Below are 144,179 nucleotides of genomic sequence, written 5' to 3'. Positions count from 1 at the left end.
AATGTTATACACATTGGATGCTTTCAGCCACCATTGTGCACTTGCTGGACATCCAATGTGGTTGATTTACTAAAGGCAAGTGCATTTGCTCCAGAGCTTAGTAAATGAGGTAAAGCGTCACTATACAAATAATACCCAATCACATGCAAGGAAAAAATAAAATAAATACATTCTGCTTGCACACCATTGGATGATGAAAGTCAGCAGAGCTCTCCCTCATTTACTAAGCTCTGGAGCAACTGCAAAGTGCACAGTCTATTTGCCTTTAGAAAATCAACCCCATAATGTGTCCTTGTGCCTTTAAAGTGTCATTAGACCCGCATATTAAAAATGATCAATAAATGCTTTATTACATTCTGTTCACTATGAGGTTTGTTTTCTATATTCTGCAAAACATCTGGTTGATCCTGCTGTTCTCTATTTCCCCTTGCCGTCCGTGTCCCAATACAGTCAGGGATTTTTTAGAGCAGTGTTGGCAGCTAGGGCACATACTCAGTTTTCAGTGAGTTTCTATGCTGAGCCTTTCCCCCCTATCACATCTGAGCAGCCCATGTGACTATAGAGTCACACATGTGGGTGTATACACAGTGGTATATGACACGCCTATCCTTCCCCACACCTCCATGCCCACTAACCAGCTAAACACAATAGTGGTGAGATATTACATCTTGATTGATTGAGGCTTCATCTTCCTGTTATTCTAAGATGTAAGCAATAGGGGCATGACACAGCACGTGACTGGCAGAAATCCACCCACACCATGTGATTGTCAAAAATAATAAAGATTTGCTTTCAAATATATATTTGTGTACCAATTTAAAACAGTTTACTGATATTAATTATTTATTTTTACTCCCACAGGCTGTTTTTTTTTTGTTTTTTATTTTTTTTATGGAACATGTGGTCTGCAGCCGAGGACTAGAAGCCCATCCTGCCACTGTCTCCCTACAGACAGCTGGGAAAGATGTGGGTCATGTGACAGCTGTATATCTATTAGGAAAAAGGAGACACTACATTTTGTTTTTATTAAATTAACTACAGTGCCATCATCCACATACATAAATAGAAGGAATAATGTAAATGAAATAGTGTGTGTTCATTATAACTTTAGGGAGGAATTGGCTCCCTCCAGGCAAGCCTGCTCTTAATTTAATCTACTGCTTTACAGTGCCTTGAAAGTTTTCTTCCCCCTTGAAAATTTCCCCATTTTGTCATGTTACAACCAAAAACATACATTTATTTTATTGGGATTTTATGTGATAGACCAACACAAATTGGCACATAAATGTGAAGTGGAAGGAAAATGATAAATGTTTTTCCAATATTTTTACAAATAAATATCTGAAAAGTGTGGCGTGCATTTGTATTCAGCCCCCTTTGTTCTGATAGCCCTAACGAAAATCTAGTGGGACCAATTGCCTTCATAAGTCACCTAATTAGTAAATAGAGTCCACCTGTGTGTAATTTAATATCAGTATAATTGCAGCTGTTCTGTGAAGCCCTCAGAGTTTTTTTGAGAACTTTAGTAAACAAACAGCATCATGAAGGCCAAGGAACACACCAGACATGTCAGGGATAAAGCTGTGGAGAAGTTTAAAGCAGGGTTAGGTTATAAAAAACATATCCTAAGCTTTGAACATCTCACGGAGCACTGTTCAATCTATCAAACCTACAAAGACATGACCGTCCACCTAAACTGACAGGTCGGGCAACGAGAGCATTATTTAGAGAAGCAGCCAAAAGACCCATGGTAACTCTGGAGGATCTGCAGAGATCCACAGCTCAGGTGGGAGAATGTGTCCACAGGACAGCTATTAGTTGTGCACTCCACAAAAGAGTGGCAAGAAGAAAGCCATTGTCGAAAGAAAGCCATAAAAAGTCCTGTTTGCAGTGAGAAGACATGTGGGGGACACAGCAGACATGTGGAAGAAGGTTCTCTGGTCAGATGAGACCAAAATTTTACTTTTTGGCCTAAAGGCAAAATGCTATGTGTGGCAGAAAACTAACACTGAACATCACGCTGAATACACCATCCCCACCATAAAATATGGTGTTGGCAGCATCATGTTATGGGGATGCTTTTCTTCAGCAGGAACAGGGAAGCTGGTCAGAGTTGATGGGAAGATGGATGGAGCCAAATACAGGGCAATCTTAGAAGAAAACCTGTTAGAGTCTGCAAAAGACTTGAGACTGGGGCGGAGGTTCACCTCTCAGCAGGACAACAAAGCTAAACATACAGCCAGGGCTACAATGAAATGGTTTAGATCAAAGCATATTCATATGTTAGAATGGCCCAGTCAAAGTCCAGATCTAAATACAATTGAGAATCTGTGGCAAGACTTGAAAATGGTTGTTCACAGACGCTCTCCATCCAAACTGACAGAGCTTGAGCTATTTTGCAAAGAAGAATGGGCAAAAATGTCACTCTCTAGATGTGCAAAGCTGGGAGAGACATCCCCAAAAATACTTGCAGATGTAATTCCAGCGAAAGGAGGTTCTACAAAGTATTGACTTGGGGGGGGGGGGGGCTGAATACAATTTTACCCCACACTTTTCAGTTATTTATTGGTAAAGCATTTTGAAAACCATTTATCATTTTCCTTCTACTTCATAATTATGTGCCATTTTGTGTTGGTCTGTCACATAAAATTCCAATAAAAATACATTTAGGTTTTTTGGTTGTAACATGACAAAATATGGAAAATGTAAAGGGGTATGAATACTTTTTCAAGACACTGTATGTGCTCCAACTTGGAGACTCTGAAAATGATAGCGTTAGGACCACACTATACAGAGAAGCCTTGGCGAGGCACTGTGACTTTCACATATACTTGCAAGTGTTTGCAACTAAAACCTCTGTATTTAATGTGAATTGTTGGTCAGGGTAAATTTGTTTAATTTGCAGGCTAACTGCTAAATGTGTAGGGAAATTTTCTGTTATTTGTGATTTTTATTTTTGACTAAGCTGCTCCTTAGGACTTTGCGGACCTTGCTGAGCTGCCTGTCATGGGTGTCTGGACTACAAGAATGGTGGCATAGACTGACACATCCTTTGGCAGGTATAACAGTTCCCACATATATATGTGTACTTATCTCATAAAAAGCCAATTAAAAGCTGTTACAAACGCCAGGAAAAATATGCTGTTTGAAGTGCTTGCATAGCAAAAACTTTATTTATAGTTTTGGCTAGACTAGGAAAGGATAAAAAATAAACCCTGTCACATTTTTATTGCTGTGTGCCCATAGGGCAGGGGTAGGGAACCTATGACTCTCGAGCCAGATGTGGCTCTTTTGATGGCTGCATCTGGCTCTCACCTCTCAATCCGCGGATTGCATGGTGTGCCGATCCGTGGATTGAGCCCATAGGAAAGGCCACAGCTTCGGCCTAGCTCCGGAGCTGCGGCCATCTTGGTACACCCGGCGGCGGCCTAGGTGAGTGGCGCGCTGATGTCATCATCACCCGCCTCAACTGCTTGTGGATCTGCCTGCCTGTGTAGTGGTAAGCAAGCAGACAATCGTAGGAGAGATGTGGATATTACAGTGGGGGAGATGACGTGGATATTACAGTTATAATTGAAATTAGTCGATTAATCGATAAAAAAATAATAATAATTTGTTTTAAACATATTGTATGGCTCTCACGGAATTACATTTTAAAATATGTGGCGTTCATGGCTCTCTCAGCCAAAAAGGTTCCCTACCCCTGCCATAGGGGAAATTCAACCTTTCTACTTGTGTAGGCTATTGTCGCCTAAATAGAAAATGATGGGAAATCCAAAAGTCCACATCTTCCAATGGGGACCCTTGTTCTGGGGACAACTATCTAAGAGGGAACTTCCCCTCAATGTGTGGAGATTACTCACTTCCTGTTCCATCAATAGGAAGTGAAGGTTGGATCGCCACCAAAGAAAGATAGACAGCAAAAAATAAACCGATGGAGGATGGAGTTTTCAAACTTATCTGTCTAAAACTAAAAGCAGAATGCATGTTGTATATACAGTGCCTTGAAAAAGTATTTATACCCCTTGAAGTTTTTCACATTTTGGGACAGAGAAGCTGGTTACAGTCGATGGGAAGATGTGTCACTTTGTGTTGGTCTATCGCATAAAATACCAATAAAATACATTTACAATTTTGGTTGTAACATGGAAAAATTTGGAAAATGTCAAGGGTATGAATACTTTTTCAAGGCACTGTATAATCTTTAATGTATCCCTTTATAAGTTGTCATGTATCCCTTTAAAACAAGCAAGCCATTGTTTGTAGAAAGTTCACCAATGTCTTTGAGATTTTAATCCAACCATGATTGATCCTAGAGGAGAGCAACATTTTTGCTTCTGAGTCAAGTAGGATGTATGGACTTTGATTAGAATTCCAGTCTCATACTAAATGCAGTCTTACCTATCAATAACATGTAATATCTCCAACTTCCATTTGATTTACAAGTGTAATTACAGAAAATTATTAAGCAGTAAAGGTAATAATGCAAATCTTCCTACTGTTTATCAAATCCATACTGTAGTGATAAGATTTATGAGGTATACATGAAAAAATCTTCTCAGATCCAAGACGATGCGCAAAAGCAATATGCAATTTAAGCTTACTTTAATGTAAAGTGAAACTTCACCCAAAATGGGAATTTCTGCTTTTCTGCCTCATCCGTTCCCTCCCCTCCTTTAAGTTTTGCACTTTTTTTAGAGTGGAGCGGGTACCTGGTTTTGACAGGTACCCATTTCCACTTCCGATTGGATGGTCGCAGCGATCTGAGCAGAAGTTTTGCCCCCTTTCTTCCCCTGCAGCCTTCTGGGACATATCACAGGTCACAGAAAGCTGCGGGACCATTCCCTTGAGCATGCGCAGTGAGAAGTTGGCTGTGAAGCCACAAGGGGTCACAGTTGGCTTCCTAAAGTAAAAATGCCGGTGCCTGGACCCAATGATGGCCAAGGGGGAGCACAGCGCTGGATCCCTGGGTTGGTAAGTGTCCCATTATTAAAAGTCAGCAGCTATAGTTTTTGTAGCTGTGACTTTTTATTTGATTGTTTTCAAGTTAAAGAACCTCTTTAATAACCAAAGTAGAGCCAGCAGGCAAATTAAGGATACCCCCACAAGTCAATTGCATTTTATACGTTTTGCAGGTTCCAGCTGACCCATCAAATATGTGAAAAAAAACTGCCTAGCCTTCTTGGAGTCAACCTGCTGCCCTGCAAATAAATCTGCCTCCTTAAGCCCAGCTGTATATCACCTACTGAGAAATTGTAGCTTAAACTAGTGCTATGATCAAAATGTAGAAATGACTAGAACACACAGCTGTGCTAGAAATTGGAATCATAGTTGCCAGCTGCATCCCAGAGACAGGTGCAATGTGTAGCACTCACCCCCCGGAGGGGCCGCTAAGAAGATGGCCAGGTCTCCCTTGCTAGTACAGAGGCTGCCTCTCACAGTTACAGTTCCAAGCACACAGGTTAGGTCTAGAAGATGTCTTTTTGCAGAAACAGGGGATTTAAGGGTTCAGGAGCAAAAAACTTTTTTTTTTAAAATCTTCTTGAAACAGACTGGAGGTAATAGGAAATGGCCAGTAAATGTAAGTCTCTGTAAGTGCAGACCCAATCCATCCAATAACCTCTTGCACTCAGTTCCCTCTTGGGAGTCCAAAACCGGGTCTTACAATGTCCTAGGACGGCTATCTGCCATCCAGCTTCCATGAGACAATCTTCAGTGAGGGAGACAACCCTCCTTCTCCAGACCAGACTCCAAGATGGTGCCCTCTAGCCAAAATCCTTTCAGCATATGTTTTCCAGGCCCTTATCCCAACACCTGCTGAGACCCAAACAGCAACTCCAGACGGGCATCCAGGCATCCAAAGGGCAGCAGCCCCAGGACAAGAACACTCTGAGCAGGCCACCCAAACATTTATCACCTCCCTTAGCCACCTTCTGGGTGCCTCCTGTGATTGGCCTGATAACTACTCCTACTCTTTTATTCTAGAAGCTTCTTCCAAAAGCAGGCAGGAGTAATCAACATTTAAGCTTAGGGAAAACGGACCAAACCAAAAACAAATCACCCCTCCATTGATTACAGTGGAGCCAAAAAGGAAATGTAACTAACTTTTAACCCTAACTTTTGGCAGTGTACTATAAATGGATCCAAGCGCCGCACCAATTGTAAGTGTGGCTAATTTGCTCTAATGCTGGGAGGGGATTAAAGGGGCATAGTTAAATAAAATTATTTTACACAGCCTTTTTTTCATGAAATTCCCCTCTTTCACCCACTCCTTTCTAACACACAAATACAATGCTGGACTACACAATGGTAGGTAATGAGAAACTTAAAGTATTTGTTACCCCAACCTTTCATATTCTTGATATGTCTCTGTTGTACCATGTGCTTGTAATAAAAAAAAAAGTATCCTGTTCTCTTTATATTTCTTCCTTTGTGTGAAATATCTGGTGATCCTGCCAGTCCCCCTGCTTTCCTTTTGTGAACTGGCCATGCATGGAAGCGCATCCTTCCCAGCATGGTCAGTTTTCTGTCTGTGTCTGTCCTTAAATGGCTAAGACTTATGCTGACACAGCCCCCTGCACAGCTCTTCACTGGGAAGATCAATGGATTTTGATTTGGCTCCTGCTGACACCCCCACCCCTTGCAGTTACCACCCCACCTCTCATGCTGCCGATATATATATATATATATATATATATATATATATATATATATATATATATATATATATATATATATATATAAGGATATTTATAATGTTACATATTTACATGCAAATGCTTTGCAAATTTTGATTAGTTAGCTCTGTTTTCTGGAAACTTCCAGAATATAGGAGGTGGGAGGGTGAAATAAGCAGCCTGAATATTTATGCAGTTCCAGCCAATCCAATGAGATGTGCCCACTGCCCAGATGGTGGTGGAGCCCAGTCTGGAGCCCCAGCAAGCAGGGTTCTTCCCCAGGAGGAGAGCTCCCAGCCAGAATAGCTTCTGCTCTTCTTGGTTATTCTGTTGAAGGTTCTGCTTGTCTTATCGAGGTCCCAGCTGTGCATAGGGGGGTCTATTCTGCTACAAGTTCTTTGGGAGCAAAAATTAGGTGTTCCACTGAGGATCTGATCTAGAGATTTCACAGAAGTGACTGTCTGCCTGAGTTTGATGGAGAAATCCAAGAACCTGGGACACGAATCAGTGGCTCTTGTGGGGGGTAACCAGGGGCGGACTGATAACTCATGGGGCCCCTGGGCAATAGGAGATTATGGGGCCCCCAGGCAATCAGAGATTATGGGGCCACACAGTATACACAAACACACACACACAGTATACAATCACACAGTATACACAGACATGTTTCTATTGGCTGAGAAGGTAGTGGAGAGGTGGGGCAGCTATAATCTCTGGATTTTTAGACCAAAAGGATGTCAGTAAGGGACATTTCAGAGACAGATGTAAAAAAAACACAAATTTTTACATACTTTACCTGGTTTTACTGAGGCTGGTAACCCTGATGGGGCCCCCTAGTGGCATGGGGCCCTCGGGCAGTGCCCGAGTGGCCCAAGGGTCAGTCCGCCCCTGGGGGTAACGCTACACTGGGGGTGGGATCTCACTGGGGAAAGTCCAATCTGTATGCTGGAAGTTTGATCTTGCAGGGAAAAGACCAATCTGAATGCTGCAGGTGAGATCTCAAACGGGAAGGACAAAGTAGCAGAATTCATCAGTAGATAAATGAAACTCTAACTTAGGCATTATCCTTAACAGGAGAGTGATACGGTGCTAAAATGAAAAGTTTTTATTTATGTTTTCATTTATTTATTATTGCTTTTATTATCATTAACAAGTAATTAAAATGCATACTGTATTCAATAACATAATTTACTAAATATAACCTAATAAGATTTTAGTTGGGAGCAGTCCTCTTTGACAGTATAGCTAAAGCAAAATGGTTTGGGAACCAGGAATTCCTGGAGATGATTTTGAAATGTTGGCAGCTACAATTTAATTTCATTTAAAGTTTCATTTGAAAACTTTCTTTAAAGATAATTTTTAAGGAAATGTCATCTTAAAAAAAACAAAAAAAAAAACAAACAAAAACAAAACATGAGATACTGAGCAAAGTCTATTGAAAAAAATAAGTGCGTAATTCCCAGCCAGTGTATGTGAAAAACTCACTCTAAGAGCTGGGATGGTAAAAATAAGTGGTTAACACGATGGCTGGATGCTGTTGTACGCATTCTGTGATTGCAAAGCTTTGTTTTGCTAGTGCAGCCCAAATTATACCCTCTGTTGCGTTTAGCAGGCAGTACCATTGAAGAGTGCAACCCATTCATGTAGATGGGGCTTCACCGCAACCACCCTGCATTGCATACAGTTGGGGCATGGTGGTTTGGGCTGTTCAGGGTTAAAATTACCCTAAAAAAAGTGATTCACTGTGGATCACTTTACAGTGAGGCGACAAGAGCTGCCACAAGTGTAAACGAGCCCTTAAAGTGGAAGGCCACCCTAAAAAAAAAAAAACAGCATTAATATTCTTAAAAAAAAAATTTGAAAAAAAAAATGTTTTACCTTACCAGAAACCCCTGTTGCTAGGCCTCTTGCTAGGCTAATCTGCCTCTTCCTACTTGGCAGTGATCTTTCGACTTTCTGTCCTCCTCGCGTTGTCTTCTGGGTAACTGGGCACGCTGTGTTCTGGGAACTGTGTGTTTCCTAACACAGCGCATCCCATTCACAAAGTGTCATGCGACTCGCACATGTGCAGTAGGAAACGGGCAGTGAAGCCACAAAGGCTCCATTGCTTGTTTCCCTTAGTAAGGATGGTGGCGCTGGGACCCGAGAGCCGACATCGCGGGCGCCCTGGAAAGGTAAGTGTCCTTATTAAAAGTCAGCAGCTACTTTTTTTTTAGCTGCTGACTTTAAAAAAAAAGATTCCCGCTGGAACACCCCTTTAAAGGTAATCGTAACTGTATTAGTGCCTGTGCAACAACACAGTTGAGTATTTCCCGTAATACTTTTTTTTTTTTTTAACGTTAACAGTTTTAGTTTTAGTTTTTGGGGGTGTACTGCCTTCTTCTTTGCATTGCTTGGACCAGGAAGTGGTAGACCCATTGAAAGCTTGAAAAATGTAACTGTTAGGCTGCTTTCACACTGCAGCGGGAGCGGCGTCGGCGGTAAAGTGCCGCTATTTTTAGCGGCGCTTTACCGTCGTTTCTGCGGGCGCTAGCGGGGTGGTTTTAACCCCCGCTAGCGGCCGAAAAAGGGTTAAACCCGCCCGCAAAGCGCCGCTGCAGCGGCGCTTTGCCGGCGGTATTGCCGCGGTGTCCCATTGATTTCAATGGGTAGGAGCGGTATAGGAGCGGTGAATACACCGCTCCTTCACCGCTACAAAGATGCGGCTAGCAGGACTTTTTTCACCGTCCTGCCAGCGCATCGCTCCAGTGTGAAAGCTTTCACACTGGAGGGAAAGGGGCCGGTTTTTTTCAGGCGCTACACAGGCGCTATTTTTAGCGCTGTAACGCCTGAATACCGCCCCAGTGTGAAAGCAGCCTTAGTGAAAAAAAAAAAGTTCTACTGACAGTACTCAGCTGTGTTGTTGAAAAGTTCACAATATCTTCTTGAAGTTTTCTTCGTTGTCCCACCGTGATTGATTCTCCTGCAGGGTAAAGAAAGAGTTTTTGCTTTTGAGTCAAGTATGATATATGGGCTTTGATTAATATGCTGGACCCATAATATATGCTCTCTTACCTATTAATAATACATATTATCACCCATTTCTGTTTGATTTACTGACTTAATTATGGCAATTTATTGAGCAGTAAATTTACTGATGTGTGACTCTTCTCTTGAGTGTCACTCTTAAATTATTTACGGTATCTAATGGTCTTTTTTAACCTTCCTGCAGTGCTGTAAAGGTGGGAGATGGCACAATATACAGTAAAAGCTTGACAAATGATAGAGATCTAAATTAATATAGGATAAACTTAAACCCCACACTACGTTTCTGGTTGGACTGTATAATGTACAGCTTAAAGCCCAACTCTGAGCTTTCCTCCAGTTGCCCCCCTCACCCTCTAGAGGTCCACCCAGCTGTATTTTTTTGCTTTTTTTTTCTCACTTCCACGTTTTCAGACACTTCATGTAGCATACAGGGTCTTCTTCCTCTTTGGATCTTCTATGGGGTTGAGTGGCATTCAATAATACAGTGCCAGCACCTCTTCCTGCAGTGCACGTGCTGATGCCCTCACAGAAGGGCATGACACTCTGCACTTACAGAATGGCAGCTGCTTTTTTAATTTCATTGTGCACTGTGAGCTTCTCACAGTGTGCATTAGAAGCTGCAGCAAGCCAAAGTCTGCTTAATATTTTTTTTTTCTGTGGTGGTACGCAAAAACAAAAGGGGTGTGCTTTTATCTACCCCCAAATGGGTAGGACCTTACCCTGAACCTCCCGGGGCGTAAGGCTCCTGACAGGGACATGGTTTGGAACTTGGTCCACCTAGCTAAATGGCCTGGCGGACCCCTCTCCTCTTGATCAACTGAAGCCAACCAACGAATACAAGTTTAAGAGAGACCCCCCCAGGTCATGGGAGGAAAGAACATAATGGCCACACATTCCCCCCCATCTTGACTTCAGGATAGGCTAGAGGACCTCACCCTCCATCCAGTGAAAAGTAATAAAACGTGAGGAAATATCAATAAATAAATAAATAGTGGCTGTGCAATGTGCATTGGCTAGGCCCTGACGCCTGGTAGCAATAATTGCCCCAGACTTAGCCAAAAGGCCTTGTTCATAGAGGCACAGTGCAGAAACAGTATTTAGTGCTGTGACCTTGTGCCTGTTCACACAGTGGGGTCCCACACCAAAGTGTTACTAAGAGCACCCCTGGGGCAACCAGTCCCAGGGGGCACAGACACTGCAGACTCTCTGCCTTCCCAGTCCCTGACCACAAAAGGAAGTCCCATTCAAACCAGGAGGAACCGTGCCCATCCAGTTTTCCAGGGGAAATTACTCCTGTGCCCCAGTTTCTGTCCCAGCCAGTACTAGCCTTTAGAGCCCCCATCATACCAGCAGGGATACTATATAGACAGTCATTCTTACCAAATGTCAGAATTTTGGTGTAGGGTCCCTACTGGGCGCTGATAAGAATAGGTTCTAAACTTGATCTTTGTTTCCAGGCTGGAGGATGTCTAGCATCATCTAGCAATTATTCTCTATTTCAGTCATGGAGACTCAACATCACATGTGGTCTTTTCATATGGAGGTCTGCATGTTAATATAGACCTGAATGTTCACTTCTCCAGACTGATATCCACCCACCCGTGGAGGCATTTTAAAATTTGCATAACTCCTTCCAAGAGTCATCCCACTACAACTGAGAGGCAGAGTGCTGTGATGTTTTCAGGAAGCTATGTATAGCACCCTGCTGGGACCTACCTCCTGCATAAAGAAGCACAGAGACCTGGTGATGATGTCACTTTGTCTTATATAAGGTATGGAATGAAAATGCAAAGTTTTTCTTTAAATGTCATTTCCACGTCAATGAGGTGGAAAAGGTGAACCAAAAATAAGCAGATGTGTCCCCATTGGAAGATTTCCCCTCTATGTGTGTTCTGGGGACAGCACAAGATTTGGTATTTTGGTTTAATCAACGTTCAATAATAACGGAAAATATGGTGGATAAAGACGGTGAATCTCTCTAACAGGCACACAGACAGCAATAAAACTGACATGGAATCCCTCTCCACATCTTTAGATAAAAGAATCAATCCACTATCTTTGGAGGCTACCAGTATTGTATGAAGGAAAACAGCCCCATCAAAGTCTGTAGGGCTGTAATGGGCAGGTGTGACCAGGAGAGAGATGATTTGCAGCACTGGAATTAAACAATGCCCAATCTCAGTAAATATACATCTGTGGAGGGGAAAGATGGGATCGGTTAAGTCAGGGGCAAAAGGGCAAAAAATAAATTGTATCTATCCTTTAAAGCACAGGTGTCAAACTGGCGGCCCTACAGCTGTAGCAGAACTACAAGTCCCACGAGGCCTTGCAAGGCTGACCATTATAAGCATGACTTCCACAGCTAGAGGCATGATGGGACTTGTAGTTTCGCAACAGCTGGAGGGTTTGACACCCCTGATTTAAAGCAATAGTAGTAAACTCTAAAGCTTCCATCTTCACCCAGTCTTCCTTTTGGGTTTACAGACTACAGTTGTATGAATGGCTGAGCCACGATGATGTCACTCCTGAACATGAGCACGGAAGTCCTGGCTGCGACACTCCGAGCTCTGAAGGGACGGCATGGGTATGCTATCCCTTCAGAGCACATGCGCCGGTGACGTCACCAGCTGCATACTATGTAACTATCTCCTAAACAGAGCAAGTTTAGGAGATATTCACTGTACCTACAGGTAAGCCGTATTATAGGCTTACCTATATGTACAAGTTAAAAAGTGGACTTTACTTTAAGGCCAAACTGCTGATTTATAAATTGGGCCCTATGTCATCAGTAGGGTGAGCTTGGGTTTGGCTTGGGTTAACTCTTAGCCCCTGTACACCTGGTCGGAGATTTCGACAACCAAATCTGTTGGATTTTCTCCGTCGGATTTTCTCCGTCGGATCTTGTCCGAAACTGTTGCATACACACGGTCGGACTAAGTTGTCGAAAAATCCGATCTTTCAGAACGTGATGACGTAATTTCGTTATGATGGGACTACATTACGGCTAGTAGCCAATAGCTTTGATGTAGGAATTTGATCTGAGCATGCGTGGCATTTGGTCCGATCAAAATTCGCTACACATGATCGGAGTATGTCCGACCGGCCCAGTTGGTCGGGACATATTTCCAACATGTTGGAAAATTGGGTCCGACGGATATTCCGACGGAATCAGTCCGATGCATACCACACACAGTCAGATTATCCGACGACACGGTCCGATAGGACACATTCCGACGGATTCTCCGACCGTGTGTACAAGGGCTAAACCCATATTTGAGACCCGTAAGTAAGCTGTCAGTTCTGGGCCAGTCAGCAGCAGCTGAGGCTTTCCCCACCTTATCTTAATTTTTTGTTTGAAGGAACATGGGTTTGGGCCAAACCTAAGCTCTTCCCTAGTCATCAGCAAAGTCAAATACTCCTTTGATGGCTCTGTCCACATTTTAACAAGGATCTGAAAGTGAGCATAGTTTGCTAAAATAATGCTGGAAACGAATTTTAGAGTTTATTTTCAATTATTAATATTGATTAATATTACAAATCATTGATTTTTTTGTTCCTCCTTAGAATGGTAAAGGGCGGGTATATTAGGCCTAAAGTGAACTTGAAAGCAGCCACACACTGCCAATGGTGTCAGTTAGAATACATAAGCATGATGAATGGAAATCTGTGGAGCACAAAGTATATTACTGAAGATGGATCGTTAGATATGTGTGTGGGGGCTCCTCAGTGTTTGATGAATAACAAATGTATATATGTAATTAGCCGCTGCATACACATCTGAATTATTTTTTGCAGCATCATGAGCTAATGGTTCAAGCCGATGTGCTGTAAATCATCCAAGTGGCAATTTAAATACATTTTCCCATTAGTCATGGGGTTGGTTGTTGATGGATTGATAGTAATCAGACATTAAAGCTCCTTTCAAAATAAAAAGAATGACTGTGGAAAAAAATAGTGGTTGGATAAAAAAACAAAAAATGTAATATATTATGAACACTTTTCCCTATTCCCATTTACAAAAATACGTTTACACGTACAGAGAACTACCTTTAAGTTCTCTTTACATGTAAAATGTACGATAAATATAGCACCCTCTAGTGTGCTAGAAGAGTAATGTTGTTTTTTTGTGAGAATAGGTACATTTCCAGGCTTGGCTGGCAGCCAAGCCTGGGTGTGTTTGGTGATCTGGGTTGGGAGTGACCTAAAGTAGTCTTGGTTGACTCACAGGTGGTGTCACCAGGACCTCCCACAGAGAGGTGGATAGGGGAGGTGGAGCGACCTGGGGTGTTTGAGGAGCCCTGAACAATTACCAATCTGGATTGGCAGGGGGCAGGCCTCCTTAAACACCCAAGGTCAGGAGGAGTTGGGGGGGTGATCTTGGGCCTAGGCTCTGGTGAGGACGGGACCCTCTTACAACCCACAGAGGTGTCCTGACCAGGACGCACAGGAGAAGCAAGAGAGGACAGTGGAAGAACACTGCTGAGCAAGTCTCTAGGAGTTCCACAGAGGCGGCCAAGATGGCTGGTGAGTGTTTACACCATCAGGAGGACTGGGAGGCACACCTGAGAGGACTTAGATGCGGCAGTCTGGGATGGGTACAGAGCCAGTCTGGAGGATGGTGGTGGCAGGGGCAGTGGAAAGGGGCAGCTGTAGCCAGGAGGGGTGGGGCTGGGAGCAGTAGCCAAAAGGGACAGCTAGCACTGGAACGTTTCTGCGATGAGATGACTGGGATGCCATTAAAGTTCATGTGCGTGTAAAGGTAGGTATCCCAATACTTTTGACAATATAGTGTAGCTGTTATGAAAAAAAAAACCTTTGAAAATTAATTTGCAATAACTCCATCAGTATCACCAGCAAAGCAGCTTCATTATTATCCCATTAAAGAAGAGAACAGTGCGCTGTATTTCGAGATTTCATAATTTGCCACATCACGAATTTTAATTCTCCATTACGAGCGCTAGTTTACAAGACCGATCGCTTCTGGCTCGTCCTTGCTTCCGAGCATGCGTGTTTGTACTTTGGACATTTGTCAGACGGACTTGTGTATACACGCTCGGAAAATCCGACAACGGACATTTTAAAGCCTGCCATCCAACATTTGTCCACGGAAAATCCGACAACAATTGTCCGATGGAACGTACACATGGTCGGATTTTCCGCCAACAGCCTGTCTTCACACATTTCCCGTCAGAAAATCCGATCGTGTGTACGAGGCTTTAGTCTAAAAACAGAGACTACATATCAAAAGAGGAGACATGGGTGGATGTGGGAATCAATGTATATATAATGATTTCCATTCACTCTTCTCAGACATTTATAGAATATATCCATATATTATTTGGTGCCTGTAGCAGAACTGCAATGTACATATGATGTTACACGATAGAAACCTTATGCATTCTGTGGATTTAAAAGCAATGCTGGGAGATACAAAAGATTTATGAGACCAGATGGTATTCGTAATGGGCTGAAACACAGAAAAAACTTCCGCTATAATACCAGATTATAGGAAAAAATATTTCAAGAATACATATGGCTTTTCAGAGATGTGTAAAATCTTCGTCTCACAATATGAACCAGTATTTGCCAGCAATATTGGCATGTTAGTCCTTTTTTGGAAGTAAGGTAAAGGCTGTAAATAGACGTTGCCAAGGGAGGACTGGGGACTTTTGATATGGACAGTTCCATTTTTAATGCCATGCACAATCCACAGACAGTTTAATGCCTTGTACACACGGTCGGACATTCCAACCACAAAATCCGTTGTTTTGTCCGAAACGAGTGTTGCATACACACGGTCAGACAAAGTTGTCGGAAAATCTGATTGTTCGTAACATGGTGAAGTTAGTTAGTTACGATGGGACTACGTTGAGGTTAGTAGCCAATAGCTTTGGTCTCGTAATTTGATCTGAGCATGCGTGGAACTTTGTTCGATCGGAATTCTCTACAAGCGATCGGAAAAAGTCCAATCTGATTTTTTTGTCTGAAAATTTGAGATCCTGCTCTCAACTTTTTTCCGTCTGAATTTCCGACATAAAAAGTCAGATACAGCCCACACACGATCGGATTTTCCGACAATATAATCAGATCGGACCTTTTCCGTCTGAATTTCCGACCGTGTGTACAGGGCATAACTCTTCAATAAGGCACAGAAGTTGAAACCAGCTTGGTTTACTTCAGCTAAGTACTGTACAAATAGATGGATAGAAGGATGTTTTTTTTCAGTCTGCTGAAACGTAAAAAAAAAAAAAAACTGTGGGAATAATAAAAAAAAAGAGCAACATTCATACTCACCTAGGTAGATGCAGCATCCTTATCTGCATCTGTCCTCCATCGCCTCTACACCGAGAACTGAAAGATCAAACACTGCTGATCGCTCAGTTCTCGGTCTTCAGTGAGCAGAGAGCAAGTGACCGTCAATCACCAGCTCTCTGTCCTAAACCTCAAGGGCACACTGGAATGCCAAGCTGCGCAGGGGGCAGGGGCAGCTGGCTCAGACTGTGTCCTGCTTGCTGAGAGGCTGAGCTGGTCCAGGTATCTGGTTGGATTGCACTGTTAAAATTGAGATCCTCACAGATTCCTGGACCAGCATCGAAAGTGCACTCCTGTGGCCTACCCGAGAAATAGGGCCAAAAGAGCTTTGTCCCTACTTCTCCTATAATGACTCGTCCAAGAATTGCTTCTGTCAACTGAGGAAGCATTGAATGATAGAGTCGTATACTGTATAGGAAAGGGGGGGGGGGGAAACTGCCCTAATCACAAAAAAATGATTACATAAGGAATGTGCAGATATGCCAATGTGAAATTGGAAAGCAGCTAACACTCAAACTTAAAGTGACATGTGAAAAAATGAATGTGTAGTGCTAAAAATCTGAATGAGTGGTCAATACATAAAGAAATGGTATAGAACCTCTATACATAAATGTGGAAAAAGCAATACTCAAAAATTAGAGTATTGAAAAAGGGAAAAATACTAATTGTGCTTGTGAAACACCATGAAATATAGAACATAGTCCATATAATCACTGTATAAAAAATGAAAAAAAGTTCTGAAAAATTCTTCCAGTCCCTTGTTGGGATGATTGGGCTGATATATGACTCCAGTAAGCCAATGGACATGCCTATTGACACTTCTTAGCCCTTGTACACACAGTCGGACATTCCGACAACCAAATCCGATGGAATTTGTCAGACGGATTTTGTCTGACGGATTTTGTCCGAAACTGTTGCATACACACGGTCGGACAAAGTTGACGGAATGTCCGATCGTTCAGAACGTGATGACGTTATTTCGTTACGATGGGACTACATTCAGGCTAGTAGCCAATAGCTTTGGTGTAGGAATTTGATCTGAGCATGCGTAGCACTTTGTCCAATCAGAATTCTCTACACATGATCGGACAAGGTCCGATTGGATCATGTTGTCGGAAAGTTTTATAGCCCAGCTGGAAAACTTGGTCCGTCGGATATTCCGACGGAAACAGTCCGATGGAGCCCACACACAGTCGGATTATCCGACAACACGGTCCGATCGGACATTTTCCGTCAGAATGTCCGACCGTGTGTACAAGGGCTAAGAGATTAAATATATATGAAGTAGGGTACTCTTACCAGCTATGGTAGACACACATACCATACGGCAGTGGGTCAGACAAGCTTGTAGTCCTGCCCAGGACTATCACACTGGATATAGTGGACAATAGATGACTCCAAACCGCAGGAACAGATGAAAACAGCAGCCGACAGACATAAAAATCCAAACCTCGTCCACGATGTAATGGTGGAAAATGTCAGAATATAAAAATGAAAGAAAAAGATTGCTCCATATGGTGCAGGTCAACCAATTAGGTTTAATGGGCATAAAAAAAAACCTTGCAACATATTACAAGATGGACAATAAAAGTGATCACAGATTCAATAAAAACATATGTGAAAGCAATTTGAGATGACCCAGTTGAAGACCATGTGTGTCGAAACGCGTCGGTTTGCAAATTTTTGCCTCTCACATTGCTTTCACATATGTTTTTATTGATTCTGTGATCACTTTTTTTGTCCATCTTGTAATATGTTGCAAGTTTTTTTTATTATATGGACTAAGTTCTATATTTCATGGTGTTTCACAAGCACAATTTGTATTTTTCCCTTTTTCAATACTCTAGTTTTGAGTATTGCTTTTTCCACATTTATGTATAGAGGTTCTATACCATTTGTTTACGTATTGAGCACTCGTTCAGATTTTTAGCACTACACATTCATTTTTTCACTCGTATACTGTATACCCTTGCCAGACACTTTATTATGTACACCTTATAGTACCGGGTTGGACCCCCTTTTGCCTTCAAAACTGCCTTAATTCTTAGTGGCATAGATTCAATAAGGTGTTGGAAACAAAGATTTGTCCTCAGAGATTTCGGTCCATATTGACATGATAGCATCACACAGTTGCTGCAGATTTTCCGGCTGCACATCCATGATCTCCCGTTCCACCACATCCCAAAGGTTCTCTATTGGATTGTGATCTGGTGACTGTGGAGGCCATTGCAGTACAGTTGTCATGTTCAAGAAACCAGTTTGCGATTATGAGTTTTGTGACATTTTCTTCCTGGAATTGGCCATCAAAAGATTAGTCATTAAGGGAGGGACATGATCAGCAACAATACTTAGGTAGGCCGTGACATTCAAATGATGCTCAATGGGAACTGGGGGCCCAAAGTGTGCCAAGAAAATATCCCCCGCACCATTACAACACCACCACCACCAGCCTGAACGGTTGATACAAGGCAGGATGGATCCATGCTTTTATGTTGTTTACACCAAATTCTGACTACACCATCTGAATGTCGCAGCTGAAATCGAGACTCATCAGACCAGGTAACGTTTTTCCAATCTTCTATTGTCCAATATTGGTGAGCCTGTGTAAATTGTAGCCTCAGTTTCCTGTTCTTAGCTGGCAGAAGTGGCACCCGGTGTGGTCTTCTGTAGCCCATCTGCTTCAAGGTTCGATGTCTTGTGTGTTCAGAGATTGTATTCTGCATACCTTGGTTGTAACGAGTGGTTATTTCAGTTAGTGTTGCCTTTCTATCATTTCAAACCAGTCTGCCCCTTCTCCTCTGCCGCTCACTGGATATTTTCCCTTTTTCTGACCATTCTCTGTAAACCCTAGAGATGGTTGTTTGTGAAAATCCCAGTAGATCAGAAATTTTTGAAATACTCAGACCAGCCCATCTGGCACCAACAGCCATGCCATGTTCAAAGTCACTTAAATCCCTTTTCTTCCCCATTCTGATGCTCGGCTTGAACTTCAGCAAGTCGTCTTCACCACGTCCAGATGCCTAAATGCATTGAGTTGCTGCCATGTGGTTGGCTGATTAGCAATTTGTGTTACAAAGCAGTAAACCATAAACAGTAAACAGGTGTACCCAATAAAGTGGGTGAGTATATGTACACTCATGGTGCAAATCGTTTTTTCTTTATTGTCTGATTTAAAAAAATTACCTTATCTTAAAAAACAACTATATACGCTTATTGCTTATTGCATTTTCTTTTTTTTACCAAAAATATGTAGAAGAATACATATTGGCCCCAACAGATAATATTCACAGTTAAGCTCTTATTACAAAATATCACATTTCAATACTTAAATGATACTTGTATATTTAAGACTTGGAACTCTAATTCCGCGTACACACGGGCGGACTGTATGGCCTACTTAGTCCGTCGAAACACATTTCAGCGGAAAATCCGCTCGTGTGTGGGCTTCAGCGGACTTTTTCAGCGTGCTTTCCGGAGTACTAAGTATTTCGGTTTTTTCGAAATTCTGTCCATCGTACTTTGGTTTCAGCGGACAATCCGGTCGTCAGTATGCTAGTTCGACGGACTAAGAATGGCGCATGCCCAGAAAGGATTTACACGGCGGAAGGGTGCTTTGCTGTGTCTTGGACTTCCTATTTCTAGTCCCGTCGTACGTGCTGTACACGTCATCGCGCAAGCTTTCGACGGACTGTTTGGGTATCCGTGTGTGGTCAAGTCCGTTCAGTGGAAAGTACGACGGACTGTCCGTCGGATTGTATGACAGACTAAGTACGCCATACAATCCGCTCGTGTGTACGCGGCATTAGTGAATAGCTTTTGAGACTTCACAGACACACAAACACAGTGTTATCTCTTCTCAAAACAAACAGAGCTTCATCTTATACTCTTAAATGCACACAAAATTGTTATATTGTGCACAGCTTGATAATTTGATCAAAGCTTATATTTTAGATTTAGAATGAATCAGTGGTTTAACACATACTATAACCAATCCAATTCTAAAACTTTGAAGTCAGTGTTGTGAGATATAACAATGTATATGTATCTCCCTTGTTTTAGAAGCAAAACAAATTTATACTGCAGTTAGAATTCCCTTCACTTCCAAACAGAACTAACAATGAATTGGATTAGTCGAACATATGCTCAACCAAAAGTTCACTTACCTAAAAAGGTATACATTGGAAAGATTAATACTTTACCAGTTTTTTAAGAAGTCTAAAGTATTGAGAAGCTTTCTGTAAGGTGATGATGAGTGCCACAGGACTCCTTCCAACCTCCCTACATTTCTTCATCTTTCAGTGAGGTATAGACAGCTCCTGAGAGATCTTAACTCATTTTCAGATCTCTCTCTAGACCTCCCATGGCTCCTTTTCCCATCAGACCTTCGATCTTTTTCTCTCTGCTATGAATAACACCTTTTTATCCCACCCCAAAAGTGGGTGTATGTCTCATTATTATGTAATGGATGATGTCATATGACAATGTAGTTTATATGTTACCTTGACAACCCTGACCAACGCCATTTTGAATAATTACCAATTTCAGCCTCTTGGGGCAGTGTTTGATCAGAAATTACTTTTAATGTGACATAACCTTCTGACCTTGGCTTAACAAAACACCTTTGTCTAATGGTTGACAATCAAGTGTCAATATTCCCAGACACTCTGGCGTTAGGTTAAATATATGGGTTGAGAAGGTTACCCCACATCATTAGCTGGGTTGTAAATACCATGAAAGTGAAGTCATACTTTGAATTACAACCTCACAAGTACAGCTCCTAATACTTTCATGCCAATACAATTAGGATCTCACACCATAATAATATGTATATGTATTCAATGGGTTTATATATGAATAACTAATACAGATATATTATAACCATATTATAAAAGAAAAACATTATTATTTAAGATATACAATACAATAACTTAATTTGTGAATAAGCCCTATGGTTTTGTGGCTTATTCTGAATTACTACTGTGAAGTCAGGCTTTGTCTGTAGAATCTACCCTTATCTATAAGCCCTTGTACACACTGTCGGAGAATCCGTCGGAATGTGTCCTATCGGACCGTGTTGTCGGATAATTCGACTGTGTGTGGTATGCATCAGACTGATTCCATCGGAATATCCGTCGGACCCAATTTTCCAACTTGTTGGAAATATTTTCCGACAAACTGGTCCGATCGGACATACTCCAATCATGTGTAGAGAATTCCGATCGGACAAAGTGCCACGCATGTTCAGATCAAATTCCTACACCAAAGCTATTGGCTACTAGCCTGAACGTAGTCCCGTCGTAACGAAATAACGTCATCACGTTCTGAACGATCGGATTTTCCGACAACTTGGTCCAACCGTGTGTATGCAACAGTTTCGGACACAATCCTTCAGACAAAATCCAACGGATTTGGTTGGCAGAATGTGATATATACCCTGGGATAATGCTACAGACTACTCTTACACGGCCTCCCTGTAAGACAGAAAAACAATGTCTATTCAATAGCTATGAACTCTATATCAACTTTAGAGGAGATACAAGATGGATTTGGGTTTGCTCAAGGCCTGCATTAAAATATACATAATAGAAAGTCATATATATATATATGTATATATATATATATATATATATATATATATATATATATATATATATATATATATATGAATATAAATTCTTTTAACCTCAAATTTTCTGACAACATCATTCCCAAAGAAAACGAAAGGCAGAAATACAGATAGTGGTTGAGTGGGCTGCATGTCTAAAAATATATACATATATTGGTTGTACTATAAATACTCTATATTGTGAGAAGTAGCTAGAGCCCAATGCCAAAGTGCAGGTGGACAAGTGAATGTGAAAAGAAAAAGTGTGCGAAGAGAGAAAAAAGATCAGAGATCAAAAAGAAAAGAGGACAAAAAAGGGAAAAAAGAAAGAAAGAAGGAAAAAAAAAAGAAAAAAGAAAAGGAAGAGAAACAAAAAGAAAGAGAAGAGAGAAAAAAAAATAAAAAAAAGGGAAGAAAAGAAGACCATGAGACAGTATGGATGACAAAAACAAAAGTGAGCATATGTGAGCACAAAACAGGAAAAGAAAAATCATGTAATTACCTGTTTAAGATAAAAAAAAGTAAGTGCCATGTAGTGTGCACAGAGAGGTTTGGCATAAAGATTGGCTAGCACAGAATGAGGATGTTAAATACACTCAGCACACACCCACAGGCTCCTCCCAACATCACACAGGCGCATCAAGTAAGGAAGAGAGGCATCTATGCCAGAGCAGCAGCCTCCGCCCATGGAGGCTAGAGACGCCCTCCTCCATATGGTGACACCAGATGGAAAAATTCAGACACGCCAGCGACAGGAAGCCCTATGGGGACATTGCGCACATGGCGTGGAAGTGTGATGCTGATTTGCTATAGAGGCAGGCCCACCCCATCCCCCGCATCGCCCGTTCATGATGTAAGTACTCAGAGGGATGATTAACTCTCTCCCTTTTCTCTTGTACACATCCTCCACATTGAGGGGTATAATGTTTGATCATACTGGTCTACTCATTACAGAGTTGCATGCATCTGCCCTTGAGGAGTGGTATTATCCATGAAACGCGTTGGCCTTATAGGATGCATTCTCATGCCTACTGATAGGAACCTACTTAGACTCAATATCTACAACCAAATGATTATACTGTGTTTCTTATCATTGATTACACTGCATAGTGCCATTTAGATGACGTGTACACATATGAATTCGCAATAAATAATTTTATCCATATTAAATCTCTTGTCAATTTTAAATGCCGTCCCTTTAATATGTATATGTATTGTATTCATGAGGTCAACACCATGTATGTGTGTGTGTGTGTGTATACATATTACATCTTTTCTACTATGTGCATCATTGTTATATATTGTCAGACTCAATATGCCAATTAAATATATTTTCTAATTATCTCACCCCCACAAATCGATAACCTAATTTAAAGTCCCACCTTCCTTTTTCTTATTACTGTAAAGTATGGGGTTGATTTACTAAAACTGGTGAGCTCTGCGTGGCAGCCAACCAGCTTCTAACTTCAGCTTGTTCAGTTAAAGTGGTTGTAAAGGAAAAAGGTTTTTTATCTTAATATATTCTTTACATTAAGATAAAAAATCTTCTGTGTAAAGCAGCCCACCTCAGCCCCCCAATACTTACCTGAGCTCCCACTCAATCCAGCGATGTTGCCCGAAATCCCTAGACACTCCCTCTTGATTGGCTGAGACACAGCAGCGGGCTCCCACTGCTGTCAGTCAAAGTCAGTGAACCAATTGGGATAGAGAGGGGGGCGCTGCCGTCACTCCATGTCTGAATGGACTCGCAGAGTAGCGGCTCGGTTCAGGTGTCCCCATAGCACGCTGCTTGCTGTGGGGGCAGGAGGGAGGAGCCAGGAGTACCAGCGTGGGACCCAAGAAGAGGACGATCTGAGCTGCTCTGTGCAAAACCACTGCTCAAAGTAGGTAAGTATAACATGTTTGTTATTTTTAAAGAAAATAAAACAAGACTTTAGTGTCATTTTAAGCTTTGACAATAAAACATGGAAGCTGACTGGTTCCTATGTTAAGCTGCAAGAGATTTTGCACACTTCAGTTTTAGTAATGCAACCCCCGATATGTATTTGTGATTTTCCACACTGCAATTAAAGTAATTCATATATTTTATACAATCATGTTTTTATATGAAATTGTCAATTAAATGTAATATTTTAGTATTCAGTATTAATGTTTCAATATGTATAGTGCTGATGATTTAAAAAGCCCCTCACATGTTGGGTTAGCTATTTCTCAATATATTTGGGATGGGGTGTCTTGATGATCTCATGATCAAGGGCAAGCTATTTTTATCTGTAGTGCCAATGAAAACAATATGCATAGGTACATATCATAACTGGCGTGCTCAGGTTATTGCATTCGATTTTGCACCCCAGGGTATAAACACACATGAGTGTATATCAGTAGAGCAGTGACCAGCCTCAGTAGGGCAGAGATTGGTGTCAGTAGAACAGTGGACAGTATCAGTAGTTTTTTATCTTTATTATTTTTTATTATTTTTTTTTTAAATATTATATTTTAAATATTGTTTTTTATTTTTTTTATTTACAAGGTTTTTATGAGCCCCGTTGAGGGGCTTTGGTGAAATATCAAGGGTCTAAACAGACCCCTGATGTCTCACTTTTGAGAAAGAAACTGAGGACAGAGATTCCTCAGTCCCTTTTTCTGCAACCTCAGCTGCACTGCAGAGTAAATGAATGGGAAGTGCTCAGTGCTGAGCGACATCCTGTTCATTCACAAACTGAAGCATAATAAACATAGTTTATTAAGCTTCAGTTAAGAATGAACACAGAAGTGATCAGTACTGCCATTCAGAAAAGGAAGGTGCCAGTAAATTAAATATTTATCAGCCCCATCTCCCACTCTCCATCTTTAAAACATTCCCTGCAGCAGCCGGTAGGAGAGGAGAGGCGGGAAGCTGGCAGCACTGCAGGGGAGAGACGGGGGCACCAGGAAGCAGGGGGAATCGGCACCAGGTGGGGTGATTAGGATGTGCCCAGGCACATCCGGCACACCATGTGTGCACACCTATGCATACCGTTATGGCGTATTTAGTACATTTGTGTTTATTCCTAAGCATGAATAACTAAACTGAAAACTGTTTAAATAGGAGAAATAAATCATTAAAATTTTACTAGTCATAGTCTTCAATGCTGATGGAAAAGCTAAGTCACGTAGTGTAAGAAATATATTGGTAATCAACCCAGGTAAACAAATCCCACTTAATATTATAATGGTTACCATTAGGAAACTGAATTACACGTCTCAGGCTTGGAGTTAATATCCATTTTATAATAGATATTAAACCTGCAGCCAAAAAAAATTACTCTTATAAAACCTCCACACTTTAATTGCCCGACAACCACTGAATTCTAATTAGTCATAAAGTGCTACATTTATTTCTTGATTGCCGCAGAGCTGGTGGAGTAATTGTTCTCTCCCCCCTCCAGGGCTCATCGTCTATTGATCGGGAAATGTTTTCCAGACTGAGGTGCTAATACTGTACAGTATCTTGTTTTCCTTCCCCTGATCTATAATGATTACTTCTCTGCTGTTTACTATAAATGCGGCAATTATTATCTTTGTTATTATTTTTATTGAAAGAAAGAGTTCCATAAAGAAGGAAATAGGAAAACTAACTTCAAATCGATGACTTCAACAGAGAGAAATTACAAAGTTTGAGGCTCTTCATTAGACTTGTTATGATATATGTGGCAGGGCTGGATAGAGATACATTTACATGTAATGATGATGCCTTACAAAAAAATAAATAAAAATATGCTGTTAAATTCTCAGACTGCTGATAGATGCACTTTAAATATGAAATGGCCATAAAAGAAGAAAAAAGAATCTGAGACCTTCATTGGCAAAGGTTTGTATTTTCATAACTTCAAATGCCCTGGACAGAAGTGCATGCCAGGAGAAACTTACCTGCTGCCCCTTCTACCTTCATGTATGTTCTAGGTGTGCCCTCTACAATCATGTTTGCTTATCTACTTAACCACCTTTCTGACATTTATGATTTACAAGTAAAAATTTTTATTTTCTTACTAGAAAATTACTTAGAACTCCCAAACATTATATATTTTTTAGCAAAGACTGTAGAAAATAAAATTGCAATATTTTATATCACACTGATTTCGCAAAGCCGTCTTTCAAATGCAATTTTTTTAGGGAAAAAATACACTTTCATTAATTAAAATATATTTTTAAAAAAAATAAAAAAACAAAACAGTAAGGTTAGCCCAATTTTTTGATATAATGTGAAATATGATATTACGCCGAGGAAAAATGTCATCCTTTAAAATTGCGCATGCTCGTACATTGGCGACAAACTACGGTACTTAAAAATCTCCATAGGCGACACTGTAAACATTTTTACTAGTTATCTCTTTAGAGTTAGAGGAGGTCCTGCGCTAGAATTATTGCCCTCACTCTAAAAATTGCAGTGATATCTCACATGTGTGGTTTGAACACCGTTTACATATGCGTGCGCCCCTTATTTATGTGTTTGCTTCTCGTGCACAGAGACATAGGGCGCTTTCATTAATACATTTTTTTCATTTATTTAACTTTTTTATTTTTACACTGTCCCTTTTTTTTTTTTTGTCAATAAATTTTTATTGTTTTATAAAGGTGATACACAGGTAATTGGTACAGGACATGTTGACTTTACAGTTGTAATTTACAGTCGATGCAATGGAGGAAAGGAAGAGGGGAGAGGGAAAGAGAAGGTAGAAAAAAAAAAAGAAAGAAACGAGAAAGAAATGGATAAGTAGGTGGTTACACAAACAGTAATGCAAATACTGGTTACTACACAGAATGTATCTTATCAGGATTAAGATCTAGGTCACAGAATTCTTATATTTGTTGGTCCAAATTTTCCATTGCTTATCAAATAGACCGCACTTCAATGTATTTATAGCAAGTGCACGTTCTATAGTGTGGTGTTGGTTCACTCTTCTAATCAGGTCAGAGATGTTTACCGTCATGACAGTTTTCCAATGTTGTAATATCATGGATCTAGCAGAAAGAAGGATGTTGGAAATAACAATCCGCATATCATGTGGAAATTGTTCAATACCCATATGTAGGATCGCTAGGGATGGATTGGGGCGAGTGACGATACCCGTGAGTGATGTTATTAGTTGGAACACTTGGTTCCAGTAACTAACCAAATTGGGGCATTCCCAAAACATATGTAGTAGGTGTGCTGGCTGTCCACAATTTCTCCAACATGTACTCTGGGCAGATGGAGAAAATGTTGCCAGTCTACACGGTGTGTATTGCCATCTGTTGATGATTCTAATGGTCATTGCCCAATGATTAATAGAACGTGAGGCTTTTTGGATTTCTCGAAATGCAGTTGTCCACTGGTCATCCGTGAACGTTTTCCCTAAATCTGCCTCCCATTTATTAATCGATTTTGTTTTCACAAAGGATTGTTTATCCTGTAGAAGGGAGTAGAAAAGCGAAATGCCTTTCCTGGTGGGGCACACTGTCCCTTTTTTTAATCAGTTTTATTCCCATTAGAAGGAATGTAAACATCCCTCGTAATAGAAATAAGCATGACACACCGTATCTCCGATCTAGGTAAAGAGTCTCTGACAGAGACTTTTTACCACATGATCAGCTGTGTCCAATCACATCTGATCACGATGTAAACAGGAGGAGCCGTTTATTGGCTTTTCCTCCCTCGCATCTGACAGACGTGAGTAGAGCCTGACAGGGAAGGCTGCGCTGATTGATTATCAGTGCAGCCCCCCTCAAAGATGCCCACATAGGACCACCAGGGATTCCACCAAGACCTCCAGGGATTACCACCACTGATGACCACCAGGTATGCCCACAAATAATAACAATCAATGCCCACAAATGATGCCAGTCAGTGCCCATCATTAATGCCTGCCAGTGCCTCCTTTACAGTGATGTCCATCAGTGCCATCTATCAGTCTCCATCAGTGCCACCCATCAGCATCCATCTATCAGTGCCCATCCATGCCCATCAGTGTCACCTATCAGTGCCCATCATTGCCACCCATAAGTGCCCATCAGTGTCGCCTATCAGTGCCACCTATCAGTGCTCATCAGTGTCGCCTATTAGTGCCCATCAGTGCCACCTATGAGTGCCAATCAGTGCTGCATATTAGTGCCCATCATCAGTGTCCATCAGTGCCACCTCACCAGTGCCACCACATCGGTGCCACCTTATCAGTGGCTGTTGGTGCAGCCTCATCAGTGCCCATCAGTGAAGGAGAAAATGATTATTTACAAAATAAGCAGAAACTAAGATGCTTTTTTTTTTTTTCATTTTCAGTCTTTTTTTATTTGATACAAAATTGTTTGGGTACAGTGTTGCATGACCACGCAATTGTCATTTAAAAAGCAACAGCGCTAAAAGCTGAAAATTGGCTTGGGCAGGAAGGGGGGAAGTGCCCTGTATTGAAGTGGCTAACATGAAATAAATGACATACATTCCCAGTTAGGCGGTCGACCTTCGCTGCTTCAGGCCACTCCACCTGTTTTCCCTGATCAGTGCCTAGGGCCTTGCCCGCACAATCACACAACTTATCCTTCTGTGAGTGCCTCCTACATATTACATTTTTTTCAGTCTCCCACATTATCTTAAGATGGCATCAAACCAGAAAAAACGCTCAGCTCTAGGTAGCTTCCTCTTCCTCCTCTTGCTGCCAATTAAATGCCAAGTGCTAGATAAATAAAACTGAGTCACCTATGTTCACTAACCAGAACAAGGTTCTGATCCCTGATACCTGATTGGGTGAAATTGGGGGGTGGGGTTGTCATGGACATACTCATGGATGATTCATACAAGTTGTAGAATAACTGCTCAGGTATGTCTATAAGGAAAAAATAAATATACCAACATCCCAAATATATATTTAAATCTAGAAGGAAGGAGTGAGGCAAGTAGGATTTCCCCAGTACCATCATAAGACATTGCAACATTATTAATTAAAATCAATAAAGTTTATTTTACATGTAATCAACATTACACTTTAAAATCATTGAGCATTACATGGTAGATTCCACTAAGTGGTCATGACACCTCAGTTGGGGATCACAGAGTTGAGGATACCTCCAATCACCATATGAAATAAAATGATCAAACTCTCAACATGTTTCGCGTTTCCCTGCTTCTTCAGGAGGGCAAACAGGAGAACAGGAGGGCAATACACCTGAAGGCTGCGCTAGCAAGCAGAGAAGGCATCAAGGTCAAAACATCCCTGGGTGAGCATGGGAGCATTTCCAAGGGATCCCTACAAGTGCAAACTCAGCTCAGTAGTTGTGCCAAAACAATCGTAATAATCCCAGGGTAAATCGTGAGTGGAGAGGTTCAGCCACATGAATTCTCTAATGGATGCACGTGGCTGAACCTCTCCACTCACGATTTACCCTGGGATGATTAAGATTGTTTTGGCACAACTACTATTTTTATCTATTGGATCTTGAACCCAGTTGATTCATTATGGATACTACAACGGCGTTCCTTTGCTGTTAACCCTGCTGGGGGTGAATTAGATGGATCCAACTCTCTAATATTCTGAGATTCAGCCGCGTTCCATCGTTCCCACTGCCTATTTATCATATGTGATTTCTTTGAATGAAATTCTTATATATCAGAATTAGCTGAGTTTGCACTTGTAGGGATCCCTTGGATATGCTCCCATGCTAGCCCAGGGATGTTTTGACCTTGATGCCTTCTCTGCTTGCTAGCGCAGCCCTCAAGTGTATAGCCCTCCTGTTTTCCTGTTTGCTCTCCTGAAGAAGCGGGGAACAATGAAACATGTTGAGAGTTTGACCCTTTTATTTCATATGGTTATTTCAAGGTATTCTCAACTCTAAGTCATTCCCCAATTGAGGTGTCAGGACCACTTATGCTGCGTAAACACGGTCGGAATTCCGGCCAGAAAAAGACCGATGAGAGCTTTTCATTGGAAAATGCGACCATGTGTATGCTCCATCAGAATTTAGCTGTCCGAATTTCCGCCAGCCAAAAATTGATAGCATGTTCTCAATTTTCCCGACGGAAAAACTTTCTATCGGTAATTGCGATCGTGTGTATGCAATTCCGAAACGCCAAAAATCACGCGTGCTCAGATTTAACTATGAGACAGAAGCTATTGGCTACTGGCTATTGAACTTCCTTTTTCTAGTCACGTCGCACGTGTTGTACGTCACTGCGTTATAAATGATCGGAATTTGATGTGATCGTGTGTAGGCAAGACAGCTTGAGCCGAATTCCGTCGGAATTCCGTCAGGAAAACCATCAGAGCTTTTTCCGACGAGAATTCCGATCGTGTGTACACGGCATTAGCGGAATCTACCATGTGATGCTCAACGATTTTAAAGTGTAATGTTGATTACATGTAAAATAAACTTTATTGATTTTAATTAATGATGTTGTAATGTCTTATGACGGTACCTGGAAAAATCCTACTTGCCCCACTCCTTTTCTTCTAGATTTAGATGATTCATACAAAAAATAAGGACATTTGTGAAATGCCGAGAGGGCATTTCCTTGTTCCCACATTCCCCGTTTAACATCTCCTTGTCCAGCGATGTACTGGAACGTCACTGGATAGGAAGGGTGATACAGTATCTCAGCCATTGCTGCAGCAATAATCGAGATTTCATTTTTTAGTGGCGGTGATTCTCTTTAATGTAATAATAATGCTAGCGGCTATAGAGCACTGGATTACTTTTACAGGCAGCGGAAGGAGGTCCCACCCCCTCCGGGATTGGAGACACCTTCTATGTTTTCTACTAAAGGCCCTGACCGGGTTTAGGTCACAAGCTTCATTTGCTTGCTAGTTGGAAAGCCTTCATTTCATATGGTGGTCACATATGGTGGTGGATCAGTCACGGCTTATTGTTTCGTTTTGCCCAAACACCTTGTCACCTCTCTTGTGATTATTTGATTTATGAACTTTGAAGGTGGTCACCGAATGAACAATTTATTTAGATTTGTTCCACAATTAAGGACTTTTGTATTTATCTGTATATTTTTTCACTCATATAATTTGTTTAATATTTTTTTATGTTTCATCAATTTTCATTAGTTTTTAATTTTTTAGATGTATTCATCAATTGCATTTATTATCGGTTTGATTGATATGTCACTATTACTGTTTAAATTATATGGTTATCACTGACACCTGTGGTATTCAAAAAATATTTTTTTAGCACTGCTATAATTTTTCTTTCTTTTTCTTTTCCTTAAAAAATGTAAAGCGCCTCGTCCTCCTGTGCTCATAGTCAAATGTAAACGTATATGTAAATCCCATACACATACTGTATGTAAACGGTGATTGCACCACACACGTGAGATATCACAGCGAACATCAAAATGAGAGCAATAATTCTAGGACTAGACCTCCTGTAACTCTTAACTGGTAATCTGCAAAAGCTTTTAAAGTGTCACCCATGGATAATTTTAAGTAATGTAGTTTGGCGTCATTCCACGCGTGGACGCAGTTATAAAGTGTGACATATTTGGTATCTTTTTACTCTACATAATATTATCTTTTATATTTTAGCAGACAATTGGGTATTATTATGTGTTTTTGTGCATTCACATTTATTAAAGTGTATGTTTTCCAAAATATTTGCGTTTGGAAAACTGCTGCGCAAGAAAAAAATGTCTGAAATAAGCAACACCCACCATTTTATTCCTCAGGGCCTCTACTTAAAAAATATAGAATGTCTGGGGGTTCTAATCAGTGGCAGCCCATAGGGGGCGCATGGGTGTCCCCCCCCATAACTATTCATCATAAAAAAAATACTGCACTGTTTAAGTGTGTGCAGGATGCCGGACACACAGGTATATGGGAAGCATAGGCATGCACATGGGGTGTGGCGAATGTGCCTGGGCACACCCTAATCACCCCCTGTTAGTGTATCTGCATGCAGGCTGTCTCCCGAGTTCTCCTGTGAAATGCTGCAAGAGAATGTATAGCGCTTTCACATTGAGCAGATCGCCAAGCTAAGAGCCACTAAGTGCGTTAAACTATCATCTAATGTCCCTGCTTGCAGAGACTAGCTGTCAGGGGTGGGACCAAACAGCTAGCCTATCAAACATAAGCCAATGGGATAGGGACTGGGTGGCCAGCTCCATGTATGTGGCCCTGCCCTTTTCTTAAGCAGCCCAATCATTGGTTGATGTTTGATAGCTGATAGAAAGGGGCGGACCACATAAACGGAGTGGCCCACCCAGCCCCTATGCCGTTGGCTGGTGTATGATAGCTGTTTGGTCCTGCCCACCCCCAACATCACCGCCGAGTTTTGACAGCTAGTCTCTGCAAGCAGTGACATTAGAAGACAGTTTAATGCACTTAGTGGCTCTTATAAGCCTGGCAATCTGCTCAGTGTGAAACTCCCCCTCTCCTCTATCAGTGCCAATCAATGCCAACCAATGTCACCAATCAGTGCCGCCTGTCTGTGCCAATCAGTGCCAACCAATGCCACCTGTCAGTGCCAATCAGTGCCAACCAATGCCCCCTATCAGTGCCAATCAGTGCCAACCAATGCACCAAATCAGTGTCACCTATCAGTGACAACCAATGATACATATTAGTGCCAATCAGTGCCAACCAATGTCACCTATCAGTGCCAACCAATGCCACATATCAGTGCCAACTATCAGTGCCAATCAGTGCCACCTGTCAGTGTTAATCAGTGCCAACCAATGCCACCTGTCAGTGCCAATAAGTGCTACCCGTCAGTGCCAATCAGTGCTGCCAATCAGTGCCAACCAATGCAATCTATCAGTGCCGTCTAGCAGTGCCATTCATTGCTTCCACTCAGTGCCACCTATCAGTGCCGTGTATCAGTACCCATCAGTGCAGCCAATCAGTGTTGCCTATCAGTGCCTATCACTGCCACCTATCAGTGCCAACCAATGCCACCAATCAGTGCATAGCAGTGCTGCCAATCGGTGCTGCCTATCAGTGCCTATGAGTGCTGCCTATCAGTCAGTGCTGCCAATCAGTTCCCATCAGGGCTGCCAATCAGTGCACTGAGTGCAGGGATGGGGAAATTAACTCAACAGACAGGCACATTGTCCTTGGGGGGCCGGCCTGGTGTGGCACAACTGAAATCTGTTGATATTTATTAATACCACATGCCGATCTTTAGTATAATAGGTAATCACCACACTACTATTTACAATAAACTACTGGAGATAAAATAAAAAAAGTGTCCATAAAATGCTTGCCGCTAAGCACTGTTACATGTTCCCACACTACCAAAAAAAAAAAAAAAAACACAGTGCTAACTTACTAATCAACAACTTAACAATAATAGTGGAACCCTATAATGTATGGAAATCTCAATAAACTTCAATATTACCACAATACTGGTCTCTGTGGTATGTAACGTCACATATAATACACATCAAACTGAAAACAAAACATAAAAAACAAAACTTAGCAGGGATGATGGAAACCCTTTCTATAGATATTTGCCATACAGAATTACTTCAAGTGCAAAAATTCCAGTGATATGTGATGTCACATGTAATGCACATGCAAATGGGAAAAAGACATAAACATTTTTTTTAAACTTAGCCGGAATGATGGAAACCTCTCTACAGATAATTGCAATACAAATTACCTTCAAGTGCAACAACTTTTTAGTTGGGAGGTTCACACCATTATAGCACTTTGGAATTTTTATTTTGTAGATTGTTACACTTAATTCTATATGTTTTAGTTACTATTATAATGTGAATTTTTGCACTGGAAGTACATTTTCTGCCACCCTTGCTAAGTCCATGTCTTTATGGACCTTGCTTTGTGCACTGGTGGACAGTCATGTTGGAACCGGAAGGGGTCGTCCCCAAACTGTTTCCACGAAGTTGGGAGCATGAAATTGTACAAAATGTCTTGGTATGTTGGCTCCTTAAGAGTTCCCTTCACTGGAACTAAGGGGCCAAGCCTAACCCCTAAAAAAGCAACCCCACACCATAACCCCCCCTCCACCTAATGATTTGGACCAGTATACAGAGCAAGGTCCATAAAGACATGGATGAGTTTGGGGTAGAGGAACTTGACTGGCCTTCACATTAGAGTGGAGACTGTGAGCCAGGCCTTCTCAAATATTCCGTCTCAAACATTCCCATAGACACATTCCTAAACCTTGTGGACAGCCTTCCCAGAAGAGTTGAAGTTGTTATTGCTGCAAAGGGTGGGCCAGCTCAATATTGACCCCTACGGACTAAGACTGGGATGCCATTAAAGTTCATGTGTGTGTGTCACGTACCTAGCCGAAGAGCCCAGCCTGCAGGGAGTGGCCTTTCTTGCGGCTCTGACTCGAGGGCCCTGGTAGGGTATACAGGAAGCACAAGAGTCAGGAGTGGCACGAGTGTCTGGCAGGATCAACAGCAGAGGGTGGATCTGGAACCCAGGAAGCACTGTATAGAGGAACCTCCGACAGGATTAGAAGACATGCTGGGGCCAAGAATGAACTGGATCGGCAGGCGGGTGCAGCAGACTGGAACTGAGCAGCAGGCAGGCAACAGGAACCAGGAACCAGGACACCAGAGCAAGACCTCAGACTGGAACTGGACTGCAGGCAGGAGCTGGACCATCAACTGGAAGCTGGACAGCAGACAGACACCAGGAACCAGGATACTGAGAGCAGGGTAGTCAGTCAAGCCGGGTCGGTGATCAGGCAGACAGCAGAGATACCAGAGGATCAAGCAGGAGGGTAGTCAGGCAAGCAGGGTCAGTGATCAGGCAGACAGCAGAGGTACCAGAGGATCAAGCAGAAGAGTAGTCAGACAGGCCGAAGTCAGGTGCAGGCGGATGGCAGGGATGGTTGGAGACAAGCCAGGTAAGTTAAGCACAAGAGACAGGTTTTCAGGATCAGGATACACACACGCTGTAGATCAGGCAGCAAGATCTCAGTGTGACAGTCAGAACTAAATAGCCCGTCTGGCACCAACAGGCGCTTGTGCACGCGCATAGGCGCACACGTAAACGCACAGCGGAAAGCCCAGGACATCTGTTACTGACAGGATCTTCCTGCCAGTGTGTGTAAAAGCAGGCGTCCTAATACTTTTAGTACTGTAGTGTAAATATATATATATATATATATATATATATATATATATATATATATATACAAGCATGTGTATTTGAGCTTTGGGGTGCACACCCTAATGTAAAAGGCTGTGCATGCCTATGACGGGAAGCATGTCGTGCTGCAATCACTGATAAAAAAGGCCCTTTAAGTATGTGCAGGGTGCCAGACACACAGCTGCTATGGGAAGCATGATGTGTTTGCAATCACATGATTGCAAACAAGAAGCTCTACTGGCTGCCTTAAGAAGTCCTTGAGGTGCTGAGCTCTGCTCGCTGAACGCTCCCTCTATAGCATTGTTCCCTGCTGTGGTGTGTGATTGGCCGGTCCTGTGCCTTCACTTCCGGTTTCTCTGACTCATCACAGCTGGTCCGAAGGTGGATGACAGGCAACTTGTGTGAGAGCTGTAAGTACAAAGGGTAGACATCTTCTGTAAAGGTGGGCTCTGATGGTGACATCTGCTGTAAAGGGGGGCTCTGATAGGGACATCTAATGTAAAAGAGGACTCTGATGGTGACATCTAATGTAAAGGGGGGCTCTGATGGGGATACCTGATTTATAGGGGGATCCTGATGGGTACACCTGTTGTAAAGGGTGACTCTTATTGGGACACCTGCTGTAAAGGGGGACACCTGATGTATAGGGGGATGCTGATTGGGACACCTATTGTAAAGGGGACTCTGATTGGGATACCCGATGTAATGGGGGGCACCTGCTGTAAAGGGGCACTCTGATTGGGACACCTGATTTAAAGGGGGACTCTTTGGGACATCTTTTGTAAAAGGGGGTTCTGATGAGGACACCTTATGTTAAGTGTTTTTTATTTATTTTACTTGAAATGTGGATGTGATTGGCCTACTGGGACAGGCACAGTGAGGCTGCATAAGATGGGTACAGTTTTATCTAGCAGTAAAGATACATAATCACCTGATAAATGGCTATTTACAGTCCTACATTACTAACAGTTTAATATTTCAGTTTGCTTGTGCCCCCCCCCCCCCCCCAAACAAAATTTGAGCACCAGCCACCACTGGTTATACGTAGTTTTCTAGCAAAAAAATGATGTTTTTACATGTAGGAGAGGAATATAAGAACTGGCCTGGACTGGAAGTGGTTAAAATGAGCTATTTTATTAATGGTTTGCTTGTTTGACTTCTGAGTTCAGTAGGATGGTGACTTTGCTTGTTAATGATCATTACCTCCTATCCTGACTCCTGCCTGTACTCCAACCCTGACCCTGGTTGCTCTTTTTTACTTTCTAGTTTATTGCTTTGTTTTCTAAACCCTGATTGAAACCTGACTATTCTTCTGGTTCTATATTTGTACAATGTTCTGATGAATGAACTCAACAGTAACTACCTATAACCAAGCTGGATGTTCCCTGTCTCCTGAGAAAGGGATAGAAGGGAAGAATGTTGTTTTTGTGACAATTAAAGGGAAATACTACTAAAGGATTGGATGGCCAGGACCTCAAAAGGAGCAGCCAAACATTTTCATACACTGAACACAAAAGAAGGCCACCATTAAGGACACCAACTTCTGTGGATTATCAAAGAGTAATTTTTCATGAAAAGGAGAACTAACTCAAAATACGCAATATTACTAAAAATATTGGGACACCTGCATTTACATGGAATCCTGGTCTTAGTCCGTAGGGTTCAATATTAAGTTGGCCCACCCTCTGCAGCTATAACAGTTTCAACTCTTCTGGGAAGGCTGTCCACAAGGTTTAGGAGTGTGTCTATGGGAATGTTTGACCATTCTTCCAGAAGCACATATGTGAGGTCAGGCACTTATGTTAGACGAGAAGGCCTGGCTTGCACAATCTCCACTCTAAGGCCCCTTTCACACATGCGGATGATATGTCCGTATTTCATCCATCCGTTTGCGGATGAAATACGGACATCCATTCATCCCTATGGGATAGCGGGTGTCTGCGGATGAGCATCCGCAGACACCCGCTATTGTCCGCCTCCGCAAATGTCCGATTCTGCAGACGGAGGAAAATCCTATTTTTCTGTCCGTCTGCAGAGCGGATCGGATGAACACGGACACACGGCCCGTGCTCGTCCGATCCCCATAGAGGAGAGCGGAGAGCTGACAGGGCGGTCCCCGCACAGTGTGCGGAGACCGCCCTGTCCGCAGCCGGCTCAGCGGGGACAACGGAGCGATCCCCGCTGAGCGAGCGGATCATCACGGGGCGGATCATTACTGATCCGCCCCGTGTGAAAGGGGCCTAATTCAGGTCAATTCAGGTTAGGACTCTGTGCAGGCCAGTCAAGTTCATCCACCCCAAACTTGCTCATTCATGTATTCATAGACGCCGTTTACAGCACGGGCTCTGAAGGTCCAGCATGGTAAGCTGATACGCCAATGACGTCATCAGCTGCATGCACTCTAAATATCTCCTAAACTGTGCAAGTTATTATAGGCTTACCTGTAGGTACAATTAAAAAATAAGACTTTCTCTTTAAGGCTGCTTTCACACCGAGGTGGCCGTATTTTTAACGGTGCTTTACTGTCATTTTTGCCAAGGTTTTCGGCCGCTAGCAGGGAGCTGTTAACCCCCGCTAGCGGGTGACAAGTAGTTAAAACGACCCACAAAGCACCGCTGTAGTGGCTCTTTGCTGGCGGTTTGGTGGTGCTGCCCATTCATTTCAATGAGCAGGGGCAGTTTAGGAGCAGTGTATACACCGCTCCTTCACCTCTCCAAAGATGCTGCTTGCCGGAGTTTTTTTTACCATCCTGCCAGCACATCCTGCCAACGCCCCAGTGTGAAAGGGGTTTAAGTATTTTTGGCCCCAATATATTTCAATTGGAACTTCTGAAAAAAATACGAATGCTTCACACTTTTTTTTGAGTATCTAGCCTTTAATTGGCTTAAATCTTTTTTTTTTTTTAAGTTTATTCAAAAATACTCAAAATAATAATAAAAAAAAAAAATCCTGTAAAAATGTCCAAAGATGCCCAGCTCAAGTGTGAAGGCAGCCTTATAGTTTAGCATTTCTCCAATTCTGCTGGATATATACTGTAAAAGTCCCAGCAATTCTGGGCTTTACAAACTCTTTAAGGTGTGTAGCTTAAAAGAAGTATAACGTGTAATGAAGTAGCGCTAATATAGCACGTCAACAAAAAAGAAGGAATTTCTCAGATGCTCATGGCAAATATAAACTCATATAAAGGTGTTCAAAGTCCTTAAAGGTGCATCCCATAATATATATCTGAGCAATAATGCAAAGAAATCCAGTAAAGTGTAGTACATAAAACTAAACTAAAAGTAAGTTGTTTCCCAGGAGTAATCCGCATCCAAAAAAATCAGGTGACTCAGAGAGATGATCAGTTCCAAAGTGAAAAATATAAATCAGAGTAGATAAGGGGGATAAGGACAGGTAAAAGAGTCCAAATTAAAGATGTAAGATGGTAAACATGTCTTTCTGCAATCCTCCACCAGTAGTGCTAGCCTCTCATCTTATAGCTAGACCCCAACGGGTCTAATGGGGCAACAGTGAACGGCCAGCCTGTTGTTGAAGCTTTCTTCACAGCTTTCAAGGGATCACTGCAACTTTTGTCCGGTCTCCACAGTCCTTTCCTAGAAGAAAGTTTTCTCCCAATCCTATACAGTAGGTGAGGCAACAATAAACGACCAGCCTGTTGTTGAAGCTTTTCTCACAAGGTCCAAGGGATCGCTATAACTTTTTCTCCGGTCTCCACGGTCCTTTCCTAGAAAAAAAAGTTTCTCCCAATCCGCAAGATGGAAGATAAGAAAAGAAGGCTCTCCATAGTGTAGTAGGTTTAAAGGTTCAAAAGTAATTTATTAAAAAAATCTAAAAACTCCTTTACAATAAAAATGGCAACAGCAGGCCAGACAGCAAAAAAAAGACGTGTCAAACAAATGAAAAGACTTTCGGTCACAACCGAATTTAAAAGACGTTTATTCAAGCTACAAGCTTCAAGCAACACTATGCGCAAGTATGAACCCGAGTGATGGAATTTGACCAAAGCACATATATCTGTAATGTTTACTTATCTCTCTCCAAAGCCCTAAGTGTGGTTTCTCTCTGGTGCTCCGTTCCTCTGTTATCAGCATGAGTCACTTCTGAGAAGTTTTCCTGACACATGACATAAAATTTGTGTCTGGATTGAGGGGTGGGGGGGGGGGGGTGGCTCAGAATAGAACTTGTCTATTCACTAGACATGGGCGCCGTCAATAAATTTGTTTTGTTTCGTTCTGTTACGGTTCGTATTAGAATTAATTCGTACTTCGTAATTCGTGTCCGAAATCCAATTTCAGTTCGTACGAAATACGAATTGTCATTAGGTTCGTTAACTTGTACGAACGTTCTTTACGATGGATTTAAAGGCAAAAATATATATACCTCAATATGACAGTCGATGCAGATGGAAGTTTTGGTATTTATCCCCTGCTGTGCTCGGTATGTCAGCACACCACAGGAATGGTGGGAGCCCCTCATAATGAGCACAGCAGGGGTACAGCCCCAGGAGGAAGTCAGCATAGCACAGGGATGGTGGGAGTCCCTCATAATGAGCACATCAGAGGTACAGCCCCAGGAGGAAGTCAGCATAGCTCAGGGATGGTGGGAGCCCCTCATGATAAGCATAATGAGACGTCGACGACGACTGATCCAAAATTCGTAAACAAAAGTTTGTATTTCGTACAAAATTCGGACGCATGGCAATTCATATTTCGGATCCTCCCGAATGTACGAATTTGGGGAAATTCATACGAATTTGAGATTCGTACGAAACTAATCGCACATGTCTACTATTCACAACACTGTTCTTCTGCTGTGTGTGTGGGGGGGGGGGGTGTTCCTTTCCTCCAATTAGCTCTAACACTGTAACTGCAGTCTCTCCGCCCCTCCTCTCTGTGCTGCTGACAGATGTAGAAATTTTTTTAACACAGTCTGCGCTTTTGAAGGGTTGTAGAGAGCAGAAGACTGCAGATAAACAGGTAAAACTTACGCAAGAGGCTTTGTTTCATCTCTGTGTATCATCTGAGACTGTTCACTTCATTGGGTATATGGGAGGGTTTACATCCACTTTAATGTATGTAACTTTGATTATGTTACGAAAACAATTCTCTTACAAGCTAAATATTTGGCAACATGCTTTGTCCTGCTTCATGGCAATAACGTTTTTGTAAAAGAAAATACATGTCACCCACCATTGCTGACCTTCTTCTAAAAAAAATGATGATTGCCTGGCTGTCTCTGGCTTCAATACTGATCAACAACAAGCAAGCGGATAAGAAAAGTCAGAGTGAAATGAAAAAACATTATTTGCTCACTTTCCTGGGCACCAATACGATGGCAGTGAGCCTATGGCCTTTAATTGTTTCTCATTTTGAATTTTATTGCTTTTTTTTTCTCCTTTAAACCAAAGAGCCAAGCAATAGCAGTTGTTGCTTTTAAAGCTCCCTGTGTGATTGTGACCTCCAGTAATCAGAATGCTTTGACCAGAGGGAAATCACACGATTTGCATACTGAAAACATGAAGAGGGAACTCATTATAGTAAAATTTGTATGTGTAAACATACTTTGCATAATGAAATTACAGTCACCATTGGGAAACCAGATTATAGTGTTCAATTTTAAAACAGGTATTAAACTCAAGGCCAAGAATATGTTGTGAAAACCTCTGCATTAATTCAATTGACTCACACTGAATTGTAATTAGCTACAAATGGTGTACAAACTACAACATTTCCATATTACTGGAGAACATTATACAGCCTCCCACACAAGGTTATGAACAGATACACAGTACAGACATGAACTCTTTGCAGAATAGGTTCAGGGATAATTTTGGGAGAAGTGAGATGAAAAGTATTTCAGCAGTTATTTTTTATTTTTTCGGAATACTTAAAATCTGGACTCCAGGCTATAAAAGTTTATAAAAGATATTTTTTCTTTATCAATAAAGCTTTTGAAAACCCCCAAAAAATAAAAAATAAAAGTTTATAAAAGACATAAATTAATGCAGCTCTGTATTCATTAATCAGTGGTGTAACTATAGATATGGCAGGCCAGGCAGTGTTAATTTTGTCGCCTAAAATGACTAAAACATTTTAGTTGACTAAATTAATATTATTTTAGTCGACTAAAATACTACTAATACTAAAACAACTGAACTTACTAAAATACGGCTAAAACTAAAATGGCATTTTAGTTAAAAAACGGGACTAAAACCAAAATGCCATTTTAGTCAAAAGACTAAGACTAAAACTAAATTAAAATTCAAAATTAACATTGGTATGTACTTAGTGCATGTTCATACCTCAATGTAATAATAAATAACATATTCAATTTTTAATTTCAGCGGTATATAATGAGTTTGCAAATTGTAGAGAATTGTTGACTAATGCATTACAATTAAATTACACCCATTCGATTTTAGATGACTAAAATGAGTTTTAGTCGACTAAAATATACTGGAGATTTTAGTCGACTAAAACGTAGGTTATTTTAGTTGACTAAAATGAACTGGAGATTTAGTCGACTAGATACGATCAAAACTAAAACAATTGCAGAAGACTAAAATGGGACTAAAACTAAGATGCCATTTTAGTCCTAAGACTAAGACTAAAACGAAATATAAATTTGCTACCAAAATTAACACTAAGGACAGGTGGCTGCTCTGGGGCCTGGGGGTGGGAGGGGGCACCATTAGGGAGTTGGTAAGACACAACCTGCAATCTAGAAGTGATCAGGATCTTCATTAGTTACAGACCTCCTTTGTTTTATATCTGCAAATAGAAGAATTTGTTTAGATGTCCTAGCAGTGTATTGCAGTGCACATAGTTACATAGTAGGTGAGGTTGAAAAAAGACACAAGTCCATCAAGTCCAACCTATGTGTGTGATTATATGTCAGTATTACATTGTATATCCCTGTATGTTGTGGTTGTTCAGGTGCTTATCTAATATTTTTTTAAACTATCAATGCTCCCCACTGAGACCACCGCCTGTGGAAGGGAATTCCACATCCTTGCCGCTCTTACAGTAAAGAACCCTCTACGCAGTTTAAGTTTAAACCTCTTTTCTTCTAATTTTAATGAGTGGCCACAAGACTTGTTAAACTCCCTTCCGCAAAAAAGTTTTATCCCTATTGTGGGGTCCCCAGTACGGTATTTGTAAATTGAAATCATATCCCCTCTCAAATGTCTCTTCTCCAGAGAGAATAAGTTCAGTGCTCACAACCTTTCCTCATAACTAATATCCTCCAGACCCTTTATTAGCTTTGTTGCCCTTCTCTGTACTCACTCCATTTCCAGTACATCCTTCCTGAGGACTGGTGCCCAGAACTGGACAGCGTACTCTAGGTGCGGCCGGACCAGAGTCTTGTAGAGCTGGAGAATAATCGTTTTATCTCTGGAGTTGATCCCCTTTTTAATGCCAATATTCTGTTTGCTTTGTTAGCAGCAGCTTGGCATTGCTGAGCCTATATTCTACTAGGACCCCCAGGTCCTTTTCCATCCTAGATTCCCCCAGAGGTTTTCCCCCCAGTGAGTAGATTGCATTGTATTTCTCTCAGAGCTTCTACTACAGCCCAGCCACTGAATGCTTAACACAGTCATTTTCTTGGCTGTTAAAGGAGTTGTAAAGGCAGAAGGTTTTTTATCTTAATGCATTCCATGCATTAAGATAAAAAGTCTTCTGTGTGCAGCAGCCCCCTCAGCCCCCCAAATACTTACTAGAGTCCCATCTCTGTCCAGCGATGTCCAAGAGTGTCTCGGCTGTCAGAGACTCTCCCTCCTGATTGGCTGAGACACAGGAGTGGCGCCATTGGCCCCATTGGCTTCCACTGCTGTCAATCAAAATCAGCCAACCAATCATGAGAAAGAGAGGGCGGGGTTGGGCCACAGCTCTGTGTCTGAATGGACATAGGGGGCTGTGACTTGGCTCAGGTGCCCCCATAGCAAGCTGCCTGTTGTGGGGGCACTCAACAGGAGGGTGGAAGGGCCAAGAGCAGCAAAGAGGCACCTGAGAAAGGAGGATCTGGGCGGCTCTGTGCAAATCCACTGCACAGAGCAGGTAAGTATAAAGCCCCTTTCACATGGGCGGATCAGCTGGATGCTAGGGCAGCGGATGACAGGTTCCTCTCCCCTCACGGTGCAGGAACGGACCTGTCAGAGCCCCGCTTTTCTCTATGGGGAGATTGGATGAAAACGTACAGCCTGTCCATTTTCATCCGATCCGCTGGACGGATGGCAAAAGTATCGCCATCTGTCTGTTTTGGCGGATCGGATGACAAGCGAGTGTCAGAGGACGCATCTCCGCTGACATCCACCTGCCCATAGAAGTCAATGGGTGTCCCGCTCGGATCTGCCTGAAAAACTGACAGGTGGATCTGAGCGGGTCGATCGTGTGAAAGGGGCCTAATAGGTTTGTTATTTTTATTGTAAAAAAAAAACACTTTACAATCACTTTAAATCAATCCCTGTCTGCTTAGTTAGAGCCTACTACTGATACTATTGCAACTTTATATGTTCATCTGATCAGTGGCGGCCACTAAAGAAGGATGCATGGACGCCACCCCCTATCCATGCGTCCGGCCCCGTAATCTACATGCGGGGCACCGGATGCATGTATTTCATTGTTTTTGGGTTTTTTTTAAGCACATGATTAGAGCCTGAGGTTCTAATTGGCTTCAAAAAAGGTGAGCCCACCCACTTGTGTGACAATAGCGAATTAATATTCACTATTGTCTTCCTGATTTTCCTCCTGACCAATCAGGAAGCAGTTCCTGTGACCCGATTGGCCAGGGAACTCCCTGGCCAATCGTGTCTGAGGACACACATCCTCTTTGCCCAGGAGGAGAACCAATGGCCCTGCTTTTCATTTCCCCTGACTCCAAAGATAATGCCCTGATCACCACCGTCATGCCTGTGTCCCGCGGGGGTGGAGGTCGATAACTGCATTCCATTCTCACCCATCTTGAGGGGGTGGGGGTGTGCAATCACCCCATTCCCGGCCGTCTCCCGCATGGGGGTTGGTGTTAGTTTGTTGCCCCCCTCCCAAAATAATAAGCACTAGCTGCTTCTGAATCTGATACTATTGCAGCATTGTGTAGCATGTACACTCTATTGCCAAAAGTATTGGGACTCCTGCCTTTACACACACATTAACTTTAATGGCGTCTTAGTCCATAGGGTTCTAAGAGTTGGCCCACCCTTTGCAGCTATAACTGCTTCAACTCTTCTGGGAAGGCTGTCCACAAGGTTTAGGAGTATGTCTATGGGAATATTTGACCATTCTTCCAGGAGCGCATTTGTGAGGTCAGGCACTGATGTTGGATGAGAAGGCCTGGCTCACAGTCTCCGCTCGAATTCATCCCAAAGGTGTTCTATCAGGATGAGGTCAGGACTCTGTGCAGGCTAGTCATGTTCCTCCACCCCAAACTCGTTCATCCCTGTCTTTATGGACCTTGCAACTGGGGGCCCCATCAATATTTAGCTATGTGGCCCTATAATGTGTAGTTATGCCCCTGTCGTTATTAACAGCAGTTGTATGTATTTTATTAAATACAAGCAGTGTAAGTACCTGGATTGACTTGGTAACCCCATTTACAATTCCCGGTACAGCAGAGTAGTTTATTTGCCTGGAGTTTTATTTCATTTTGTTTTTATTTCATTTTATTTCATTACGTTTGCCTGGCCTTTAGGCAGTGGCGTAACTAGAACCTTCAGGGCCCCAATGCAAGAAACCATGAAGGGCCCCCCTGAACCCCAGCCAGTGCCCTTCCCTCCGAGTCCCGCGGTGGAACTCCAGGGCGTGGTCACAGGTATGACCTTTGTGAGCCCTGTAGTTCCACCACTGGTATCAGTAGTTTTTTTAATTATTTTTATTTATTTTTTTTAGGTGCCCCATTGGGGCACTGTCCCTAGGCAGGATGGGGTCCCCGTCCCCAGAAGAGATGAGGTCCTTTTCTCAAGGGCAGATGAAGTTACTGCCCCCAGGTGAGAAGGGGTCCCTGTCCCCAGGGGAGGTGGTGTCCCTGTCCCCACGTGAGAAGGGGTCTCTGTCCCCAGGGGGAGATGGAGGGGGTATGTAATGGTGTGTGGGGGATGGGGTCCTCTCACTCACCATGACCAAGCTGCAGGCCGCGCACTCATCCATGTTGGCCTGGGCTCCATCCAGTGGTGTGCTGGACGGGCGATCAGCATATCTCCCAGAAAGACCTTTCATCATCTGTGTATGATGGGGAGGAGGGGGGCTGGCAGGCAAGCCTGCAGTGTCCTCCGGGGGGCTCTCATAGGGCTGCACTGCATCTGTGTGCTTAAAGTTTGTTTACCCGGGAGAAGTATGCAGTGCAGTGTGGGCCGGACTCGGGGGGCGGGACTCTGGCTGGGGAGAACAGACATCGGACTGAGCTGCAATGCATGGAGCAGGAGAGGGGTACTCTGAGGAGCCGGCCGAGGACACAGGTCATGCGGGGAATGCACAACTAAAGAGCAGCCAGTGTGATAGTCGATCATGGAGCTCTGCTAGTCACCCTCCACCTCCAGCCACCGTGTGCATGGTGCACTGGTACCCCTAGCTGCCTATGCTGCTGCCGGCCATATGTAGAGTGGGCTGCATGGGCCCCCTGCATCACAGGGCCCAGTTGCGGTCGCAACTGCTGCACCCCCTATAGTTACGCCCCTGCCTTTAGGTTTAAAGAATGTTGTACTGGGAGAAATGCAGACCCTGTCATCGCTGATCTCCTTCTGAAAATGTTAGTTACCTGACTGATGTTGACCCTCTGTCTACAGATTAGGAAAATATTGAATACTTATCCAGGGTCATTGACTCAGAAAGTACTGCAGCCATGAGGTCATCAATAAAGTGCTATACCCCAAAATAATCCAAACTGAAGTTTATTTAATTAAAACAGTCCAATATATTATATGTTTATCCAATGCATTTTAGCGGTCAAAAAATGCCACCTTCATCAGGGCAAAAGATCAAAAGAAATGATACAATTAAGGAGAAGTGTAGTGAACAGTGGGTGATGCACTTTAAGAAGCTGAAAACACTATATTGTATATCTGATGGTCTATAAGATAATTGTATACAATTCATAGACCTACAGGAGCTTAAATAAATCTGATTATAAAATTGGACTAGACACGTTAATGTAAAGCACTGTTCCATGTACATTATTGCCCAGCACAAAATACATTTGGCAATATCTGTTCTTGCATGGAAAAAGTTTATGTATTTGGAGAAGGACCTTTATTTCCCACCTTGACTCCTGCAACTCTCTCCTTAATGGCCTACCCTTAAGCAGCCTATCCCCCCTTCAGTCTATTATGAATGCTGCTGCTAGACTAATACACCTCACTAATCGATCTGTGACTTCCGCCCCTCTCTGTCAATCCCTTCACTGGCTTCCCCTACCCCACCGTGTAAAGTTTGAAATGCTAACCATAACATACAAGGCCATCCACAACATTGCCCCCATCTATATCACCAACCTCACCTGCAGATATTGCCCAAAGCGTCCCCTCCGCTCCTCCCAGGCCCTCCTGCTCTCTAGCTCCCCTGTTACCTCCTCCCATGCTCGCCTCCAGGACTTCTCCAGAGCCTCTCCCATCCTCTGGAACTCCCTGAAAACTCACTTATTCAGGGAAGCCTATCCCACACTCACCTAACAACTGTCCCTGAGCCACCCCCATCAAATCATTCCCTGCATCTATTACCTTTTGTACCACCCCCTCCCTTTAGAATGTAAGCTCTACGACCAGGGCCCTCCTGCCCCTTCTATATTGAACTGTACTGCAATTGTGCTTTCCCCCCTCTACATAAAGCACTGCGTAAACTTTTGACACTATATAAATCGTGTATCATAATAATAACTAGAAAAGCTACAATTTCTGGGGAAATTGTGTGAAGTATTCTTGCCTCCACCTACTGGAGTGAGCAGAGTAACTGTGTGGAGTGGCTTGAGTAACTGTTGTGTGTCTGGAGTGGCTGGAGTTACTTTGAAAAATGTTAAAAAGCTTAATATTTTAAAAAGTATAAATAGTAGAAAAAAAAGTTGAAGAAGTCCCATCAATAGCTGAAAGAGCTGAACATTTTTTTCAAAAATGTTTTTTTTTCAATGATTTTTTTTTTCAATGATTTTTTTTTCAAAAATGTTTTTTTTTTATTTCTTTTTGTTTTCGTGGACATAATGTTTTGGCTGATCATGGGGTTGTCAGCTTTTGTCACCTCCCACTCTAGTTAATTTAAATTTAAAGGCATATCAGACACAGAGTGGTACTGTGGATACACTACATAGTAAACATGCCACGTCCCCATATTTGAACTTACTAAAAAACAACACAACTATTGTTGACGGTAATGGACTTTTTAGGCATACACACAAATTATTTAAAATAATTTTAACAATATTTATTTCTAAAAACAAAAAACATACATTAATTGCCTCAGAGCATAATGATTACACTGTCTAGTATAATCTAATTACATCACAATTAGATAAGTGACTCATACATTTCCATTTTGTTATGATGTATATATAACATAGAAGATAAAAAAAGAGTAAAAAAACTGAGAAAATTATTTTTTAAAACAGTGTATCATGGATGACTCAGCTCAGGAATGTTCTACATGTTACGTGTTCTATAAACCGCTTCATCAGGAGCTTTTGGCATTTTTATTCCCTATGGGTAAACGAGGATTGTCTATACAGAGGTGGGAATATTAGTATAAGCTTTAAAAGGCATACAGCTAGGGAACAGGAAACTCCAAAAAGGAATAAAAGAGAATTTTAAGAAGTTACCCGATAATCCTCCAGGGTTGTACTCCTCCAGATGCAAAAGTCCAGGGGTACCCCAAAATAGAAAGGAGGATTGTATCGCAAGGGGTGGTTATACATGAACCAACCTTAATATATAAAATTTGTCTCCCTTGATAATTTCCAGTAGGAGTGAGAAAAAGGCCTTCCCCACGTTTGCTGGCCACACTATTTTGTGAACCTTTCATCGAAACGTTCCACAAAGTAATAGCACACCAATCGGGAACAATCCGCACGTTTCGGTATATTACTGCTATGTAGTTTTAAAGGAGGAGGAATTAGGGTGGAGAGGAAGAATGGGGAGATGCTAATGTAAACAAGCATCTCTGCGTTCTGCCTAGTGACAGTGTCATTGATCTCTGCTCCCTGTGATCAGGAGCAGAGATCAGTGACGTGTCACGCGTAGCCACGCCCCCCCACAGTTAGAATCACTCCCCAGGACATACTCAACCCTTGCACTGCCACCTCGTGGTTAACTCCTTCACTGCCAGTGTCATTTACACAGGAATCAGTGCATTTGTATAGCAGTGATTGCTGTATAAAAGACAATGGTCCCAAAAATGTGTCAAAAATGTCCCATGTGTCCGCCATAATGTCGCAGTCATGATAAAAATCGCTGATTGCTACCATTACTAGTAAAAGAAAAATTATTATTCAAAATGGCATAAAACTATCCCCTATTTTATAAACGCTATAACTTTTGTGCAAACCAATCAATAAACGCTTATTGCAATTTTTTTTACCAAAAATATGTAGAAGAATACGTAACGGCCTAAACTGAGGAAAAATATTTTTTTATATTTATTTTTGTGGGATATTTATTATAGTAAAATGTAAAAAAGAATGTGTTTTTTTCAAAATTGTCACTCTTTTTTTGTTTATAGCGCAAAAAATAAAAAAACAGCAGGGGTGATCAAATACCACCAAAAGAAATCTCTATTTGTGGGAAAAAAAGGACGTCAATTTTGTTTGGGAACCACGTCAATCGCGCAATTGTCAGTTAAAGAGTCACAGTGCCGAATTGCAAAAAGTGCTCTGGTCTTTGGCCAGCAAAATGGTCCGGGGCTTAAAGTGTAAGTAAACTCTCCTATTGTTTTTAGCCAAGGAAGCTGCCATCTTTGCCTCTGTTTAATCTACAACTGCCATGATGCTGCACATGTGATCAATTATGACACCAGCCATTGGATGGTTTGACAGTTTGGTTGAGAGCACAACCAATGGGAGTTTTTACATTGCCGGCGTGTGCCGGAAATGAGACCGTATTATGGATAGGTTTACTTACGCTATAAGTGTTTTAAGTGTGACATGTTAGGTATCTATTTACTCAGCGTAACATCATCTGTCACATGATACAAAAAAAATTGGGCTAACGTTAGTGTTGTTTTTTTTATTCATGAAACATTTTTTTCCCCCCCAAAAAAGCGTTTAAAAAAATTGCTGTGTAAATACCGTGTAACATAAAAAGTTGCAATGACCACCATTTTATTCCATTGGGTGTCTGCTAAAACAATATATATATATATATAATGTTTGGGGGTTCTGAGTAATTTTATAGCAAAAAAATGATGAGTGGCAAGGGATTAATTACCATAAGTAATATACAAATAATTATTATATATTGTTTTTAAGGTAATTTACTATATTTTCAAAATCTGTACTCTTACAGCTTAACAGACAAATTACTGAAGTTTGAAGTTATAACTTCCAACCACACATTTTAATTAATTAAGTAATTTCACAGTAAATAGATAAATAATAAATTATTATGTTATAACATATAGCATATAAAAATATGATTTAGCTTTAATATGACAGTACCTTTTCAGCAGGCAGCAGATTCTCATTCTCCCTCTTAACTGTGTGAGAAAAACATGGGATTATGGGTAAATCTTATACCTATAAACACATGTTTTTCATTCTAGTTAAAGCGGAGGTCCACCCTAAAGTGGACCTTCCACTCATCGGAACCCTCCCCCCCTCCGGCGCCACAATTGGCACCTTTCAGGGGGGAGGGGGGTGCAGATACCTGTACAGTACAGGTATCTGCACCCACTTCCGGGATAGCTCTCTGCGGAAAGGGGCGTAGATTACGCCCCTTTCCGCAAGTGCCCCGCTGCCTGCTGGGAAACACACAGATCCCAGAGGCAGCGGGGACCGTCCTTATTGCGCAGCGCGACTCGTGCATGCGCAGTAGGGAACCGGGAAATGAAGCCGAAAGGCTCCATTTCCTGATTCCCATACCCATGATGGTGGCAGCAGCACCCGAGAGATGATCTAGAGATCGGCTTCGGGTGCCGACATCGTGGGCGCGCTGGACAGGTAAGTGTCACTATTTTAAAAGTCAGCAGCTGCAGTATTTGTAGCTGCTGGCTTTTAAAAAAAAAAGAAAAACGCGGAGTCCCAGCGGACTCCCGCTTTAAGAAGGCTAGACTGGAAGGGAGCATTTGTCCACTGCAGCATTTTTATTTGTCAGCTGGAACCAATGGTACTTTACCATTGGTCCAAGACTACAAGCTGTCCATTGAGCTCAGTGCCTCTGACAAGAAGTAAGGAGAGGCACTGTGAGCTCATCCTCTCCGTCTGCTGCAAACAGAGTGTGCCAGCTTGTATTTAAAGTGGCCACTCTGTATTTAGTTTCTGACAGGCTGCGCAAGGAGCCCCATATCTCTGGAACCATAGGTCGTAGGAGCCCCAAATTGTTAACAGTGGTGGTAGCATTTAGGCTGCACCCCCTCTCTATGACCCCAATGGCGCATGCTCTGAAGCAAGTACGAGACGGAAGCTATTGGCTCGTGTCTATTGAACTTCCTTTTTCTAGTCCCGTCATATATATTGTACGTCACCGCATTCTTGTCGATCAGACTTTGGTGTGATTGTGTGTATACAAGACAGTTTCAGTGGAATTCCATCTGCACTCCGCCAGAAAAACCTTCAGAGTTTATTCCGATGGGAAAACCGGTCGTGTGTACAGGGCATAAGGGATTAGGTTAATAGCAGTGGGTTCATTATCACCAGATTGTGGGATTATAGATTTGCACTAATTGCTTCTGTTTTCTTGCCAAAAACAGAGACTTGCATAACTCTAGCTGTAGACTTGCATAAGGCTGGGTTCACACCATTGTGAATTGGATGCCGTCCCCGCATCCAATTTGCAATAACAGGAGATTTTGGCTGGCTCTCTATGGAGCTGGTTCACAGATCTCCGCAGCAGGTCTGATGCGTTTTGCATAAAAACGCTGTGGGTCTTTTGGTCCATTTTTTTTAGGTGCGAATTCAGCCCAAAGTTTGGCCTGAAAACGGACCTGAAAAGGTGATGCATGCATCGGACCCCTGCTATGAGCCACATGAGGCTCATATGTGAACCGAGCCTGACTCTGGCTATAGACTTGCATAACTATTGCTGTAGACTTGCAGGTCTCTTGCTGTAGACTTGCAGAGCTCTTGCTGTAGACTTGCAGAGCTCTTGCTGTAGACTTGCGGGGCTCTTGCTGTAGACTTGCGGGGCTCTTGCTGTAGACTTGCGGGGCTCTTTTGCTGTAGACTTGCAGAACTCTTGCTTAGACTTGTGGGGCTCATGTTGTAGACTTGCAGAGCTTTTGCTGTACACTTATGAGGCTCTTTCTGTAGACTTGTGGGGCTCTTGCTGTAGACTTGTGGGGCTCTTTCTGTAGACTAGTGGGGCTCTTGCTGTAGACTTGTGGGGCTCTTGCTGTAGACTTGTGGGGCTCTTTCTGTAGACTAGTGGGGCTCTTGCTGTAGACTTGCAGAGCTCATGCTGTAGACTTGCAGAGCTCTTGTTGTAGACTTGCAGAGCTATTGCTGTAGACTTGCGGGGCTCTTGCTGTAGACTTGCGGGGCTCTTGCTGTAGACTTGCGGGGCTCTTGCTGTAGACTTGTGGGGCTCTTGCTGTAGACTTGTGGGGCTCTTGCTGTAGACTTACAGAGCTCTTGCTGTAGACTCACCACTGCAACTTCTCTCTTGCTAGAGACTTGCCATGCAAATTTGCTACAAATTGGAACATTGTCAACTAGAACTTGTGCTTCAAGTGCTCTGCAAGTGTACAACTTGCCAGCGAAGATGTGCAACTAGTTAACAAGACTTACAATTCAATACTCTCACAAATGTGTGGTAAGTTATCCTTGCTATCTGGGACCAGCTAGGTTCCAGTAATGTAACAGGTTACATCACAGCCCATATTATGTGTATAAGACTATTCAATGACTGTGATTGGTCATCTGTCTGGAGGCAGTGAAAGTGGTTACCATTCTTCATAGGTCTTGTCTTTTTGTAGTTCTTTGTCATTTTTGGGGGGCAGTTGACGTAGATGATTTCCAATGTATATGGGGTGTGTGTGGAGGGAATTGAGGGGTTAGTGTGCATGATCATTATTTCAGAGCAGTCTTTATAACTCCTATGACTTCAGATTTACATAATTGGCTAGGAAATGACTTGTTATTTTGATAAACAAATACATGTACTATCCAATATAATAGACATTACAGAATTCTGCCAGGGAACGACTAGTCGTCAGCTTCCATTAATAGCACTTGCAAAGATGTAACAGATATTTGTTACATTGTAGAAGCATGCTTTCATTATGTCTCTTTTTCAAGATAGCAAAACTGAATATTGTGGAATTTTAAAGACGTAACCAAATCACTTCTCCCTGTGCCTTTTGTGTGTCTCTTTTGTTGCTCAGTTTCCTTTTTTCCGTTTTCTTCAAATCTGACACCAGTTGATTGCAGAATAGCAATACAAAGTTGTGGCTGCTATTTCAACATTTTGATATGTTCTAAGCCGTCTCAGTTATTATGGTAATCAGGTCCCTAGGAATACATTTGCAGATACAGAGCAAATGAACATTCCTTTTGCTTTACTTTAAAAATAAAGATTTGAGAGAAGTGTTGTGAATCAAGATAGCTTTATTGAGTAAACTGTATACAGACCAAAGACAAGGAACACTCCTCTGAGGATATCATTTTAGCAGTCATCAATAGTGTAAAGTTGTTTTTGATTTCCCAAAGAAAATTGGCTGAGAAGATGTCAGGGATGATGTTTAGGATCCATCTATCCTAGGCCATGTTAAGCCCAAGTAGGGCCATGTTCCCCCCTAGGATTTTCATGTTTTTCTCCCAAAGGGAGTTGAGGTAAGAAGGAAGAGCTCCTGGTCCACCATGTAAAGTGGGCAGCCTTGACAGAATGTGCTCCTGTTGGTTCCGCTGAATGAAAATGAGAAAAAATATTCCAGATAAAAGAGTGTTTCATTTGTTCAACAAGGCGAACAGGGACGCACCGGACCCCCTGCTGTGACCCACAGCCGCATCAGTGTGAACCCAGCCTGATGGTGCAGAACTGATCAAGGTCTGGAAAGAGCCACTAAGGCAAAGAGAACTTAAGGAAAAAGTCAACCCCATCCTCTGAAATAAATGTTAAATTTATTCTAAAAATAAAAAATAAACATAGTACCAGGTTTATTACACCTGGTGTTTTTTTTCCGATTTTGATTTGCAACATTGCTTACAGTAGAACTATGGCCTTCCACTCAAAAAAAAATATTTGTCACAGCACTTAAAGTGGTTGTAAAGTCACTGATCACATATCCTGTAATCCTTTTTGTTCCAGCAAAATATACAGTGCAACGTCTGTGTTTTATCAAAAAAAATATGCAGCTAAATATCCTATTTTACAGCACCGCTGTGCGGTCACGTGACCTCATGTCGCTCTGATTTCCTCATCTAAGGAATAAAGGGAGGGGCTAAGATTCCCCTTTGACGTTAGCCTGGTGGTCACATGACTGTATAGCGGTGCTGTACAATTAGGTATTTAGCTGCATATGTTTAAAAAAACTGAGAAACTGCACTGTATACTTTGCTGTAATAAAGTAGGATTTGTGATCAATCACTTTACAGCCACTACGGAATAGCACTGGGAGGGATGGGGAGGGGAGGGCCAGGAGGGGGATGGTTCACACACACAGACTACCAAGCTGACAGGCAGGGAGGGAGAGGGAAAGAGGGAGAGACTGCATGATGTGGTATTATGGATCAGCGGACATGATTTCTGTGGTCAGTTCACATAAGAGGACACAGGAACAGGCAGGATCTACCAGGTATTTTACAGCATAGACAGGGACAAATTACACTGCACTATGCCCTTTATCGTGCTTTAAAGGAACAGGCATATTTTTAGGGTTACAACTACTTTAATTATACATTTCTCTTATTCCCTTGCAAAGTTCTACAAGTACCTATTGGTTCTGCTAGTGAAATCCACCTAATGCATCTTCATGTGATAGTGTGAAAACAATGCTGCACTGCTCCTGAATTCAGAGACGATTTGTCACTCCTATGTAGGCTGCGCCTGCTTCCACTACAGTTGGATGAGATGTTCTAGGGGACATGACTTGTCAATCAGCACCTGACACCTAGCCCCCCCCCCCCCCCCACTGCTTTCTAGATTGGCAGCTCTGCCTCTGTTGCTGAAACCCTCCCACTGCAGTGTCTGGAAGGGGGAGCAGGTGAGACGCAAATGAAGAAGGATTTGACTTCATCAAAGAAGGTAAAGTAAAGGAGGTATTTAGTTTAATTTGTAAGGCACTGTCAATTATGTCAGATTTTTGAAGCTCAAAGTGGTACATTGTTTTGCATGGAAATTTGTCATTTTATATTGTAGGTCTGTAATTCTTAGGTATAACTTACTTAAATCTGTCCAAACAAGAGTCTAGTAGACATCCTGGGTATGATAAAGTTTGAAACACCAAATCATAAATTATAATATAATAAATAATTATAACAAATAATAATATAATAATGATACAATTTATTCAATAATGTAATTGAATCAAAAACACTGAAATTTGCAAGTAATTCTAATTTATTAACGCTGTTTTTTAGCTGGTCAAAAAAACACTTTTGACGTAAAAAGAGACACTTTTTGGTTGCCATGGACAATCTCAAGTTTCCAGGCAGAAAGAACAGTATATATAATATAAAACTACATGCAGGGCACTGGACAAAGCATTAGGGACAAAAGGGATGTGAAATTATTTGATACAGTAATGTAATCTGTACGATTACAGTGTACTGTATGTGTTATGTGCTTTTCAGTTTTTTAATTTGGCGCTGGGCTTCCTTCCCGTGTGTCGCAACGTTCATTGTGATAGGAGGACACAGCTCGCACACATATCGGGATGACATTGCAGGATCCTGAGGACAAGATAAGTAACTTTGCCTGGATCCTGCGATGCAATCCCAACTGTGGCTCGGGGTTACCACTTTTGGTCATGAAAATTCACCCTGAGCCACACTCGGGATTACCGCCAGGGAGGATAAAGGTTAATCAAAATCACATTCCTTTAACAGATAACAAGCCTTTAAAGATTTTGTTCACCTTTTCAGAAAACAATTACAAGGCTAACTAACACCCTATACCAGGGGTCTCCAAATTTTCTAAACAAAGGGCCAGTTTACTGTCATTCAGACTTTAGAAGGGCCGGACTATGGCCATTTGGGAGTAGAAAATATCCAGGTGTCCAGTGGATGTAAACAATACCATATCTGTGGTGTCATTAGAGGACTAGTGCCCCATCATTGATATCAATGGTAATAATTGTGCCCCACCATTGGTGTCAATGGAAGGAACTGTGCCATTTTGATGGTGTCAATTGGAGGAGTAGTGCCCCGTTGTTGGTGCCAGCAACAAAAATGATGCCCCCTTGCTGGTGTCAGTGGATGGGATAGTGCCCTAAGGGTCACAAAGGGCAGCATCTGGCCCAATGGCTGCAGTTTGGAGACCCCTGCCCTACACCCTCTGTTGGAAGGCAACATGGTTTAATATCATATTTCTTGAGTTTCACTTCCTGGTTGATACCACTAGGTGGCCTATGTTGGAATGTAACAAGTTGCACATCAAAGATTTGTAGAACAAACGCTTGGCTCCTGTCCAACTGGTGTGATAAGATAGAAATCCTTGATTAGCACTCTGCAAGCAAGCTTCAAAAAAGGACCATGGCTGACAAGATGATTGATGAATGTCCTGCTACAGAAGATCAAAGGGCCAGCTAAGACTGAAGATGACCTAGGTCACATAGCGATGATCCATGAATGCATACTGCCCCTAGAGGCCAATACAGCAGGACGGACAGAAATATAATATATTAAAAGGGCTGACTCTTGGCAAGTCTCTTGCCTATCTCAATGGACAGGAGGCTAGTGGGGTGTGGTTACGAGTGGGTCTGAATGAATGTGTAAAAAGTGCACACAGAAGGAAAATTGTCCCTTTTTGCTCTTGCCTGATGGTTCTCTGGGCCTCATGGCTCATGTTACCAGCCCAGCTAACGAGGCAATATCTAGAGGGCAGCCTTGCGATAAGCATCTTCGATGTTCTGCTATTATTTACTCTATAATATTTTCCTTTAGTGTTTTCATGTTATTCATGTTATTATTTCCCTATTTTCTTGGGGAATAAATAAGACCTTGTTATACTAAGCAGTGTGTTTGTTTTCATAGTTAACCTTATATCATTATGCTTATCAACAGTAACTTTATTAGAGTTTTAATAGACTAGCTAACTATAGGAATAGACAAGTTAATACATATATGCAATAGAGGGAATCCGTAACCACCCTCGGATAATATTTATTTTAGCATTTTATTTTGCTCTCCCAGCCCCCTGTACCCATTGTACATAGCTCTGTGGGTAATGAGCTGTCAGTGCCAACACAGTCGGTGTAGCATTCAGGGGAACTCAAATCCCCAACCCCCCCCCCACCCTTCTTTCTGCAGAGCTTCTTGAATGGATCAGAGTGATTCTCTGTGTCAGTGATGACCAGTTAGAATTGCTCTGATCCATCCTGGAAGCTCTGCAAAAAGAATTGGAAAAAGAGCAGGGATTTCCAGTCACCGGAGTGCTACAATGGCTGCATAGGCACTGACAGCTCATTCCCTACAGATGTAAATAGATAGAGTGGGGGGTTGGGGGAATGCAGTGGCTGTAGGGTGTTTCCCTTTTAATTTCATCTGGAATATGAACTTACACTTTAAACAAGGGCAGTGATGGTTAGAAGGGGTACGTTTTATGCTCATGTTTAATGGCTAATTAATATTAAAAGCCATGGAAGCAGGTAGTGATTTGGCTTTACTTCACGTTAAAAGCTAAAACCATTTGCAAAACTAGGAATAAAACATGATGAACCTTTTATAGAGATAAACTTTCAAAACTTGGGAACCAGGGCTCTTGGCAACTATTTTATGTACACAGTTCCGCTATTGCTTTAGTATTTTATCTGCTATCTGTGAAGTTCTGTACTAAGGTACTAATTTACAAAATAAACACAAAAATTTGTAAATGACGTTCTATAAATAAAAATAAAAATCAATTGCTGTTAAGTGCACAAGTGAACAAGGTGACAAGACGATGGGCTGCATGCTATAGCTGTAAGCGCTGCTGTCACGTTAATAGTGAAAGGCGTTGTTCTAATGATAGATTGGCTCTTCTGGTTGATGTATGGTATGCAGGAGATCACCGTGAGAAACATGGGAGTATTCATTTCAATATCTGTACAGGTCTATTAATTACAAGTGTTAGAAGGCGTTACTGAATAGATCAAAGTGGGGTATTTGATCGTGTGCGTTTACTAAGTCTACAGTATACCTGTATTAATGTAATAAGTAGCATAACTGATTTACATACAAAAAAAATTTATTAATATAATGGAGAGTATGATGTAATCATGCTGGGACACCAACCAATGCTGGTTAAAAAACACAGAAAATTCAAGTATCTTAAGATTTTTAATGACCTGCAATGTGTCTTTGAACTTGATAGCTAATTTGACTATGGGAGAATCAATTCCCTAGCACAGCCCTTTTCCATCTTGCATGTTGTACCTCACTCCTCTTCTGGGAGTGCCTAATTACTATATGTGCTGCCCAAGCCTTCCTTCACCTCACTACAGTTTCACCTCACAGGCCATATACCTTGACATGACTGAGCACAGCAACAAGACACAAGATAGTTATACTGCATCAGCAAGGTTTCTCCCAGGCAAAGATTTCCAAGCAAATTAGGGCTTCAAGATGTGCTGTTCAAGCTCTTTTGGACGAAGCACAAAGAAATGGGCAATGCTGAGGACCAAAGACTCAGTGGTAGGTCAAGGAAACTTAATGCAGCAGATGAAAGACACATCATTCTTACTTACCTTAGATGTTGGAAGATGTCAAGCATAGCCATCAGCACACAAATGGGGGAAACCAGTGGGACCCAGGTACACCTATCTACTGTTCAGAGAAGTCTTGCCAGAAGTGGTCTTCGTGGAAGAATTGCAGGCCAAACAGCTCTTTCTTGATCTACCTGACCCTGGCTTGGTATCAAATTTTTCACTTCTTATTAAATTATTGAACAGTACTGACTGGCATATTCAAAGCTTTGGATATCTTTTTATATCCTTTTCCATCTTTTAAAGTTTCATTATCTTGTTACGCAGGTCTTTTGACTGTTCTTTTCTACCTCCTAATGGCTCAGTATCCAGCCTGCTTAGTGCATCCATGTGAGAGCTAACTAACTCATTGACTATTTATACACAGACACTAACTGTGATTTTAAAAGCCACAAATGTGGGAAATGAACCTTTTAATTACCATTTTAACCTGTGCGTACCACCTTCTGTGTAAACTTTTTATTGGGGCCATTTGGGTGATTTCTGTTATCCTTATGATTAAAAAAAAGGATCCAAAAAACTATGTGATAATAATCAGCTTTATGTGATTGCTATTGGCACGAACAATCATATTTTCATTATTAATACCAACATTTTTACATATATATATATATATATATATATATATATATATATATATATATATATATATATATATAAATGCTCTGTCCTACTGAAATAGAAGATTGAGATACTGTTTTCATTCTATTTCTCTTTTTCTGAGATTCTAAAGATGTGTTGCATCACTCTCCCCAGGTCAGTAGTCCGGGAACCAAAGCCAAGGAAACTAAGCAGCAGCCATGTAAAGGAACAGCTGGGTTTCTGAACTACAGATTCATGTATGCTTTGGGGCAGAGGAGGAGGTGAATGGGGACTTAAGTAGAATCACTCTAGAAAAGCCACTTATTTGGCACCACAGGAGTTCTGGCAGACGCATCCATGGGACCGTGCCTTCATGGAGCTGAACCACTCTGGTTTGGAACTAATAACCAGTGGGAGAGCAGGACTTCTGGCAGCCCTGCCTTCATATAGCTTGTTTTTCATTGCTGGGGAGAGAGCTGAGTGTACCCAGGTTCACTGCTACAGACTGCTGGACTTTGGTTACTACCTAGTAGAACAGAGGGCCCCGCCTCATCTTGAGAGTTCAAAACACTGAGCGGGCTCAGTGTTTTGGCGAGAGGGTTGTGAGCCCACATTGCTTTCCATTTGTACATACAAGAGCCACTGAAAGCAGGGTATTCAGACAGCAGAACCCTTCCACAAATAACTTAACCCAGCTTCCCTGTTATTAATATTGTACTATACCTCTGCCAAAGAGTTTGTGCTGCACGAATATTGAACTGCACCCATGAGTGACTGCAGTTACTGAGGACTTTACCAAAAACAGCTGATATTCATTGCCTCTTTACTGCCTGACGACTTTCAAAGGGGACTTTCAGCAAGTGCACCAACATTCCTAAAGGGCCCCAATAGTATCCGGTGAGAGACTTCCGCCTGTTACTCATTACACCCCTATTAGTCTCCTTGAGCATTCAGTCATTTTTATATGGTCTAAGCCCAACCAGTCAGTTTAGTCCTGGCATAGCTACCAATAATTCATGCTAGCAGAATAGCCTCACTCATTGGTTGTTCAGATCTCTTCATTGCTCACTGCTGTGCTGCTGGTTGCGCTGTTATGGTTTTTGTTGATCTGAAGGTCAAGTACAAAGCCCTATTTTATATTCTGCTAATGGTACCCCATGTCATTCCATGTTAAGACTGTGGGGGTTATTTACGAAAGGCAAATCCACTTTGCACTACAAGTGCACTGCAAGTGAACTTGGAAGTAAAGTTGCTGTAGATCCAAGGGGGACATGCAAGGAAAATAAAAGACAGCATTTTAGCTTGCACATAATTGTATGAAAAAATCAGCAGAGCTTCCCCTCATTTTAGATGTACCCCTTAGATTTAAAGCGACTGCACTTCCAAGTTCACTTTCAGTGCACTTTCAAGTACACTTGCAGTGCACTTGTAGTGCAGAGTGGATTTGCCTTTCGTAAATAACCCCCCATGTCCGATCTTTTTTATGTTCACCCGATTATCTATTGACCTTATTTGCAATACATTAGGTTATCTCTGACCATTTGATTTGGTGCTTGTTTCTATGGAAGATCATTGCTGGGCATCAGACACTAGCCCAGTGGATCTTCTGGTGCTATACAGGTCTCCACCCAACAAGGTGAGTCAGAGTGGTTGAGACATCCAAGGAGCTCAAGGCCTAGAACAGAAGGAACAGAAGGACCCATTCTATTCAGCACTATATATATATATATATATATATATATATATATATATATATATATCTCAATAACTATGCAATACATATGCCCTCTTCGGGTTTGTCAGAGAGCATGGCAATACTTACAGTGTAAGTACTTCAGGGGTAAGCACTGCAAACATATACTGTAAATTTGTACAGTATATGGACAGAAATATGTGCAGAAAGGCTATTTTTTTGTGTTGTCTTCCTATTGTTCTTGTTTTATTAACAGCCTCTAAACTAATATTCTGAAATGTCATTTTTTTCCCCTTAACTGCCATTTGCTGCTCTGTGACTGCAGTCATAACAAAACAGAAAAAAGCATCAAAGCCAAGTAGGGCAAATCAATTTCAAGTGAGATCACAGTGTGAAAAGAGGACCATTAATGACCAATGAAATGCACATTGTGTATGCTGGTAAATCATTTTTATAAGCAGTACTATAACAGACATTTTAAGTGTGTCATTATGATGGTGTAGCTGTTATTATGTACATAGAGCTGAGCTCCGTATGGCTGCAGCTGAAATATACTGACATCTCCAATGTATAAAAACATGAGGGTTGATTTACTAGGGGCAAATAGGCTTTTCAGTTTGCAAATGAAGTTGCACTTTGCAAGTAAATTTTCACCAGAGCTTAGTGAATGTGGGGAAATTTCAACTTTGCAAAGAATACCTTATCGTATGCCAGGAATCAAAATAAAATAGGTAAAAAATATAACAGGCAATAAGAAATATATGTTTCAAAGTAGCGCACTAAATAATATCGTGAAAAAAATCCAATAAACTAAAAAAATGTCCATAAAGAATATGACAATATTGCAACTCCAACTAAAGCCGCATACACACGTAGCGGTATGTCCGACGTACTTAGTCTGGCGGACTTCCCGCCAGACTGTACATCGGACTTTCCGAACGGGATACTTGCCCACACACGGCACTTTTTCAGCGGACTAATACGGCGTACTAAGTCCGCTGCACTATCCGCCCTACTTTTGAAATGAACGGACTCGCCCACACATGCGGAGGAAAGTCCGCTCATTTCGAGCGCGTCTCCAGGTAGGCGGAGCCCGCGAAGGAGACGTCGCTGGCCCCGCCGCCTGGTATGGACTTAAAGGGGAACCCTAACACCGAAAAAAAACGGCGTGGGGGTCCCCCCAAGTCCACATCAGACCCTTGTCCGAGCACGCTACCCGGTCGGCCAGGAAAGGGGGGGCGAGCGAGCGCCCCCCCCCCTCCTGAGCCGTACCAGGCCGCGGCCGGAGAGATCGTCGAGTCAACATCTCCTGGAGAAGAAGAAGAAGAAGAACGGAAGGCGGCGGCGGTGGCAGCGACAGAAGACCGGGCCACCGCCTGTAAAAGAGCTATTAGAAGGCGCGGTGGCCCGGCAGAAGAACCGAAGAGGGGGACAAGACCCCGGAAGTCGGAAGAAGAGGCCGGCGGCGAGGAAGAAAGCCGGACTCCTCCGCTAGCAAAAGAGCTACAAGAAGATAGCGGAGGAGTTCGGCGAGAAGACCCTCGAAGACGGAAGACCCCCGGAGCTGTGCAATAAAGTATTTTATCTCGTGTGTTGTGTTTTTTTTGTACTTTTATTTTACAGGTGAATGGGTAGGGGTACATTGTACCCCATACTCATGCACATAGGGTGGGGGGCCGGTATCCGGGGGCCCCCTTATTAAAGGGGGCTCCCGGATTCCGATAAGCCCGCAGACCCCGACAACCAACGGCCAGGGTTGTCGGGAAGAGGGCCTTGTCCTCATCAACATGGGGACAAGGTGCTTTGGGGTGGGGGGGGCGCGCGGCCCCCCCTTCCCCAAGGCACCCCCCATGTTGAGGGCACGCGGCCTGGTACGGCTCAGGAGGGGGGCGCTCGCTCGCCCCCCCTTTCCTGGCCGGCCGGGTAGCGTGCTCGGACAAGGGTCTTTTGTGGACTTGGGGGGGACCCCCACGCCATTTTTTTTCGGCGTTGGGGTTCCCCTTTAAGTCAATACCAGGTGGCGGGGCCAGCGACGTCTCCTTCGCGGGCCCCGCCTACCTGGAGACCCGCTCAAAATGAGCGGACTTGTCTCCGGGCGGGAAAAGTATGCTCATTTCAAAAGTACGGCGGACTGGCATACACACGGCCGGATTGTCCGCCGAAATGCGAGTCCGGCGGGAAGATTGGAGTGCAACACGGCATTCTACATCCGCCGTACTTTCGGGTCAAAAAAGTATGCCGGAGGCTACACACGGGGGGATTGTTTGGCGGACTTGAGTTTGCCGGACTTTTCCACCGGATTGTTTGATCGTGTGTACGCGGCATAAATGTGAGAAAGTAGGTTTAAAAAACATCACCTGAAACACCAAATATCCTCCACCAAGGTGCAGGGCCATCTTTAAGCCAGGGCAAAAGGGGCAGCTGCCCTGGGCCCTGTCATTGTTGTGGGGCCCAAAACAGCTGCCTCATACTTGCCAACTATCCAGGTTTAAATTCACTTGTCCCTTGAAGTTTTATTCCTGTGCTGTGTCCCAATATCTCAGTGTGCAGTGCTGGTACTAATGCTGCCCAGCTCTGCCCTATTGTTGTGTGCAGATGACTCACCTGCAGATCCTATGTTTACATGTAAATAACCAGCATTCGTATGTAAATAACGGCAACAATACTAAGTAAATAGCTTCAGCCTGCGGCATTGGTATGCAAATAAAGGTGGCATTCCTATGTATATCATGCTCCCCTGCTGTGAGGAGGTGATGTGCTGTAACCTCTAGCAACTAATCAGTGTGCCGTAATGTGTGCTGTAACTTCTAGCAACTAGTCAGTAAGCAGTAATGAAATGCTGTAACTGCTGGCAACCAATCTCAATTGCTGCCTGATCTGATACAGAAAACTGATTTTAAGTCTAGCTGCTATTTATTGTATGTCTCAGAGTAGGTGGAGAGGGAAATTGCATGGGGGGGCCCCCAAGAAAATTTTTGCCCAGGGTCCAATCTATACTAAAGACGGCCCTTCCAAGGTGATAAGTGCCAAATCCACTCCCTTAAGAATAAAGCTCACCAGATGAAGTTGCCAGTCACTCTCGTGTCTGGCAAAATAGCTTTTTATATTATATTGAAGAACCTCTATAGACCATCAAACTTCCTCCAGATGGTAACACCAAATCTCCTGATGTAGATATAAAAGCCTAAACAGAGCCTCCAATAGTGTAAACCACCTTTAGGCCCCTTTCACACTAACGTCCCGTTCAGGCCCGCCTGTCAGTTTTTCAGGCGGACCTGAACGGGTGCTCCATAGAGGTCTATGGAGCGTCGGATGTCAGCGGTGACATGTCCGCTGACATCCGACCCGCTCCGATCCGAAAAAGTGTGACGGAGGAAAAAGCTATTTTTCCATCCGTCTGCGGATCGGATCGGGTGACGACGGGCACTGCGGTCCGTCGTCATCCGATCTCCCATAGGGGAGAGCGGCGCTGTGACAGGTCCGTCCCTGCACAGTGTGCGGAGACAGACCTGTCATCTCCCTGCTCAGCGGGGATCGGCGGAGTGATCCCCGCTGAGCAAACGGACATCCACGGGGCGGATCAGAACTGATCCGCCCCGTGTGAAAGGACCCTAAGGTAACCGTTTATTTAGAAGAATTGCACTTACATCATAAAACCATCAAAATCGCCTTTCTACTGAACAATCCCAATAAATGCTGGGTTCCACAATGCTGCAATCTCACCATCCCATCGTTCACACGCCCAGGGTCACCATCTCGGCATAAGAGTACAGTTGCCATGTCACCACACTGGGGAACTTCATTCTTAACCACTTTCAGACCGGACCATTTTGCTGGTAAATGACCAGAGGTCTTTTTACACTTTGGCACTGCGCTGCTTTAACTGGTAATTGCGCGGTCATGCAATGTTGTACCCAAACGAAATTTGCGTCCTTTTCTTCCCACAAATAGAGCTTTCTTTTAAAGGTATTTGACTGACTCTGCGATTTTTATTTTTTGCGATATAAACGTAAAAAGACCGCAAATTTTGAAAAAAAATGATATTTTCTACTTTTTGTTATTAGAAAAATCCAATAAACTCAATTTTAGTCATACATTTAGGCCAAAATGCATTCAGCCACATGTCTTTGGTAAAAAAAAAGTCAATAATTGTATATTTATTGGTTTGCGCAAAAGTTGTCACATCTACAAACTAAGGTACATTTTCTGGAATTTATGCAGCTTTTAGTTTATGACTGCCTATCTCATTTCTTGAGGTGCTAAAATGGCAGGGCAGTACAAACCCCCCCCCAAATGACCCCATTTTGGAAAGTAGACACCCTAAGGAAATTGATAAGAGGCATGTTGAGCCCATTGAATATTTTATTTTTTTGCCGCAAGTGATTGAATAATGACAAAAAAAAAAAATTTTTTTTTTTTTACACAAAGTTGTCACTAAATGATATATTGCTCACACATGCCATGGTTATATGTGGAATTGTACCCCAAAATACATTCTGCTGCTTCTCCTGAGTACGGGGATACCACATGTGGTCGACTTTTTGGAAGCCTAGCCGCGTACGGGGCCCCGAAAGCCAAGCACCGCCTTCAGGATTTCTAAGGGCATACATATGTCATTTTACTCCTCACTACCTATCACAGTTTTGAAGGCCATAAAATGCCAAGATGGCACAAAACCCCCACAAATGACCCCATTTTCGAAAGTAGACACCCCAAGCTATTTGCTGAGAGGCATGTTGAGTCCATGGAATATTTTATATTTTGCCACAAGTTGCGGGAAAATTACAAACTTTATAAATTTTTCACAAAGTTGTCACTAAATGATATATTGCTCACGCATGCCATGGGCATATGTGAAATTACACCGCAAAATAAATTCTGCTGCTTCTTCTGAGTACGGGGATACCACATATGTGGGACTTTTTGGGAGCCTAGCCGCGTACGGGGCCCCGAAAACCAAGCACCGCCTTCAGGCTTTCTAAGGGCGTAAATTTTTAATTTCACGCCTCACTACCTATTACAGTTTTGAAGGCCATAAAATGCCAAGATGGCACAAAACCCCCCCAAATGACCCCATTTTAGAAAGTAGACACCCCAAGCTATTTGCTGACAGGCATGTTGAGTCCATGGAATATTTTATATTTTGCCGCAAGTTGCGGGAAAATTACAAACTTTTTATTTTTTTTTATTTTTTTCACAAAGTTGTCACTAAATGATATATTGCTCACACATGCTATGGGCATATGTGAAATGACACCCCAAAATAAATTCTGCTGCTTCTCCTGAGTACGGGGATACCACATATGTGGGACTTTTTGGGAGCCTAGCTGCGTACGGGGCCCCGAAAGCCAAGAACCGCCTTCAGGCTTTCTAAGGGCGTAAATTTTTGATTTCACGCCTCACTACCTATTACAGTTTTGAAGGCCATAAAATGCCAAGATGGCACAAAACCCCCACAAATGACCCCATTTTAGAAAGTAGACACCCCAAGCTATTTGCTGAGAGGCATGTTGAGTCCATGGAATATTTTATATTTTGCCGCAAGTTGCGGGAAAATTACAAACTTTTTTTTTTTTTTTCACAAAGTTGTCACTAAATGATATATTGCTCACGCATGCCATGGGCATATGTAAAATGACACCCCAAAATAAATTCTGCTGCTTCTCCTGAGTACGAGGATACCACATGTGTGGGATTTTTTGGGAGCCTAGCTGCGTACAGGGCCCCGAAAGCCAAGAACCGCCTTCAGGCTTTCTAAGGGCGTACATTTTTGATTTCACGCCTCACTACCTATTACAGTTTTGAAGGCCATAAAATGCCAAGATGGCACAAAACCCCCACAAATTACCCCATTTTAGAAAGTAGACACCCCAAGCTATTTGCTGAGAGGCATGTTGAGTCCATGGAATATTTTATATTTTGCCACAAGTTGCGGGAAAATTACAAACTTTTATTTTTTTTTATTTTTTTTTCACAAAGTTGTCACTAAATGATATATTGCTCACACATGCCAGGGGCATATGTGAAATGACACCCCAAAATAAATTCTGCTGCTTCTCCTGAGTACGGGGATACCACATGTGTGGGACTTTTTGGGAGCCTAGTCTCGTACGGGGCCCCGAAAACCAAGAACCGCCTTCAGGATTTCTAAGGGTGTAAATTTTTGATTTTACACCTCACTACCTATCACAGTTTTGAAGGCCATAAAATGCCAAAATAGCACAAAACCCCCCAAAATGACCCCATTTTGGAAAGTAGACACCCCAAGCTATTTGCCGAGAGGCATGGTGAGTATTTTGCAGCTCTCATTTGTTTTTGAAAATGAAGAAAAAAAAAAATTATGTATATTTTTTTTCTTTTTTTCAATTTTCAAAACTTTGTGACAAAAATGAAGGTCTGCAAAATACTAACCATACCTCTCGGCAAATAGCTTGGGGTGTCTCCTTTCCAAAATGGGGTCACTTGGGGGGATTTTTTGCTATCTGGGCATTCCATGGCCTCCGAAACTGTGATAGGCAGTGAGGAATGAAATCTAAAATTTACACCCTTAGAAATCCTGAAGGTGGTGCTTGGATTTTGGGGTACCGTACGCGGTTAGGCTCCCAAAAGGTCTCACACTTGTGGTATCCCCGTACTCAGGAGAAGCAACAGAATGTATTTTGGGGTGTAATTTTACATATAACCATGGCATGTTTGAGCAATATATCATTTAATGACAACTTTGTGCAAAAAAAAAATAAATAATAATAATAATGTATTTTTTCCACAACTTTTGTCAAAATATAAAATATTCCATGGACTCGACATGCCTCTCAGCAAATAGCTTGGGGTGTCTACTTTCTAAAATGGGGTCATTTGGGGAGGTTTTGAACTGTCCTGGCATTTTATGCACAACATTTAGAATCTTATGTCACACATCACCCACTCTTCTAACCACTTGAAGAAAAAGCCCTTTCTGACACTTTTTGTTTACATGAAAAAATATTTTTTTTTGCAAGAAAATTACTTTGAACCCCCAAACATGAAGTGTTTTTTAAAGCAAAAGCCCTACCGATTAAAATGGTGGGTGTTTCATTTTTTTTTTCACACGGTATTTGCGCAGCGATTTTTCAAACGCATTTTTTGGGGAAAAAACACACTTTTTTTTATTTTAATGCACTAAAAATCACTATATTGCCCAAATGTTTGATGAAATAAAAAATATGATCTTAGGCCGAGTACATGGATACCAAACATGACATGCTTTAAAATTGCGCAGAAACGTGCAGCGGCGACAAACTATGTACATTTTTAAAAGCCTTTAAATGCCTTTACAGGTGACCACTTTAGATTTACGGAGGAGGTCTACTGCTAAAATTAGTACCCTCGACCTGACCTTCGTGGTGATACCTCACATGCATGGTGCAATTGCTGTTTACATATGCCACCAGACCAACGCTTGCGTTCCACGTTGCGCCTTAGCAGGGGGGTACAGGGGTGTTTTTTTTTATTAATTTTTTTTTTATTATTTATTTTGCTTTTTTATTTTATTTTTAAACTGTTCCTTTCATTTATATATATTTTTTTATGATTTTTATTGTTATCTCAGGGAATGTAAATATCCCCTATGATTGCAATAGATAGTGACAGGTACTCTTTTTTTAAAAAATTAGGGTCTATCAGACCCTAGATCTCTCCTCTGTCCTCAAAGCATCTGACCACACCAAGATCGGTGTGATAAAATGCTTTCCCAATTTCCCAATGGCGCTGTTTACATCCCGCAAAATCTAAGTCATGAAATGCTCGTAGCTTCCGGTGTCTTAGGCCATAGAGATGATTGGAGCCATTCTGGTCTCTGATCAGCTCTATGGTCAGCTGGCGGAACCACCGGCTGCATTCTCAGGTTCCCTGTTGGGACAGGAGAGCCTGAGAAAACCATGGAAGATGGTGCGGGGGGGGGGGACATTCCCTCCCACTGCTTGTAAAAGTAGTCTAGAGGCTAATTAGCCGCTAGGATTGCTTTTACATAAAAGCCGACCGCTGGCTGAAAAGAATGATACCAAGATGATACCTAAACCTGCAGGCATCATTCTGGTATAAGCAATCAAAGTCCAGCAACATACCAGTATGTTGCTGGAACTGGTTGGGCATATATTGTAATTTTTTTTTCATGCAGCCTGTGGGCTGAACGAAAAAAAAATATTGATCGGTGGGTATGCCCACCATTAGATACCACCCTTCATCCACCCACTTTCTAATGGTGGGCATACATGCACCATTTATATATGCCGAAGCATGGGGGCATCCTCCCGCAAAAGGTAGGAGCAGATCGCTCCTCCACCCCTTATGCCCCCATGCTTCGGCATATATGCTCTTTTTTAACTGTGGTGGTGAAATCACCCCCGACAGTGCTGGAGTCGCGGCTTTATGTATCATGGGAGCAAACGCTGTTGCTGTCAAGATAAATAAATCCGCTCTGCAGCAGAATGGCGTACCTGCTAAGCAAATGATGGTTAACAATAAAACAAAGTAACATTACAGTATAACAGTAGGACTTACCATACCTGCAAAGCAAATACAAAAAAAATCGCAAAAAATAACACATTTAACACAATCTGTGCCTAAAATATATATATGCCGAAGCATGGGGGCATCCTCCCGCAAAAGGTAGGAGCAGATCGCTCCTCCACCCCTTATGCCCCCATGCTTCGGCATATATGCTCTTTTTAACTGTGGTGGTGAAATCACCTCCGACAGCGCTTGAGTCGTGGCTTTACGTATCGTGGGAGCAAACGCTGTTGCTGTCAAGATAAATAATCCATGCTACAGCTGAATGGCGTACCTGAAAACAAAAAATGGTTAACAATAAAACATTGCAGAATAGAATACAGTACAAAGGAGCAGAACAATAGAGAGAGAATAGAGAGAGAGAGAACAATAAAACGACAACTATTTTTGGTTTTTTTATTTTATATTTTTTTTGGTTTTTTGTTTTTTTTACTTTTTTTTTTTTTTTTTTAAACACTTTTTTATGTAACTTTAACACTTCTGTTGTAACGGTTCCAGCGGTTTGGGTCTCTCAAAATGCGATGGCATCTTGGGAGACCCTGTGAACGTGTGCCTAGCCTGTGCAATGCTGTACCCTACGCTAATACTCAACTAGTTCATGGTAGCGTTCAAAACATTCACCAATGCAAAGACCAGGATTGTCAGGACAGCGGGGACAACAATAACGGGTGTCACGCCTAAATCCGCGCTTTCTGCAGACACGACATTTTCTTTGGGGGGCTCGTTGGGTAGGGGTACTCGGGAGGACATAAAGATAATGCCTCTCATGCAGCCGGCTTACTGCATCTGGTAGGGGAAGGTGAGGTGGAGCACCGTCTGGATACAGAAGGGCTCTGACGATATCCTCCTGGAATTTGAGGAAGGATCCAGTCCGTCCTGAAGCTTTGTGTAGTACATAAGCATTCAGTATAGCCAATTGGAATAAATAAACAGACACTTTTTTGTACCAGCGTCTGGCCTTACGGGCAACTAGATACGGCGCCAACAACTGGTCATTGAGGTCCACCCCTCCCATGTTAAGGTTATATTTGTGGACACAGAGGGGTTTCTCCACAATACCAGTCGCCGTAGGAATTTGGACCGTCGTGTCTGCATGAAGGGAGGTAAGAACGAAAACATTCTTATTATCCCTCCACTTCATAGCGAGCAAATTATTACTGCGCAAGCAGGCTCTCTCCCCCAGCCTAAGAGGGGACTCTACAAGCCGCTGGGGAAAGCCCCGGCGATTAGGTCGCACGGTGCCACATGCTCCAATCTGCTGATCAAACAAGTGACTAAACAGTGGCACGCTTGTGTAATAATTGTCCACGTACAAGTGGTACCCCTTTCCGAATAAGGGTGACACCATGTCCCACACTATCTTGCCAGCGCTTCCTATGTAATCAGGGCAGTTCTCCGGCTCTACGTGACTATCTCTTCCCTCATAAACCATGAAACTACGTGTATAGCCTGTGGCCCTGTCACAGAGCTTATACATCTTGACCCCGTATCTGGAACGCTTGTTGGGGACGTATTGTTTGAATGACAAGCGACCAGAAAACTTAATCAGGGACTCATCAACGCAGACAACTTGATGGGGAGTAAACATGTCTGCAAAACGTTGGTTGAAGTGGTTTATGAGGGGCCGAATTTTGTAGAGCCGATCGTATTCAGGGTCTCCACGAGGACGACAGAGTTCATTGTCGCTGAAGTGCATGAACCGCAAAATCTGCTCGTATCGTGCCCTGGACATGGAAGCAGAGAACACGCGCATATGGTGAATTGGGTCAGTGGACCAATATGACCGCAACTCACTCTTTTTGGTTATGCCCATGTTGAGGGAGAGGCCCAGAAAGATTTTAAATTCGGAAACCGTAACTGGTTTCCATTGTTTGGCAAGGGCGGACTGGGGAATAGTGGCGATGTGTTGAGCAGCGTACAAAATTGGTTTGGTCCACAATAGATCTATAGAGATCTTCGGTGAAAAACAGTGAGTAAAAGTCAAGTGTCTTAAAATCAATTGTTTCCACGTTAATGCCAGGTTGGCCAGTGAATGGGGGAAGTACGGGTTCTGCAGAAGATGTGGGCACCCAAATAGGATTGGCGAATTCTGCAGGAAGGGCACTATGGGTACGACGGGCCTGTCTTTGTCTTCTTCTTGGTGGCAGCGGGACACTACTTGTGCTTGCCACCTCGCCAGCTTGAACTGCACTTATGGGACTCGCCACGTCACCACGTGTTACTGCAGTGCTGGATGTACGTCCAGGGTGTACTAGGCTGCTGGTGCTTGCCAGTTCACCAGAAGGATGAGCGGCTCTAGTACGTCTCTGCTCCATACGAGTGACCTGCGGTTCCTGCACCTCAACAACAGAATACATACGGGATTGGGCACACCTGTTCTTAGCAGCGGCTTCATCTCCATCGTCAGAGCTATCTGTCATGGAGCCGCTGTCCTCTACAGGATCGTATTCTGAGCCTGAATCTGACAGATGAGTGACGTCCTCTTCACTATCTGTCATGCTCAGAAACGTGTAGGCCTCTTCACTAGTGTACCTTCGCTTTGCCATTTTGGGCTCTAAATTTAGGGGTACACTAGTGAGACTCACAGGTAAAAAAGCACCTAGCCTGTCAGCGACTGTTTCAAAACGCTACAAAAAAAACTGTTAGCGATCGCAGGGATCAAGCCTGACTCTGCGAACGCTGCAGTTATGTGTGTTGTGTTTTGTAAGTGACAGTGATCGATCGATACTGCACTTGGGTGGGCTGGGCTGGGCTTGGCGGAGGGGCTAAACGCAGGTGCTAGCGGGTATCTGGGCTGATCCCGCTAACAATGCGTTTTGGGGAACCTAAAATGCAGGCAACGCTAATATAGATCTGATCAGATACTATATTACTAAGGGAGGTGTATGCTTTGCGCGTGGGTGTTAGCGGTACTGGCACTAACCTGACGCTGGGGCGACGCAGGCCTTATCTGACCCTCAAACTTATATCACCCGCCGGGTGATCAGGGGGTTAAACCTTTATTAGGTAATAAATGGCGGGTGCCCTGAAACAAAAAAAAAATAACTAACCAACCAGCGTCACCTGTAACAGTTATATGGTGATCACTGGTGAAAGGGTTAACTGGGGGGCAATCAGGGGGCTATGCGGTAGTATATGGGGGTCCCTGACGCTATAAAAAGCTGCGGCGAACCTAAATACTTACCTGCCTAACTAGCGTCACCTGTGACACTAATACAGCGATCAGAAAAAAATCGCTTATTAGTGACACTGGCGACGGGGGGTGATCACGGGGTTAAACCTTTATTGGGGGGGTTAGGGGGGCACCCTAGAGCTAAAGGGGGCTAACCCTAACTGCCCTAACAGTTATTACAGTCACAAATGACACCAATGCAAAAAAAAAAAAAAAATCGATCGGGCCCCCCACCCGCGGGCAGGCAGGGACTTATATATACGCCCATATGCCTGCCCGTGCCATTCTGCCGACGTATATCGTCGTGCGGCGGTCGGCAAGTGGTTAAGGGAAACCACTTATCACCTTGGTGTTTCAGCGGATATTTTTTATACCTACTTCGTCACATTTACAGGCTGTTCCCGAGTTATGAACATCTGACTTGTGAACAACTCTTACTTACGAAATGGAGGCGGTGTGACGTCTCTGCCATTCTGCGCATGCGCTGCCACTTTTCGACGACGGGCACATTGGAAAACGGTGTCTGCGCATGCGCGGCTACTTGACAGAACATCGGAAAATGGCATCTCTGCCATTCTGTGCATGCGCTTCCAACTTACGAATATATTCGACTTAAAAACAAACCGGAAACCCTAACCCTTTTTGTAACTCGGGGACTGTCTGTAGTTGGACTTTATGTTTTTTACTGAGTTGCAATATTGTCATATTCTTTTGGACATTTTTTATAGACACTTATTTTTTTGTTTATTAGATTTTTTTATGATATTAATTAGTCCACTACTGTGAAACGTATATTTGCTATATTTTTCACCTATTTTAAGTTGATTACACTGCTTAAAGAGGAGGTCCACCTAAAAAAAAAAAAAGTAAATAAATTAAAAGCCAGCAGCCACAAATACTGCAACTGCTGACTTTTAATAAATGGACACTTACCTGTCTCAGGGTCCAACGATCTCGGCAGTCAAAGCCAATCAATCGCTCAGTTCTTCGCAGCTGCCACCGCCATCCTCGTTGAGGGAATCAGAAAGTGAATAGTTGCGGCTTCACTTCCCGGTTCCCTACTGCACATGTGCTAGTCGCACTGCGCATCCTAACTGGTCCCCGCTATCTCCTGGGACCCGTGTGTGTCCCAGCAGGGGGACGGGAAGAGCCGTAGACTCCTGTGGGAGTCTATGCCTGGAAGTGGGTGCAAATACCTGTCTTAGACAGGTATCTGCACCCTCCCCCCCCCTGAAAGGTGCCAAATGTGACACCGGAGAGGGGGGGTTCCGAAAAGCGGAGGTTAAATTTTTGTGTGAACCTCCCCTTTAAGTAGTGGCACAATTGCATTTTCATCCAATAGCGCAGTGCACACTTATATTAGTCATATGCCAGGTATATTTTTAAAAAATTTGTCTTTTTGCTTGCACATAATTGGATGATGGAATTTAGCAGAACTTCACCTCATTCACTAAGCTCTGGGGAAAATTCTGTTAGAAATTGAACAACTTGAACAGACAGATCAAGGTGACCAACAACGAGCTTCTCAAAATTGAATTCATGAAACAATCAGATGACCCAGATGTATTTGTCAAGCTATCTATTTGGATTGGAGACGACCTCTGGTCGAAGCATATGCCAATAGCATATGCTATCTAAAGGTCTGTTTAAATGAAAAGATATAACAAAGAAGTAGGGATTTTCAAAAGGAGAAGTAAGCAGTAATGACCGGACTTTCCGGCAGACTAGGTCCGACGGTCTTCCCGACAGACTTTCGGCAGAGTTCCGCCAGACTTTCCGAACGAACGGACTTGGCCACACACAATCACACCAAAGTCCGACGGATTCGAACGTGATGATGTACGACTGGACTAGAATAAGGAAGTTCGTAGCCAGAAGCCAATAGCTGCCCTAGCGTCGGTTTTCGTCCGTCGGACTAGCATACACAGGAATGGATTTTTGGACTGAACTGGAGTCCATTGGAAAGATTTGAAACATGTTCTATTTCTAAAGTCCGTCTGATTTTTGGACAGCAAAAGTCCGATGAAGTCCACACATGATCGAATTGTCTGGCGAATTCGTTCTGTCAGACCTTTGTCGAAAAGTCCGGTGGTATGTATGTGTGCATTAGATGAATGAAAGATTTTGCTTTGCCAAAATTTCCATAAAATTTTGCCATTTTGGAGAAATACAATACATCAAACTAAACAGGGAGGACAATATTAAAGCGCCCTCCTGCAAGGCAATGCTATAATGTGCTAATATGCATCACATACTAGCGTATTATATGAAACTTACCTTAAAAGAAAGCCCTCCAGAGGCGTGCTGTCACCACTGACAGGGCTTCCATCTTCACCAGGTCTTCCTTCCCAGTTTGCAGGCTCCTGGCTATGGACAAGCCGCAAGGACATCACTCACACACATGTGCATGGGAGTCACTGTTTGCTGCACAGTGCTCTGAAGGAACGGCACAGGAATACCATTCCTTAAGAATCACAGGCGACTTCACAAGTCAATATCTCCTAAATGGTGCATGTTTTTTACAGTATATAGGTAAAACAAAGCATGAGGCATTTACTACCACTTTAAGGTGGTTTAACGTTGACCATCAGGTAGCTATAAAAGGCTCAAATAAAGGCAGTTCTAAGGATTAATAATCCTTAACCGCTTGTCGACCAGCCGTCATAATTTTACTGCGGCAGGTCCACATGATCCCGCGAGCCATCGTAGCTATACGGCGGCTTAGCTTAGATCGGGATAGCAGGCACGCAGGCATCACCGCAGGCCCATGCCTGTTGCACAGCGGGGGTGCCGATGCTCTTAGCCGACAGTCATGATGACCGCTGGCCACAAGCGATTGCTGGCATGAGAGCCAGAACAGGGACAAGTGTGTGTTAACACACAAATCCCTGTTCTATTCTGAGAGGCGCGATAGATTGTGACTTCCTATTAGCTAGGAACCACGATCCGTCACTTCCGCTAGGTCAGACCCCTCCCCCTAGAGTTAGAAACACAAATAGGGAACCTCTTGATCGCCCCCTAGTTTTAATCCCTTCCCTGCCAGTGACATTTCTACAGCAATCAGTGCATTTTATAGCACTGATTGCTGTATAAATGCCAATGGTCCCAAAAATGTGTCAAAAGTATCTGACATGCCCACCATAATGTCGCAGTCCCGATAAAAATCTCAGACCACCAACATTACTAGTAAAAAAAAAAATAATATTAATAAAAATGCCATAAAACTATAGCGCAAAAAATAAACACAGCAGAGGTTAACAAATACCACCTAAAGAAAGCTCTATTTGTGGGGAAAAAAAGACGTAAATTTTGTTGACCTGTGTCCATATCAGCGCGACTTTGAGTCATTTTTATTTTTAACCCTTTTCCTAAAAAACTGCTGGCAATTATTTGAGAAAAAAACAGCAAGACCCCCCCCCCCCCCCCCCAATTCATACCAGGCCCTTTAGGTCTGGTGTAGATTTTAAGGGGAACCCCACACTAAAATTTTAAAAAAGTTGATCCATACCAGACCCTTATCCAAACATACAGGCCAGGCCAGGAAAGGGAGGGGGGCGAGCGAGCCCCCCCCCCCCTTCTGAAGCATACCAGGCCACATGCCCTCAACATGGAGAGGGGGTGCTTTGGGGTAGCGGGGATAAGGTTGATGAGGACAAGAGCCTCTTCCCCATAACCCCAACCCTGTGATTGTGGTGGAGCTGGGGGTGGTGCTGGGGGGTGACAAGGGAACTCCCAGGTCCCACTCCCTCATGTGAATGAGTATGGGGTTCACAGTGCTCCTACTCTTTCCCCAAAAAGGTGTAAAACAGTCAATAAAAACACAAACAACAAAAACTATTTTTGACAAGTCCTTTATTAAAAAAATATAAATAAATGTCCCCCAATGTAAATCCACCATCAATCACGGTGTCCGCCGCTACCGCCGTATAAGAACGTTGGAACGGGGCCACACTGAATAAGTAGACCTTGTCTGAAGTGCTTAAAGGTACCAGTGTAGATGTGAATAATGCTTCATTAGATGGTGTTTTCTACATTTTAGTTAGTTGACCTTTACAAAATAATGACTGTACAGAGGAAATTCAATCACAAAAGAGTCAATTCTATTTTAATGAACATTTCTCCTCTATTCAATAATTACCCTCAAGGTTTTCCACCTTAATGCATTCTATGAATCAAGGTGAAAAACCTCCTGTCATGCAGCAGCCCTCCCAGAGCCCCCCTTTTACTTACCTGAACCTGGGCTTTCCAGCAAAAGGGGACAAGCACACCAGCTCCAGCCAGTGTCTTGGGTCCTGATTGGATAGATTGATAGCAGCAATGCCATTGGCTCCTGCTGCTGTCAATCAAATCCAATGACACAGGAGTTGGGGGGCAAGGCCGAGTCGTGCTGTCTGTGTCAATAGATGCAGTAGCAGGATACGGGAGCGCTCCCACGTGAGTGCCTAGAGGGAGAGCGGCTCTCCAACGGGGCACTCGAGAAAAGGAGGAGCCAGGAGTGCCGCTGAGGGACCCCAGAAAAGGAGGATTGGGGTCACGCTGTGCAAAACCAACTGCACAGAAGAGGTAAGTATGACATTTTTTTTTTTTTTAAACTAACCTTTAGTTATCCTTTAAGGCAAAGGCACTTCACCGTTCAGTTTCTTCCAGTAGGGATAGGTTTTCTATAGTCACCTCAAAAATCTGATAAAAAAAAAAAATACTGTATTACATTAAAATAAATTTGAAAATTGTATGTGGAATGACCAATGTAATCTGAAGCTGGATATTATTTTCCCTTTTGTGTATTTTTTAAAATATAAATATGAAAGTAATCATCTTAAAGAGAATTGGTTTGCAGGTGGTGTCTGCAATAATCTGGATCTCCATATTAACCTCCTCAGCGGTACGATTATTTTGGATTTTAGGTGCTGAAAGCGGTACCATTATTTTGAATGGAAATTTGGTGTTTTATATTGTAAGCCTGCAATTCTTAGGAATAACTCACTGAAATCTGTTTAAACCAAAGTCTAGTAGACATCCCAGGTAGGATAAAGTTTGAAACACAAAATCATAAATTATAATATAATAAATAACTGTAAATAATAACAAATAATAATATAATAATAATCATACTTTTTATTCAATAAATTTTAGTAAATAATGTAATCAAAAATACTGAAATTTTTTTTTTGTCAAACAAGGGTGCAATATTGGTAGCATATTGCTTCAGTAAATGTCTCTGGTATGGGAAATTTTAAAACATGGTACAGCACAAAGTCCAACATCACAGTCAGGACAGTAGAACCTTGTTTCTTTTCGAATTTTCCTTCCAGTGTCGTCACGCTTAGAGCAGCAAACGACACACATCCTTGTGAGTGCTGCCTTCTTTTCTGTTGGTGGAACGTGGTCCATAAAGTGCCGACCAGTCAGGCGTTCCGGGTTCACAACGCCAGCAGCATGACGGCCAGATCTGTTTACTGTCGTTGGTGTTTGGTGCCTGAGGAAAATAAGTTTGGCAACTTTCCAAAGTCCGCATGAACAACAGGCTTGTCACAATTTTTTTTTAGAAGAATGAAAGCATTCCACAGGCACTGCTCCAGAAGGTGCCTGAAGATTTTTTTATAATATTTTTTCTGTTGCTTCCTCATGGCTGGGTAAAAAGTCATGGCCTGGTCAGCACGGTCAACACCTCCCATAGTATGGTTGTAATCCATCACGACTTGGGGCTTCAAGATGTCTTTTCCACCTTTTGTTTGTACCATGACAGTAGAGGTGTTGTGAATGGTACTCATTAGGCACACGTCTTTTTTGTTGCGCCATCTCAGTGCCATCATTTTTCCTTTTTGCCAGGCAACTATTTCTCCTGCCTTGAGCTTTTTATTGACAAAGGTTGGTGGCAAGTCACGCCGGTTAGCTCTAACGGCCCCGTATGCATCTGTTTTATGCTGCAAAAGGAACTCATAGAGTTCTGGAGAACTGTAAAAATTGTCTGTGGTTACACAGTAGCCCTGATTCAGCAGTGGTTCAATCAGAGTAAGCACGGAAGCGGTTGCCAGTCCATAGTTACCGAATCTCTCATTGAACTTGGTTCCTTTCCCGGTGTAAAGTATGGAATTCCATATGTACCCAGTGCTGGATTCACAGAGCATGAATGATTTTATTCCAAAACGTGCCCTCTTGGACGCAATAAACTGTATCCAGCTGAGTCTTCCTTTGTAGGCCATCAGACTTTCGTCGATACTGATGTCTCTGTCGGGTACATAGGTCTTCTGGAAATTTTGCTGAATCATTTGGTAAAGCCCCCAAATCTTTTTTAGTTTTGGTACTGGATGAGAAGTCTCGTCGAATTCCTCATTATTCTCAAAGTGCAGATACTTCATAATAAGGGAAAATTTGTACTCCGACATGACGGTGCCAAAAAAAGGAGTTGCTAGCAATTTGTTAGTGGTCCAGTACCACTTCTGCAGGGGTTTCCAACCACTGTAGAATTATGAGGCCCAGAAACTTCCAGATGTCCTCCTTGGTTACTGGTTCCCACTTTCTGCTCCTTGCAAACCTCTGATGCGTAGAAGCTTGTTGTTCGTGGTACCGATTTGTCTCCATAACAATTTTTTCTATAACCTCATCGGTCAAAAAGAGTTGGAGATATGCCAATGGGTTGTCATCCACATCCACTTTGATACCAGGTGTTCCAGTAAATGGAAATCTTGGGGGCGCTGCATGCTCCGTACCGCAATCAATTGAGCACCAAGTCCGCACATCACTGGGCAAAGTCGTAGGATCATCGCTAAAATCGCTTTCCGTGCCTGACGACGAACTTCCCCACGAATCGCTATCTCTCACTTCTGCAAGCGATTCTGTATCACTGTCACTGTTTTCAAACAGGTCATATGCCACTTTTGAGGTAGAGGCGCGCTTTTTTGATGCCATGGTCGCTCTGCAGTTTCCAGACACAAAGTACAGTAAAACTGCAGGCAGGGGCACTGGATAAAGCAATGGGGGCAAGCTAAGGTCAGTTTTATTTTATTTAGTAATGTAATCCAATAGGATTACAATGTATCAGTGTGTTTGTGTTTTTAACTTTTTGAATTTGGCGCTGGTTCCACCTCCCTGCGTCGCTACGCTCCCAGGGAACGGAAGCCAGGGCACACAGTGCATCGGGCGGAAGGTCCGGCCGCCGTACACAGCGGGGATACATGGCGGGATCCCGGAGATAAGGTAAGTTATCTCTTTCTAGATCCAGAGATGCAATCCCGAGTGTGGCTCGGGGTTACCGCTAATGGTACAAAAATCTCACCCCAAGCCACACTCGGGAATACCGTCAGGGGGGTTAACAAAGTGGGGGTTTGGGGACTTTAAATGAAGTGCATACAAAGTATACGCCTCCATCCCTAATCTAGATATAAAAAAGGGGGAGGAGTTCAGGACTTTATATAGTACATGTAGAACTGCACGATTATTTGTTAAAGATTCGAGATCGCAATTCTTCCCCCCTCACGATTGTAAAATTGCATTTCCTATATTCAGTGCAGAGTTCCCTGCTCACAGCTGACAGCTGTAAAAAAAAAAAAAAAAACAGGCAGTCTGCCAAGTTCATCACAAATCACTTATGAACCCAGACACATGGTTCAAAAATCATACCGTTACTAAAGGTACGAAAATTCTCGTATGATCGAATAAAAAAATCGGAAGTGAAGTCATATGATCTGGTATCGTTTCATTCTTGTCCGCTCAGATAATATCAGATGAACTGTCATGATCAGCTCTTGAAAACGCTGTACTAACAATCTGATTATCGTACGATCGATTCAAAATCAGTATTTTTCATCAGATTTTCGGATTGTGTGTACGGGCTATTAGGCGGAGATAAAGAGAAACATTGTAACATTTAGTTTTTTTAGATCAAAGGAATTAACTTTGGTCTGTAAATGCGGGCAATTTAACCACTTAACCACTTGCAGACCACCCGCCTTAGTTTTACACTGGCTGCCATAACCCCGGTATCCTCGTCTTTAGTGGGCGGTCCACTATAAGATAAAAGTAGTCTCTGCAGCGGATTCGCCGCAAGACCACTTTTATCAGCGGAGGGCCTCTCTCCGGTGCCCTCCGCTGCTTACCGGAGCCGTTGGCAGTGGCGGAGGCGAACGTGTCTTGTCTCCTGTTAGGTATGGAGATGAATGAGGCAAAGATGCCCCCCACCCGTCTCCATACAATTGCTGGGCAAAAGCAATGTCAAAACGTCACTTCCGCTCACAGCTCTTAAAGGGCCATTTTTTTTAAATGTTTTTTTTTAAATGACAATTTTTTATTTATTTTTTATTTGCATTTTAGTGTAAATATGAGATCTGAGGTCTTTTTGACCCCATATCTTATATTTAAGAGGTCCTGTCATGCTTTTTTCTATTACAAGGGATGTTTACAATAGGAATAAAAGTGACCTTTTTTTTTTTTTTTTTTTTTAAACAGTGTAAAAATAAAAGGTAAAATAAATAAGAAACAAATAAACGCACACGTGAGTAGCGTCTGTAAATGAAAACGCTGTTCAAACCACACATGTGAGGTATCCCCCCGATCGGTAGAGCGAGAGCAATGATTCTAGTCCTCTGTATCTCAAAACATGCAACCTGTAGAATTGGGTATCAATTTACTCGGCGTAACATTATCTTTCACAATAGAAAACAAATTTGGGCTAACTTTACTATTGTCTTTTTTTTAATTAAAAAAAGTGTATTTTTTCCAAAAAAAAGTGCGCTTGTAAGAACGCTGCACAAATACGGTGTGACAGAAAGTATTGCAACGACCGCCATTTTATTCTCTAGGGCAGGGGTGGCCAACCAGACAAAGACCAAGAGCCACATTTTTTACCGAGTTAACGCAAAGAGCCACATCATACGTATGGGCACACATGAACATCACCCCATCCCTTCTTCATACACACATACTTTCACACACACACTGCACACACTGTTTTAACACTACAAAGATCACAGGCCAGTCATTTTCATCAAGTCAGTAATCTTCCTTTGAAAGTACATCCATGTGACAGAAGACAGCAGCTCATCTAATTTCCAAAATACAAATTGTCTTACAAACAGTGAACTGGTCAGGATAACAATAAACAGTTAATGGGTCTTCTAGCCTGAACTAGCAGTAAATTCTTCCAAAAAACATCACAGAAAGCATGCAGCACACACAGAGCTCTGGATAAATAAGTGAAAAGAAGCTGAAATGGTTAACAGCCAGCAGTGTGTCACACTATCAACAGACAGAGAATGTGCTGAGCAGATCTTATCAGTGTTCAGGTGAAACCGTTATTAAAAAAAAAAAAAAAAGTACAGAGCAAGACAGAGGGAGAAGGGAGGACAGATCAGTAACCTGCACACTTGTGGCCATACCTTTTTGTATCTCATCGGCTTCAGATACAGCGTGTTTCTCCTTCCTCTGCCCCCCTTCAGCCTCACTCCAGCGCCTATGTATTCAAATGTGGCGGGCTGGGGACACTACACGCTGATTGGCTGTTGATGTGTGGGAGGAGCGGAGGAGTGCAGAGACTTGGGCTGCCTGTCACCGCAATGAAACAGCCCGAACCAGCCCGAAGAGCCGCAGGTAACCGATCAAAGAGCCGCATGCGGCTCGAGAGCCGCGGGTTGGCCACCCCTGCTCTAGGGTGTTAGAAAAAAAATGTATAATGTTTGGGGGTTCTAAGTAATTTTCTAGCAAAAAAAAATGTTTTTAACTTGTAAACAACAAATCTAAGAAAGACTAAACCTTTTTCTGATACTTGTTGCTTACAAAAAAATCTGTATTTTTGCAAGAAATTACTTAGAACCCCCCCAAACATGACATGACACATGGCAATATGTACATACATCGATATTAATTGTAAAATGTAAACACCAAATGACATCTTGTAATATACAAATACAGAGAGAGCACAATAGCACATTACATAGTAAGACAATGTAAGCCAATATATACTCCATTTCATAACAAAAAGTAGCAGAAATGGAACAATACATATACTATAGTCTGAATGGAATAATATGTATCTTTATGGTATAAAGGCATCAAAAACTCTACGTGTTTCATGGACTCTCCACTTCCTCAGGAGAGGATACATGATATATCTGCAAAAAATATATGCGTATATATAAATATATACCAATGTGGTCTGATGGTTAACTTGTAATAACTTCGGTCCCCTTTCACTTGGCTCTGCCCCCCTCTGTTACCACCATTGACACCATTTCTGTAGCGTGCACAGATGTGCTGGAGGGCTCTGTCACTGGGTTCTGGCAGAACCCTTTGGTACATCTGCACATGCGTGGTAAATTTTCCTGCACATTTGCAAACATGGCAGTTTCAGAACTTCCATAATAGCCTGTCTTTGCGCATGCACTGGGAGAAAAACGCGCGTGTGTAGATGTGCAAGAATACATTTGTGTGCAGATGTGCCTCAAGACGTTGGGTCCCAGCAGAGCTGTGCAGCACATTTATGCATGCACCAGAAATGTGAAAATGGCAGAACCAGAAGGGGAGTAGAGCCAAATAAAAGGGGGTTGAAGTTCCTCCTTAACCACTTGCCGACCGCCTCACGCCGATGTACGTCATCAGAATGGCACGGGCAGGCATAAGCACGTACATGTACGTGCTTTGCCTCCCGCGGGTCGGGGGCCCGATCGGGCCCCCGCCCGGTGCCTGCGGCGGTCGGTTTTCGTTCGGGAGCGATCCCGGACGAGGGGACGGCCATTCATTCATGGCCACCCCCTCGCGATCGCTCCCGACGAATGGAAATCCCCGGTGACATCACTTCCTCTCCTGTAATGTAAACACAGGAGAGGAAGTGATGTATTCTCTCCTCCGTGTCGGTATTTTTCGTTCCGACACGGAGGAGAGCGGATCAGTGAGTTGCACCAACACATCCCACACACAGTAGAACATGCCAGGCACACTCACACCCCCCCTTTACCCCCCGATCACCCCCCCAATTACCCCTGCCCCCCAGTCACAGTGACACCAATGTCATTTTTTTTTTTTTTTTTTTTTTTTTTTTGCATTGGTGTCATTTGTGACTGTAATAACTGTTAGGGCAGTTAGGGTTAGCCCCCTTTAGTTCTAATGTACCCCCCTAACCCCCCCAATAAAGGTTTAACCCCGTGATCACCCCCCGTCGCCAGTGTCACTAAGGCTGGGTTCACATTGCAGCGGTTTATGAGAACGAATGTGATTCGCACCGCACTGCAGTGCAAATCACATCCGATCTCTGTGCGATTCGAGTTCAGCCATTCGCCGCACCCGCCGCACCCGCCACACCCGCCGCACCCGCCGCAAATTCGCACGGGACCCTTTTTTTGGCCCGCAGCAGAATCGGATCGCATGGGTGTTCACACCATGCGATCCGAGTTTGCAGATCGCACTGCGATATGCGAACTGATCTGGGGGTGTCAGTAACATTTCACTGACACTCCCAGCAGTTCGCATAGGGCAGTGTGAACTGCCGCCGGGAGGCATGCGATGCGGGAACCCGCCGCGGATTCGCGGCGTTTCCGCATCGCTCCAGTGTGAACCCAGCCTAATAAGCGATCATTTTTCTGATCGCCGTATTAGTGTCACAGGTGACGCTAGTTAGGCAGGTAGGTATTTAGGTTCGCCGCAGCTTTTTATAGCGCTAGGGACCCCCATATACTACCGCATAAAGCCCCCTGATTGCCCCCTAGTTAACCCTTTCACCAGTGATCACCATATAACTGTTACAGGTGACGCTGGTTGGTTAGTTATTTTTTTATAGTTTCAGGGCACCCGCCATTTATTACCTAATAAAGGTTTAACCCCCTGATCACCCGGCAGGTGTCATTTGTGACTAATAACTGTTAGGGCAGTTAGGGTTAGCCCCCTTTAGTTCTAAGGTACCCCCCTAACCCCCCCAATAAAGGTTTAACCCCGTGATCACCCCCCGTCGCCAGTGTCACTAAGGCTGGGTTCACATTGCAGCGGTTTATGAGAACGGATGTGATTCGCACCGCACTGCAGTGCAAATCACATCCGATCTCTGTGCGATTCGAGTTCAGCTATACAGATAGTATGGCTGAATTCGTGTCGCACCCGCCGCACCCGCCGCAAACTCGCACGGGACCCTTTTTTTGGTCCGCAGCAGAATCGGATCGCATGGGTGTTCACACCATGCGATCCAAGTTTGCAGATCGCACTGCGATATGCGAACTGATCTGGGGGTGTCATTAACATTTCACTGACACTCCCAGCAGTTCGCATAGGGCAGTGTGAACTGCCGCCGGGAGGCATGCGATGCGGGAACCCGCCGCGCATTCGTGGCGTTCCCGCATCGCTCCAGTGTGAACCCAGCCTAATAAGCGATCGTTTTTCTGATCGCTGTATTAGTGTCACAGGTGACGCTAGTTAGGCAGGTAGGTATTTAGGTTCGCCGCAGCTTTTTATAGCGCCAGGGACCCCCATATACTACCGCATAAAGCCCCCTGATTGCCCCCTAGTTAACCCTTTCACCAGTGATCACCATATAACTGTTACAGGTGACGCTGGTTGGTTAGTTATTTTTTTATAGTTTCAGGGCACCCGCCATTTATTACCTAGTCTCACTAGTGTACCCCTAAATTTAGGGGTGTCTACTTTCTAAAATGGGGTCATTTGGGGGGGGGGGGTTTGTGCCATCTTGGCATTTTATGGCCTTCAAAACTGTAACGCCCTTAGAAAGCCTGAAGGCGGTGCTTGGTTTTTGGGGCCCCGTACGCGGCTAGGCTCCCAAAAAGTCCCACATATGTGGTATCCCCGTACTCAGGAGAAGCAGCAGAATTTATTTTGGGGTGTCATTTCACATATGCCCATGGCATGCGTGAGCAATATATCATTTAGTGACAACTTTGTGAAAAAAAAAAAAAGTTTGTAATTTTCCCGCAACTTGTGGCAAAATATAAAATATTCCATGGACTCAACATGCCTCTCAGCAAATAGCTTGGGGTGTCTACTTTCTAAAATGGGGTCATTTGTGGGGGTTTTGTGCCATCTTGGCATTTTATGGCCTTCAAAACTGTAATAGGTAGTGAGAAGTGAACTCAAAAAATTACGCCCTTAGAAAGCCTGAAGGCGGTGCTTGGTTTTCGGGGCCCCGTACGCGGCTAGGCTCCCAAAAAGTCCCACATATGTGGTATCCCCGTACTCAGGAGAAGCAGCAGAATTTATTTTGGGGTGTCATTTCACATATGCCCATGGCATGCATGAGCAATATATCATTTAGTGACAACTTTGTGAAAAAAAAAAAAAAAAAAAAAAAGTTTGTAATTTTCCCGCAACTTGTGGCAAAATATAAAATATTCCATGGACTCAACATGCCTCTCAGCAAATAGCTTGGGGTGTCTACTTTCTAAAATGGGGTCATTTGTGGGGGTTTTGTGCCATCTTGGCATTTTATGGCCTTCAAAACTGTAATAGGTAGTGAGGCGTGAAATCAAAAATTTACGCCCTTAGAAAGCCTGAAGGCGGTGCTTGGTTTTCGGGGCCCTGTACGCGGCTAGGCTCCCAAAAAGTCCCACATATGTGGTATCCCCGTACTCAGGAGAAGCAGCAGAATTTATTTTGGGGTGTCATTTCACATACGCCCATAGCATGTGTGAGCAATATATCATTTAGTGACAACTTTGTGTAAAAAAAAAAAAAAAATTTTTTTTTTGTCATTATTCAATCGCTTGAGGCAAAAAAATAAAATATTCAATGGGCTCAACATGCCTCTTATCAATTTCCTTAGGGGGTCTACTTTCCAAAATGGGGTCATTTGGGGGGGTTTTGTACTGCCCTGTCATTTTAGCACCTCAAGAAATGAGATAGACAGTCGTAAACTAAAAGCTGCGTAAATTCCAGAAAACGTACCTTAGTTTGTAGATGTGACAACTTTTGCGCAAACCAATAAATATACAATTATTGACTTTTTTTTTACCAAAGACATGTGGCTGAATACATTTTGGCCTAAATGTATGACTAAAATTGAGTTTATTGGATTTTTCTAATAACAAAAAGTAGAAAATATCATTTTTTTTCAAAATTTGCGGTCTTTTTACGTTTATATCGCAAAAAATAAAAATCGCAGAGGCAATCAAATACCATCAAAAGAAAGCTCTATTTGTGGGAAGAAAAGGACGCAAATTTTGTTTGGGTACAACATTGCATGACCGCGCAATTACCAGTTAAAGCAGCGCAGTGCCAAAGTGTAAAAAGACCTCTGGTCATTTACCAGCAAAATGGTCCGGTCTGAAAGTGGTTAAGTGATACTATAAAATCCAGCTCCAGCACATGCAGAATTTGGGCACGGGGGTGGCGGGGGGGAGTGTAGTGGGGCGTGGATGTCATTCTCATCTTGGGGATAAATATAGAAGTGCCACATCGCAGCACAAAAAAATACATTAAATAAAAAATATAAATATAAAAGAGGGAGGAAATTGGGCAAAGTTAAAGTTAAGTTAAGGTGAAGGACCACTTTAAAAAAGCAGATACTATCAGATAAAAAAGTTCCTGCCCCCCACACATTTCTATTGCCCCATTGCTAATGGACTACTTCATTGGACAGTAGCAATGTGTAAGAGGTGGGAAGGGCAAGCCAGAAAACTGGTCCAATCAGAACATTTAGGTACTCTGGCATGGTGTACTCCGCCCACTAACACCAGGTTCACCATTAAAGCGGAGGTCCACCCTAAAGTGGACCTTCCGCTCATCGGAACCCTCCCCCCCTCCGGCGCCACAATTGGCACCTTTCAGGGGGGAGGGGGGTGCAGGTACCTGTACAGTGCAGTGTACAGTGTACAGTACAGGTATCTGCACCCACTTCCGGGATAGCTCTCTGCGGAAAGGGGCGTAGATTACGCCCCTTTCCGAAAGTCCCCCGCTGCCTGCTGGGAAACACACAGATCCCAGAGGCAGCGGGGACCGTCCTTATTGCGCAGCGCGACTCGCGCATGCGCAGTAGGGAACCGGGAAATTAAGCCGAAAAGGCTGATTCCCATACCCAAGATGGCGGCGGCAGCACCCGAAAGACGATCGAGAAATGGGCTTCGGGTGCCGACATCGCGGGCGCGCTGGACAGGTAAGTGTCACTATTTTAAAAGTCAGCAGCTGCAGTATTTGTAGCTGCTGGCTTTTAAAAAAAAAAAACGCGGCGGACTCCCGCTTTAAGTAGGGATGAGCTTGGTGTTCTAGTCAAACGCATGTTCGACTCGAACACCGGCTGTTCGCCCATCCGGATAATTCCGAATGTTATGGGCCGTTCATGCCATGTTCGTGTGGCGCTCATGGCCCACAATGCACTGCTCCATCTCAGTGCATTGCTGGCTGATGATTGGCCAAGCATGCACTGTGACCCCGCATGCTTGGCCAATCACAGCGCCGGCAGCGAGGAGAGCCACCATAATTGGCCAGTCAGGATGCCTGTGGCCAATTATAGCTCAGGGGGTTTAGTACACGCCCCACACTATATAAGGCCGCCAGCGCGGCGGCCTTGTGTAGTGTGTTGCAGCATTCAGGGAGAGAGCAGGATAGGCAGGGACAGTGTGTTCTTTTCTTGTGAACCTAGTGCTGTTAAAGTGGGTGTTGTGTGCCTGCAGCACAGTATACTCCTGAAGCTACCCTTTATTGCTGGTGTTCTGTAATACAGGTATCTGCAGGAGTTAAAGTGGGTGTTGTGTGCCTCCAGCACAGTATACACCTGAAGATACTCCTTATTGCTGGTGTTCTGTAATACAGGCATCTGCAGCGGTTAAATTGGGTGTTGTGTGCCTCCAGCACAATATACACCTGAAGCTAACCTTTATTACGGGTGTTCTATAATACAGGCATCTGCAGCAGTTAAAGTGGGTGTTGTGTGCCTCCAGCACAATATACACCTGAAGATACCCCTTATTGCTGGTGTTCTGTAATACAGGCATCTGCAGCAGTTAAAGTGGGGGCTGTGTGCCTCCAGCACAATATACACCTGAAGCTAACCTTTATTACTGGTGTTCTGTAATACAGGCATTTGCAGCAGTTAAATTGGCTGTTGTGTGCCTCCCGCACAGTATACATCTGAAGATACCTCGTATTGCTGGTGTTCTATAATACAGGCATCTGCAGCAGTTAAATTGGGTGTTGTGTGCCTCCAGCACAGTATACACCTGAAGATACCCCTTATTGCTGGTGTTCTGTAATACAGGTATCTGCAGCATTTACAGTGGGTGTTGTGTGCCTCCTGTACAGTATACACCTGAAGCTATACCTTATTGCTGGTGTTGTTCTGTTTCTGTAACACAGGCAGGCAGCTGCAGTAATTACAGTCGGTGTACTGTGTCATCTGCTCACTGTCACCTAAAGCTACCCAATTGCTGGTTTTCCCATCTCCCTGCAGGCCATTACTATGTCTGGAAGGGCAACAAGGAGAGGCAGACAGTCACGAGCCAATAAAAGAGGGCAAGCAGGCTCTGTGTCTAGAGACAAAGGAGCTGGTCGTGGACACGGTGCATCGTCATGAGCACGTCGCCATGGGACACGCTTGTCCTTATTTTCGGCAGCTGGACGTGTTGAGCCCCATCATGCCGAAGACTCGGTAGAGTGGATGACCGAGCCCTCCTCATCCTCCTCATGCTCTCTCAGCCAGGTGTCAGGGTACTAGCAAAGCAGCTGCCCACGAGTCCTCTTCCCTCGTCTCAATGTCATCAGTCACTCCTTCCCTAGACCTACCATGTCCTCCTGAGGAGTCCCCCGAACTGTTTGAGCACAGTGTTGGGTACATGAGGAGGATGCCCAGCGTTTTGAAGGCTCTGATGATAATACCCAGCTAGAGGAAGGCAGTAGCGTGAGCGCAGAGAGAGGGGATGCTCAAGAAGGACAGCAATCTGGCAGTCATGTTCCACCAGCTGCAGCATACTGACAGGTTTGCTTCATTGATGAAGAGGGAGGGGATGATGAGGTCACTGACTCCACGTGGGTGCCTGATAGGAGAGAGGAGGAGGAGGAGGCACATCTTCAACGAGGCACGATGCCCTCCGGGGGCCAGCTTAGGGGCAGCACAGGACTGAATCCGCCTGTGCAGGGCACTGCCTCTGCACGTTATTCCAAAAGTTCTTTGGTGTGGGCCGAGTGCATCAGATCACACCGCTGCTATCTGCAACATATGTCTCAAGCGTATCTCGCGTGGTCAAAACATCAGCCGCTTGGGCACCACATGCTTGACTAGACATATATTGACCTGCCATGCAGCTTGTTGGCAAGCATACCTTAAAGACCCACACCAAAGAACAAAGCGGACCTCTCCTTGCTCCTCATCAGCTGGGATCTCCAACCCCACTAGACCTTCAGTCCTCTCTGAAACCTGCACTGAGAGTAATGAAGGTGTAGAATTAGGTGTGTCACAGCCAAGTGCTTCCGGGCACTCTGCTAGCAGTACACCGATGTCCGATTGTACCAGGCAAATTTCCCTGCCCCAGCTACTGGACCGTCTAAAGAAGTTCACTCCCAGCCATCCACATGCTCAGCGGTTGAATGCTAGCTTGACTAAATTGATAGCACTTCAGCTGCTGCCTTTTCAGTTGGTAGACTCTGCCCCCTTCCGTGAGTTTGTGCAATGTGCGGATCCTTAGTGGCAGGTCCCCAAACGCCACTTTTTCTCACGGAAGGCGATGCCGGCTCTCTACCGGCATGTGGAAGGCAATGTCCATACCTCGCTGGACAGGGTGGTCAGCGGTAAGGTGCATATTACTGCTGACTCATGGCCCAACAGGCATGGACAGGGACGTTACCTATCTTTCAAGGCCCATTGGGTCGCTCTTCTGGCAGCTGGGAAGGATGCAGGACAAGGTGCAGTAGTATTGGAGGTTGTTCCGCCACCACGCCTCCAAAATGCTACTAGTGGTTGTGACACACCTCTCTCCTCCACCCCCTCCTCTTCTTCTTCCTCCATGGCCTCTTCCAGTGCTTTGTCCTCAGAACCAGCGGTGCTCCGTAGGCGTTCAAGGGGCTACACAAGTACGCAGACAAAAAGATGCCATGCTGTGCTTGCACTGGTTTGTTTGGGGGACAGGAGCCACACTGGGGCAGATATTTTGTCAGCTCTGCAGGGGCAGGCCGAGAGGTGGTTGACGCCACACCAGCTTAAGCCAGGAATGGTGGTTCGTGACAATGGCACCAACCTCCTCTCCGCGTTCCGACGGGGACAACTGAACCATGTGCCCTGTGTGGCTCACATACTTAACCTGGTGGTGCAGGTACCCAGGCTTACAGGAGATGTCCTGAGGCAGGCCAGGAAAGTCTGTGTGCATTTCCGCCGATCATTTAATGCCAGTGCTTGGCTGGCTGAGCTCCAAAAGGAGTTGAACCTGCCCAAGAACCGCCTTATATGTGACATGCCCACCAGGTGTAACTCAACGTTGGCCATGCTGCAGCGGCCGCACACACAGCAGAGGGCCATCAATGAGTACCTGTGTGACTACGGCACCAGGACAGGGTTAGGGGAGCTTGGTTTTTTTCACCACGCCAGTGGGGTATGAACAGGGATGCATGCCCTGTCCTGTCACCATTTGAGGAGGCCACGAGGATGGTGAGCAGTGACAGTGCATGCATCAGTGACACTGTACCTCTTGTCCACCTGTTGGAGCATACGCTACGTGGAATAATGGACAGGGCACTTGAGGCAGAACAGAGGCAGGAAGAGGAGGACTTCCTTGCCTCTCAAGGCCCCCTTTATCCAGACAATGTTCCTGCTGTCCCACCCTTCACACAGGTAGAGGACGAGGAGGAGGAGGCTTGTGTCAGCATGGAGGTGGAGCCTGGCACTCAGCATCAGCAGCAGTAGTCTTTTAGGGATGATTTACAGTCCCAAGAAACCCGTGGACTTCTATGTGGCTGGGATCATGTTGTCCTTAGTGACCTAGAGGACTCCAGACCGAATGCCTCAGCTAACCTACACTGCATGGCCTCCCTGATCCTGCAAAGCCTGCGGAAGGATCCTCGTATTCTTTGGATTAAGGAGAGGGACCATTACTGGCTGGCCACTCTCCTTGATCCACGGTACAAGGGTAAGGTTGCGGACCTTATCTTGCCATCGCAGAGGATGAGACAGCCCAATTTTTCAGCCCCTGTTTAAAAGGGGCATGTAATTACAATTTTTGATGCAATGCTTTGCAGCAGGGCTCATTCTTGCACTCCAACTAGAGTATCTGGGAGAGGTTGAAGTGTCGTGGCACCAGAAACCAGTGCCTAAGGACCATTTTTTCAGCCCCTGTATAACAGGGGCATGTAATTACAATTCTTGAAATAATATTTCACAGCAGGGCCCGTTCCTGCACCCACCGAGATTAACTGTGAGGACTTATAGTGTTGTGGCACCAGCACCACCACCACCAGCCACCACAACCACCAAAGGCCCAATTTTTCTACCACTGTTCAACAATGGCATGTAATTACAATTCTTGATATAATTGTTCACAGCAAGGTGCTCCAGCGCCCACCAAGAGTCACTTTGAGGGCTTACAGTGTTGTGGCAACACCAACACCTTAAGCCCACATTTCTGCTGAGCATATAGGGCAGGCTCGTACTTTCAAACATCCAACTTACAAACATCTCCTACTTGCAAACGGAAGGAGACAAGAGGAAGTGAGATGAAAAAAGACGGACGGCCCAAAAAATTATACAGGGTTGATAACCCTTCCCTATGTTTTCCGAAAACCTTAAAAAATTATTTTTTGGACTGGAGCTACACTTTAAAAATGTATCAGTTCAACATTACAAACAGATTCTACTCAACACAACAAACCTACACAGTCCCTATCTTGTTTGCACCGCCTGTATACTGCTGTTCTGAGTATATAGGGCCTGGGGGCCTTTTCTTTTTTTAATATGGGTACGGGGTTCCCCTTAATATCCGTACTAGACCCCAAGGGACTGGTAATGGGCAGGGGGGCTACCCATGCCATTTTTTTCTCAATGATTTTCATCTGTATTGCCAGAACCAGACATTACATTAAAACCGCAAGCAGTTTTAAAATACTTTTTTTCCGTTAAATGCCATTTTGTGCAGGGACTGTTCTAAACACGGGAAACACGTGCCACTTCACAGGCATACTACAGACACCCCCCAGGCACGATATTTAAAGGAATATTTCACTTTTTTTTCACTTTAATCATCATTAAAATCAGTGCTCCCGAAAAAACTGCAGTTTTTTAAAAAAAAATTGGCATTGATCCATGTCCCCTGGGGCAGGAGCCAGGTCCCCAAACCCTTTTTAGGACAGTAAATTGCATATTAGCCATTAAAATTAGCACTTTTTATTTTGAACGTTCCAGTCCCATAGACTTCAATGGGGTTCTAAAGTTCGTACGAATTTTTGGTCTGTTTGAAAGTTCTGGTGCGAACCGAAGCGCGGGGGGGGGGGGTGTGTTCGGCTCATCCCTACCATTAAGATGGTCTGGTTCATTGGCCAGTAGGAATGCATGAGAATTGGGAACCATGGGGAGGATAATGAACAGTGCAGGAACCCAAGTATAAAGTCCGGCCCCCCCTAACATTTCCACTGGTCCATCACTAAGATGGGCTGCTTCATTGTCCAATAGAAATATGTAAGATGGGAGAAAAGACGAACCAGAAAAATTGCCAAATCAGAGCATTTAGACATTCTGCCATAGTAATGAACATAGTAGTACAGCTACTGTATGTTCAGGCTCCTCTGGATGTCTGTAGTTTATACTTGCTGGATCTAAGCCTTCTTAAATAAAAAGTTTGCTGCTATCTTAGTTGTCAAGCTTGAGACCATCTGTACACGTAACCCCCTCAGAGATATCTCCACCTGTTTTCTGCCTTTTCTAGCTGAAGAGCTCATCTGTCAGAATCCAATGAAGTGGAAGGAGAAAGAAGGAGAGAGAAAGAGCAGAGGGAGAAATCAATACTACAACCGAGTTCATTGACAACTTCGCGGCCCCTCCCAGAGCAGCGTAATTCCAGAATCCTTTTACTTAAAACATTTTAATGAAAATAAAAGTTGTAAAAGACAAAATAAAAAGTGAATAGCAAGAAAATAAAGAACAAGGAGATGCAGAGAAATTCACACAGTATTTCAACTTTATCATAACAGACTTACTGATAGAATATAAATATCTGATTAATGAGGAAGTAAACTAAAAAAAATGCCATAATTTTGGGTATTTTGCTAAAAAAAAATATTATAAGTCTGTTATGACTAGTTTTTTACTTACCTGGTTACAATTTTTTTCATCTGTACTCTCACTGTGGTGCATACAGAGTAAAACGTACAGTCCCAGCATCTTACAGATACACTATAATATAACACCTGCCTTGGGGTGTATTTTAGAAAAACAAACCCGCATATAGCTATTCTCTTAGTGAAAGTGCATGTACACTTTCTCTGTACAAATGGGGCAAAAAAAAAATTATATATATATACACATACACACACCAATGTTTTGTCTTTCATTTCTAATTTAAACTGAATGGGTTCTATAAACTCAGAATGTTAACAAACTTTGTTGCAGATTCCTACTTTTTGTTATTCTGTAGAAATCCTTGTGTTTGTCTGTGTCCATGTGGGGAAGTGAGTCTAATGGGAGGAGTGGTTTCATAATTATCAAGCAGCTGCTGCTCCTGCAGGGCACTAATGAGGAAAGCTGCTAGGCCTGCATCCCTTTAGACTTGATTTCCTATTGGGAGTATCTCACCAAAAATGACATTTTTGTTGCAGGGGATGCCTGAAATATGATTTGTATCTTAGTGTAAATTTCTGGGGAAATCAGTAAGCCAATCACACAAGCAGGAAATTATATTTCTACGGGGTGTTCTGGACGCATTCTGTATCCAGAACATCGGCAGGTAGCCATATTGCATTGTATTTTCAGAAAATTACAGAGCTGCAGATTGAAAAGGAAAGGTAATTTTTAATAACATTCAATTACAGTATGACTTGTGTCGCAATTGTATATGCTATAGTATCTTTTCTTTATTTGCCACCCCCCCCCACATAACAATTTAAAGTACGGCCATTTATGATTCATCTTACTAACAGGAGCAGACAAAAACCAAGTGTAAACATATTTTACTGGCAAGAATATTAATTTATTCAAGCCACTAGGCTGAACTTATGCACATATGTGCATCTCTATGCAAATTGTTTTTATAAATCCAATTTTTTTATTTGCCTCATTTTTTTTAGAAAACGGCACTCCCGAAAATGCCAACGGGTGACTTGTGAGCTTCTTGCTCGCTCCAGAGGTGGAAGGTCACAGCTGCTGCTCTCCCAGAAGGTTACTAATTAAAACCTGAAAAATCGTATCGATCAATAGCAGTTTCGTTTCATAACAAATGGGAGTGAAGTTGAACCGCTATTGATTTTGTGTACCACTGTGCAGGCCTCATTTCTGTTTCTGGATTAAAAGGAACATTTGTTACGCGGCTTCTGCCATGACAAACGAAAAGTAATAATGATTATGCCATCGTGAGGGAATTCGTTCTTTGACTCAAAGGTCACTCAACTAAATAAAACAGTCAAAAGCCCATGAATCCTAATCTAACTGATAAGACACGACTTGGTTTAGTTACCATTCAGTGATCAGATCCTCGGGTCCCATCCATCAACCAAGGCTTCTTAACCTCATTACTCCTCTGGGATTTGAATTACCAAATTGTTTTACTTTTATTAAAGTCATTTTTTCCCCACCAGTTAACAACAAACATCAGGAGTATTAAACTCCATAATCTTGTGAACATAAACAGCTCAATATCTCCCAGGTCTGTAAACTGAAGATAATTTTTACCGTTGTGATGGATCCCTTCACAGCTCTCGTCTGGGGAAAAACGTATTTCATTTATCATTGGAAGAAGCATCATTATGAAAAGCAGCACCAGAAATATGAAGGGTAGAACAGAAATCAGAAATGGTTTCATGACAGGATGGGACACAAACCAGTTTAGGAATGCACAGGTAAACGTAAACCTCTTAAAAAGGAATTCCAGGTATGGATATCTTATACATAGTTACATTGGTTCAATATATACCATACCTGGCCGATGCCGCTGGAACCTGGAAATCACTGAAGTAGACATCACTACTCCAGTGATCTGTGCTTCCTTCTGGGTAATGCGCTGAGTATCTGCCCTGCTTTATTCTGAACACAGGAGGTCAGCCACCTGGTAGCATGCTTTGCATTTTCTAAATGAATGCAAAGCTTTCACTGATTGGATGAGGTGGAAAGCATTATGTCCATGTCCCTCCTCTTCACCTCATCCAATCTAATGCATTCTCTGGTCCTGGTCTCTGTGACCAAGCCCCAGTGAGTGAGGTGAAACATGTTAGGGGAATATATCTGGAGCGATGCCACCTGAGGCCACATTTATCTACATACTAATGCACTGGGTTGGTGAGCGGCGCTCTTTCTTCTGTTTGATAATGCTTTTACACCTCTGAATGGTGCACTGATGCCAGCTCCCTTCACTGCAACTGGCGGCGAGATCTCTGTCTCAGCTTAGATTACTGCAAGTTTCATTTGGATCATTCTCTGGTCCTGGTCTTGGTGTGCCAAGCGGATGACCTCCTGTGTTCAGAATGCAGCAGGGCAGCTGCTCAGTGTGGGACCCAGAAGCTAGTGGAGATCACTAAGGTAACAGTGCCTACCATCTTGTAGACCAGGGTTCCATGGAACCCTAGGGCTCATCCAGAGGTTGCCAGGGTTTCTTTGAGCAATGAGCAATTTCTACCTCTCAGATAAGTTCCCACTGACACCATTGGTCTTTTTAGCTATCTGTAAGGGATTGATGACCACAAGTGTGTATCATTAGTTGTAGATATAATCATTTTCAGCAGGGGTTCCCTGAGACTGGAAAGTTTTTCAATGGTTCCTCTGTATTGAAAAGGTTAAGAAAGGCTGTTCTAGAGGGATCCCACAGGTATGGTATATACATAGTTACATTGGTCCAAGCTGGACCAATATGTAGGTGGGGCCTGAATTAGGCATCTTGTATTGGGAGAAAAAAGTCTCTTGGCAGCCAAAGTCTCTTGATAGGTCAGTGTCTAATCAGACAACCTTCTCCTCTCAAGGCACTGTATGGAATCTTGAAGGACCAAGTCACTTATGACACTCCCCTTCTCATGCAATAATGGCACTAGGCCTTCTACAGGTGGGAAGGCTACCTGTATCTGCCTACAAATGTAGCTATGTATAAAAAATCCATACCTGGAAATACTCTTTAAAAATAATATTCAGTTTTTTGTTTTTTTAGACAAACAGTATATGCTTGTGATGACTTACTTAAAGGGTTTGTTCAGGCATTACCCAAATATGTCCCTGAAAACTTCACTGTTTCCGTCTAGAATGCATCCCGGCATTATCTTTTTTCCCCACTGACTTTGTACCTGTAGGGAGAAACAGTTTTTATCACTCCATGTAACATTATCACAAATTCTAGCAAATAATCTAAAAGATCAGTTCCCCCTGACCTAAGCATGCCTCCTAAACCACATGCATCTGGAAACATGCTGCATTTGGCAATCTAGATAAGAGTTTTCACTGAGTTTTTTTGATCCAGCAGCTAACAATTAAATTAACCTGTTGTTTTACCCTGCATGCAAAAAGCAAGTTAAGTGGCTTTTTATTTTGCCATATGTGAAGATTTTAATTACCTACATAGAGGAGCGGTCATATTTCTTTGTTACACAGGCTTATCTTATCTCCATCTTGGAACTGTGGTACAGTTACATGTGCCTTAAATTGGCAGATCTCTCACTGAGAATGTGTCCAATTTCTACTGTCCAGAACCAGGGGCATTGTGTACAAGAACATAAGCTGGGCTGCCTGGGCACCATTATGTGCCTGCAGTACCCCCCATACCAAAAACTATTTTGAGTAACAAAGCAGCACTTTGAATTGGGGGTGTTGGCAGATTGTTCTAATAGCGGGAGGGTGTTAAAGGTGCATTGGTAAATAAAACCTTACGTTCTAGCAAACAGACCCAATACTTTCCAAAAATGTCCCTGTTTTATGGTTTTTCCTATGTTGTGCACACTAATGTTTTGATTACATATTTGCATTCTTTCGAGTCATGATTAGAAATGAGCCTGCCTATGTTACGCCCCTTGTTACCATAAAAGTACAATTGTAATATTAATGTGATACCTACTTAATCATGTGTATAAAACACATTAATTGCGTCAAATAAATTTATTTATTTTTTTGGTAAGATGCTCAGTGTATCTTTTTGTGTCTGTTTCCTACTGCAGTTGTTAATATTAATTTGGAACCACTAATCAATACAAGCACAGGAGTTAGCAAATAAAGATTTTCATGGGATTCTGGAGTTACCGGCTACATTTTTCTTGGGATAGGAGTTGCCTATCTATGAAATTTCCAGAACACCCCCACCATAACTCATTGAGACATGGACTCCACTAGACCTCTGAAGGCATGCTGTGGTATATGGCACCAAGCTGTCAGCAGCAGATCCTTTAAGTCCTGTAAGTTGTGAGGTATGGCCTCCATGAATTGGACTTGTTTTTCCAGCACATCTCACAGATGCTCAATTGGACTGAGATCTGGAGATTTGGGAGGCCAAGTCAACAGCTCAAACCAGGCCACCTTTTTCCATTGTACTGTAATCCAATACTGGTGTTCACGTGTTCATTGTAGGCGCCTTTGGCTGTGGACACAAATCAGCATGGGCAGCCTAACTGGTCAGTATAGCAAAGAAGCAAAGAAAATAAAAAATAGCGTAGGGCTAGCATGAACAGGAGCACAAGGAAGCTGGGCAAGTGGGGGGTAATATATGTTGTCTGGCAACATGGGGCTGCGGTGGATTTGGCAGCCTGCGTGGGGGAGGGACTGCAGAAGTCAAGAGATTAGTCAAGAGTGAGGGAGGTCAGGGGAAACCAGACATCCGGTTAGCACACGAGGAGGAAAAATGTTCTGAGCAAGTGACCTTCCTCTGGGGCTCCGTGACGTCTGATTCCTGGCACCTGGCAGCACAGCTCCGCTCAATGGCAGATTCCATGGGGATCGATTGGCTGCAGAGCCAGATCACAGCTATGCGGTGGACAACTGCCTTCGATCCGGCCAGTCCACAGGTGAGACACGCTCGGTGGGCACACTCCACTGAGCAATTCAGCCCCTCACAGTCCCGACGAGCTCAGCACTATACAGGGAGCCCAGACTCGGACCCTCCAGCCCAGCTGGCCCAGCCCCCTCTGGCTGGCTTAGGTGCAGGCACTGTGAGGAATCTCCAGAGAGGAGGAGGACCCATGAGAGTGCGGCCCCATCCCTGGCAGGAATAGCTCCAGAAATGGATGCTCAGTGGGGGGAGGAGTCATGCTGCGGGTCACGGCCAGTCGGGGGTAGTGGCCGGAGACCCCATCACACCCGGATCCAGTCGGGATCTGAGGGCCTCCACTACTGGTCAGAGCAGCAGGGCCCCTCCCCCGGAATGGGGGCTGTGGGATCTCATCCTGGTCGGCCTGGTCCTTGTCTAATCTTGTCCCTTCTTTACAGCTTTCTGTGTCCCCTGTAGCCGTACACGACCTCTTGATCGGGCTGCGTACTTTGACACGAGCTCTACGCTGGTGAGGGCTTGGGATTCGGATGCGGGTCGTTCAGTGACCCAGGTTGCAGCGACTCCAGTGCCTGTGCCTGGTCAGGGATCAGTGGTGGTAGTGTCACCAGGGGAATACAGTGATTCCAGGGTTGAGTGTCTCTGCCCCTGTGGACCCCGCAAAGGAAGCTAGTAAAAGTACGGACTCGGTTCGCCTGGCCAATTGGGGCCATATGTGAAGTGTATGTCTGTTTTGAGGGTCCTTTGAGGGTCCTTTGGGAGCACACCTCAAACCTGATGTGCGGGAAAAGATTTGGCGGAGGAAGTATGTGGAGATCTTCATGTTGCCCCCCCTGGAAAAGTTTAACTTGGATAGGGTGAAACCAGAAGAGTCCAAGAAAGAAGATGAGGAGAAGCGTTGTTATCGGCTGATTCCACATACACTTAGCAATTGTCTCCAGGCTTTCGCCATCTTTGCGAGCGTTATCCGACTGCCCACGGACAAACAGTCAGTGGGGTCAGTGTTGGCAACTCAATAAGGGTTCTTGCAGGTTCGGCACAAGCTGCCAATACAAACATGATTTCTCTCACTGTGGGGGTGGACTCACCTCCTGTCCCATTGCTTTAAGGCCAGCAAGGCTCGCCCTGGCGACACTGCAGGAAAAAGGCCCAACTCCGGTGAGGGTGGTCAGGAAGTTCCCCTTTCTAAGTAGATATCCAGATCAGCCAGCAGCTCTATTGTTACAGGAGGGTTTCACGGAAGGTTTTTTGATCCCTTGCTCCCTTCCTCAGATTCCCCCTGCAGCTGGCAACTTGCGGTCGGCTATGATACACTCCGAAGTGGATTCTGAGAAGCTCACTAAGGGGGTGTTAATGGGCCGCATGTGTGGCCCTTTTACTCCTCCCCCTTAGATAATTTGATGGTATTGCTTTTGGGTGTCATTCTGAAGAAAGAGCCCAATAAGTTTCACCTGATCCACCTTCTTTCTTTTCTTAAGGTTTGGTTAATGATGCTATTGATCATAAGGGCATGAGCGGTGTCTTATACCTTGTTCAATGCTGTTTTGGGTATGGCACTACGGTAAGGGTGCCCTTATGGCTAAAATCAATATCGAGTATGCTTTTCGGTTACTACCTGTTCACCCGCGCGGCTTTCACCTTTTGGATTGCAGATGGTTGCAGGCTTTTTATGTGGATGGCTGCCTGCCTATGGGCTGCTCCCTCTCTTGTGCCTTTTTCAAGACCCTTAGCTCTCTTCTCGAATGGGTGGTGGGGGATATGGTGGGGGGTCAACTCAGTGATTTATTACCTGGATGAGTTTCTATGTGTTGGCCCTCCATTCTCTAATTTATGTGGTGTTTTGCTGGCTATGGTACAGCACCTCGCAGAGCGTTTTGGTATTCCTCTTGCAACGGATAAAACAGAAGGCCCCACGTCAGTTATCAAGATCCTGGGTATAGATATTGATTCCCGAGCAATGGAGTGTCATCTGCCTGACGATAAGTTATATGCTCTGAAGGAGGAGGTCCGTTTGGCCACTGGAAAACACAAGATTCAACTCTGAGAGCGACAGTCATTCTTCAGTAAGCTCAATTCTGCATGCCGTATCATGCCAATGGGAGTTTTTTGCCGCCGGCTGTCTGCCGCCACTGCAGGGGTTAGTTCATAGAGACATTTCATTTGACTTACTAGGGTGCATAGGGCCGACCTGCGCGTGTGGCATGAATTTTCGGGCGATTTCAATGGCCGGTCTATCTGGATGGAAGGGCCGGTCAGCAACTATCTGGATGGATGCTGCCGGATCCACTGGATATGGAGCATTCTTGGGGGGCGGTGGAGTGCTGAGCGCTGGCCCATCGAATGGTGGGAGAGAAGAATTTGGTGCTTCTGGAACTCTTTCCAGTGGTGGTCGCCATATCGCTCTGGTGAGAATCGTTTAGTAACGAAAATGTTCGTCTCCACTGCGACCACTTGGGTGTAGTGCAGGTTATCAACTCTGTCAGGGTCCTGCTCTCCGGTTATACATCTGTTGCAATATCTGGTTTTATGTTGACTTCGGAAAAATGTTTTTCTGTACGCTGTGCATATTCCTGAAGAGGAGAATACGGTGGCTGACGCTCTCTCCTGTTTTCAGTTGGACAGGTTCCAGAAGTTAGCACCTGCCACGGAGAAACATGGAACCCCATGTCTTCTTTGGCTTTGGCGGATTGTGTTGGAATCGCCGCCGGTTTGATTCGAAGCTCCTTGAGCGAGTCGACATGGTCCTTCTATAATAAGGTCTGGAGCTGCTACAGCGGGCTGGGGTTGACATGGACAGTTCTAAAGTCAGAAATCTTGTAGTTCATTTTGTTTGTCTTTGTTTTGTGGCTGAAAATTAGCTGGCCTGGCCTTCCTGTTCAAATTGCAGGGCATTCACGATTTTAACCAAAGATTTTATGGTAAGACAGGCCCTGAGAGATTATCGAAAGGGCCTATTACTTTTGTTATCCTGCAATTCATTGTTTTTGCATATGACGACTGTTTGCTCATCCAGCTTTGAAAATTTGCTATTCTGGGTGGCTTTTGCTTGGGCCTTTTATGGAGCCCTTAGTATGGGTGAGCTAGTTAGCCTGTCCAAGGCTGCCCATGGGGGATTGTCAGTGGTGGACGTACGCTGCAATGGCTCATCTGTCATGCCTTTTATCCGTCAATCTAAGAAGGATCGGCAGGTGGGAGTTGGACAGGTTCAAAATTTATGTTCGCCCACACTTGATTTAATACCCCTAGGTTTACTGGGGTGTCTTGTTGTTTTTCTCTATTGCATGTGTAGTTGTTGTTGTAGTTATGTTTTGTGTTGTGTGGTTATGTCCTTCTTTTTTTTTTCAGATCATGCTTGCTTCGTGTGGATATTGGGACACTCCTTTGTTCATTGGGGGGCCAAGAGGGCTGATGTCAGGCCTAATGGTTGTCAGCTAGGCTTCCCCAGATCTGAGGCCAGCATTAGGTGGATAGGTGTTCCAGGGCTGTTATGGAGCAGGGTGGTTCCGGAGGTAAATAGGGTCGCGAGATGGGATAGGCCCCCCGAAATTTTGGTCATACACGCTGGAGGTAACAAGCAGTTGGCCTTTCCTAATATGATGGTTTTGTGGTCTGACATGGTAGGTCGCACATCCTGGCGTCTTGCCAGGTCAGTAGCAAGACTGGACAGGGCCTGAGTAAAGGTTAACAAGGAGGTTTATAGCACGGAACGATGGTGTCGTAGTAAGGCTTCGGGAGCTAGAGTTGGATACATGGCAATATCTTCGCGTTGATGGGGTCCATCTGAATGCGGTTAGCATGTATCTGTGGTTGCTGGGTCTTAAAGACAGGTTACAGCGAGCATTACATTTTTGGCAGGGGTACAAAGGTGTGAGGCGTCACACTTTGCGCTGTGTCGGTTAGGTCTTTGGAGGCATTTTTAAATAACCTGATGTATTAGATAATTGGGACACATCAAAGGTATAGATCCCCAGTGGAATACCAGTTATGGTGGTTAACTGGAAGTTACAATGGTGTATCTGCAGAATGTGGTTCGCCCCCGAGTCGGTGCAGTGCGGCAAGGACCGTGGAAATAATTTTTGCAGATACAGGGAAAATTTGGATACTTAGTGCCTCCAAGGATCGGCAACCAAAAGGTTATGTTTTTGTTTGTAACATTGGTTTACATAATTGTTAATTTTAATAAAGAGAAAACGGCCATTATACTCCAACCTTTGTGGCAGTAACATTTTTGGTAATTATGGGGGCAAAAAGAGTAATAATGTAGGAGACAAAGAGTCAGGATACATCTGGGGTACCTTTTTCATGCCGTTTTGTAGCCCCATAAACAACAAACTGCGATTCATTGCGTGTTTTGATACTTTTTCTATCAGAACCAGCATTAACTTTTTCAACAATTTGAGCTATACCAGTTCTTCTATTGGATAGAACTACACAAGCCAGCCTTCACTCTTCATGTACATCAATGAGTCTTGGCTGTCCATGACCCTGTCCCCAGTTTGCCGGTTTTCCTTCCTTGGACCACTTTTGGTAAGTCCTGACCACTGCAGATCAGGAACATCCCACAAGAGCTGCTGTTTTGGAGATGTTCTGACCCAGTCATTTAGTCAATACAATGTGGCCCTTGTCAAAGTAACACAAATCCTTACACGTAAGCCCCATACATATGATCAGAAATTCTGCCAGCAAAAGTCGGATGTAAGCTTTTGGTCAGAAATTCCAACCATGTGTATGCTCTATTGGACTTCCAGCCAGCATTCCAGCCAGCAAAAGATTGGGAGCAGGTTCTCTATTTTTTAGTCAGAAAAAGTTCTGATCGGAAATTCAGAGCGTCTGTACAAATTCCGACATGCAAAATTCCTATGCATGCTTGGAAACAATTTGACGCATGCTCGGAACTATTCAACTTCATTTTCTCAGCTCGTCGTAGTGTTGTACGTCACCATGCTCTTGACGGTCGAAAGTTCCGAGAACTTTTGTGTGACCGTGTGTATGCAAGCCAAGCTTGAGCGGAATTCCGTCAAAAAAAAATCCAAGTTTTTTCAGACGGAAATTCCGCTCGTGTGTACGTGGCATAACTCATTTTCTTTCCTTTCAACACATTATCTTCAGGGATAACATGGTCATAACATGGTCACTTGCTACCTAATATATCCCACCCACTTTCAGATGTCATTGTAATGGGATAATCAAAGTTTATTCATGTGGTCATAATGTTATGTCTATTTAGAGCAAAGTCCTGCTCTAATTTAGAGTCTCCTCTAACATCAGTCTCCCCTTATATCAGACTCTCTTTCCTTAGATCACAGTCCCCCCTTAGCTTCGAGTCCCACCAAGGAAGTTGTCTTATTTGATTCCTTTTGGTTTTCTAAATATACTATTGAGAGTTTTGTGTGTTGAAAGTATATCTTTACTTGTCTAACCATAAGTCCCAGGAGTAAGTACATTTTCCTGCAGTTTTGGTTTCTTAGCAAGCTCAAAAAAATGCATATGCTATGTAGAAGACAAAGAGGAACAGACTACATGTGAAGATAATGTTTTCCAAAAGGATATGAAGATGCTGTCCTCATCCTCACAGCTGATGATGAATCCAACAGTCTGGGTATGGTCTGCATCTTGTTGGGAAACCAGAACAACCCCTTATCATAATACCTACCCTACGCTTTACTTGAGGGGGACTGTTTATGCAATACAGTGATGAAAAAATAGAGCACACATCAAGTAAAAATGTAGTAGTCACATTGAATATTACATTTTTTGGTCAAGTTTGTATTATTATCTCAAAATGCCTAGGCACTGAAAAGACATTTCAGCTACTATGCGAAGCTGAATTATGAGTGTTACATAGGGGTGACCTTTAAATAAACAGCAGGGGGAAATACACTTGTTTTGCTTTTTGTGAATGATCAGAGTTTTCTGGGAATTTGTATGAGCACAAAAGTCACTATTGACGTAGTTTAAGAAAATCTATGATTCCAAATCTTTTCTTTTCCAAAAGCAGAATGTAAGCTGAATTTCTTCTGTGTTCTATCAAACCATGCTAATCCCCTTAAAAATACAGTGTTTGAAGCAAATGACACATTCATAATGCCACTGACAATCAGACTTAAGCCTCCCTGCTAGGCAGATGAGCTAAGCCTTCCTGATGACATTCGCTATCCGCCATCTTACGCTTACACAATTCTCGCCTTCCCAAGGACACACGGATAGCTTAAGTTGGATAACTGCCTTAATGTGAAGCCACATGAAACAAAAACACTAGTCGTCTATACACAACTGCTGGAAAGTTCAAAGAGAAGCCGTTCCATGAAAGGTCACAAGGCTTCAACATTTCATTCTGACATTACACAGAGGCCCCAGAAATTGTCCAGCTTATAGAGTCTTCCTGTAGCGAGAGGGATGGGATTTTACACTTTGTACAAGGACAATGCTGTCTTTGGGAAAATTAATCAGAGATATATTCCCTAGGCCAGATGCCAGGCTATAATTTAGTCTATATGTGGCCTTATGATAAATGCCAAAAGGGGTCCAAATAATGGTTGTCAGAACAGGAAAATGTTATTGTATGGGTGTATTAATAGCAGAAACACCCTTAAAAAGAATATGTGCCCAGACTATCGATAATCAAGTTGCATTTTCTTAGCAAACAGTAAATGAGCTTTAAAAGAAGCCATCAGTGATCTCTGTAGCTATAGACACCTTGAAAAATATTTGTTTTCAAAATTCACAGCCGAAGCAACAAAGTTGTTCAATTTGTTCTCACGGCAGCTCCATTTACCAACACTGGCTCAGTTGCTAACTTACCTTGGTCTCCCCCTCCCATCAGCAATTTGGCATCTGAACTCTCTCTACTCCTATCTCCCAGTAGTGACCCAACAGCTCAGCTCCCCCTTCCAACAGTAACTTACCAGCTAAGCTGCCCCTGTTCCTCCCTCCTAGTGGTGACTCAGAGGATCAGCTCTCACAGCTCCCTTCTCTCATTGGCAACTCAGCTGCTTTCCAGCTTTCTAGTTTTTATTGTACACACCGATCAGGAGTTTTAGTAGGGGGTAGCAGGGTATACTGAGCTGCAGAGAAAATAACTTGACGTTGCAGGAGATGCTGTATTGCAGTGTCTGCACCATTTAGAGATTTCTGTCAATATGGATGCTGCTGTTATTGGTGCTCCTTGTTACTTTATTTTACTTCTTTCAAGCATGTACCTGGTTCTAGTATTTAAAATTGTAAGAGGATGCTAGAATAGTTACTAATTTGGCCACTAGGTTGCATATTTCCCAAGGATTCAAAGAGTGGGTTAAGTCAGAGAGTTCTGGAGCTCAGGTGGAGAGCCTAAGAAGTCAGGAGTTGGTTGGCTCCCATAGGATTTGGTGGGACCCTTTCTGCAGAGATAAAGTTCCGGCTGCTGCTACCAGAATTGGTGAGGAGCTATATGCCCTGAATTTGTCTGCCTTGAAGTGGTAAAAGAAAAGTTTTTTAAAAATGATTCCCTTGCCTCTATGGCCTATCCTTTGAGCTATAATTGAGCTATAATTGGGATGAATGTGAACTGAAGTGTCGGGATTGGTAATTTACATGTGCTTGTAGGCAGGTATTTTCTCTTCTCAGCCTCAGTGGCATAGCAGGGCAGAGAAAGTTAAGAGGAACATGGTTCCTCTATGGTTTCTTGGGTTACTGGGGAAGCTATCTGATTGGATGTTGCTGGCCCATGTTACTCTAGCAGCCATCTTGGGTCAGGCAGAGCCTATTTAAGACCCTGGCTCCCAGGCTTGGCACACATTTTGCATATGGGTTAGTATATGAGTCATGTAGGGACACACCATCCTTCTGGATCATTCCTCCCCCCCCAAGACCCTGAGTGTTCCCAATCAGGTACCCTCTCACCGAGTTTGTTGTGAATTACTGGATTCTGCATTAATACAAGTTCTGTTCTCTGCAACTGGAATCTGCGTGTTTACTGCACTGCACCATGCTGCATCTCTCCACATGCTGGTGAATGTACTATTTGGCTCCTTCTGGGAGTGGGCACTTGCACTAATGTGAAATTAGGCCTCCCTGGAATGAAAATGCCCATGTTTTAATGGCTTTGCCTACAAGATGTTATTTAGATTGAAAATCTTTTTTTCAAGTCACAGTAAACTTTTTAGGCAAATAACAAATAAATCAGGCTACAATACAGGCTCCATCGGGGCACTTGTCAGCACAAAGATTTTGCCTACTAAGCATAAAGCACACAGAGTTCAGAACCATGCACAATGGAGGGCTGACTACTTAACTCCCTCTCAGCCCAGGGATTCTTCAAGCCCAATAAAAACTAAGACCCCAAGCCCTGTGCAAACTAGTGTGATTTGTCCTGCGTCTGCCATCTATGCTATGCTCTGCAATGCATGATAGTGGAAATCACATTATTCCTTATGGCGCACATTCGCATCAATGCAATATTATGAGGAGCGATTTTTGAAAAGGTGCTGGTGCCCTTTTTGGCGCAGCATTGTTCATTTTTGCCACACTAGTCTTCAATGGGAGCACATGAAAAATGTATGTACATGCATTTTTGGTGCAATTTTTGGGGGCTTCTGTATAGCAACTAGTCTCCTCCTTTGAAAAAAAAAAAAACACATGAAGCATGAGCTTCTTAAAAAACAAAAAACTTGCATAAAAACATGAAAAAACACACTACAAAAATGCAATAAAAACACATGATCATGTAGCAACACTAGTATAAACATTTACTAAAGAGGAGCTTCATTGCCCTGTAACGTTGCCCCCTTTGACGGACCTGGCAGAGACCTGTGACACATTCCGGGAACCGGAACCAGACAACCAAACAGCCTGAGACCCAGGACCTCCATAACTGCGGTATCTTCACACAGGCTCAGGGAAAAATACAGATGTGCCGAAGGTCTCTGAGATGTCCCAAAGGCGGGGCAAAGCCGTTTTGCACATCTGCATCTACCTTTATGTAAAGTCATTTTTTTTCTTTTGCTAGCATAGGAAAATACTAAAATACCTGTAATTTTGTTTCCCTGTTTGTGTCTTACTTGGGAGATTGTCTTTCACTTCCTGTCCAAAAAAAGCTAACAGGAAGTGAGAGAAAATCTCTACAAAGTGAGGGGAATTTCCCTCTTTGTTGTCACAATAACAGGCATCTTCATTGGAAGATGTACCCTGACCTTCAGGATTTTCCATCACTTTGTGTTTCAATGACCATAGGACAAGTAACACCAGATATTGTTGATTCAGAAATGTTTTATTTTCGTTAGAGCAGCTTTTCTCAACCTGTTTATCTCAGAGGAACCCTAGAAATATTTTCAGGACATGGGGAACATCTCTTACAACCAATGATGGAGAATAAAAAAATAAATAAAAATTAAGTGTGCAAAGTCTTATGTCTTTTTTCCTTTAAAAATCAGCCACAGCTGAATAGAAAAGCCTGTACTCTGCCAGCATATTATAGAGTGGGACCTTTGTTCTCTGTGGGAAATCTGTGTTCCCTTTGCAGAGATTTCACACACCCCCTGCTGAGTCAGAGTGCTCCGATCAGCTGGGGACATGTGTTTTGTTGATTGGAAAGCTCTAACTCTAACCTCTGCAGAGGGACCCCTGCTTTCCCATAAAGAGAAAGCATCCCCTAACAGTGGACAGCATTTTCTACTAATGCTGTAGATGTTTAAAAAAAAAAAAGAATGTATACAGTTTTAGAGTGGGAGTTCTTAATGGCACCCTCATGCATTTAGCAAACACGGGTGCATTTGCGCTCATGAAAACACATGGTACTGCAGTGCTATGTGGTTTGGGGTGGTGCGATTTTTAAAATCGGCACTACATTTTTCACATTTGGGTAGCCCAGTGAAATTAACTGGCTGCCCAAAACAAGACTTGCACACTTATATACACTTTATGGTGTAAACGAGCCCTAAGACATTGAACATCTTTATTTGTTATGCACCTGGAACTGGTTTAACTCTTTAAGTGGGCTTTAATGCTTGGGAGGTGGTGGTGGTTCTGTATCATGCGATCAATGTAATTGGCTCTCACAATAATTACATGCCCATCCCACTGGCTCTAAATCAAAAGCCTTACATAGTTACATAGTTAGTCTGGTTGAAAAAAGACAAAAGTTCATCCAGTTCAACCAATAGAAGGGAAAAAAACACCAATAAAGTATGACTTAAATTACTCCAGCAGGGGGAAAATTCCTTCCTGATCCCCCAAGGATCAACTTTACCTATAAATATTAGTATCCAGTTATATTTGGTGTATCTAGGAAAGAATTCAGACTTTTCTTAAAACAATCTACTGAGCTTGCCAGAACCACCTCTGGAGGGAGTTTATTCCAGTTTGGTCGTCCTTCTCTGCACTTTCTCCAGTTCCCGATATCCTTTATGAGAACTGGTGCCCAAAACTGAACTGCATATTCCAGATGAGGTCTTACTAATGATTTGTACAGGGGCAAAAGTATATCTCTCTCTGGAGTCCATACCTCTCTTAAAGCGGGAGTCCGCGTTTTTTTTTTTTTTTTTAAAAGCCAGCAGCTACAAATACTGCAGCTGCTGACTTTTAAAATAGTGACACTTACCTGTCCAGCGCGCCCGCGATGTCGGCACCCGAAGCCGATCTCTAGATCGTCTTGTCGGGTGCTGCCGCCGCCATCTTGGGTATGGGAATCAGGAAATGGAGCCTTTCGGCTTCATTTCCCGGTTCCCTACTGCGCATGCACGAATCGCGCTGCGCAATAAGGATGGTCCCCGCTGCCTCTGGGATCTGTGTGTTTCCCAGCAGGCAGCGGGGCACTTGCGGAAAGGGGCGGGCACTTGCGGAAAGGGGCGTAATCTACACCCCTTTCCGCAGAGAGCTATCCCGGAAGTGGGTGCAGAATACCTGTACTGTACAGGTATCTGCACCCCCCTCCCCCCTGAAAGGTGGCAATTGTGGCGCCGGAGGGGGGGAGGGTTCCGATGAGCGGAGGTCCACTTTAGGGTGGACCTCCGCTTTAATGCAAGAAAATATTTTATTCGCTTTGGAAATTGCAGCTTGGAATTGTATGCTGCTATTAAGCTTATGATCTACCAAAACCCTCAGATCCTTCTCCACCATTGACTCCCCGGCTGTTCTCCCCTTAGTATGTAAGATGTGTGCATATTCTTAGTCTCCAAGTGCATAACTTTACATTTATCAACATTAAACCTCATTTGCCACATAGTTGCCCAATTAAACAGTACAATAAGGATTGCTTGAAAGTTGGAGACATCCTGTAAGGACGTCAGTGACAGCTCGGTCAGTGTGCTGGGAGCATGCAGTGAGGGCTCTCTGTGTACACAACCTCATGCCGCTATTGATGCATATGTGCAGTAGATAAGCTTTAAAGCTTACCTTTATTGCTGCATCATATATGCTTTACATTAAAAGAGGTTAAACTGAAGGTTCAAAGGGGCTTTAACTTTACGTGAATAACCTAAAAAGTATATGCTTTTATAATACACTATAACGTCCCTCTACTTAAATATCTCTTTGCAATTCAGGTTTAACTGGATGGCATCCGGGGTGAAATAAAGCCGAGATGTGCATTGTTACAGAGAGGGCAACACTGGAGCACATCCAATTGGCTGTCATGAGCACAGCACAAAAGTTAATCTTTGCTCAAGGCAAGGTAGAATTGAAAGTCAGTCACTGCAGTTCCAGGCAATCTGTAGGACACTAGAGGAACCTTGGGATAAAGGAGAGGAAAAAAAAACGCTAAATGAACATCGCTAAGCTAAAGTATAATACCTAGAAATGACTGAGTCTCGTCAGTGTTTTAATTCACTTCATATAAGAATTATTTAAATGTCAGGGAAAGTTCCTAAAACGTAATAACCTTAACCAGCGTTTGTGAGGCTGAAGACGTCAGGACGACCGGCGTTGTTTGCCTGAAATTGAAATATATGCCAACTACATTACCTGCTAATGCCACTGCCACCAGCATTTATGTATTATTCACAGCCTATTCTCTTAGAAATGTTTGCTTAAAGGGCATCCAGCTTTGTGTTTTTTTCATGGCACCATTATTTTGGAGTAAATAGAAAAAGATTGTCATGGGTCTTCTAAAAGCTGCCCTTTTCCTGTTAGATTCTGAGCTGATCCCATATCTATGGGGTCAAGTAGGCACTGGTCTTATAACTTGTGCCATAGGGAAATGTTGCTAGGAAAGGTTAGAAATGTGTTACAATCTTATTGATCAGACAGCACAGGGGTTTGGTGGTTGGACGTGATGAATTCATGTGCAGCCGGGCCGCAGACATTTTAACCCAGGCCGGCTTTCTTGACATAACAACCGATGTGGATAAGAAGCTGCTCTACTGTTATCCCAAGCTCGCCCAGGCTTTAAAGTCCCACCAGGAGGCCCGAGCGACCAGCCTGCAAGTCCACTGGCTGGCCGGAGACCCGAACGAAGCAGGAATTTTGGATCTAGTAACCTAGAAGCGAAGTCATGACATCACTTCTAGTTTACAGAAGACTTAAAGGCACCAAACTTGGCGTTTTAAATGCTTTTAAGTGCAAAGGAGGGATTTGGGGTCTTATAGACACCAAATTTCTCCATAAAGAGTACCTGTCACTGTCTATTACTGTCACAAAGGAAGTTTACATTCCTTCTGACAGCAATAAAAGTGATCAGAATTTTTTTTTTTAAAGGACAGTGTAAAGTAAAGAAAAAAAAAGTAAAGCATACGTAAGTCGCAACTACAAATGCAAACAGTGTTCAAACCATGATCACCACGATAGCTAGAGTGAGAGCAATAATTCTAGCACAAGACCTCCTCTGTTACTTTAAACTGTAGAAATGTTTAAAGTGTCACCTATCGAGATTAAGTACTGTAATTTGTCACTATTCCACGAGTGTTTAAAGGATAACATGGGGGGGGGGGCTGTGTAATGTGCAGGGTGGGCTGGGTGATGTGCAGGGCGGGCTGTGTAATGTAAAGGAGTCCAGAGGTATGGGTGCTGTGTAATGTAAAGGGATCCAGAGGTACGGTGGCTGTGTAATGTAAAGGGGTACAGAAGTGCGGGGGCTGTGCAATGTAAAGGGGTCTAGAGATATGGGGGCTGTGTAATGTAAAGGGGTCCAGAGGTATAGGGGCTGTGTAATGTAAAGGGATCCAGGTTATTACATTAAAGTAATAAGTCAATACACTCAATAAGTTTATATTCTATTAACATTTACTAGATAACACAAGGAAGATTTTGTTGCACAAGGAGGTAATAGGTCAATTGAACTTCGGATAACAGTCCTAGTTCAGAAAAAGAATTCCTCCACAATAATACAAATTAAAACAATCTGTAGATAACAGTGTCTTATATACACATATGTACAATGGAATACCACTTGAACATGACCTGAAAGGATAAGGAAGATATATATATATATAATATAATGTTCAAGTAGAGATGCAGTAAAGTGTTTCCCCTGGGTAAAGCTGTCTTTGCATAGTGTCCCAGTGAAGCAACAAAGGAAGTTTTGTAAAGGTGGGAAATTGCCCTCTCACCAACGACCAGGCCAATTCAATACCTTCTGAACAGCAAAGAGGCATCTCTTTAGTGCAGGGATATGCAATTAGCGGACCTCCAGCTGTTGCAGAACTACAAGTCCCATAAGGCATAGCAAGACTCTTACAGCCACAAGCATGACACCCAGAGGCAGAGGCATGATGGGACTTGTAGTTTTGCAACAGCTGGAGGTCCACTAATTGCATATCCCTGCTTTAGTGGTTCCACTCACGACGATCATCGAATGAACATAGGGATGCTGGATAGATTCCTGAAGATCAGCAAGCAGGGATGGGCCCTTCTCGGCCGTGTTGGAATCCAGTACTCCGCGTGGTAGGCCACGACCTCACCCTCTTGGAACAGAGGTCCGCCATATACCAGGCCCAGGAGGAAGAGAGTGTAAAGCGTGTCTCTGGTCTTTTATGATCTTTCCAGCACTCTCCCTTATGATAGCAAAGATCTCTGGGATATGAAGTCAGGTGCATAGTAATTGCCATTCTGAGGAACTACTAATCCCACAATCCCTTTGGGTCGGCTCACAAATATGATGTCAGTTAGTGAGGCAGGGCACTAGAAAGACAATACAGTACATAGAAATGATGGGGAATCTCCATGCTTTGCAATTGTAGTCCACATTGCAACATCCTCCCCCAACTTGAAAGTCTTTGGTCCCTGAAGATAGAGCACAACCTGCGGGATCACATCTACTGTATCATAAGAAATGAATGGTTAATTGCATGACAAACCAGAATTTGTAACAGCCAGCAACTGACCCTTTGACAGTAAACTATATATATTGCCAGGATAAGTCGTATTAAACTTGTGACAGGCCAGTAATAAGTCAGTTGCCCAACCAGCAGTGTCAGGGGATGGATCAAGGTCATCCTTTACTAAATGTTCAATAAAGGAGGCGAGTGCTTGACTAGAACATTGGGCGGCCCGAATAACTTCATCAGAATTCTCCCCAAAGATATACATCAGTCTTTTTTGGAGGGCATATATTCTGTCTCAACCAGGAGTAGATATTTTCCAACAGCTCCGGTCCTCGATTTGTTCCCCAGAAACTACAGGCTCTAAGTCAGGCTCTGGCTCAGGCCCTGGTTCAGACTCAGGTTCAGGCTCTGGTTCAGACTCGGGTTCAGGCTCTGATTTCACTAATGGTCTCTCTTTCTGCTTCATTAGTAGAGGAAATGTGTGTTCCCATCACATCAGATACTTCATCGGATTTCACCTTGACTTCCTCATCTCCCCTTAGTGGTTGAAGATCTGGTACTTACACTTCTTGCAGTGGGGGACCTGTCCTCTGTATAAAGGGTGTCCTCTGATTATCTTCCTCACTGGTTCCAGGAATGAGGGGATTGTCTTCAAGAGGAGAAACCCACAACCAATCAAGAGTTAATTCCTTTTCATCGTTCTCCTCCTCAGGTGGTATGGGTAGACAGGTTTTCCTGGCCCTAGGCCTCAGTGTAGGGGGCTGATAAGTCTCTGAGCAAGAGGGTGGTGGTACATGGACAGCCTCGGATATAGGTAGAAAATGGTTTAGATGCCAAGTCTTCAGAGGGCCAGTCTTCCCTTCATGCCAAATTTGATACACAGGGAGCCCAGGAAATTTCTTACAGACAATGTAGGGTTGGGAGCTCTATCGATCAGCCAGCTTATGTTTCCCAGGCACCCCTAGATTGCGCAACAACACTCAGTCTCCAGGTTGTAGATCTTGAACCCTTACTCTGAGATCAAACATTTGTTGTTCCTCTGTTCTCTGATGGTAGAGGCTTCCTTGGCTTTCTCATAGGTCACTTTTATTTTCTTCTGAAGTCTGTCAAGATAGCGCCGATAGGAAGCCTGAGAAGTATGGTCTAACGATGTTCCAAAGGGCAGATCCACTGGTAATTGAGCCTCTCTACCAAACATAAATCTATAGGGGGAGTATCCACTAGAATCATTTGAGGTGCTAGTATTTTATAAGCATGAACCACTGCAGCTATATGGTCTCCCCAGTGCTGTTTCTTCTCCAAGGGAAAGTTTCCCAACATGTCCAACAGGGTTCAGTTGAAATGCTCAGGTTGTAGGTCGCCTTGATAGTGGCTCCTGACGGGGGCACTCCCATAGCTTCAGCCCCTATGGCCCCTCAGTGTTTATGCTCTACTCCTTGATAGAGATGGACGAACTTCCGACGGGACATTTCGCAAACGCGAACCACGAACGCGGCCGAAAGTTCGCGAACCGCAAAGTTTGCGGTGGGCCCCATTGACTTCAATGGCAGGCGAACTTTAAAAACCTACATGTCATATTTCCAGCCACAAAATAATTACTAGCTGTGCACACATAGTCCCACCACATGGCCACTGACATAACACATGTATGAAGTGAATCTGGGATCGACAGCATTCTTTTTTTATTTGTGAAATTTTGACAATTCAGGACTCAGGAGCGCATGAAGGCAATGGGGGAGAGGAAAGATCAGGGTAGGCTATGAATAGGGTGCAGGAGATGATCACCAGCACCGTGATATAGAGCACTGACATCAGCACTGTGATGGAGTGCACTGACACCAGCACCGTGATATAGAGCACTGACACCAGCATCGTGATAGAGTGCACTGACACCAGCACCGTGATATAGAGCACTGACACCAGCACCGTGATAGAGTGCACTGACACCAGCACCGTGATAGAGTGCACTGACACCAGCACGTGATATAGAGCACTGACACCAGCACCGTGATAGAGTGCACTGACACCAGCACCATGATATAGAGCACTGACACCAGCACCGTGATAGAGTGCACTGACACCAGCACCGTGATATAGAGCACTGACACCAGCACCGTGATAGAGTGCACTGACACCAGCACCGTGATAGAGTGCACTGACACCAGCACCGTGATATAGAGCACTGACACCAGCACCGTGATAGAGTGCACCGACACCAGCACCGTGATATAGAGCACTGACACCAGCAGTCAGTCTGCTGAGTGGCGGTTGTTGCTACCTCCTCTTCCTGATCCAATGCCAAGAGTGGCTGCTCATCGGAAATGTCTTGATATGGATCGGAAAATAATTCCTGTGACTCGGAAGGTATATGGTGGTGGTGTTGGTGGTAGTGTCTTTGGGGGTGCACACAGCAGAGAGTGAAGAAGAGGATGCAGATCGAGAGGATGAGGAGGGTGCAGAAGAGTAAGGCTGAGTGAGCCACTCAACCATGTCTGGTGCGTCATTTGACGTAATCGCACGCACATTCTGAAATTTGCCACTTTGGCTCAAGTCTGTTGCTCCTGCCCTACCCCTACCACCCCTGCAGAAGGCCCTGCCTCTTCCTCTGCCTGTCATTTTTTAAATGACCCTGTGACAAAAGTCTCTAGAGAAGTGCAGTATGTATGTGGGAGAAGGTATATAACACCCTGCTTCAATCTGTTGTTTTTGGGGGCCACTGGTCTATCACACCAGTTATAATACTTTTTTTTATTGCGTTTGTCACTCTTTGTAGTATCGCTGCAGAACCGCTCAGCAGTCACATTGCTGCACAGTGGAAATGCACTATACTATGCTTTCTATATGTGCAAGTATTTTATACGTGTATTACACACCTATATACTGCACACCAAATAGTATAGTAATACAAGGACCTTTGTGGACCTAGTAGCTAATGATTTGCAGACTGTACCTCAGTCCCTACACTGATAAAGGACTGCTGCAGAATAGGGCAGTAATCTGCAGCACAGCCCTGCACCAGCACCCTATATATTGTACACCTAGACCAGTCCTTACAAGGACCTTTGTGGACCTAGTAGCTAGTGATTTTCAGACTGTACCTCAGTCCCTACACTGATAAAGGACTTCTGCAGAACAGGGCAGTAATCTGCAGCAGTGCACCAGCACCCTATATATTGTACACCTATACCAGTCCTTACAAGGACCTTTGTGGACCTAGCAGCTAGTGATTTTCAGACTGTACCTCAGTCCCTACACTGATAAAGGACTTCTGCAGAATAGGGCAGTTATTTGCAGCACAGCCCTGCACCAGCACCCTATATATTGTACACCTATACCAGTCCTTACAAGGACCTTTGTGGACCTAGTAGCTAGTGATTTGCAGACTGTACCTCAGTCCCTACACTGATAAAGGACTGCTGCAGAATAGGGCAGCAGTCAAGTATAATATTCTTTCTATATTTGGAAGAAAGTATATTATACGTGTACAACCCTATATACTGTACACCTATACCAATCCTTAAAAGGACCTTTGTGGACCTAATAGTAATAGCTAGTGATTAAACTGCCTGTCCCTGCTGCACACAGCGTCCTGTCCCTCCCTGCACTGACAAAAGACAGGCTGATGCAATCACCAGCACAGCAGTGCACTGAACCCTATATACTGTACACCTATACCAGTCCTTAAAAGGACCTTTGTGGACCTAATAGTAATAGCTAGTGATTAAACTGACTGTCCCTGCTGCACACAGCATCCTGTCCCTCCCTGCACTGACAAAAGACAGGCTGCTGCAATCACCAGCACAGCAGTGCACTGAACCCTATATACTGTACTACACCTATACCATACCAGTCCTTAAAAGGACTTTTGTGGACCTAATAGCTAGCGATTTGTGTCACTACAGTCTCTCCCTGCTCCACACAGCAACCTCTCCCTATAATGACATAAGACAGAATGTAAAATGGCCGTCAGATCAGGTCTATTTATAAGGTAGGGGGAATGTCTAATTGTCCAATTGTCCATGTGCTAAAATGTCTCAATTTGCTGTCCTGTACCCCATGATGGATGTGTCATCATGTGTCAAAGTTCTTTCACACTGTAAACACATATGTTCACCGGGCGAACAGCGTCAATAGTCCGACAATCGGGCGAATCGCAAACACGCAAAATTTGCCGCAAAACGACCGCCGGGCGAACAGTTCAGCCATCCCTACTCCTTCACATATAGTTCGCACTCCTTCTAAGGGTAAATTAACCTAACTCTTCTGGCCAGCGTTGGTGAAGTGTGGCCTTTGGGAAAGAGCGTCAATGTCTTGATTTCCTACTCCTGGTCGGTATTTCAAACTGAACTGGAATTCAGACAGTGCAGCCAACCACCAATGCCCAGTGGCATCCAACTTGGCAGTGGACAGTAGGTAAGTGAAGGGATTGTTATCAGTTATCACCACAAAGTTAGCCCTGTATAGATAATCACGTTGTTTATCTACCACAGCCCACTTGAAGGCCAAGAACTCCAATTTGTGTACAGGATAGTTCTTCTCAGGGGGTGAGACTGCTACTCACATAGGCCACCAGGTGACGTCTCCCCTCCGACTCTTGATACAACACTCCCCCGAGGCCATCTCTGCTGGCATCCACCAATTCATAAGGTTTAGATGAGTCAGCATAAGCCAGTGGCGGTGCTTCAACAAGGCTCCCCTTAAGTTGTTCGAAAGCCCTTTCACACTTCATCATCCATTGCTCTTGGATAGATTCCCACGGCTTCCTAGGACCTCCCTTCTGGGTTTTCTGCTGGTCCTGTTTTGTTTGTTTCTGTAAGAGTTTATTCAATGGCCAGGCAATCTGTGAAAAGTTCTTCACAAATCTTGTATAGTAGGAGCAGAAACACAAAATTGACCTCAACTCAGTGAAGGTGCTTGGGCGAGGCCAGGAAGTAACAGCCTTCAACTTCTGAGGGTCAGTTGCTGTCCCCTCGGCTGATACCACATGCCCCAGATACGTGACTGAAGTCTGGTAGAACTGATACTTCTCTAGTGGCAGTTTCAGCCTATCTCTGTGTAATCACTGGAAAACTTTCTCCAGCTGAGCCTCATGCTCCTCCAACATTCTGCTGAACACAATAATATCATTAAGGTACACTAGCACTTCTACCAAGTTCATATCACCCACAGTGTTTTCTATCAGTCTCTGGAAAGTGACAGTTGTCCCTGTTAATCCTTGTGGCATTTGGTCAAATTCAAAAAACCCTAGAGGGCTGATGAAGGCCATCATCTCATCTGGATGCATGGGTATTTGGTAGTATCCACTGTTCAGATCCAGCACACTGAACCATTTGGCCCCTGATAAGCATTGTAGGGCCTCTTCTATGTGGGGGGTTGTGTACTGGTCTGGAATAGTCCTCCGGTTCAAGGTTCGGTAGTCAATTACCATCCGGAGAGACCCATTCTTCTTTCTCACTATGACTATTGGGGAAGTATAAGGGCTCCTGGACTCCTTGATGACCTCTTCAGTTCAGCCAACTGCTCTCGAAGAAACTCCAGATCACATAAAGGGATTCGCCTAGCTCTTTCCTGAAAAGGCTTATCTTTAGTTAGTCTAATTTGATGTTGAGCACTCCGGGCACAGCCAACATCAAAGTCATTCTTGGAGAACATTTTCTCCCATCGGGCTATTTGAACTTTGATCCTCTTCTCCCATCCGGAGGGTAGATTTGGGCAGTGGACTTTAGTCTCTCTTCTATCTCCCTTTTCGACTAGCTCATCTCCCATCATGGGGGTGGCAACACTCACTTTCCCAATCACCATCCTGGGCTTTAGGCTGATTGGATGACTAGTGACATTCCTCACACTGACAGGAAATCACCCCCTGCTTCTCAGTAAGTCCCTAGTGGGTATGATCTCTGGGACCACCTCTATTCCAACTTCCTCTTCTATTGAATCAGCTTCTACCACCACATAGGGACCCGGCTGGTCCCAGGACAGCTTAAATGTGGCTCTCAGGCAGGCTCTCTCGCCTGGCTGCAACACCCATTCACGGGCATCCAATCGCCACAGCTTTCCAACTCCTTCCTCAGGGGCCTTCTTCTCTTGCAACACTCTTTGGAAAGCCTGCCTGCAGCTGAGAATGGATCTTTCCGACTGGTTCACCCTCCAAGGCCAGTGGAGTGAGTAGTCTTCGCACCAGATTAGTGTTGGTGCCTATCAACAAGGAATTTAGGCCTGCTCCAGGAGGTTGGGGGCAGACAACTGCTAACATATCAAAATTCTCTGGTTTTCCAGGCAATGCGGTGTCAAATGTTATCTTGATGGGTATGTATCAGTCATATGAGCACTTCTGGGTCCCTTTGCCCCAAATCTCCAACTCCTCGAGTTTGCACAAATGGATGTTTCTCAAGTATTTGTGGTAAAAGTTGCGGTACAACAACGTCACCTGGGCTCCAGTATCCAGTAGAGCTTAAGTGTAGATACCCTCGAGTGTAGACTATAGGGGAAGGTCCCACTAAGTTAATATGCAGGGTGGGCTGGGTAGGGGGCTGTGTGATGTGCAGGGGGGCTGTGTAATGTGAAAGAGTCCAGCGCTATGGGGGCTGTGTAATGTAAAGGAGTCCAGAGGTACGGGAACTTTGTAATGTAAAGGAGTCCAGAGGTGCGGGCTGTGTAATGTAAAGGGGTACAGAAGTGCGGGGGCTGTGTAATGTAAAGGGGTCCAGAGGTTTGGGGGCTGTGTAATGTAAAGGGGTCCAGAGGTTTGGGGGCTGTGTAATATAAAGGGGTCCATAAGTCCGGGTGTTGTGTAATGTAAAGGGGTCCAGAAGTGCGGGGGCTGTGTAATGTAAAGGGGTCCAGATTATTACCTTAAAGTAATAAGTCAATCCACTGGATGAGTTTATATTCTATGAAACTAACTATGAAACTATGAAACGTTTACTGAATAACTCAAGCAAGACTTTGTTGCACAAGGAGGTAATAGATCAACTGAACTTCAGACAATTGTAGTTCAGAAGAAGAATTCCTCCACAATAATACAAATTAAAACAATTTGAAGATAACAATGTCTTATATACACATATTTACAATGGAATACCACTTGAACATGACCTGAAAGGATAAGCAAGAGTTAAAAAAATTATTTCTGGCAAGACTTTTAAAGGGGAAACCCCTTGCAACTTTAATCCTAATAAGAGATCAATTGGACAAGAACAGTATGAGGGTCCTTTAAGTAATAAAGGCAGTAATGTCCCAGTTGCAGGCCTGATGGTCTTCGCTAGCAGTTGGAGCTTGATAACTATATCCAATAAGGTGCAGTAACAAGGCAATGGTATTTCTTGGTAAGGTTGATGTGACAGGTGTATGTATGTGTGTATATATATATATATATATATATATATATATATATATATATATATATATTGTTCAAGTAGAGATACAGTAAAGTGTTTCCCCAGGGTAAAGCTGTCTGTGTTTAGTGTCCCAGTGAAGCAACAAAGGAAGATTTGTAAAGGTGGGCAATTGCCCTCTCATCAACAACCAGGCCGATTCAATGCCTTCTGAACTGCTGATCTCATGTTTATCACGTGTTAGTAGAAGTTTGGTTAAAAACGATTCACGCTTTTCAGACCAATTCTCGCACATGCCTTTGCTTCGTAAGATCGGGGAGAATAATCCTCATGATTTCAGGAATTATCTCCAAATGACGGACCCTGTTTTTCACCGTTTGTTGGCTTTGCTGTCCCCTTATATCAGCAGGCAGGATACCTGCATGCAGCAAGCCATCACTCTGGAGCAGAGGCTAGTTGTCACGTTGCAGTACTTGGCGACAGGGAGAAGCCTGCAGGACCTCAAGTTCTCTACAGGCATCTCCCCCCAGGCTCTGGGGATCATTATTCCAGAGACCTGTTCTGCCATTATTCAGGTCTTGCAGAAGGACTATATGAAGGTAAGTTTTCTCCTTTAACATCACATTCTATGTATTTAATGTTGCTAATATATTGTATTTCTTTTATCATTCCCTAATTACCATGATTGTAATATGCTGTAATATTCTGTGCTCCTTTGTCCTCATGCATGCTGGAAGCTTTTAAAGTTCAATTTTTGTCCTTCATGCATATTTGCCTTCACTTTCAAATGCTATAAAGATTGTTTCTCCTATTATTATCTTGATAAGTAATAGCAGAATGAAAAAATGCACTTCCATTTGTTCAGTGTGTATTTTTAGTTTTAGTTATTATGACACTTCTTACCCGTCCAGTGGGCTGCCAATAGTGTAAGTAAGGAGGGGCTGGCCAAAGTTAACACACATTATTTATGCATTCAGCTCTCAATGAAGTGGAGAGGGTTACCTGTCCAAAACATCCCCCCCCCCCCCCACTAAATTTTTGCAATGGGCCATCAGATGGGGTGAGGAATCTGATACGTGGGCCTTATATTTTTGTCTTTAAATACTCATTTCAAAAAATGTTTTACTTATGTTGGCCAAAAATGTTTGTGTCTAATCTGCTTGCAATGTTGATGTGCAAAATGACCATTGGGACTTTCCCAATTGTGGAGGTACAATTGATGGGAAACACATCCACATCGTCCCACCCCCCAACTCGGGGTCGTACTATTTTAATTATAAGGGGTATAATAGTATAGTGATGTTGGCGGTGGTGTCAGCTACCTACTGTATGTGGATGTGGGGAAAAATGGCCGGATGTTGGATGGTAGAGTGATCGCGCAGACAGAATTCTACTGGCATCTCCAGAGTGGTAGTTTGGGATTGCCATCTCCAGAGGAGAATGTGGAAGGACTCCCCTTCGTCTCCATCACGGATGAAGCATTTGTGCTGGGGGAACATCTTATGTGGCCATTCCTGATGAGAACCCTCACCTTGGACCAGAAGGTTTTTAATTACTGGCTGTCCAGAGCCAGAAGAGTAGTGGAGAACACTTTCGGGATAATGGCCAGCCGGTTCCACCTATTTTTGACTCCAATCCACATGGCGGAATATAAACTGAACCATATGGTGCTTTCCTGCTGCATTTTGAACAATTATCTAAAAAAAGAACTCAACAAACTATGTGGCCTCAGTTGGGCCTGAGGCAGACTTTCCTGAACTATCCAACCTGACGGCACTTGAAGCTGGCCGTCCTGGCTTGCCCCCCCCCAAAGCTTCCGCAAGGTCCGAAACAGATATATGGAGTACTTTGCGGGTAGGGGGGCCATTGATATGCCAGACAATGTCTGAGAGGCATTTTTTAAATAAATGTATCTTTCAAGCTGCAACAATATTTGTTTTCATTTACTGCATGGGTTTGTTTTAGCCGTCTCCTAGGTTTTTCTTTTGAATTTTTTTGGGCCTTTTTTTTCTTCAACAGTGCAAACCAATTTTCTTTGAGACATGATGTGACAGTCTCTTCTTCAGATAACATTATTATTATGTTGTGGGTCTGCTACACATACCTTGTTTTTGTTGTTAATGTATGTAGTGCATTACTGACAAAAATATTCCTCGTTTTCAGTACCATGACAGAAATGTGTGGAGTCCTGAAAGTGGCGTGATTGTTGCAAATTAAAAAGCACTGTGGGAGTTATTTACTAAAGGCAAATCCACTATGCACTACAAGTGCACTGCAAAAGTGCAATTGAAACTGCACTTGGAGTGCAAAATGGATTTGCCTTTAGTAAATAACACCCATTACCAAAGAAAACACCAATTTTACTACAAAAAATGCGTTTGAGCATTGAAAGAACAAGCCACACATTGTTGATGATAAGAATTTTTTTTACTCAAAGCACATTCACATGTGTGTTTATAACATTATTTTTGGTAACATTACTAAAACTAGCCATTTTTTTATAAAACAGGCATGTTTCAAAGCATAACATACAGAACTCAGGAAGTTACAAAGTTTAACTTTGAAAAGTGAAGACAATATCAGACATTAGTATGTCCAAACTGTGTTGATATTGTCTTCATCAGATGGGGTGTCACCCCTGTAAAAGCCAAATTTGGAACATACACACAAATTGTGATTCAAACTGGGCATTTTCCTCCTGATCCCATGCCTAATGTCAACATGTGCTATCTCCCATCATGGGGGATCAATATATGTGTTTTGGGGGTGCACCCACAAAACACGTACATTGATCTCCCATGATGGGAGATAGCACATGTTGACACACTGTATGCATCTTCCAAATTTGGCTTTTTAAAAAATATAAAACAGTTTTTTTTAAATCGCAAATCGATGCTAGCTAGTTCTAGCTAGTTTTGTGTGTTTCAGATTCTCCCTAAAACTTCAATGATGTTGAACATCATTGATGTTTTTCTTGAGATTTTCTCAATTACGATTGCACCCCATTATCTACCCGATGAGGATCTGGGCATTTTTACTGGTAAAATGACATTCTTCTTCCACAACATCCACATCACCTAAAAATAAACAAAAAAACACACCATGTATTATAAAAATGCAGGCATACATCTATTACCTGAAGCTGTGGTCTCAGACACTCACCTGTTGTGGTGCCAATTTCACAAATTTCAACAACCTTTCCTTCCTCTTCCTCCTCTGCTTATGCTTTTGGGATTTCCCCTTCTTTGGGAGGTGGGGGGTCCCTGGTGTCCTCAGATATCCTGAGTCTTCTCTCCCCTCTGAGAATGTAAAAAAGGAATACTTAGCACACTGATATTTGAGGCCAGAAATAGGAATATGAAACATTGCTTGGAAGTGTCGTACAATTGTCTTTGTTCGCAGAGTTCAAAGCTGAAAACATTATTTTATACACTTTCTAAAGCTAGAATACTTACCTGTTTTGTGCAAGTTTGACAGATGGAGACACCCCTATAGTATCCATGTGTATGGGACACCCTAATAAAAAGGGTGTTCTGGTGTCCCTCACCAGTGCTCCTGAGCCCAAATGTGTAAACAACTGCTGAGTGTCCTCTCCTTTACACTGAATCAAGTTTGCATTTCATTCTGGTTACAAACCTCTCTAGACAACAAACTTCCTTTGACTAGAAATAGGCCTGAACAAATGTAGTTAACTGCAACTTGCCAAAACATTGTATTTTAATTGGGCGAACGAACAATGTTTACTATGAAGGTTGAACCCACTAACATTAAAGTGGCCATTTTAAACTGTACAACACTAAAGAAATGGTAGACATCACCTATTTAAAAATTGGTGGCCTGAGGAGTACATATCTGAGAGGGCGCAAGAAGGTCCAGATTTCCCTGAAATCAGGAGATGCAGAGGACGTTTATGTACCCAGGCTGTGGTACTATGACAGGCTGCATTTTCTGGCAGACCAGAGGGAAACCAGACCAGCACACTACAGTCTTCCTTCAAGACTTCCTTCCCTCCCAGCTGAGGCTTCCAATGTCCAACCTGGGCCTTCCAGGCAGCAACATGTGGAGGAGCCCAGCTTGAGTCAGGTAGAGCATTGTTCAACATATTTTCATTGTCGTACATTTAATGATGTTAACTAGATGTTATTATTGATCAGTAAATTCTGATTTAAGAAAGTGTTTGACATATCAATAGACAGTAGTGACCAAAAATGATTGGGACAAGAATGAAAAATGCTGGGCTCAGAATGACAGTCTGTTCTATTTATTAGCTTTCAATTTGCAACAGTCATGAGCTCAAAATTGTGTGATTGATGAACAAAAAACTAAAACTATGACCCATTTTCATACACAGGAAGACCTCAGCTGGGAGGAGGCTGTGGCAAATGGCAGCCAGGAGGTCGACCATCGCCCTCCTCCTCTTCCACCTCGTGCCACAACTACAACAGCAGAGCCACAGCCTGGAAGGAAGTTTCTAAGGATGACCAGAGAGCGATGGCCTGGGTTCAGTCTAGTCTGACAAAAGATGCAGGCTGTTATATGACCACAGCCTGGGGACATAGATGTCATCTGTTGCTGTTCCTGATCTCTTGGACTTCTGGACCAGACTGTACCTCCTTATATATGGACTCCTCAGGCCATCAATTTTGCCTTTAAATAGTTGATTTGTGCCCTGGAGTACAAAGGCTTCGCCAATTTCAGCAGTTTCTCCAGCGTTGCCTTCCTCTTTATTTTCTTATGAACCCTATTAAAGGTGCATTTATTTTTCTGAAATACTTGTCTATGTGTTTTAATTCAAAAAGCCCAGTTTATTTGTGACTAGGCAGGTACATTTCCTAAATACAATGTGAAATTAAAACAAGGGACACCAACCAACCTCCTTGAGGTTTAAAAATACAAGATAATAATGGTATTGTGGAACTTTGACACAAAAAACCCACAAAAAAATTATAGCGATAACAAAAAAATGGAGACCTTGAATAAAAAAAACAAGCACAAAATACTTAAAAATATTAAAAACATAAAACTAAAATAATTATTCAGGAGATCTAATGAATAAAAAATTATATTCATGAAATCAGGAAAAAGGATAAACAAAGAAGTTTGTGAGAAGTGTGTGTGAATAGGAGCAGCAAAACAACTTCATTCTTCAAGCATTATAAAGAAAAAGAGAATGCGCTGCATTAAACAATTTTTAACATTGCAGCATGACGAATGCGCTATATCCATTACGAACGCTAGTTTTACCAGACCGATCGCTTCCGTCTCGTAATTTATTCTGAGCATGCGTGGCACTTTGTGCGTCGGACTTGTCTACACACGATCGGAATTTACGCAATCGGATTTTGTTATCGGAAAATTTTAGATCCTGCTCTCGAACTTTGTGCATCAGAAAATCTGCCGGAAAAAAGTCTGATGGAGCCCACACACGTTTAGATTTTCCAACAACTTGATCCGTTCGCACATTTTCTGGCTGAAAATCCGACCGTGTGTATGGGGCATAACTGTACTAATGACACTGCCAGGAAAGGAGTTAACACCAGGGGTGATCAAAGGGTTAAGTGTGTCCCTAGGAGATGCTTACTGTGTGGGGGATGGGCTGACTGGGTGAACATAGAGATCCATGTTCCTGCTAACAGGAACAGAAGATCTCTGTGTCCTTCCCTGTCAGAAAGGAGATCTGCCTTGTTTACAGATCACCATTCTGCCTCTCTGTGGAACGATTGCTGATTGGCTGCCTCTCTGGCCGCACGCTCCTGCTGTCTATTGCACAAAATTATGTTTAGGTATGTTGTTTCGTACAATAGAGCCGACTTGCCGCAGTATATGTACTGCGGCAGGTCGGTAAGTGGTTAACCACTTTCAGACCGGAACATTTTGCTGACTTAAGACCAGACCACTTTTTGCGATTCGGCACTGCGTCGCTTTAACTGACAATTGCGTGGTTGTGCAACGTGGCTCCCAAACAAAATTAACGTCCTTTTCTTCCCCACAAATAGAGCTTTCTTTTGGTGGTATTTGATCGCTATAAACAAAAAAAAAAACGACAATTTTGAAAAAAACGCATACGCATTACTTTTTGCGATAATAAATATCCCCCAAAAATGTATAAAAAAAATGTTTTTCTTCAGTTTAGGCCGATACGTATTCTTCTACATATTTTTGTTAAAAAATCGAATAAGCGATTATTGATTGGTTTACGCAAAATGTATAGCGTTTACAAAATAGTGGATAGTTTTATGGCATTTTTATTAATATTTTTTTTTTTACTAGTAATGGCGGCTATCAGCGATTTTTATTGTGACTGCGACATTATGGCGGACACGTCGGACATTTTTGACACATTTTTGGGACCATTGTCATTTATACAGCAATCACTGCTATACAAATGCACTGATTCCTGTGTAAATGACACTGGCAGTGAAGGGGTTAACCATGGGTGGGAGTGTAGGGGTTAAGTGTGTCCTAGGAGCGCGTAGGGGGCGTGACTGTGTGTTAGTGAACACTGATCTCTGCTCCACAGGGATCACAGGGAGCAGAGATCAGTGTCACTTGTTGCTAGGCAGAACGGGGAGATGCTGTTAACTTCCACATCTCCCTGTTCAGCCTCCCCGTGAGATGATCGCGGGTACCAGCGACCGGACTCACGGGGGTCCCAACCGGCATGCATGTGTGCTGCCGGTGGTGTACACGCAATGGCTTGGCGTCAATTTCAAATGGACGTACCTGTACGCCATTTTGCCTGCCCGTGCCATACATCGTCGTGCGCCGGTCGGGAAGTGGTTAAAGGTAAAAGTTTTTCCCCTGAACGCATTCTCTGTATTAAAGTAAAAAAAAAAAACCCTTTCAATTATTGCTTCTCTCAGCCCCCCTTAAACACTTACCTGAGCCTGATCTCGATCCAGTGCTGTACCCATCTGCAACAGCTCTTCTCTGCCCTCTCTTTTCTCACAGATGCCTCGGCAGCAGTGGGAGCCATTGGCTCCTGCTGCTGTCAGTCATAGCCTGTGAGAAGAAAGTAGGGCTGAGCCACTCTGGATCAGGATCGAGCATGCATGGGTGCCACCATAGCAAGTGGCTTGCTATGGGGGCACTCTGAGAAGAGAAAGAACCAAGATCCCCAGTGTGGAACCCTAGAAGAGAAGGTTCAGGCCAATCTGTGTAAAACCATTGCACAGAAAAAATTTATAAAACATGTTTGTAAAGTTGTTGTTTTTTAAAATAACAATCACTTTAAAAGTTACTTTTCCATTTCAATCTGAAACTGCTCTAATTGTCTAAAACTGTGAAAAAATGCAATGCAATACGGCAACCTGGAGGCTTTCTGCGCACAGATTGTGCACAGACCACACCCAGAATTGTAATTTCCTGCGTGTGTGATTGGCTCACTGATTTTTTCAGGAGTCTGCACTAAGCTACAAGGGACATTTTCAGAATCCCCTGCAATAGGAATTTCATTTTTGGATAGATACTCCCTAAGAGTTAAATACTTTGAAAGGAATGCAGGCACAGCAAATTTCCTCATAGGTTTTAAAATCCTTGTTGAGTTTTTATTGCTTTCGGTCTCCCCGCTGGGGGGGATTCATCCTCTCTTTGTGCCCTAGCGACTAATGTCTCAGGAATAGTAAGTGAAGAGAAATAATTTTTTGTTGAGTTATGAGAGGAACAGGAAGTGAAATCTTCCAATGAGGGCACCTATTTACTGCCTAAAAGGAGATATCTCTCACTTTTGATTGATTTCCTGTTGTGTCTTCAGGACACAGAGCATAAAGATATCTTCCTGATGGGACACTGTAAATTAAAAAGTAAATAAATAAAAAGGTTACAGTCATCTTAACTGTGATGTACACAATTTCAGTCTCACTCTAAATGCCAGTAGACTGGGAGTAACTGTCACTTGGAATAAGTCAACGGAGCAGTTAAGCCTTTACGCATACTGGGTAGCCTTCACCACATGTTTTACTGGAAACACGTATCGGTTACAGCATTTTCAGTTGCAGGTCCGACCTTTAAAAAAAAAAAATGTATCACTTGCTGCCACACCCAGACAGGAATGTAACAGAGTTTACACTATGGTAGCTTCTTCTTCCAAAAGGCAGTTTTCTTAATTTCTAGTTACAGCATTAGGAGATTCAGGAGACTTATTACTTTAATGAAAAGCATATTTCTTTAATGAAAGGAACAAAAAAGTGCACAAAATATTTACAGAAAAGAAACTGTAAAGGTGGAAGACTTTCACAGCCACATATGTATCTCTTATCTCATGCAGCACTGGAAAGCCTTCAGCAAGCAGGATCCAACATCAGTGAAGAGAAGATTTCTACCATAAACTGCAGCCAGCTGGACACTGTATATTATAGGTATGTTATGTCTTTGGTGTAGAATACCAAAAAAAAAAAAAGAAGGAGAAGGTGTTGCAGAACTAACCTCAAAAACCTTAAATGGGTCTGAGGGGAGGATTTTGGGTGGGCTGGATTATTTTATCATGCAATGTGAACAACCCATAATGCCAACTATCCTGCGTGGGCCTCTATTTCCATATGACAAGGTTTCACAATCCAAAAACCAGCATGTTATTTAGCAGAATTAAATCATGATTTGTTAGATAGTGGTTCTCTATGCTATCCAAAAAAGGCTGTGGTTTTACCTACACTTTGAGGATAAATTGCTCCACAATGCCTGCAGATACAGAGGTCAGTGAGGGCTTGTTTGAAACTTTTTTTTTACTGCCTGTTAAGAATATTAAACATTTGAGATCATAAAGCCTGACAACAGATTTACTTTTAAATAACAATAAAAAAATAATAATAAAGCTTCTAGCCGGGTATAGGTGCCTCTAGATGCCTGCACGCACCAGTTGAAGATTTCAGTGGCTTGGGCTGGCCTGATGTAGAACAACTGTGATCCCCAGTTGCAGTGACTCCACAATTACCTGATTCCTCCACCACAGCAGCTCCTTTTGCCCTACGGGTATCAAAATAATGCCAAGTACACATGACATGATCCTTCCCCAAAAAGATGTACAAGGACAATTTCCAATGCATCTATTGCACTTACTCATGTGACTTCAGGTGACATCACCAAATGTGCAGAAGCATTCTTGTGTGACTCTAACTTACCAATATATTGTATGTTTAGTATTTGAAACCAGTTAAAAGTGCATTATTGTTTTGAGACTTTACATCCAAGTAAAAAGGAAGGGGGTTGTATACTGTATCATTAATTTAAGAAAAATAATACATATTTTGCTTAATTGTTTTAATAAGATCGACTAGTCTACCATTTCAAAGCAATTTGTTGGTCATGTCATATTTGTAATTGTTTTTTGAGATGTTGCTTTTAGCTGTACGATTAAAAACCAGCATCATAAATCAGACATTTTAACATTTACCGCTTGTCAAAGCTGAAGAAGTTTTAATAAAACTCACCAAGGAAGAAAGCACTTTAGATTCAGCCCCTTACTGACCCATCTAAATCTGCCTTTTACAGCAAAACTTGAACCAATTTCCTGGAGAGGTCTAATCGAAGAGATATACACCTGCATACATATCATCATTAAACTTTTCCTGACCTTTAATTTTAGATCAATTTTTAGGATTGGAGCTACTCTGGTGATTCTGAATCTGCTGGCCTGGGAATATTCATCTTAGATGGAACCAATTGTGCTGGTAAAGTATTAACCCGTCATGAAAAGCACCTCAGTCACCAACACACACAAAACTAAAAGCCATTTATGAATTAGAGAAATGTAATGAAGCCAGGTTAATGCAATTTAATTGAGCAGTGGCCAGTGGATTTGACAGGTCCAGGTACCTGAGGAATCTCCTCCTGGCAAAAGTCCAGGATCTTAAGCCTTCAACACACTCTCGGTAGTTGTGCATTGTTGACATTACAAAGGTAATGCTAATTTATTCTCTGTATATTTGTATCAGCATTGAATGGACTGAAGGAAAGCCATCCTTATGTTACATGATACAGAACCAAAATGGAGGCTGGAGATTGGGGGTTTCCCTTCAATCTGTCAGGAGTCTCGTTGAGATCCATAAAGAAGTAGATATTTAAAACAGAACAACATTTTGCTGACTGGGAGAGGCTCTTGCCATAAAGTACAAGTATGCACATGATTGCAGCTCTGCCTCTGTTAGGAATTTTGAGTTTATTATTATTTTAAGTGATAAAAGTTCCTGAAAAATATATGAAACACATGAATGTTATAATGTAATTAGTGTTAGTCTCTTAAGGTTACAGGACAGAGGACAGAGAGAAATAGTTTTGCTGTGTAGGTACTTCTATTCTGAGTTACTATGTCAGGACAATGGATGGAGTTATGTAACTTAACTTTAGACTGAAGCCATATAGGAATGGGTGGTATTCTAGGAAATGCTGACCTAATATTATAAAACAGTATAAGAATGGAGTAGGGTCAAATTGTAGTGGGGAAGAGAGGTGGAAGAGAGGGAATGAGAGGGAAGGAACCCTACACTTTGGAGAATGTAACATCTGATATCTCTTTCTCCTTCTGAAGCCATCACCATACCATATATTACCAGATGTCATTATGTAAGTCTTGTCTTTGCTTATCTTTCTGAAGATTAAACAACTTTGAAGTATTTTACAAACCCAGGATTCTACAATTTCTACTAAGAAACAAATTCCTTACATATTGATGGAGATGCGGCCTTGGATAAAGACAGACACAATTCTCCTACACACACCGTCTAGGAGAGAGGACACAGACATATTTACACACAAAGACTTTAACAAGTTGGGACACATCCAGAGACACCTCTGAGATACAAGAATATTAGATATTAATCTTCATTCTTCAGCCTCCTAGTGTGCCCTCCTCCAGCGAAAACATGTCAAAGCTCCGGTCATTGCTGTAATTTTTCTCCAGGAACTGTTATGCCGCGTATACACGGGCGGACTGTATGGCCTACTTAGTCCGTCGAAACACATTTCAGCGGACAGTCCGCTCGTGTGTGGGCTTCAGCGGACTTTTTCAGCGTGCAGTCTGGCGTACTAAGTATTTCGGATTTTTCGAAATTCTGTCCGTCATACTTTGGTTTCAGCGGACAATCCGCTCGTCAGTAGGCTAGTTCGACGGACTAAGAATGGCGCATGCTCAGAAAGGATTTACACGGCGGAAGGGTGCATTGCTGTGTATTGGACTTCCTATTTCTAGTCCCGTCGTACGTGCTGTACACGTCATCGCGCAAGCTTTCGACGGACTGTTTGTGCATCCGTGTGTGGTCAAGTCCGTTCATTCGAAAGTATGACGGACTGTCCGTCGGATTGTATGACGGACTAAGTAGGCCATACAGTCCGCCCGTGTGTACGCGGCTTTAGTCAATGGGTTGCCATTGATGATGAAACTTTTGCATATGCGCACAGAAGTTACATCAACCCTACTACTAGATCGTCCATGGCACTGCAGCATAGCAAAAATGAGCCTGTATGCACAATGGAGTGTACATAGACAATCAAAGATTGATAGGGGCATGAGGACATTCATTTTTGTTTTGTTAAAACAGATTTTGCATGCCTCTTCTTCCAAAAAAACTTGGCTGCTGGCAATTTTTGACTTTAGTTCCATTTTCATGCCAAACTAAAGTCACGGAAGCAAATATTGAGTCAAATAGATATTATGCTATAAACCACTATTTTCTTAGGCTTAATAACCTTTTCACATCATAGCAGCTATGGAGTTTACCCAAGTGTGACTGTGCAGTCCAGTAGGCACTAGAGTCTGACCATGCTGTGTGGTGCACTTTAAAGGCTCATACTGAAGACTGTAAAAAATACAGCAACTGCAGGATTTTGCTGGCAGAAGCTGAAAAGTGCTTTGCATACGGTACGTATGTACCATACAAGGTTGCAGCAATAATAGCTCTTTTCCTAGGAGGCATGTGGGTTGGAATCTACTGCGCCCATGCAAGTGGGGTAACACTTCGCCTGAAGGCATAATTGCCAATGCCTGGGAAAAGGTGGAGGCTCCGGTCATATGAAGAATCAAACATTAAGGCAGACCCCAACTCAGAGATGAGCCACTTATGTGCAGCAATAATGTACGGCGTTCCCTCATAAGATATTTCATCCCATGTCCCTACACACTTGTATATGATGTGTGTTTTGTGTTCAGAGGGACATGTAGAGCCCTTGCCCACTTCACCAGTTCAGCGTACCTCTGCTACCTTACTCCAAGTAACATAATGGAACACCGCCAGACACATAACATGGGTTCCATGCGTGTCCTAGTTAACGTGTTCTTTTCCCACACCTAGGGATCAGGCCTTAGCTCTCTATTGCTTCTGCTCCAGGTGACCGGAGGAGATGGACAGCTAGGGAGGGAGTCAGAGCACCAACCCCCTTGCTACCGGAGGCTCTGTCATGTAACCAGGTACAACGCCAACAATTGGTTGCTGTACTGTCCTTCCTTTCAGTTACCCATGGCAACTACCTCCTCTTCTTAACCATGCATGTTAACCTCTTGTAGTGGTGTTACCATAGCTCCCAACTGTCCCTGATTTTGAGGGACTATCATTGATTTGGAACAATGTCCCTCTGTCCCTCTTCCCTAATTTTTCCTTTATTTTGGTCTGATCTATATAGTTGTATATACTGTAAAATGCACTATTTATCTTTCAAAAAGTTTAAACCTTTCATCCAAAATCTAATTGCTGCATATGTAAATTTCAGAAGCCAGTATAAAGGAATAGTAATAGTAAAATAAATAATCTAAATCACTTGATTTAAAGGGTTAGTCCACTTTTCTGGGAAAAAAATAAAAATAAATAAATAAATAGCGTATACAATTGCAACACAAGTCATATTGTAATTAATCGTTTTCCCTTTCAATCTGCAGTAATTATACTGTAAAATGCAATATGGCAACCTGAGTGTTATCTGAGTAGTGTGTGGATCGTTAGTACATGTATATTGTGTGTACTTGTGTGTCGTGTGTACCTGTGTATTGTAAGGGCACGTGGTTTGCGAGTACACGTGGTCTGCGAGTGCACGCGGGTCTGCAAGTGCATATGGATCTGTGAGTGCATGTAGGCTGCGAGTGCACGTGGGCTGCGAGTGCATGTAGGTCTGCGAGTGCATGTGGTCTGCAAATGCACGTGGGTCTTTGAGTGCACATAGGCTGCGAGTGCACGTGGGTCTGTGAGTGCACGTGGGCTGTGAGTGCATGTGGGTTTGCGAGTGCATGTGGTCTGCAAATGCACGTGGGTCTGCAAGTGCACGTGGGTCTGCGGGTGCAGCTGGTCTGCAAGTACCTGTGTATTGTCTTGTTGAGTACCTGTGTATTGTATTGTTAAGTAGTAGTGTCAGGAAGCTAGTTGTTAGGTCATTTGGACAGGTTATAATCCCAATCCTCATTAAATTGATAGGTACAATGCCCGGCAGGTGTGGAGATGCAACTTGGTGTACATCTTGCAGCATATATGCGTTCCTTGATTATCTCATTGAAGTGGACGAATACTGCTGTGCAATATGTAATCACATTGTTCCCCTGGAAGCCCATGTTCTGAATCTAGGGAAGCAACTGTCAGCACTGAGAAGACCCTCCATACTAAAGAAGAGCCAAGATCGTAACTGGAAGGTGCCGGCAGGGGCCAGCACAGAGGTGGGTAGAGACAAAGAGGTGCAGGCACCAGAAAAAAGTAGATGGGTGACAGTCAGGAAGGATAGAGGGGGAAGTACCAGGAAGACCGATCCTGGGCTAGAGCATCCCAATAAGTATGCTCCATTCAGTGACATTGGTGAAATCGGTCAGGGAACAGCACTGCTGGAGCTGAGGGACTCTCCTAGCTGCAAGGGGAAGAACTCCTCCAGTAAGAGTGTGGGGGCGGGGGGGGGGAAGGGAAAGGATAGACAGATTCTGGTGGTAGGGGACTCAGTTCTTAGAAGGACAGAAAGGGCAATCTGTGACAGAGACCTGAAGGGCCGAACTATATGCTGTCTACCGGGCACTCAGGTTCGGCACATCATGGATCTGGTGGACAGATTACAAAAGTCAGAGGCAGATGGAGTGTCCTAAGGGACTTGGGAGCTAAATTGAGGAAAAGGACCTTCAAGGTAGTATTCTCAGGGATACTACCAGTATCTCGAGCCACACCAGAAAGGCAGAGGGAGAGTAGGGAAGTAAACAAGTGGCTGAGGAGCTGGTGTAGTAAGGAGGGGTTTGGGTTCCTGGAGGACTGGGCCGAATTCTCAGTCGGTTACCAGTACTATAGAAGGGACGGACTGCACCTACATGAGGAGGGTGCAGACCTGCTGGGAGTAAAGATGGCCAAAAAGTTAAAGGAGTTTTTAAACTAGGCGATGGGTGGGGGGGGCCTGGGGTAGAGATAGTCAGCGCGGAACATGGGCACAGACAAACACACAGGGATTTCTTCAGAATAATGTAGCGGCGGCTCCTGAAGAGCACGCGCTATGCGTTTTTCAAAGTTAAGGTTATACCTAAACTGCAGTTTGGTTTGGGTACAATTGTCTAAATTTGGACTTCAGCATCAGTCTGACTGGATTGTGAGATGTTCATCCTTGCCACAGGGGGCACTGTCTCTTCTGGCAGGCATGGAACTATGGTCTGGTTGGGTGCTTAAGTTGCTCTCTCTTGGGGCCCACCCAGTGGGAGTGGCGCTCTTGCTGTGCTTTCTGGTAAAGGGTATTTAAGATGCGGACGTCACGTGGTTTGGGGTTTTGGCCTAGAATGATGTACTGACTTCATGGTCCTGGTCCTCCTGACCAGCCCCCAGGAAGGCTATGGCCTGGGGTGTGGATCCACTTTGATGTCTCGGGGCTGGCTAGCCCGAGGCAAGGAAACTAAAGGAGGATTCTGAGGTGGTTGGGTGCCGTCTCCGGTTTGGGAGAGACCCAGTGACTTCAAGCATTCCAGGGGAGGACACTTCAGAATAAGACCACATATGGGTTGGATTCTTAGTAAGAGCCTGGAAGAGTGGAAGTACCCAAGAGAATCCGGTCTCGTGGATATCGCCAAGCTGGCTGAAAGATCCAGGTATCCTATGAGTGTTCTTCAAGTATAGTTTCCCTACGTGTTCTACAACAACGTCTGTGGCAGAGACATTATCTTGCATGTTCTACAACAATGTCTGTGGCAGAGACTTGTTTCTGAGTAAGCCCCTTGTTGGCTGCTAGGCCTTGTGAGAGAGGGACTGTCCAACTTGAGTGAACATCCAGTTGTGAATGGCTATTCTCTGAACGTAGTCAAAGTAAGTGGATCTGTTGTCAGTCTCTCGAGTTACTGGGACATATACCAGGGGACAACCCTAAACGTTAAGCGAGTGGAACATAAGGTAACGGTAAGCCCAAATCTAACCAGCAGCTCCTTCGGGGGTAGTGCTACATTAACAAAAGGTAAGAATCTGAAACAATGTTTGGTAAATCCTTGTAATGTACATTGATCACCCAGAGGGTTTTTTTTTTTCTCAACAAAAGTGGAGTTACTCTTTAATTTAACTTTTTTGTATAGTTCTCATTTAAGGGGTGTGTCCTATGCCTTCATACTTTATGTATATAGGTGTCGCTTGCTCCCATCTCAAAATGTTGGAAGGTATGGTTTTACACATACTTCATAGTGCTATTACAGACCCAGGTTCTTTAGGAATACGCCAAGACCCAACATGCACTCCTTGAATAACTTCAGACCAGGCTCAAAGCTGTTGAAACAGATGTTTGAAGCTTTTGAAACACCCTGGTTATTAGGCAGGGCTGCTAGTAAATTTAGTTTGCCAGACGGTATTGCCCTGGTTAAGTGTTAGTAGATCCACTGATTCCTCTCTAGTTCTGGACATGCTGCACCTTCTCTCTTCTGTTGCTAGGTGGCATTATGCTGGTGACATTAGATAGACAAGGGCTTAGCAGGGTCAGGTTATGAATGGATGGGGTGTCTCAGCCAATTGGCGGGGGTTTCTTTAGCCCCTTGGCCTGCTGGGAGAGCCTATTTATTTGGGTGGAGCAAGGTGATCAGGGTTCTGTGCCACCTGGATAGCTGCCAGGGTGGACATGTGTTAATCTGCCCCAGGCTGCTAGGCCAGAAGCATGAGGCCTATCCCGGGGACATCTGGCTGCTAGGCTGTCTGGCCTATTCAGAAGCCAGACGGGGAACCAGTTGTGGTCAGAGGTAGAGGGGAAGCTGTCCCCACTAAGGGACCATCCACCTTATTACTGGAGACCATTGTGAGTAAGCTGGAGCCATTACCAGAGCAGTCTTCTCACCAGCCGGGGACGGTTAAGAAGTGGGAAAACTTCAGCAAGTGCCAAGCCAAGGACCCAGCGGGACAGCAGAGGTGACAAATGAGGAGCATCAGTGAGTGCTAAGCCTGGGACCTAGCAGGTCAGCAGGGGTGATGCTTGAGGAGCACCTGTGAGTGCCAAGTCAGGGACCCAGCAGGGAAGAGGGGGTGAAACTTGAGGAAGATACAGAGTTATGGAAGTGGAAGAGCTCAGGGGATCCAGTGGCGATTGGATCTGAGAGTCTAGTGAGAGACTGGGAGCTCGGTGAGTGAAGATCTACAGTGAGAGACTGTAGAGTGCAAGGAGAACTATTTGTATTACCAATAGTTAAATACAACTACCATTAGTGATTGTTACAAGATTTGTTGTAATAGGAGACAGCGTCCTACCTATACAGAAATGGTGTCCGGCCGGAGGCCTTCCACTGTATAGCTGTCTACTTATAGAAGTCTTGGAGTCTGCCATTTGTGATTGCATCTTCTTAAGGGTGTCCTGGCTCTAACACTCTCTCCCACAGTTCTTGTTCAAGAGACAATAAATCTCTTTGCATTCAAAAAGTGTCTGACGCCCATCACTTCCGCTTGTATTATACCCACCATGCCTTGTAACCCACTGTACAGAGAAGGGTGTCAGCTCTCCCTGACTCTGGAGGTCACTATTACACCTCTAGAGATCTGGGACCTTGCTACATAACTTTTACTGGAAACTTAGCACAACATGTATAACATGTATAAACGTATTTCTCCTAACTACAACTAACTGTGGCTGCCCCCCCCCCCCCAGGTCACCTGCACAAATGAAGTCTCTTTGGGAAAAGTCCATAATTGGCAAAGCTCAATTGGAGAAGTCCATGTTCTTGGGGTGCCCCAATAGATTGGAGCTCCAAAGTGGACCACAGGTCCCAGCAAGCCTCTGTAAGTAGTCCATTCTTTCTTAAACCCCCTTTAATTTGGACCATTTTCCTTTTATAACACATTGGAGGGAGGCTGGGCCCCAGAAAAAGCCAGCAAACACACTTAGGGAAGGCGGCAAGAAACAGTAACACTTTCCCGCTGACCTGGGCAGCCAAGTGCTAACTAAACATACAAAAAAGTAGGCCATCTGCCCACAGGCAAGTGGCTTCGCAAAAAAGCCACCTAGTATCCTCCCTTGTTAGGACGCAGGCAGCTATTGCCACCTAGTGTATTCCATTGCTGGGATACAAATGGCTAATTACATCTAGTGTCCTCCATTGCTAGGATAAGGGCAGCCTCTCAAGAAGGCAGCCTAAAATCCTCAATTGCTAGTACATAGGTTACTTCTCAAGGATCTGGCCAGAATTCTCTGTTATAAGCATTTTTTCAAGGAAGCCACCTAGTGTATTCCATCTCTAGGATGGGCCCATAGAACAGAATACATTGTAAAAAAAATAAGGAGGTTGTGCTGATACCTAAAACTGATACCTTTGCAGTGCGATTTTAGCCCATACAAAATGAATGGGCTCAAATTGCACTGCAAAGAATCACATGTGATTTGAACAGGAATGTGGTGCGATATTGTCTAAATCACCTGCAGTTTCCCGCACTGCTCCTGTGTGAACCCAGGCTTGCCATAGTGACTTCAGCCTGGGTTCACATAGGAGCAGTGCAGGAAACTGCATGTTATTTGGACAGGAATTGTGCCGCATTCCTGTTCAAATCGCATGCAATTCTTTGCAGTGGGATTTAAACCTATTATTTTTGTATGGGCTCAAATCACACTGCAAAGGTATCAGTAACTGGTATTGGTGATTACTTGAGAACAAATATCGGTACTTGTACTCACCGGTAAAAAAAAGTATTGGTGCATCCCTAATAAAAACATCACATTTTTTTCACATACACCCCCATTATTTCTCCACAAGTGTGTATGTGGCTAGTACTCATTTTGTCAGAACAAAGCATTGGAGTGTTAGGGCAGGTAGCATATTTGCAGTATGAGACAAGGTATTGTAAGGCATTTCCAAGTCAAATTTGTGAAAAATTATAGCATGAAACCTGTAGGATACAGGCTGAAAGAGAAAAAGTAGTGCAAGACTACTATTGGGCTTAAACACACTAATGAACAATAAGTGTTTTGAGACCTTTAAATCACTGGGCACACTGTCTTAAGCTAAGGAACTTTAATTTTTGATATAGGTTTGGTTTAGGTTTTGAATATGTAGCACCCCCTAGTTGTGTTGCTAGAGTACTAGGATTTATTGTTTGTTAGAGTAGGTAAATTGTTTGGCTTGGCTGGCAACCTAGCCTGTGTATCTTTCTGGGTTAGGGTTTGAGTGACTCAGGGAGGGCTGGATGACTCACAGGCAGAATCTCTGGGACCTCTCCCTACTTCTGTAACTTACTGGAAACTTCCAGAAGAATGGGCGTGGAGGTAAGGAGGAACTGCCTGGAGTATTCTGAGGGCCCTGACCAATCCCCAACAGATGGGTTGGCAGGGGGCCTTGAGGGTAACCCTCTAGTCTGGGGGTGGGGGAGTGGGGGTGAACTCAGGCCTGGGCTCGGGGGCGGAAGTGACCTTCTTCACGAAACTCAGAAGTGTCCTGACCAGAGGCACAGGAGCAAGTGGAGGACAGCAGGAGAACACTGCTGGGCAAATCTCTAGGGTAGAATACAGCCAGGTGGGCTGGTGAGTGTTAAAGTCAAGAGGACTGGGAGGCATGCCTGAGAGGACTGAGAAGAGCAGTCTGGGATGGATGCAGAGTCAGTCTGGGAGGACTGTGGAGTCTTAGTCAGTAGGGCTAGTGAAAGGGGCAGCTGCAGCCAGGTGAGCTGGCAATGCCTGAAGAGGTGGTGCTGGGATCAGTAGGCACAGGAGGACATCTCGGCACTAGGACTTTTTGCTGCATTACCAAAGGGGCCCCCAGTCCCTGCCTGTAAAGAGCATTTGCAATTGGTCTGATTGTGCTATTGTCAGACCATCCGTACAGTGCCAGCTGGCCCTGGGAGATGTAGTTCTACAAGCATAATTATGCTGGAGGTAGAGGAGAAGTGTACATAGAGACTATATATAGTTGTGTAACGCCCTCCTAGGTAGGTGCTAGAGTGAGTGTATATAGTTTTTGGTTTCTCTGCTCGACAGGGAGACTGTTAGGCAAATGTATATGCTGTCTGCTTAACAGAGGCTGTGCTTGTTTAGCAGGGTCTGCTCAATGTGCTCTGGTGCTGCTCATGGTGTCTTGAGAAGTTTCACACTGGTCAAGTAGCTATGGAATGTACTGGAAAATGGGTGGCAACCATGCAGATGAGAGCATGAATGTCCATACAGCCCTAGCCAATTAGAAGGGAATGTGTCCCAATGCATGCTGGGTGACTGTATTCATATTTGATGAGCACGTGGGCCCTGGGTCTTCCTCTAGAGATAGAGAGAGGTCCAGCTGGGGAGGGGGAAACAGCCCCTCCTCAGCGTAGGCTGCCATGGGGCCTCGGGTGGGCGACCTGAGGGCCTGAAACATTGAAGCTGCAACCCATGGTTATTGTGAGAGCTGACTGAGGGAGGATGTCTGTGGATCCTGTCTGGTACTACTGAGGAAAGCTGTCGCTGGTGCTCCCACAAGGGATTCCTTGGACTTGTGCAGCTAGAACCCCCTCTTGGTGCTAAAAGTCATATGCTGAGTGTAAGCTAAAGAGGACACTGGCTAGTGTCTTGAAGAGGAAAACTTCACTGAGTTCCTTCTGCTTTAAAGGGACTTGTTCATTCCATACTGATGCTGTATGGCCCTACTGATAATCTGCTACACAATTCTATTGAGAAAGTTGTCCTCACCTGTGAATAGTTAAAGAGGAAGTAAACCCTGATGGGTTTACTTCCTCTTTTTTTCCCTGCAAAGGTAAAGCATAATGGACTACTATGCATCGCATAGTAGCTCATTATGTGTCACTTACCTGACACAGGAGCCAGCGAAGTCGCCGCTGTCCCCTGTAGTCCGCCGCATCCATGTTGCTTGTGGCGTCTCGCAGCTCCGACGAATCACAGCGGCGCAACCGCGATGACGTCACTCCCGCGCATGCGCACGGGAGTCGCGTCTCGCAGCTCCGCCGCTGCCATACGGCGAAGCCGCGATGACGTCACTCCCGCGCATGCGCACGGGAGTCGACAAATTTGGCAAATCCATTCTTGGATTTGCCGCATTTAGTGCGCCTGCGCGCCGCTGTCTACGGCGCATGCGCCGTAGACAGCGGTGCCCATTTTCGGGCAAATATCTCCTAAACCATATAGGTTTAGGAGATATTGCTTGGACCTACAGGTAAGCCTTAATCTAGGCTTACCTATAGGTCCAAGTTGTTTGGAAGGGTTTACTTCCTCTTTAATTTGGCGTATCCTACTAACTCCCTTCTCCTATACAAGTTCTCCAAATGAAACACAAAAACAAATCCCCTGGACTGGTCATTGGAGACAACGAGCAGAAGAGTGTGTGCACCTGACTGTGTAAAAATGTGACTGGCTGCGGATTAATAAGTGGGAGACCTGGGCACAAATATTCAATCGGCTCCTGTGGGGGTAGCGCTACAGTTGTGTTCCTGAAAAGTTCTACTACTTTGATGAACTGAGCATCCAATAATACCCTAAACTCTTTCCAAGTTCAACACCCCTAATAAAATACAAAAATAAAGCTGCAAAGACTGTTTCTTGACTCCAGCGTGCTGTGGAAAAATTCTGTATGCCTGGCTGTGCAGGGTGGGAGATATTGCATTCACCAGTGGCTCTTGCAAGGGGTAGCGCTACACGTATTTTACAGGCTTATAGAAATTATATATCAGTTTTTAATGTATTATTGATCGAGTGACGATGACCAAAAAACACCAGCAAACGCATTGTCATTGCTCCTTTCATATTGACTGTACACCAGAAGTATATACAGTAGTATACTTCTCCTTCTCTTGCTTTGAAAACAGCAGCGTAATCTTCTGGAATGACTAGTGACATATTGTATAAGTTTTATGTTGCCATGACACAGAGCTTGAGACTATCATTTTAACCTTTGTGGCATCAATCATAATTTTCTGTTCATTCTCGATTAACGTCAAGCTTAATCTCAGCAAAATTGACTCGATGATCTACTGCTCGATTTCAACAAATACTTCTTGCGCTGAGATGACTTGTGGGGGCTGTCATGTACGACAACAAATACAGACGTGCTAATTGAAAGCACTTGATCTTCAAGCGCTATTTCCTCCTGTGCGTAAAGTGACTCACACCACCCGCTAAGATGATATCAGCAACATCTTCCCTTTTTACTACAATAAAGGAGAACTCCGTTAATATGTTAACTGCAGTAATAATAATGCAATCTACTCTTGCCTTTCTGGTTTGTTGCACTTCAGGGAGTGCAATGTAATGTAGCACACAGTTTTTAGAATGCAGACATATAAACCAGTAGGCCAAATAATGCAAACTCAAATCCAGCACAGACTTACTGTTTGCAAGTTTTGGGGTATTTTCAAATTGGATGTACTCTGCCAAACCACATGTACATGATTGTTGTTCCTTTTCATCTAATACTGAACTTTTATTCTTTTTCAGGGTCCTGCCAATTCCGATACAGAATTACGTCTTTGTGTATCAAGCAATGCAAGATCCTACGTGTAGCACCCTCTAGTGTGCTAGAAGTGTAAATAGATTTTTTTGTTTAGTGTAGGTAAATTTGTGCAGGCTTCTTTGGCAGCTAAGCCTGTCTGTGTTTTTCCTGGGTTGGGCAGAGATCCAAGTAGAGCTGGATGACTCACAGGCAGCATCACTGAGATTTCACCCCTACTTCTAGAATGTACTGGAACCTTATAGAAGAATGAAAGGGGAAGCAAGGCGGAGCTACCTGGAGTATTCTCAGGGCCCTGACCAATCCCAAACTTGGGTTGGCAGGGGGCAGGCCCCCTTAAATACTCTGGGTCAGCTAAGCTGTGGTGAAGAGTTTGGGTGGAAGCTGGAGATGGAGTGTTAGGCTGTCGTGGCCTTTGAGGGGGGGGGGTGCAACCTTGAGCCTGAGCTCGGGTACAGAGAGGACCTTCTCAAAACATACAGAGGTGTCCTGGCTAGGAGGCACAGGAGCAAGGAGAGGACAGCGGGAGAACACTGCCAGGCAAGTCTCCAGAAGGACAAGAAACAGCCAAGGAGGCTGATGCATGACACACAGTCCTCCTGACTGGGAGGCACGCTTGAGAGAACTAGGATGGAACAGTCTGGATGGGCACAGAGCCAGTCAGGAGGTGGCATGGGCTGTGGAAAGGGGCAATTGCAGTCAGGGGGGCTGGCAGTGCCTGAAGAAGTGGTACTTGGAGCAGTAGCCACAGATAGGACAGCTAGCCCTAAAGACTTTCATTTTTGCTACACCATAGGGGCCCTTGGTCCTTGCCTGCAAAGGGCATTCATCCAGACCCAGCTGAGATTGTGCTGAGTCTGAAACCCATGCTAGCTGGTTCTGGGACTGATAATCTGCAAGCAAGTGTGTGCTGGAGGTAGAAGAGCAGAGAACATATATACTGGAATGTATATAGTTCAAGTCCCTACAGATTTTTATTGATCAAATGGGCATCCTATGTGCACCCTTCCCCATTCAAGTTCAATTCCCCTAAATAAAATAAATAAAAACAAAGCTGCAAGGACATTGCTACTGTAAAGACCCACATTCCAAAAGACTTGTGTTCTACCTTTACGTTTCTTTTGTAAACTCCATCAACTAAGGGAAACTCCCTTATGTGGTGAAGTGGGAGGAAGACTTGGGCACCGAGAGGCGTGAAACAGTATTTACTATACTATGTATACTATAACAATATTTGATTTGCCACTTCTAAATGCTCCCTGAACATCTTTGCCCAGGAAAATGTATTTAATATACATGACCCCAGCCCGCTTATAACGTAGACTCATGGGAACTATGGTTCATGAAAAGTTTAGCTCAATCTTGAATGATACCCATGCTAGGTTCCTAAGAGTAAAATTGTGACAATAATAAAAATGAAATATGTGTAGCACTAACCCCCGAAGGAGCTACTGGTTATGTCCAGTGGTAGGTGACCCAGTAACTTGAGACTGACAATAGATCCAATTGAATGGATTTTATTTGCAAACTTCAACCATTGAACAGTCTTTTAACTTGGGATCAGAGGGTTGGAAAGGAATTCAGGTACTCTCAATGTCAAAGTCTATAAACGTTAAGGAACTTGCTTACTTTAACTGCATCCAGAGAATAGCCATTCACAGCTGGATGAACACTCAGGTTGGACAGTCCCTCTCTGACAAGGCCTAGAAGCCAACAAGGTGCTTACTCAGGAACAAAGTCTTTGTTACAGACGTTGTTGCAGAACACGTAGAAAACTAAGCTGTAGAACACTTGTAGGATACCTGGATCTTTCAGCCTACTTGGCGATATCCACAAGACCGGATTCTCTCGGTTACTTCAGCCCTTTCAGGCTCTTGTTAAGAAAACACCCGCACATGGTGTTCTTCTAAAGAGTCCTCCCCTGGAATGCTCAAAGTTCAATGGGTCTCTCCCAGACCGGAGACTGCACCCATCCTCCTCAGAATCCTCTAGTTTCTATGCCTTGGGCTAGCCAGCTCCAAGGCATTAAACCTTTTCCCAGAGGGCACAGCGAGAGGGCCACTCCCACTAACCTGGCTCCGAAAGAGAGTAATTCAAGCGCCTGACCAGACCATAGTTCCACGCCTGCCACCAGAGACAGTGCCCCCCGTGGCCAGGCTGAACATCTCACAGTCCAGGCAGACTGACACAGAAGTCAAATTTAGACAAATAGACCCAAACCAAACTGTAGTTTGGGTAAAGTTTTAACTTTGAAAAACATAGCGCATGCTCTTCAGGAGCCCGGCGCTACATATGTTTATATGGTTATATGTATATCTTCATATAAAGCATAGGACACAGTGGCAGAATTATAGGGGTCGCCGAGATTGCAATGGTGACCGGGCCCCTTGCTGCAGGGGGCCTCTTCGATAGGGGGAAGGCTGAGAGGAGCTCCCCGATCATCAGCCAAACTGTAATCTGCACTGTGCAGGGAGCTCCTCACATTAGCCTAAGTGAAAGCAGTGTGCTGTGCTCTTTGTCTCCCCCTACAGTGCAGTACCCGGCAGGAAGAGCCAAGAGCATGTGTGTGGGTGTGCATGCATGTGTGTGTGTGTGGGTGTGCATGCATGTGTGTGTGTGTATGCATGCGTGTGTGTGGGGGGTGTGCATGCATGTGTGTTTGTGTGTGTACATGCAGGTGTGTGGGTGTGTGGGTATGCATGTGTGTGTGTGTGTGGGTGTGCATGCATGTGTGTGTGTGTGTGTGTGGGTGTGCATGCATGTGTGTGTGTGTGGGTGTGCATGTATGTGTATGGGTGTGCATATATGTGTGGGTGTGCATGCATGTGTGGGTGTGCATGCATGTGGGGGTGTGTTCATATATGTATGTCTATGTATGCATGTGCGTGTGCATGTATGTGAGTGTGCATGTATGCATATGTATGTATGTGAATGTGCATGTGCTTATCAGTGGCGGCACACAGGTGCCGCCCTCCTCTCCAGCCACCCCCTCTATGATCAATGGATAGATGCATGCATAGCA

The sequence above is a fragment of the Lithobates pipiens genome, unplaced genomic scaffold, assembly GCF_037356315.1.
Source record: "Lithobates pipiens isolate NorthernLeopardFrog02 unplaced genomic scaffold, aLitPip1_a1.2 Scaffold_16, whole genome shotgun sequence".
NCBI lineage: Eukaryota > Metazoa > Chordata > Amphibia > Anura > Ranidae > Lithobates > Lithobates pipiens.
Note: the sequence above shows the minus strand (reverse complement) of the source record.